Raw genomic sequence first — 141,138 nt, forward strand, 5'->3', positions numbered from 1 at the left:
CTTGGGGAAACTACAGGCCTGGCAGAGAAAGGGTTTGCCGATGAGATGCCAGCCTGATGTGATCCAAGACGGGGTCTATCGCAATGCCTGGGTCAGGTGCCAAGGCCCCCCCCGCTCCACAGCTTATCGGAGAGAACACAGCCTCCAGTTTTCTGGCGCTCGTGAAGAATGGGAGAGCTGACAGACCAGAAGAGACCTGGGCTCTAAATGAGGAAACTCGAGTGTGGGCCTCGTATCACCAGAGGCAATGGCAAGGGCCAGGGTGTGGGTGGCAGATGTCACTCTGATGCCCACGGTCCAGATCAAGCCAGTCATGCCTTCACCATCAGGCAGGATAAGGCTGTCTTAGCAGAAGCTGTTGGGGCCCAGGAGATATCGGAGCAATCTCACTGCACCCAGAACGCATCCCGGGAAGGGATGATCCTTCCAAGCTGTTAGGAGTCTGAGCTTTAACTTGACTGCTTTACCCACAGGTCTGAAAATGAGACAGGTTAAGTTACCATTAGTCATCAGGTTACAGCATGTTGCCAGTGTCACCTCGTCCCTGCTCTCAATACAAGTTGGCATCCAGAACAGAATGCAATTGTAAAACAGAAATTTTACTTTTATATTTCTGAGTAATACAGATGTTTTGAAACTATGGTCACCACACACACACCGACACACACACACACACACACACACACAGACAGGAGGCCCTTTCTGCGCTTTTGTTTCTTTACTGATTTAAAATATAACCTTTAAACTTAGGACAGAACTTTAAATGTGTTTGGGGCACGTTGTGTCCATAGGCAACGTAGAAGGAGATCTCTTTTCTTTCTGCTTCTAGAGAGCCCCACATGTCCCCTTCTTCTTTCACATTCCATATGTCCTGATTTGCCTGGGACAGTCCCCATGTACACCGCTGTCCCAACACAATAACTTTCACTTTCAGAAGTGTCCTTGTGTGAGCAATAATTTACCTGGCCACCCTAGACATAGAGTCCTTCGGCCACAAGGTGGCAGCATCGGCCCATGGTTGAAAAAGTACGGTAGCTTGTGGGCAGTTCTCGTATCTGCGGCAGAGAAAGTGGCCCTTGCCTCAACCCAGGACAGGCTAGAGATACAACACCAGACCATGGAATTGGAGCCTCTTGTAATGCAAGGGTTTGTAAGGTGGTCATCTTGTCCATCCCTTGCCACGAGGCAGGCCGTGCAACTGTGCCTGGCAGCCATGGGAGAAGCTGTCCTCAGGGCTGGGATGCTTCCAGCAGGTGGAATTAGACCTTGGTTCAAGCATTTCCTGTGTGATACCCAGGGGAGGGTCCTCTCCCCCAGCAGTTTCTGAGATCCTCATCTAGAAAGCCGCTAGTCCTTGTGCTAAAGGTGTAGACCCTTTGATATATTCAATAGGCTCATGAAGATGTTTGTTTTCCAGATGATACACTGATTGTCAACCCTTTTCTTTTTGCTTCCTGTTATTGGGTTGAAAAAGATAGGTTGAAGCCCTAACTCCCAGTAATTCAGAATGGCCTTATTTGAAAATAGGGTACATTAAAGATGCAATTCGTTAAGATGAAGCCATATAAGTAGGATGGGTCCTCCGTCCAACAGGGCTGGCGAAAAAAGGAAGGGGTATAGATTGGAGACGGGCTGCCACGGGTCAAGGAATTCCTGGGAATACCAGAAGCTGAGAAAGGTAAGGGAGAATTCTCTCTTACAGGCTTTGGAGGGATCATAGCCCACCAACACCTTGATCTTGGACTTCTAGCCTCCAGAACTGTGAGAGAATATATTTCTGTTGTTTCTAGCCACCCAGTCTGTGGTACTTTATTAACAGGAGCCCTAGGAAACTGATGCTCTCCCCTCTCACGCTTTTGCTGATCCCAAAGTAGTATCTACGGCTGCATAGCAATACTGCCATACGCTCAGTAGCCCGAAATGACACAAATTTATTATCTCATGGTTTCTTTGAGCTCAGAGTCCCAGCGTGGCTTGGCTGAGTTCTCTGCAAGGCTGCAGTCAAGGTGTTGGTCTTACTGAGAGCTCAACTGGGGAGGCATCCACTTTCGACTTCACATGATTATTGGCAGAATTCAGGTCCTTGTGGGTTGCTGGACTGAGAGCCTCAGTTTCTTGCTGGCTGTAGGCCAAAGGCTGCCCTCTGTTCCCTGCCACATGGCCTTCTCCACAGAGCAGCTCCCAACATGGCCGCCGAGCTCAGCAGAGCCAGCAAGGGAGAGTCTCCTTGCAAGGTGGGTGGTACAATCTTATGCATCTTCACCACAGAAGTGACCTCTCATCACTTTGCTGTGTTCTATGGGTTAAAATAAGTCACATCTCACCCCGCACTCGAGGGAAAGGCGTGAATACCATAAGGCAGAAGTCCTGGGGGCCATATTCCTTAAGGAGAGTGGACAACACATTCCTGGGTGGGGAGGTTTCCAGACTGAATTTTCAGGGGCTCAAGTTTCTACGGCTCTTCTGGTTCACTGCCCACCCCGCCCCCCCATACATGCGAAACATAAAAAATTATTTTTTCCTCCCCATTCTTAAATGGGGGGCAACTTCTCCCTGGGCTGTGGAGTAACTGCCTTCCCAACTTTCCCCCTCTCTCCCTGCTGCCAGTGGAACCATGACGTAGAAGGAAGCCCCTAACTCCTGAGGCACAAGCAGAGCATGAAAGCTGAGAACAGGCTGGTCCAAGAGAAGGATCAGTCCCACGTCATGGCAGGGACAGTGCTCTGCCGATTGTCCACATCTCTACATTTTCCTCAATCTCCTTTGCAGTTAGGCGGAGGCCACACGAGTAGGTCAAGCCAAGTACATGTAGTGTGGCACTCTTGGGATGACAAAATTAAAGGCCAGTATGCTTTGTCCATCCCTCACTTCCCTGACTCAACAAACGTGGAAGACCAAGTGCTAAGAGGGCAGTGTTGCAAGATGGAGGGAATTCGGTTCCTGAGAGGGGGTTGTCCTGGGGGGAGAGCCCCCTGTCAACCCGCACGGGATGTCACTTGAGTGAGAAATAGCGTTTGGGCTGCTTTATCAGCCCTCAGGCAAATGTTGCAAAGAGCAGCTCAGCCAAGCACATTTGAAACATCCAGAACCTCCATTGGGATCGAGAGATCCGCTGGGGCCCCTTGGATGATAACATGGACTGTGGATTCTGTTCTATAAGCCATGTGACCTTAGTCGAGTTAGCCTCTGTGCTTCATTTCCAGACCTGTGAAATAGGGTCCTACTGGTATCTTCTCATATGGCTTTTGTGAAGAGTAAATGAGTAAAACACACAGAGCAGTGGAACAGTTCTGGCTCATTATCTGTGTTACTGGCTGGCACGCAGGTATGCACTCTGGACACCAAGGGGTGCTCCCTTTAACCTTTTCTCCAAGCTGTCAGCAGATCCCTGGGGGCTTCTCCTTGGCCCAGGTAAAGGACTGGGCCACCCACCTCCAAAACAAGTCCCCACTTAACATCCTCCCTTCTTTACCCAACTCTCTTCCTTGCAGGCATTCCCTTCCTTTCCTCAACACCAGAGGGCACTTCATGACGGGCACCACCCGGCACTCCAGCTTGGGTTCTCACTCAGTCCAGTTGGCAGGAGCAGGGACCAGCAGGTGACTGAACTTGAACCTGAAACCTATCACTCTGAACAAGGAGATGGGCTTCTCACCCAGCACAGCAGCCAACCAACCAGCTGGCACACTATCCAGACCTGTCCTGGACCACTTTCACAGAGCCCTGTTCTTTTCCTTCTGAATAGTTATCAACGTTTATAATCCTGTCCTTGTTTTGATGCTGATCAGGTTAATGTCCTTCTCCCCCACTGGACTGGAGGCTCCCTGAAGAGAGGCACATACCTGTTCGGTTCACCTTCCATTTCAACACCTAGCATTGTGTCTGATGTATTTATTATTGATAAATACTTGGGGACGCATTAAAGTAATCTCTCTGTCTCTTTTCGTGCCTCCCTCTGCCCACCTACCCCTGTACCCCTGGACATCAGCCTGACCGGGGCTACTCATCACCGCCATCACAACCTTATCATCTTTGGTAATTGTCACAATTTCCTAAAATGCTTTCATTTTTTTTCTTATGAGTTCGCTGCATAACAACAACTGCTTTACAAGATATTCTGACAAACCAATTCACCTAGAAGGGAGAGACTTAGGAGGGGAGGGTTTGCACTTCCTTGAGGCTCCAAGGTTCTTATTTATACAGTGGAAGTAGTAATACTGAGTTGAGGAGCCATTATAATGCTTAAAGGCGATCATGGCAGGCAAGGGGGCCGGCAGACACAGACATTCAATAAAGGGTCAATGTTCGCATCAGTAATATGGTACGATTTTGACCCAAAGGAATGGGGACTATCTAGATGAGCAAACAGAAGACTTTAGTGGGCTAATTCAAAGGCTAATGAGAAAAGGAGTTGATCAAATCCTATATTTTTCCTTCTAGAATATACAAGCAATACCAGTAGGTAGGTGTTACAAGTAATTAGATTTTTCTCAGCTAGAATTTCCTAACAATTTGAAGTGTTTGAAAATGGAATTGGCTTTGTGTGAGCAACCTGTCACCGGAGGAAATCAAACTGAGGTGGTATGCCTCCCTTTTAAAAATGTCTTTGAAGATGTTGTGCGTCAGGTAGAGATTTGAGTTAGGTCACTTTCCCTTACACTTCATAGTTCTATGGTAATTTATGATTCTATGAGATCCTTTCCTAATTCCCCCACTTTTTTGAGAGAATTATTTTTGGAATGTATGTTTGTATTGATATTTGAGCTTTCACGTTCCGTCCGTAATTAGATAGTACATTCCTTGAGGACAGTATCTTGTGTCTGTGCCTTACCACCTTCTGCCTAATGTACCCAGCATTGTGCCGGATAGTCACTGGGTGCTCAGTAAGCACTCTTTGGGTGCTCCAAAGAGGAAGGGGGGGGGGTCCAGATGGGCCTAGCTCTCAGAGAGAAAAGCTCCCATGCTAAAGTAGGTGGGCTACAGGATGCTATTTCCTTCTCTCCTTCAAGGTAAACCTCAGCTGCATAAGTTGAACAGTTAAGAAGGAGATAACCACAGGAATGTTGGGGATTCTATCGTCCCTTTTGAAATGCGAAATGAGGCTTCATCTCTTTAGGTATCTTTGTGGAGAAGTCATTTTTTTAAAAACCCCACATGAATGAAAGATTAAGGTTAGTGATCTCTGAAGATAATTTGCCTTCTCAAATTAAGTTATTTTTTTTCACTGTAGAGCTTAAAAGGTGATAGTGTGAACAAACAGGCTTTATTCAGAATTTAAATAGGAATGAGATCCCTCATCATTATGGAGCTTACCCCACTGTAATAAGCCTGGAGGCTAAATACATCTGCTTGTTTCAGTATAAGTCGCCCTTGAGAGCCCCTTTGTGATCAGGTCCTTAGGATTTCAGGCAGGTTGGGCAGGTCCCATAACAATCTCTCTGTAAAGGAAAGCTGAACTTGACCTTTCTATTTTATACACATTAAAGAGGCTTAAATCCAAGGAGAATGGAGACATTTTTGGAGGAGATGGGGCTCCCGGAACTTGGGATGGGACATCTGGGTGGATGATTCCCCCAAATGTATAGCTCCCAGATTCTTCTAAACCCCCAGAGTCTGAAGAGTTAGCCCTTCCCCCCACCTCCTTATTAAGAGCCAGCACTCTTGTCTCTACTCCCACTCCACCTTGGTTGAAGACATTTCAAAGACTCTCTCCACCATCCCCTCTCCCAGTCACTAGCCTTATGGCTAGGGTTAAGTCACAACATAACCCAGCCGGGATGTTCTGGACCTGGTAATGGAAGAAGGGCATTGAAAAACAAAATGCAACTGAGTAAATTGAAAGATCTAATTGGCTTTTTTGAATGATCCATGAACCAGGCAGCATACCATCCTAGCAGAGAGAAAGGCGCTCTGAGGAGCTATGCAAAATGGAAGACTTTACAAGCAAGAGGCAGGGCAATGAAGTTATTCTAGCAAAGAGTGCACTGTGTCAGGCAAGGCCACCTTTCCTTGGGGGAAGGCAGGGGTCTATCAGGCAGGTTACCTCATGAGTGCCGACCGGGTAATTCTAGATTGACTGATTAAAGGTTGAATTCCCGGGAGAACCTGAAACTATGATCGTTAGGTATTAAGTGTTGGATTGTTGAAGTGGGGCTGAGCACACTTCAACAGTGACTCCATGTTAGACCCTTAGACAGGGAATAGACCGCAAAGGAGCCGCAAGTCCTGGTCAGCAGGTACGAGCAAGAGTCAGAGGAGTTCATATGGTACCGGATTTTGAAAATGCTGTATCGCAAGGGCTGAAACACAAGATAGGATAGGGAAGATTATATTGATTTGGGAGCAAATCCAGAGATACAAGGTTTAACGCCTGGCAGGGCCTCTGGGAGGTATATGACTATGCTGTTCAAATGGCTGCTAGCAGTATGGAAAAAGTGATGCCCCATGCTAGATAAAGCTGAAATGTCAGAACTGCCCTAGCAGGTGGTGGAAGAAGAAATGAAGAGGCTCAGAAAAGCCAGTATGCTAGAGTGGATACACTGTAAGGCTGATTCTGTAGGCTGTCTACCGTGACAGATGATCCTGTTCCTTGGGAAGCCCTGGGCAATACATCATTCGCAAATCTAAAAGCGATGAGCTAGTGAGAAGAACACCAGCATCACCAAAAAGCCCAATCAAGAGCTTTCTAGAAGCCAGGGATGAAGACAGGAGAAGTAGGCAGGAAATTTGGCCTGGTGATACCAACGGTGATGATGGGTCCAGAACCAAAAAGGCCGGATGGATGCAGTTATTATGATGAATATAGGGTTGGAGTGGCAGCCACAGGGGCCTGACCCACAGAGAGTGATGGGGATGATTAAAAGAACACAGTGTTCTTTGAGGCAAAATAGACACTCAGCCAACAAAGCTGTTTCTCAGCTTGTACGATTAGAAGAAGTGAAGGATGGATGACAAGGAGACTAAAGGCGGTGGCCCAAAAAGCATGTCATGATCTCTCGCCCATTTTCTGGACCTGAGCCAGTTTTCAGACTCAGACTCAGCCAGATTCCCCGGAGACAAAACCCTGCAACATCATAGCAATCATGGTCAGGAATGATTCCATCAGTCCTTTCCAAAGAAACCTGCAGTCATTTATTTGGGGAATGTATACCAGGGAAAAGGGACTCTCAAAGGTGTGGAGGACTATATTGGTAATAAAGTAAGTAAGTAAGTTAGGTCCTGGCCAAGTGGTAATTTCTCCAGCCCCTGAATGGATAATTGGGGTTGGCATGCTTGTTACTTGGATCCCTGTGATGACGTTTTGGGGTGGTGGTGGGGTTCGGAGCTGACGACCAAGAAAAAATTCTTGAAGATGTGTTTGGGGGAGGTAAAGTCAAGAGGAAGTTGCTTAAAGGGATTATCAAATGCTAAAGGGGACTCACAGATTCCTGGAGGCCTAGCTATTGCCAAGCTAAGGTTGTTTTTCCCTCTACTAAAGCATGAACATTAAGACAGTAGGGAGTTCCTAGAGATTAGGCTATTGATAAGATTACCTTTTTCTTGTAATTTACTAAGATATTTCTATACTGATGGAGACTTACTTCCTGCAGGACTGTGACCTCCAATAGTTGACTGTCTGTTTTCGGTCCTTTCCTTTGTTCTTGGACAGGCAGTATCCCACCTGGAGGTGGTGTTAGCTTCGTCTTAAGTTCCCTCATCAACTGGATCTTCAGCTTATGCAGAAAGAACTGTCATACTGGGGAAGGTCAAGCAGAAGACTCTGAAATCGTCCCACTCCCTGCCAAGATGATAAATACAAGACGATAGCACATGGGGGCAGGTGTTGATATTAATACCACACTTAAAGATTTAAAGCTTCCGTGGGGCGCCTGGGTGGCTCAGTCGGTTAAGCGGCTGACTTCGGCTCAGGTCATGATCTCGCGGTCCGTGAGTTCGAGCCCCTCGTCGGGCTCTGTGCTGACAGCTCAGAGCCCGGGGCCTGTTTCGGATTCTGTGTCTCCCTCTCTCTGACCCTCCCCCGTTCATGCTCTGTCTCTCTCTGTCTCAAAAATAAATACACATTAAAAAAAGAAAGAAAGAAAGATTTAAAGCTTCCCATGGTGTCTTACTCAGTTCAATAGCTGGCCTCTGCAGAAACCTAGTGGACCCTGAAGGGTGACTATAATCTACTGCACACCCAATCAAATTTTGGCCCCAATTCCAGCCTCGGTGTCTATTTATCTCTCACAACAGAATTGACATGGCCTCAGGCCCATAGTATGGAGCCTTGAGGTGGTGAATGCGTCCTTTGCTGCTCACTTTGCAGAGCAAGAGAGACCATCTGCATTTACATGGGTAAATAGCATGCAAATTTACAATTTTGTCCCCAGGCTGTGTTAACTCCCCTGTCCTCTGTCATAACATAGTCCACAGGGATCTGGACCATCTGGGCATCCTGAAGCATGTCACATCGATCCATTATTTATTGATGATATTGTGCTAATCAGGCCATGTGAGCAGGAAGTGGCTAGCATGTTGGAGGCGTTGGTAAGACACAGATGCCTCAGAGAATGGGACATAAGCTTATGAAGATTTGGGGACTGTCACAGCAATAATATTGTGCAACGATCACGGTCCCCTCAGAAAATCTCATCCCAAGTAAAAGACAAGATATTACAGCTTGCACTTCCTGCCACAGTGAAGGAAGCACATACCTGATGGGCATCTTTGGTTCTGGAGATGGCACATAGCACACCCGGAAGTACCGCTCTAGCCCTCGCACTAAGTGGCATAAAATGTTTTGTCAACCTTAAAAACAAAATGGCAGGTTATTTTACCAGCCCAATGAGTTTATTTAGGAATAGGAGAGAAATTGCAATTCAGGACAAGCAAACTATGGTGAACCACAGGCAAATTGAAAGAGACAAAGGGAAGGTCAGCTTTTATTAGGTTTCAGGAGGAAACTGGGGAGGGTTATTTTAAACAAAAGTTCATTGGAGAAGAGCCAGTGTTGGAGGTTTTGGCGGGTTCTCATTGCTATACGGGGTGGTCAGCACATTGTTGCTGGGGGCAGGGAGGGATCTTCCTTCTTTTTCTTCAAAATAGGAGATAAATTCCTATGAGAAAAAATGCCCTCCCTTGTCCAAGTAATTTTCCCTTTCTTCTCTCTACTGGTGAAGCAGGCTGCAATATGGTACATGCGTGAAAGTGCCCCCTTCAAGAATTCCTGGCTCTATTTTACATGAGGATTTCACAGCTTCTCCCTTTGAGTGGGGCCCGGAGCAGAGAAGGGCTCCATAGCACGTCCAGGCTGATGTGGAAGCAACCCTGCTTTTTAATATCAGAGGTACAGGCGTTGGGGAAAGATGCTGTGTGGGGCTTATGGCCAGTCCCAGTGGAGGGATCACAACTTGGTCACATAGTCCCCTGGGCTTCTTTTGCAAAGCCGTGCAGTCTGCAAGGGAGATCAATGTGTCTTTGGAAAAACAACTCTTGGCATGATACTGGGCCCTGGTAAAGATGTAGTACATGAACCCAGGACCCCAGATGAGTGTGCATCTGGAGCTGCCCATCATGAGCTGAGAGCTATTACATCCATGAAGTCATGAGGTCAGTAGGCCAGCAGCAATTCATCATAACTGGGAGCGGTGACTCACTAAAGGCTTGAGGACACCAGCCAGCTGCATAAGTGCGCAGCCCGGCCTCACTTCAGCTGCCACTGTTGCACCAGTGTCCCCCACACCCCCACACCCCCACCAATTCATGAAGGGCCATGTAGGAGCAGACCTGATGAACTGCATGGCAGAGGAAGGCAAAAACCCAAGCTTCATTTATGGATGAGCTGGTTCAATACGTGGGTTCAAGGGGAAAGTGAACAGTACGTATGTTACAAGGAGTGGCTTTGAAAACCACTTGGCAAGAAAAAGTCCTTCCGATAGGCAGAACTTTGGGCAGTGTACCTGACGTTTTACTTTGTATGGAAGGAAAAATGGCCTGATGTTAGGCCATAGACAGAGGCCTGGATAGACAGATTGAAAGATTGGTTGGAGGCACGTGGATGGGTATGGGAGCGGCATGAAGTGCAAAGCTCTTTGCATCATATGCTAATGCCCACCAGAGAGTGCCCACCATGGAAGAGACCCTGAATTACCAAGCAGACAGAATGACTTGGCCATCTGACATCAGCCAACTCCAGGCACTGGCCACCATGGTGCTGGTACCAGGGACACAGGAGGGACGTAGCCACAGTTAGAGGGATGGGGCTATGCCCTGGCTCCCACAAACTGCAGAGGCTCCTATGAACCGAGGCTGAGTTTAGCTCTGTTGCCAATGACCATCCAACCCACCAGCAATAGAGCAGCACCCTCCCACCCCCCATATAACACCATTCCTTGAGGAGACCAACTGCCTCCTTGGTGGCAAGGTAATTATTTGAAGCCCCTTCCATCTTGCAAGGGCTCATGATTCATTATCCCAGGACAATGTCTATTCCAAGTAGCATCGTAATGAAATAATCCCAATCAGTAAGAAATATATTTGTTTCGATCCCCAAACGCATCACTCCAGAAAGATTGTGCTAAAGGCTGTTGCTCATGATTTTCTGCAGCGATCTATGCCAACAGCCTGATGTGAGCTCCTGTTAAGGTCTTCGGCTATACTCCTGTGAACTGTGAAATGATCTCCTGGGATTCTTTCCTCTGTGCTTTTCCTAGTGGTCTGTCCATGAACTTAAAGCATCTCAGCACCCCCCAGACTGCCTTTGGGATGTCTTCCGTATTCGGAGGGCTGTGAATGTGGCTGGATTGCCATCTTTGCTAGCTGCCAAATGATGGTGGAGGTCGTAAAAGCCTCCTAAATGTCGTTATAAAATGATTGCTGGTGTTACACAAATACTTTCTTCTCTTATCCTTTGGAGGAGTGGCGAGTCTCATAGTTCACCTTCCTTTACGAATTTCTAAGTAAGTGATCAAGGACTTCTGGTTGTGCTAATAATCCAAGTGTTTTTCCACACTCTTCCAAAACTCAATCAGGAGGAAATAGAAAGCTTGAACAGACCCATAACCAGCGAAGAAATTGAATCGGTTATCAAAAATCTCCCAACAAATAAGAGTCCAGGACCAGATGGCTTCCCAGGGGAGTTCTACCAGACGTTTAAAGCAGAGATAATACCTATCCTTCTCAAGCTATTCCAAGAAATAGAAAGGGAAGGAAAACTTCCAGACTCATTCTATGAAGCCAGTATTACTTTGATTCCTAAACCAGACAGAGACCCAGTAAAAAAAGAGAACTACAGGCCAATATCCCTGATGAATATGGATGCAAAAATTCTCAATAAGATACTAGCAAATCGAATTCAACAGCATATAAAAATAATTATTCACCATGATCAAGTGGGATTCATCCCTGGGATGCAGGGCTGGTTCAACATTCGCAAATCAATCAACGTGATACATCACATTAACAAAAAAAAAGAGAAGAACCATATGATCCTGTCAATCGATGCAGAAAAGGCCTTTGACAAAATCCAGCACCCTTTCTTAATAAAAACCCTTGAGAAAGTCGGGATAGAAGGAACATACTTAAAGATCATCAAAGCCATTTATGAAAAGCCCACAGCTAACATCATCCTCAACGGGGAAAAACTGAGAGCTTTTTCCCTGAGATCAGGAACACGACAGGGATGCCCACTCTCACCGCTGTTGTTTAACATAGTGCTGGAAGTTCTAGCATCAGCAATCAGACAACAAAAGGAAATCAAAGGCATCAAAATTGGCAAAGATGAAGTCAAGCTTTCGCTTTTTGCAGATGACATGATATTATACATGGAAAATCCGATAGACTCCACCAAAAGTCTGCTAGAACTGATACATGAATTCAGCAAAGTTGCAGGATACAAAATCAATGTCCAGAAATCAGTTGCATTCTTATACACTAACAATGAAGCAACAGAAAGACAAATAAAGAAAATGATCCCATTCACAATTGCACCAAGAAGCATAAAATACCTAGGAATAAATCTAACCAAAGATGTAAAGGATCTGTATGCTGAAAACTACAGAAAGCTTATGAAGGTAATTGAAGAAGACTTAAAGAAATGGAAAGACATTCCCTGCTCATGGATTGGAAAAATAAATATTGTCAAAATGTCAATACTACCCAAAGCTATCTACACATTCAATGCAATCCCAATCAAAATTGCACCAGCATTCTTCTCGAAATTAGAACAAGCAATCCTAAAATTCATATGGAACCACAAAAGGCCCCGAATAGCCAAAGGAATTTTGAAGAAGAAGACCAAAGCAGGAGGCATCACAATCCCAGACTTTAGCCTCTACTACAAAGCTGTCATCATCAAGACAACATGGTATTGGCACAAAAACAGACACACAGACCAATGGAATAGAATAGAAACCCCAGAACTAGACCCACAAACGTATGGCCAACTCATCTTTGACAAAGCAGGAAAGAACATCCAATGGAAAAAAGACAGCCTCTTTAACAAATGGTGCTGGGAGAACTGGACAGCAACATGCAGAAGGTTGAAACTAGACCACTTTCTCACACCATTTACAAAAATAAACTCAAAATGGATAAAGGACCTAAATGTGAGACAGGAAACCATCAAAACCTTAGAGGAGAAAGCAGGAAAAGATCTCTCTGACCTCAGCCGTAGCAATCTTTTACTCGACACATCCCCAAAGGCAAGGGAATTAAAAGCAAAAGTGAATTACTGGGACCTTATGAAGATAAAAAGCTTCTGCACAGCAAAGGAAACAACCAACAAAACTAAAAGGCAACCAACGGAATGGGAAAAGATATTTGCAAATGACATATCGGACAAAGGGCTAGTATCTAAAATCTATAAAGAGCTCACCAAACTCCACACCCGAAAAACAAATAACCCAGTGAAGAAATGGGCAGAAAACATGAATAGACACTTCTCTAAAGAAGACATCCAGATGGCCAACAGGCACATGAAAAGATGTTCAACGTCGCTCCTTATCAGGGAAATACAAATCAAAACCACACTCAGGTATCACCTCACGCCAGTCAGAGTGGCCAAAATGAACAAATCAGGAGACTATAGATGCTGGAGAGGATGTGGAGAAACGGGAACCCTCTTGCACTGTTGGTGGGAATGCAAATTGGTGCAGCCGCTCTGGAAAGCAGTGTGGAGGTTCCTCAGAAAATTAAAAATAGACCTACCCTATGACCCAGCAATAGCACTGCTAGGAATTTATCCAAGGGATACAGGAGTACTGATGCATAGGGGCACTTGTACCCCAATGTTCATAGCAGCACTCTCAACAATAGCCAAATTATGGAAAGAGCCTAAATGTCCATCCACTGATGAATGGATAAAGAAATTGTGGTTTATATACACAATGGAATACTATGTGGCAATGAGAAAAAATGAAATATGGCCCTTTGTAGCAACGTGGATGGAACTGGAGAGTGTAATGCTAAGTGAAATAAGCCATACAGAGAAAGACAGATACCATATGGTTTCACTCTTATGTGGATCCTGAGAAACTTAACAGGAACCCATGGGGGAGGGGAAGGAAAAAAAAAAAAAAGAGGTTAGAGTGGGAGAGAGCCAAAGCATAAGAGACTGTTAAAAACTGAGAACAAACTGAGGGTTGATGGGGGGTGGGAGGGAGGGGAGGGTGGGTGATGGGTATTGAGGAGGGCACCTTTTGGGATGAGCACTGGGTGTTGTATGGAAACCAATTTGTCAATAAATTTCATAAAAAAAAATAATAATCCAAGTGTTTTTAACAACATTTTCTTCAGCATCCAGTATTGTGACCAGAGCTTGAGTCGGGGAGGGGGAGAAGGGCTGTGTCTATTTCGCAAACAACTAGGACAGAAAAAGCTTGCATACGTAGGTAGAGCAAGCAGAAAGCTTTGCAGTCATGTATAAGGAGGAATAAGCTTTGTCTACCAGCTGTGTGCACGCCTACAGCGTCTCTATATATCACTCTTACTTTACTCATTAGACAACATGTTTTGGAGAGGGAAGAGAATACAGATTGTGGTACAGCCCAACTGGCTTTCCCTGCCTTGGTTAGCTTTCTGTTTTCTGATTTTTAATCCGGTGTGTCTGTTTAGCAAATAAAATCCTTTACGAAAACTGGGATTGGGGAATTGGAAGGCAGGGAATGGGTAAAACTCTTCCCAGATCTGACGTTTGGTCTCACTTAGTTTTTTTTTTCTGGAGTCTGGGACTGGGAATCAGAAGGTCACAGTGTCAGAAACCTATGTAAAGAGACTTCCTTTGGCTTTCTGTCAGGCAAAAGAATTCATTTACATTCTTAAGAGTAGCCAGTGCAAAGTTTTCTCTTCCATACTCCTTCAGACAGGGGGCCATCTTGGCTCTCGGTCAGTGCTCTGGAAAGTGGCCTAGTGCTTTACAACCAATTGAACTTGATTATGGCTTATGTCTTCAGTAATCAAAAAGTCTCCAAAGTGTTCAAAAGGAGACAAACTAGAAAAAGGTATCCTTAAGGATGTAAAATGACTGCATTGTTTATAAAACAATATGATTTGACTAACATTTATTGATTTTTTAAATAATTTTTTAAAGTTTATTTATTTATTGAGAGAGAGAGAGAGAGAGAGAGAGAGCACAAGCTGGGGAGAGGCAAAGAGGGAGGGAGACACAGAATCCGAAGCAGGCTCCAGGCCCCGAGCTGTCAGCACAGAGCCCAAGGCGGAGCTCAAACCCACAGGCCACGAGATCATGACCTGAGCTGAAGTCAGACACTCAACTGACTGAGCCACCCAGGTGCCCCGACATTTATTTAAAAATACAAAATCGATTCAAACATGTCCTGAGAAAAATTGACTTATTTTTAATCTTTCAAATGCCAAAATGATCAAATGGCCAAAAAGAGAAAAGAAAAAAAGAAAGAATAAAGAAAGAAAGTGGTAGGCCTCTGAATAGATGAAAACCTCCAAAAAGGACTTTTTTCAAGGGTTTGATTATCAAAAGACACCTGCTCTCTGTCGCTGTAAGCTAAGCTATTAATATTATCAGCTAACATTTACCGATATTTTACTACATGCCAGGAACGTTAAATTACATGGATTGTCACACTTAATCCACCAAATAATTTATGAGGGAGGTGCTATTAGCTCCTGTTCTCAGATTAGGAAAACAGGGGCTAAAACGGATAAGTAATCTCACCCATATCGCTTTCCTAGTAAAAAGTAGGGCTGGTATATTAACTTGGAAGGAGTCTGACTCCAAAGTCTATGTGATCAACCACGATGCTCCGGAAGGAGCTGGGAATGGAAAATCTGGCCAAGTATTAACCCTCTCTTTCCACCATTCAGTTCCGGGGATAAGCAGGGCCGCCATGCACAGTGTTTCGGGTTGTGCGCTACTTAAGCATGCCACAGCTAAGGGGATGCCCTTTCCCTTGTAGATGTATTCTAACTTATATGAGAGGCGATAGGTGTTGGTGAAGATGTGAAGCTTCTAACCAAGTCCCGGGGTAGCAGCACACATCTCCGTGCACACAGAATCTGGCACACACACGTGCACGAGACCACCTTGTCCCAGCCACACGCCAGACATCCCACGGTATTATTTTTTGTCCTCTCCTATTGCTCTCGGGGACACAGCTCCTACTCCCCAAACTGTCTTCCAAACCTGGAAGGGTGAATGCATGAGCCAAACAAGCTGCCACCTCTAATTATTGCGCAACAAGATGTCAACCGCCTTGATTTTTCTAAAGGAGACGTGTCCTTTCTACCTGGCACAAGGGTGCTCTCTGGGGGCCCTGGTGAGGACCTTCTTTTAGAACCAACAGAGGTAGGCATTACATCCCTTACGAGGAAAAGAGCCCACCCATGACATATTTCCCAAAGCAAAATGTTGGGGTTATGTTTAAGCCTGTCGGCCATCCTTCCTCCTTCGGGATGAGCCCCGTGTGTCAGTGCTCTCTTTCCGTGGAGGTCATCTCATTTCCTGGACGGTGCTTTGGCTGGAGCATGAATTAGCGACTGTCAGGCATGCAGTTGAGCAGGGAGTCCGTGACCCGAACTGGCTCTCCCTGGGAGCCTAAGGGGTCAGGACAGCAGAAGGCACCAGCTGCCCAGCCAGACCATAGGGGAATTCCTCTCCTGAATTTTCTCCCCTCCCCAGATTGTCTCATCATCACCCTACAGGGGTCAGCTAAACTGGGGCATCCTGAAAAATCTGGGGCTCTGGACTGGAGGGGAAATGAGAAGTGGAAGAACGGAGATCCGTGTGTTTTCTTTGATGCCACTGTCACCACCCCTGGAAGAGTTCTTCAGGAGTAAGTGACAGGAAGGACCACAAGGAGCCAGGGCTGGCTCCCCCCTAGAAGAACTAGAAGCCGAGGCCCGATGTGCCCTGACTCGCTGCAGGTGTGGAGGGGCGAGGGGCACAACTACGTCTCGCACTTGAGGCTTCCGGGGCTATAGCCCCAGCTGCTTTCCAGCGCTCCGGTGCTGCCTTCTCAGTCTCAAGGTTAGAGGGAAGACGCTAGAAGGTGTCCAAACACCAGCATCTCAAAGAGACAGAGAAAAAGAAAAGTCCGGGTGGATTTTACTTCTGGGCTGAGATGGATAGAGAAGCCTCAGCTAAGCCCGGAGAAGGACAGGTGAGATGCGGCTTCCCCCCTCCACCTACCCCCCCACCCCAGGCTGGGGTCCTGTCTCCCAGTGGGGGGTGGTGAATTTCTGCAGCAGTTCTCAAGCATGCATTCAGGGGCTCTCCCCACAGCAGGCCGGGCTCACTCCCAGGGGGCCAGGAAAGGTCTGTGGGGTCCAGGCTGCAACATCGCCCTCCCACCTCCCGGCTCTCCTGATCCCCTCAACTCTCCCTCCCACCAGAGTGCAAGATTCCTTTGAGGCCCTAAGTAATGTAGAACCAACAAATGTCAGAAAGAGAAGGAAACATGGAGATCCACAAAGTTCTTCTGCTATAGTGGAGACAAGGATGCATTGTTCTAGGTCATTCCATCAGCCACAGGCAAAGCAAAAGCTCCTGAGTCCTGGTTCTGTGCACTTCCCTCTGTACCACAGGGGCTCATTTCTTTCTTGTCAGCTGCCCCAGGGGTAGGGAATAGGAGAGGAGTGGGCCTGGTAGGGGGTGGGGGGGGATGGGGGAGTGGGTAGGGGGTGGCCAGTAGGGATCCGGGGAGTCGGGGAGTCGTAGAGCAGCCTGTGTTGGAGATAGATGTCCTTCCTGGCAGGACCAGGGGATGAGAGTGCCCCCCCACCATGTGGCCCTCACCCCCTAAGATGTTGTGCATTATAACAAAGGCCTGTAGCCCCAGGCTGCTGAGTTAGGGCCCTCTGTATCCTGGAGAAAGGCTTTCTGAAGGTCATTGGCAGGGTGGGGGACTTGGAGACATTTCCTCCAATATAGTCTTTTCAGCCTCGATCAAGGCTAATAGCACCCTGGAGGCCTTTTATCTCACACTCTGTGCTTCCTCATTGCCCCTCCGAGGCCAGGCGGCTTTTGCTCCTGCCTAGAGATTGCTGCCCCAGGGGACTCCAGAGGAAGCGGGTGGTGTGGTCTACAGACTTTGACCTCAACCTGTGCTGTGTCAGCACCTAGTGCGTTGGGAAAACCAGCCCTAGGAACCTGGGCTTGGTGGACATTAATCAAACAAACAGATTAGGCGCAGGCACACCTGGAGAGCCACTGGGGGAGGGCAGGCAGCCAGAAAGCTCTGGACGGCACAGAGGGCCTATGGCTGCCATGGCATTGCCCAAGATGGGGGCATCATGGAGGAGGCATGAGAAGCCCGAGGGCTTTTCCAACCCCAGCCAGTCTCGGGGCTCTACCTGGATAGAGAAGCCAAGGCTTTGGCGGGGGGGGGGGGGGGGGGGGGGGGCGGCGCTGGTTGGGCAGAGCCGAGCTGGGGTGGACAGTTTGCAGCTCCAGGGCCAACCCATGGAGCCTGCCACCCTCGTGTCCTCTACTCTCCCTTCCCTTCCCTTCTTTTCTTCTCTGCCTCCTACTTCTTGCCTCCCCCATTCCTTTTTCTCCTCTTTCAGTCTATGCCCCAGCCTGGCCAGCGGCCTTGCATGGCTTTGTCTAGTTGGGCCAGAGGGGGTGGGTGAGCGTCTCCTGCCCATGGCCCAGACCGCTGACTATCTGCTCCAATCCTCAACATTAGTGAGGCAGGGATTAGAGGAGGAAGGAGACAGTGATGGCTAACTTTAGTTTGCCTTTTTTTTTTTACAGGTCCCAAGAACTGTAGGCAGTAGACAGATTCAAAGCACAGATTTTTGATTAATCAAAAAGCATCCTTGAAAACCCTAGGAGGAATACAAATGAAGTATAATGTACAATCTCTGTCTTTATAATCAGCAGACAAGGGAAGACTGTTGAGTAGGGATCAGTATGGTGTCTGTGACGGGAGTGGTCAGTTCACAATAGCTGTGTGCTGTGCTCCTACACCATCCTGCATCCTGTTCCAGAGCCTGGGGGCAGAGATGACACGCAAAGTCCCACCCCAGGCCGGCAGGAGAGACCAGAGCAGAAGGAGATCAGTGTGGACGGGAGGACAGGGAGGGCTTTCTAGACGTTGTGGAGAAGAGACAGACGAGGGCAGTCACGCAGATAATTGCTTTTTTCGACAGCTCATTTTTAATTTTTTTTTTTTTAAGGTTCATTTATCTTTGAGACAGAGAGAGACAGAGCATGAAAGGGGGAGGGTCAGAAAGAGAGGAAGACACGGAATCCGAAGCAGGTTCCAGTCTCTGAGCTGTCAGCACAGAGCCCAACATGGGGCTCGAACCCACAGACCCTAAGATCATGACCTGAGCCCAAGTCGGAGGCTCAACCGACTGAGCCACCCAGGCGCCCCCCCCCTCCACCCCCGATAGCTCATTTTTAACTCCTTGTTACTGACCGGAGGTACACGCCCAGTGAAACAGAAGGCTTCCCTTGAAGGAATCAATTCTCCTTCCGCAAAATAGAAGGGGGGAAGGGGGAAGAGGGAGGTTGCTGCTCTGCATGGAGAACACTGCCAGCACTTCCGACACAATCGAGTTTCACTTGTGCAACAACCCCCTTTACGCATTTGCTCATTTCCCTGGAGAGGAGACTGACACCCCCCCCCCCCCCCCCCAGATTCCGGGCTAGGTGTAAGCTTCAAGTGTGTGGTCTTTCCACTCTCTGTGACTGCCCCAAATTCGGAGCTCCACGCTGGCAGGCGGGTGTGGGGGCTGGAATCCTACAGGGGGAGTCCACCTCTTCTGAACCCAGAAACCCCGAGGGTAGGGACGTTGTAGCCTTGGTGGTGGTGACCCAGGCCAAACACGCGTGCTTAGGAGTGGGAGATGGAGTCACGCTGGTCTCAGAGGGGGCAGTTCCCGCCCTGCTCTTGGTTGGATGTAGCCCATCCAGCCGCAGCACTGAGCAAACTGAGGTCCTGGAGAGAGAAGGGGCTCGGCCCAGGTCTCCCTGCTCCGCACCCTCTCAGGCTTCGTCCACTGCAGTGTTTTTTGCAGGTCACCAAGCAGAGGGCAGGATGGAAATTGCCCATCTTCCTCACGCTGTGCCTGTTGCAAGGTGAGTCCCAAACCCAGCCCAGACTCAGAGCTTGCGGGATGAGCCCCGTGCCTTCCAGGCTGCAGAGATTTCTGGCGGGCCCTCAGTGGCGTTCAGGGCTCCCACGGAAGTTTTGGGCATACCCCGGCTTTCTCTCCGGGGATCCAAGGCCCTGCAGTGGATCCAGGGAGTGGTCAGATCTAGGCCCAGGGGGAATGGGAGAGGCAAGAGAGAGGGCGTATGCCTGTTTTGATCTTTTCTAGAAGACTCACTGTCTTGCTATGCCCACTATCTCTGCTCTCTTCCATTCAAGTTGATGGCTGAAAGTCGGCTGCATTTGCAAGATAAGGGTTCCAGGGCTTGTGTATAAAAGACGGCAGGCACAGGGCTCATTCCCACTCATTCAAAAAACACTCAGTGCCAGGCCCAGTACTAAGGACTTAAAGGTGCAGATCTGTCCTACATGAAACAGTTTGGAGTTGACAAAGAAACGAGATGGGTCAATAAAATTTACATCTATGCATTTACTGATTTAGTCAACATACATTTATGGAGGGCTGACCGTATGCCCTGCGCTAAGGGCGGGTGGATGAAAGACAGAATCTTGCCAATAGGTGCTGGCAGGCTGGTGTGGTGAGCCTGGCCAGGTATAGATCCGGCTCAGATGACAAATGGCCCTATGTGCTGTGGTCGGCATTTTATTTTAATGTTTATTTTTGAGAGAGAGAGAGAGAGAGAGAGAGAGAGAGAGAGAGATCACAAGCGGGGAAGGGGCAGAGAGAGAGGAAGACAGAATCCGAAGCAGGCTCCAGGCTCTGAGCTGTCAGCACAGCCTTACGAAGGGCTCAAACTCACAAACCGCGAGATCGTGACCTGAGCCGAAGTCAGATGTTTAACGGACTGAGCCACCCAGGCGCCCCAAACAAATCAGAATTTTAATGAATTAAGGGTAGCTAATACAGGAGCAAGAACTCTGTACTATAACCAGACCATCTCTTTATTTTAATCTCCCCCCAGCCCCTTTAAAATTTTTCCATAGAAACCAAAGCCCCCAGATGAAAACTCAGGCAGGCCCATGAGTTTTCTGTTAACATATTAGTGTAGGTGAGAGTTCTGACTGAATTTCTTTCACTCTCGAATGCTAAATTTGAAGTTCTAAGTGTGCAGTTAAATATTTTGGTTGGCCCCTTAATCTTCCTTCAACGATATGCCCCATCATCTACCCAAGGCCTACGGTCAGGAAGACGCTGCAGGGGGGACGCGGTGGCCGTCTTCTCTGTTCCTCTCTTCTGCCTCCTCCCCATGTTGGCAGTTGGGGCTCGTCACCCCAGCAGGGTCCCAGGAGCAAAAGGGAGGAGGGGCAATAGACGGGGAGCTCTTGCTTGCTGGGGTGGCCTGGAGCTCTCTGGCCTGGCAGGAGTTTAGAGCTGGCTCTTTCTTTGGTGGGTGCATTTGTGAACTTAGATGGTCCCCTGATGGCCCATCTCCTCCCTTTGCCCCAGGTTCTGCTTTGACCCCTCCACAGAGAAGACCCCATCTCAGATGCCTGCGGACCGTCTCTCTGCCCTCTGCACCCCGCCTCTGGGCCAAGGAAACACTCACTCCTTTCTCACCCCTCTGCGGGAGAGGGAAGACATCCATCGCAGGTGCAATGACTCTCCCTCTGTCCTGCCTCAAACCTCTTGTGCTCTCTCAGACAGTGTCGGTCTCCGGTCCATGGCTGCCCCACATCTGCAGCCCCCCCCCCCCAACTTTCTCCTCTCTGGGAGAAGCCATAGCCACAGACGACTGCCGGGAAATGATGGGTGAATGAGTTCAGGGCATCTGTCTCCACTGAAGGGCAGAGAATCTGCATCAGGGGCCCCAGATGGGCACCACGTTGATCTAAAGTGCTGGCTCTTTCTTTAATTTCCATAGGTGACTAATAAAAATTCCAAATGACATGGGGGCATCTGGATGGCTCAGTCCATTAAGCATCCTACTTCGGCTCAGGTCACGATTTCACGGTTCATGGGTTTGAGTCCCGCATCAGGCTCTGTGCCGACAGCTCGGAGCCTGGAGCCTGCTTCGGATTCTGTCTCCCCCTCTCTCTGCCCCTCTCTCTGCTTGCGTTCTCTCTCGCTATCTCTCTCTCTCTCTCCCTCAAAAATAAAGAATAAAACATTAAAAAATAAAAAAAATCCAAATGACATATAATACATACCAAATACATTCCAAATTATACATAATATAACATACATACCTTAATTATGTATAACTAGGAGCTACTGATCAGTAATCTACTGAGTTCTTAAGGGCAAGTTAAATTTGGTATTAATAAAAGAAAAAAAATGTTGATTGCAAGAGCTGATTACAGACTCTTTCTTTTAAAGTTTATTTTTGAGAGAGAGAGAGAGAGAGAGAGAGAGAGAGTGAATCCAAAGCAGGCTCTGCGCTGACAGCAGCGAGCCCAATGTGGGGCTTGAACTCACAAACCATGAGATCATGACCTGAGCTGAGCCACCCAGGAGGCCCTGGTTAAGGATTCTCAATCAGCTCTTTTTTTTTTTTTTCAACGTTTATTTATTTTTGGGACAGAGAGAGACAGAGCATGAACGGGGGAGGGGCAGAGAGAGAGGGAGACACAGAATCGGAAACAGGCTCCAGGCTCTGAGCCATCAGCCCAGAGCCCGACGCGGGGCTTGAACTCACGGACCGCGAGATGGTGACCTGGCTGAAGTTGGACGCTTAACCGACTGCGCCACCCAGGCGCCCCTCAATCAGCTTTCTACAGCGAGGTCAGACTGCCCCGCCCTGCCGATTTGTGGAAGAGACATACCAAAGATTGTCTCGTGTGTGCCACAAGTGGATCACAAGAATTCCTGAAAGCTAGGGCACGAACACTTTATCAGGGCACTACCAATGTTGTCCTGAGATGGTCCTTGTTTGCAACTGAATATTCTTGACTCTCAATGATAAATTGCCACTTATCCTGATTAACAGCGGCACAGTTGGTGATGCGTCATGAAATTACACCTACCGTGAATATTGATATAGTCGTGGCTTTTATGGCCCTGAGTCTTCTAGAATTAGACCTCGGGACATACGCAACAGGCAGGGCCAGCTCGACGAGCTAAGAGGGCTGGGTTTAATGCTCTGCTATTACCCTGGTGAACAAGGGGTTAATAATTTTGCAACAAGGGGCTCTGCATTTTCATTTTGAGCTGGGCTTTGCAATTATGTAGCCACTACGGGCAACAGGATATTAAACTTGGGTATTAAACTGAACCTACTTGTCTTCCGAGGCTCTAAAGACACTGACCGAGTTGATGTGCGCCAGGTACCCACAGCCTAAAGCAAGATATTCTGCTGCCTGGGCAGGAACGCGCAGAGCGCTTATAAAGCCGGTTGTCCCTGCAATAGCCCGCCGTGTAGCCGTCTGAAGAATCGTGAGCCCCCAGCAGAGCTCACCGGGAGCGCCGCTTTGGAGAGAGATGTCCATGTGTTGCGCCCTCCTCCACTTGCCTGGGGAGACAGGAGGGATCGCTGCCCCCTCCCGTTCAGCCAAGTTCAGAGAAGGAATCTGTAGGAAGACACTCAGCGAGTTTTTCCCATGTCCCAGCTTTGTCCTGACAGCAGAACAAAGGCGTTTCCTGGAACCTGCCGAAAGGAGCTGGCCTGGGGACTCCTCCACGAAGGCCACCCAGAAAGGACTGTGACCCCAAAAGGAAGGGCAGGTGGCCAGCCGTCATAGGTTTGGGGGGGGGGGGGGGGGGGAGGCCCAAAAGGCCAGTCGGAGAGACAGTTCTTGCCGGGAGGGAACTGCAGCCAGAGGCCATGGAAAGTTCTGGGAGGCAAAAGTCCCAGGAAGAGCTCTGGCCGCCCGTGTGCCCAGAGAGCGTGGCGAATAGAGCACAACTCTCTGCCTCACCTTCCCCTCTGTTCCTCTGTACCCAGTCCCCGATGGGCCTAAGCACCAGTTTTGAGTAGAAGGAGTAGAGCAAAGAGACTGGAACGGCAGCCAGTCGTTGGACTGGACTGATCTTACCACCCTGGGCCAGGCTGGACTTTTTCCCCATCCAAGGGAGACCGTGAGAGTTACCACGAGTGAGGTTATGCCTGCGATTCATCAAGCAGCAGAGGCCGTGTGAAGAGACAGTGAGACACACGACAAGCCTTGTTTCTGCTCGCCCCAGAGCGAGTTAATGTCATTCAGTAAACAGGCCGTGGGCAGGTTCAACCACGATTTCCACCTGTTACCAAAGCGGGTGTGTTCGCAGGCCCATTCAGCTGTGCGTTGTTGGGGGCATGTGGTTGTTTACCCTCTGCCGGGAAATGCGGGGGGCGAACACATCCCCAGTCACCGGTCTGGGGATGTACCCACCAAGTGGACCGGGATACCGGTGTTTCAGGCACCCTCTCCGCTCGGGGGGAAAGCACACTAACCTGTTCTTACCATCGAACTATCTCTTGTGTATTCACTCCACCAACCAGACTGCAGCCCTCTTGTCAGATGTTGACCCAGGCCCCGGACGGACTCGTAGGAGAAAGTCTGGCACATGATAGGAGCCAGCTAACAGTTGGAAAGAGTATTCCTGCATTTCTGTCTCTCACATGGGGCCCTGGATACAGCTGCATTCCGTATCTTGGGGTGCTCCCGATCTAGGGGCTAAGCTCTGACATTTCTATGTTGATTCTTCCTCGCCTCACTTTCACGAAGGTGTTTTTCTGGCCTATTCCCTAATTCCGACAGAGTCTGGGGCTCGTACCTCCCCACCGTGACCTTTCGCGAATCTCCCTTCCCTCTGACCATTTTTTTCCCTCTCTCTGCCCGCAGACGCAAACGCACTGAAGGGCCCGAGGCTGGTGTCTGGGGAGCCGGGGGGAACTGTCACCATCCAGTGCCATTATGCCCCCTTGGCCATCAACGTATACGAGCGGAAGTACTGGTGCCGTCTCAGCCCCCTGACGTCGTTCTGCCACACCATTGTGTCCACCACCGGCTACGCTCATCTTGGCTACCGTGGCCGCGTGACATTTGCAGACTTCCCGCAGAGAGGCTTGTTTGTGGTGAGGCTGTCCCAACTGTCCCCGGATGATGTGGGCCGCTACCGCTGTGGCATTGGGAAGAGAAACGACATGTTCTTCTTCAGCATGAATCTGACCGTCTCTGCAGGTACGGGCTGGCGGCGGGTGCGTCAAGTCTGGTGAGGGGAATGCTGGGAAGGAGAAGGTGTGGGAGAAGACTGTCCAGTCCAAGAGGCCCTTAAACCTGAGGGGAGCGATGAGGAAAAGCTGGGGGTGGGGCAAGGACTTTAAGAAGTAGGCTTTCAGGGGCGCCTGGGTGGCTCAGTCGGTTGAGCATATAACTCTTAGTTTCGGCCCAGGTCGTGATCTCACAGTTGCGTGAGTTGAAGCCCCATGTCTGGCTCTGCACTGGCAGTGAAGAACCTACTTGGGACTCTCTCTCTTTCTCTCTCTCTCTCCTCCTCTGCCCCTCCCCTGCTTACTCTGTCTCTGTCTCTCTCAAAATAAATAAATAAACTAAAAAAAAAAAAAAAAGTAGGCTTTCATTTCAGAAAGAAATTACCTTTGGGAAGGTAGATATTAGGAAACACTTCCAAAATGAATGCATGCAGACTACCTCACCCAAATCCCCCCACATTTTGTGGCATGTGTTTTTGGAGAGGACTCCAAGAAGTTGAATTGAATAATACGGCTTCTTAGGTGCATGGTGTCTCTTTGTTCAGACAAGCAGAGCAGGTAAGAGATGCGGGACAAAAGAGGCTCTTCCTGAGACCGAGCCCCTTAGCAGACATCTGACAGCTTCGAGGCCCATGCTCTGTGGGGCAGGTTCCAGAGAAGTGACCCAGAATCGGGCACCCAGAGCCTGGGGAAGGGCGCCCAGGCAGTGGAAGACGAGGAGAGAGGCAGCGCCTGGGATTGCATTTGTCTTGTTCAATGTCACTCTAACCATCTGCTGAGATTGGCTGCTCTATTTGAGGACCCGTATGTGGTGGGCTGTGGGAAAGAGGCCAGTATGGGCATGCAGGACATCTCAGTAGAGACTGCGGGCATAAAAAAGAGAGAGAGAGAGAAAGGACCATAAAATGTCAACATTTGCAAAAAGATTAGAGATTCCACCCGGTTTTCCCCTATTTTTATTTTATCCAACATATTGACCCAAGACTGTGTTGCTTAATGAGGATGCATTCCTTGGGGCAAACACTTTAAGCCTGGGATCTTTTGCTAAATCCTGTAGGCAGCTGGGAGAGCCTTCCTATGCGGTCTCCTTCCGCCATTGACAGGTCTTTCCAGCGCCGTCCCCCCACCCACTCTGGCTGCGGGTGAGCTCGTCGTGGCATCCCTTGGAACAGCAACACCGGCGGCCAACAGATGGACCCCAGCAACCTCCCGGATGACAGAAAGACAAGGAACAGGATTCCACAGAGTTGCTCTGACTCCAGGAACCAGGAAAACAACAGCTTCCGCTGAGGGCAGGCAGACCCCAGGAACAACTGGGGCAGCAGCTCTAGGGACAGGTAGTCGGGTAGAGAGTTCTGTCTGGACAACAGTCCCCATTCCAGAGAGTTCAGCTTCAACCATCGGACATATGTCCAATACGACAGAAGGTGTTTGGGTGTGGGACACCAACGGCTCGGTAGGGGATTCGGGCAGGCCCAGCGAGGAAGGGAGGGAGATAACAACTACTGAGGCCGATAGGCCACAAGAAGAAGCAGAGAGGGTCAGAACAGCTCTGGGTGTAGTTGGGAAGGTCATAGGGACCATCAGGCCAACAACTCTGGTCTCAGAAAAACGGGTGCAGGAAATCTTGCAAGAAGCAACAGCCATTGCTAAGCCCCAAGCCCTGGGCTCCATTGAAAGAACTACCCCAGCTGCAGGCGTGTGGACCCTGGGGCCCTCCAGCATACAGGTGGCGTCTGAGGAGGGAGCTACCGAAGGGGACCTAGACACGCCTGCTGGATACAGCGATCCCCAAGCAACACCGAGCCAGGCCCCGGCAGCTGGGCCCAGGAGGCCCCTGGGCAAGGGGTATTCCATGAAGAGGTAAACTCCCAGCCCCTCCTCTCTGCCCTACTCCAGGCACGCCCCTCCCTGGGCTGACCTCTGCGCCCACCCCCCCCCCCCCACCTGCTCACTTCTCTCCCTTTGTCACCTCAGGACAGCAAAGGGCAAGGCCCATAAACATCACAGACCCTCCCTTGTTCAAGGCTCCTTGCTAAGAAACCCTGAGTGTTTTCATGTGGTTTTCAAGCAAAGATCAAAACAAAAGAGTAACAGAATATTTAGGTGGAACCTTTGGGACTTTTTTTTAAAAGATGAGGAACAAAAGCTCCAGACAGGGGAGGTACTTGCTGAAGCCACAGGGGAAGACCGTGAAACCATGGGGCAGAGCCCCATGCCCAGGGTGGATTCCCTGCCTCTCACTCAGTCCTCTTTCCCACGGTGACACAGAGTGGCCCCTACCTGCCTCACACTCAGTGCAGTAGGGACAAGATGGGGGCTCCCGTCCCAGCTCTGCTACGAACCCGCCGTGGGAATAAGGGGAGCCGACTTCCCTTACCTCAGCTCTCACCTGTAAAGCGAGGGGCGAGGGCCGAATGGCCTTCGGTCTCCTGTCCAGCTCCCGCCCGCCCTCCCCTGCACTCTTCTCATCCCCACCTGTTACTTCCACTCCAGGGCTTCTCCAGGAGAGAAAAACATCTCTCGGATCCTGACTCCTGTCTCTACGGTGCTCTTCCCCCTCACGCTTGTGGCTCTCGTCCTGTTGCAAAGGAGGCTCCGGATAAACAGGACCTGTGAGTTGAGCCGAGGAGGGAGTGCTCGTTCCCACCGGACACCCTCCGGACTGGGTGGGGTCCCGACTGGTAAAAGTGCTAAATTCTAGACAGAGCCATTTAACCGGTCCTGGCCTTGGTTTCTCAATGAAATGGGAAAATCAGTTATGCCTCAAAGGCACCCCCGGGCAGAAGGAGAAGCTCTTTCAGAGGATGGCAAGCCATAAGATGTTGGTGGGCATGGGAAATGCATGAGCCATGCCGGCAGCAGGCAACAGGAGCACAGGGACCAGGTGCGGGGAGCAGACCACATTTGCACCCTCTGCCTCATGGCCCAGCCAAAAGCGTCTTCCGGCTAGGTTTCCGTACTCCTCAAGGGAGTGTTCCGAGGTGTTTAGCTCTGATGAAGAGAGGGCGAGATGTTCCGGGAGCAAGTGGAAGAGGCTGAGGTGCTCACACCCAGGACCTCGAAGGCCTGGCCCAATCCTTTTCAATCCAAGGGCTCAGTTGCAATTCATCTGTGTCAGGAAGTTCCCGGAAGGTTGTAGGGGTTGGGGGGTGGGGTACTCAGGGAATCGCATTCAGTTCCCAGTTATCCTCACGGCATGCTCTGTGTCTGTGCAGCTCAGGAGACAGAAGGGACAGCAGGGGTCACCTTGATTCAGATGACGCATTTCCTGGAACTGAGCCTCCAGCCAGACCAGCTGCCCCACGTAGAGAGGAAGATATTCCGGGATGAGTCTCCTCCTCAGGCCCGTCTGACTGTCCCCGAGAGGCACCCTGGCCCCCAAGGAATGGAACAATAAGCTGTTCAGTCCTCGTGGAAAGAGAGCCAGGACGAAACAGCATGACTTCAGCCTTTTTTTCATCCTTCCTCCACCTATACAGAGGGAAGCAAATGGACTGGGGAAACAGAGGCTGGCCGTCCTTGGGCCTAGGAAAGTCAAGCATTTCCCACAGCCAAAGGTGGTATATGACTCAAAGGAGGCTGCAAGAAAGGACTCATTAAACATCGGCGGAGGTCACCTAGGAGAGCGTGGAACTTCCATTTCCGGGAGTTTGAAAATAGAGGAGGCTTCCAATTGCTACGAATTCTTAGCCATCATTCCTACTCCTTGCTAGGCATCCCCTTTTCTCAGGTCTGTTAGCATTCAGCCTGCTGCACACATTTATTTAATCATATTCACGTACACGAGGCTTGCCTTCTCAAGAAGATTCTAAGCTCCTTTAGGGCAGTAATTGTGTTTGACCCACATCACTATGTCCCCAGAGAACTTCCAATTCAGTAGGGCGCCCAGTAAGTATTTGTGCTGAACGGCTGACCAGAGGGCATGGGCTCAGTGGCCTCCGAGGTATTCTGAGTCCCCCTTCACTCCCCTCCAGTCCCCTGGAGGACTCCATAGGCAGGTGTTTTCTCCATAGAAACGAAAAGGCACAACCCCCATTCCTCAAATCATCCCCCCACATTTGGGCCCATAGTCATCATGCTACAGACCTTTTGACCTAGGCAAAATTTTCTGGGATTTTCCTAAATTCATGGGCGAGGAGGGTATTTTTCAGTAGATTCTCACCTTTTTCATAAAGCTCCTCTTGTTCAACGGCTTCTGAATCCTTGAGATCAAGGACTGTTGATGAAGTTGGGAAATGACCATTTGGGGGAGGGAGGGGGGTGGATGACAGAGAAGGTGGCCAGAAGGAATTTTATGTGGATTCTGCTTTTATAACCTTTTCATCCCATGCCTATTGGGGAACTTTCCCTCCATCCTTGGTCCCACTGTCTTTCAGGCATTACATCGGCTCTTTTGTTTTGCCGAATCTGTTAACCAACTGTCTGAACTTCATGTTTGGGCAAAGCAGCCTTTGAGCAATGGAAGAGAAAGAAAAGGAAGTCTCCAATGTCAAGTTGAGAATTGTCAAGTGGACATTTCCAGAAGGATCAGCCCTGCCTCCTAGGCTGTCAGCAACACCAGAAACACTTTGTTAACACATCCTCACAGCTGGTGCTGAACCCGGACACTCTCCCCAGAAAACCATGGAGATTTAGTCTTCAACTTTGGTGAGAGAGACCCCAATGTTTTGGATACGTAGGGAAGTTGAAAACATCTGACCAAATAGAATCACAGAATTTCAGAGCTAAAAGGTCTTTAGAAGTTAACCACTCCAGGGTGAGGTAACTGAAGCCTTGCGGGGGAGAAGGAAGTTGTTTAAACCCAGTTAGGAATAGAGGAAGGCTCAGACAAGAGAGCTCATAACCTTGATTTAGTGCTTTCTCCACTTCGTCACTGCTAAACAATGTATCAAAGCAAAACTAGTTAAAAATAAATCAATGACACCACTATGGCCTTGCTCCACACCATTTTCATGAATGCTGAAAAACCTGTAAGAGATAGAGAGATAAGGCAGCCACATTAACCCATTCAACCAATAAGGAAGCGGGCCCTGGAGGGTATGTAATACAGCTAAGGTCGTTTGGCTTATTAGAGGTGGGGACAGACTGAGACCCTCCCCCCTCCCCCCCCCCCCCCCCCCGTGCCCTGGATCACTCGGTGCAGGATCACCCCACCTAACTGGTGTTTACCAGGGGCGTCCACAGAATGCTAGCTTCTCAAGATTGTTAGGAGGTATTCTGAGGGGGGGAACAAAAAAAGCTTCGGTAGATCAAACAAGTTTGGGAAATGCTGGTTAAAGAATAAACAAGTTTCTTTTGCGTAGGACTTTTTGGAGCCTCTAATCCACTAAGATGCATTGCAAATAGCCGTGGGGTGTGGGGACATGATGAGTGTTTTCCCAGTGTTTTGGACTATTGTGTGCTGGTGAAGCAATCTCACTGGACCGGGATCCTCTGATCACTTACCGCTTGGGGAGGTTGGATGCACTAAGGCAGGGGTCAGCACCCCTTTTTCTGTAAAGGGCACGATAGGAAACACTTTAGAGTCTGTAGGACACACAGCGTCTGTTGCAACTCCACAGTTCTGCTGTTGTAGCACTGAAACAATGACTCTGACAGTGTGCCAACAACATTTTATTTACAGAAATAGGTGGCAAGCTGCATCTGGTTCCGGAGCCACGATTTGCCAAGCCCTGAACTAGCACACAAGACTCCGATGTGAGGGATCAGACCCTCATTCTTCCTCAAAAGCTGCCCTTGCCACGCTGCTCAGGGACCTCTCCTTTCTCCGAATCCCTGTAACACTTTCTGCTTGGGGTTCAGCAGTCGGGGCACCCGGCCTGACTGCCCCATCCTGGGGAAAGAGGGGACCAGCTCGGCAAGGGTGTTGGCCGTGTGGCTGGAGTCGGGAGCGGCTTCTAGAAGTTGGACCAGGTGCATTAGGGAAAGCTGAGGTCCACCGGCAGGGGACGAGCTAGTACAAGTTCAAAGGGGCAGAGCAGAGCCAAGATTAGTCTCAGGGCCTACTGTTCGGAGCCGGGCAGAGATAAGATCTGAGGGAAATTCTCGCCTGGAAGGAAATGGGGCAGCCCCATGTCTTTACAGCTCTTCTTTATGGGCTCCCTGATAAGCTGGTGTGACGCGGGAGTAAGACAGACAGAGCAGGCGGGCTCCACCACTCGGTATTGTCCGTGAGTTGTTTTTCCTCTTCCATCCCCCGTTAGCACGGTACATCACTGGGATGTGAGGCAGGGAAACATCCATCACTAGGCTGGAATCAAGGAAGTCTCTCTCTCTCTCTCTCTCTCTCTTATTTTTTTGTTTTTTTGTTTCTTCTTCATGGAAATTTCTAATCCAAGATACAGGTGATGAGGGAGCCTAAGGTAAGCTGACAGGCCGCAAGCACTGCCCCCCCCACCCCCGCCCCCCACCCAGGTGGGATATGTGTGATATTTCCCAGGCACTCCTGACTGCCTAAAAACAAAGGAAAGGGAGAAAACAAATGGTTAACTGATAGAGATCATAGTCCTGCTGGACCGAAGTCTCCATCACCCCTCCACAGTGATGTGGGAAACAAAGGCAGGAGGAGACCTGGATAGAACTTAATTTCCTTATAACCTGCAGCCCATTGGCAAATGCTTGAGGCCGGAAGAGTAAACTGTTTTTCTAGGAACTCCTAACTGTCTTAGTGCTAATGCTTTGCTAGAGGGACAAACAACCTTAGCCTGACGAGAACGAGGCCTCCAGTATCCTGTGAGCCTTCTTTAGCTTGTGGAAATCTCACTGGAAACTTCCCCTGGACTTTACCTCTCCCAACCGCATAGTATATAAGCCAGTGTCTCCTCATGGTCCCAGGGCAGCTCTTCCTGCCCACGGGTCCTGTCCCTGTGCTTCAATAAAGTCACCTTTTCGCACCAAAGATGTCTTCAAGAATTCTTTCTTGGTCGTCGGCTCCGGACCCCACGCACCCCGCTATCGCCCCAAAAAACCTCATCACAGGCAAGCACTGACTTTCCTACGATTGAGCAGATTCTCCCCGTGAGGGCACAAGTCTTAACGCAGCTGCTCCTTCCCTAGTATCTCTGCCCAGAAGGGGCTACCCTCAGCTTTCACCTCGCATCTGATACCACATTTCTGTAAGGCAGGTGTGATGATTCCCATTTTACAGATGTGAAAGCCGAAGCCAGAGGAAGGAAGTAGTTACGCTCTTCGGGAAAGGGCAGGCCGGGAACTGGACACAAAGCAGTCTAGCTCCAGGCTTAAATCCTTGATCGCTGCACCACACTGCCTTGCTCGACACTTAGATTTATGGCCTGGCATCTGATCAGGTCCTTTCCTGTTTAATATTCTAGAACCTTCCTTGTTTTCCTCTGGGAGGCCCAGTGTATAGAAGTTTTTATAACCATTTCCAGTAATCTGTTTTCTTTGGTCACCCAGCTGGCTTACTCCTGTCCTGGCTAAGTGAAGTATAAAAGTTCAGGGAGCTGGAAATGAGCGCTGAAAATTCAGTCGCTGCCCAGAGGTCCATGCTGGCATTGTACAAACAGAGCTCAGATCTTTAATTAGCTGCGGGGATGTCCGTCCATCTCAGGTAACCCAGGGCAAATGCTCGACCCCCGGCCAACTTGTTGCCGTTCTCCTCTAGGACTCTGGGGGTTTCTTCCTCTCCTCCAGCAGCCAGTGTGGTCTCGGACAGACAGAATCAGCTTACTGACAGCATCAGTCAGACACAAAGAGGAAGGTATTTCCACGGAAAAGCCTGTAAAGCACTTAAGGCAAGTAAACATGAGTTGTGTGGTTATTTTCCACGGGTACAGATATTCCAGGGCTAAGAGCCTGACAAGACGGGTGGAGATGGAGATTCTACTCAAAAGGAAACAGACCCTCTGGCGGGGTCCAGCCACCACCAAACTCTCCACTTCCCCCTAAAGGATGCAGCTTGGGTTGCCTGCACCAGCCCTCCCTGGCCCCCCCTTCACTGTCAGCAGGAGGACGAGCCATCACCCCAGTGCCCACTCTCCAAGGGGCCAACTGAAACCCAGAAGGGCAGCAGAGAGGCAGGAGAGATCACTGTGCCACACTTCCAGAGGCAGGTAGAAATCACGAACACCGAGGCTCCAGGCCAGTAGGCCACTCTTTGCCCCCTGGCCCCATTTTGTTGAGGATGTACATTCCCTGGTTAGCTTCTGGAGTCTTCTGTGTTCTGCCTTTTCCGATCTCTGGCTGAGTTCCCGAGTTTTGCTTGTTTGCTGCCTTGATCTAGGTCTCCCAGTTCAGCTCTGAGAGGAGAAGGTCAAACAAGGGCCACATCTTTCCCTAATTTCACTAATCCCTGGCTCCCTAACCTGAGTCTCTTAGCAGGGAGGAGGAGAGCCAGGACCGCCGTGGCCCAAGCATTTTCTGATTCCCCCCATGAGTGCAGATGTCGTACTTTTCCCCAGACAAGAGTTCAGGGAAAGGGCACCAGGGAGTCTGCTTTTTTAGGGCCTGGCATGGGAAGTGCAGACTGGTTTGTGAATGCACTTGGCCTCAACTCTCCATTTTGCCAGCACACCGCTGCACCCGCGCAGTGCAGCCCGCTAAAAATTAATTACGGTATACATCACCAGAAAGAAGTGGATTATACAGCCTCGCGCAGTTGGGAATGCAGAGGCTCAGATGGGCATGGGCTGCCGGGGATCACAGGGGATATTTTTCCGGTGGCAGTCTGACAGGCAAACCTTGGGCTGAAGGCCAGGCCAGACCAGGAACAAGGAAACAACAAGTGTTCAGGAGGTTCGGGAGGACCCCAGTGGCTTATGAGAGGGGCTGGGCCCTGTTACCTGACACTCTACCTGTTGACTTTGGATATCTACTCTAAAAATCTTCCTCCTTCCGCCTCTCCCTGACCAGGGTATGGAGGTGGGAGAAGGCGAGAGAGTGGTTTGGTACCTTCAGAAAAGGTTTGCTCCTTTGTTCCTGCCTCTCAGAACCAGAGAAGAAAAGTCTCTGGGGCCCTGGGATTGGCCGGCGGAAACTCAGAGAGCCTCTGGACCGAGGCCAACTTTCCAGCCTAGCTTCGCTATTCCTTGTTCCTCACGACAGAGGCTCCTCAGAGCAAGACGCAGCCGGTCTCGGGGGGCTCCCACCACAGCTCCTGCCCTCATTACTCCACCACCCAAATGACGAAGACGCCCCAGCCCAGAAGCCCCTGAGGAAATGTTGTTTTCACTCTCTGATTGGGGGTGAACAGAACTAGGAAAACAGGTGAGGGATCAGACACCTGGGCAATGACAAGGCGAGGCAGGTAATGAGGGAGAAGGAGGTGGCCCAGTGAGTTCAGGGAGAAAATAGAGGAGCTCTGAGGCTCTCATGGGTCCATGTGGCCAGTAAGCCTCCCTCTCCAACACTCTCCGGTGACCAGAGCTTCTTTCCCACCCTCCTTGCGTCCACTACCCGGCCTGCCTCCTCAAGTTTGTTCTTGGCATTGGCACGATGCTGCCAGTCACAGATGTCATGCTCCGCGCTTCTTAAGAAGGACCTGGGGAGCTCCTATGAAATCACCCCACAGCCAGGCAGATTTGGAGCGTTTCTAGCTTATTCCCCCCGCTACTTAACTCCCTAACAGGGAGGCTCACCTGTGAAAAGGCTCAGGCCTCCAAACAAATTAAGGACTCAGAAACTCCCCCAAGGAGTCCCCCAAGGACTCAGAAACTCACCCCAGGTGGGGGTGAGCTCCCCCCACCTAAGCTCAGCCAACTGGACTATTGCAGTCCCTACTTTCTGGGTGGGATTCCAGGCAGTGGCCACACTAGGGACCACCTTCCCAGCCAGCAGCACTCAGCTGGGCACCAAGGACAATAGTCCCCAACCCATGGCCTCTCTCCAGCCCAGGGCAGGGAGAGTACACGTTGTATCCCTGCCAAGGCAGGACAGCTAGGGTCAGGAAATACAGAGTGTTACCCCCCGATGGCGAGGGTAGGGCTGCTAGGACATAATGATCCCAAATAGTAACTATCCTTTCAAAAAATGGGAGAGAAGGGATTGATATTTAGTTTGGTAGATTTGCTGTCACAATTCTATTTTCTCCTGATCGACACTAAACTGACCATATTATTGGTTTACAGAGGAATGTTGGATTTCAGGGCTGGCTGACCTGGGAGTAAACATCGACTCCAGGCTGGGGTTAACCATTGACTCGGCCAAAGATCTGCACAGGGGAACAGAGAGCTGGCGGTAAACGGCAGCGATAGGCTGTTTCATCTGTCCGCTCTTATCTCACCGGTCTGGCAAAATCGGCATTCATAAGCACCATCCGCAGCGGCCAGGAGTGCAGAAGGGCAGGGGAAGTGTGGGGAAGGATGCAATGGCTTAGGCCTCCCCTTCTCTGTGGGTGGCTTCCCAGGGTCTCGGAGCATCCACCCAAGGATGCAGGGTTGAAGCTGTGTACTTGGTCCTCTCCAATCTTCCCTGAATCAGTTGAAGATGCAAATCGAAGTCCATTGCAGCCCATGGAAACACGATTCAAAAGATCCATCTGGGGAGTGAAGGCTTTGGGAAGTGGAGGAAACTTCCCAATGCTGGAAGACCTTGGTTCTTGACCCACCTATGCCATTAGGTGTGAAGTTGGGCAAGTCATTCCACTTCTCTGCCCTTGGGTGCTCGTTGATCAGTGGGGAATCTCTCTTTGTTCTGAAAGCCCATGCTGTCCCATTCATCTGAAGCTGAATCATAAGCACCTGTTAGAAGCCAGTCACTGCCCACATTATACTTGGTATTTGTCACAAACACACAGTGTAAGTATAATTAGCTCCATTTGATAAATGAGAAAACTGAGGTCCAGAGACCCTGAGTAACTTGTCAAGGGTCCCCTGGACCAACAGGTGGCAGGGCTTGGATGTGAACCCCAGGCATTCTGGGTTTGGAGCCTGTGAGCTTTCCCCAGAGCTTTACTGCCTCTCCATGCCGACTACCACCTGGCTGGTGTTGATCCTTGGCAGTGGTGTATGGGATGATAACTCCTCAATTAGACCATATGCCCTTGGGGAACAGAGACGCACTCTCCTGATGTTCTCAGTCTCCCTGGACCTCACCCAAACTGGTCAGGGGCATAGTAGATGCTTGCAGTAAGGCTGCAAAATGGCCCCCCAAAGACGTGTTCACCTGATCCCTGGAATCTGTAAATGTTACCTTATTGGGGAAAAGGGTCTTTGCAGATGTGATTCAGTCCAGACACTGGAGACGAAGAGATCACCCTGGATTACCCAAATGGACCCTACATGTGGATCACAAGTGTCCTTGTAAGAGAGAACAGAGAAATATTTGCGGGCACACACAGAAGGCAAAATGAGCACAAGGGCAAAAGGGGCATGATGCAGCTACAAACCAAAGAATGTCCAGGGACCCGGCAGCAACCAGAAGCCAGGAAAGGGGCGGGGGGGGGGACAGATTCTCCCCTAGAGCCTCCAGAGGGAGCGTGGCTCCATCCACTCCTGATTCAGACTTTTGGCCTCCAGAACTGAGAACACGTTGCGGTTGTTTTAAGCCACCACAGTTATGGCAGTGTTACAATAGCCACAGGAATCAAATGCAGTGCTCCCTCAAAACACAGAATCCGAGGACGAGAAGTTTTGGAAGCCACACGGCCCAGCCCTCGCATTTAACAGAAGGAACACCTGCAGCCCTAAAGGAGGAAGCGATTTGGCAAAGGTCACTCAGTAAGTTAGAAGCAGGGCCGGAAGCAGGACATGTACATGTGTTCTGAGACCAGACCAGTGTTCCTGCCGAGTCCCAGGGGCGTGAAAGTCAAATAAGAAGCTTTAGTTCTTCTTATTAGTATATTTTTCTCTTATTAGTCTCTTAAGAGGGAGGGGGAGCTTTATTATTTTTTTTTATTTTTTTAAATATATGAAACTGATGGTCAAATTGGTTTCCATACAACACCCAGTGCTCATCCCAAAAGATGCCCTCTTCAATACCCATCCCCCATCCCCCCCTCCCTCCCACCTCCCATCAGCCCTCAGTTTGTTCTCAGTTTTTAAGAGTCCCTTATGCTTGGCTCTCTCCCACTCTAACCTCTCTCTTTTTTTGGGGGGGGGGGGAGGGGGGAACTTTAAAGTAGATGCCGTGATGTAAATTTTGAAAGGTATGATTATTGCTGTCATCATCGTTATTATTGAGTGATGGGCCGTCCCTCCGCCTTCGGGACTGGGAGGCAGGAGCTATGCTTTAGGGCCACTGAGTTCCCGATGGGGAAGCCACAGTGAGAGAGGGGAAGTTAGGTAGCTCCGAACACACCGCTAGCATGTGGCTGAGCCCAAAATAGGACGCAGGGTTTTGACTTTCTGGCTCTTCCCTGGGTTCTGCTTTTCGTTTTCCCTTTCCCCCAAGCTGGATCAGTAGGCCAGGTGGGCTGTGTGTGTGTGTGTGTGTGTGTGTGTGTGTGCACCCGACACGATCTGCTAAGACGGTTTTGGGGACTTCTGGGAGCACACACCAGGACACAACCTAGGAAATTCTCCCCAGTATAGAGTAAGGAAACTGGGTGGGAGATCCGGGGCCCCGGAGGCAGCCTGAGAAGCAACCGTTTTAGGGGTGTTTTCCCCTCCCTCCCTGCGAGCCTACATTTATCAAGTTTCCGTCCTAGTATTCAGTGGGCTTCCCTTGACCCCCACTCCAGCTCAAACAACTAGACCCAAGATATGCCCTGCTTTGGGGGAAGTGAGTTAATGAGAAACAAGAAAACAAAAGCCTACAAATATCTGATGATTGAATCAGAAAGGAGAGAGGCATAAGACGGCAAAGCTTTGGAAGGAGCTGTAATCTGGCAGAAGCAGGCTTGTCCTATCCCTGTCCCCACACTATCTCCATCTTCCCTCACATCCTCCCACTGATAGCGACCCTGGACCCGGGGAGGAGAAAGATTGCATAGCTATTGGGGTACCTGTGTGCCCTCCCACCCGCTACCGGGGGCAGGGGGGTGCTTATTCACGGGTTGCAGCTGGGGAGAGGAGACGGACAGCGATGGAGATATCCAGAACAGGCTGGAGGTGCCGGAGCCCGGGGGAACTGCACCTTGCTTGTCCTGTATAGAACTTCGGTGGTCTGCGGTCTTGCCAGAATTCACTGCAACTCTGGCTACATGGGAGCAGTGGGGCGCAGAAGGCTACAAGGCGCTTAGGGGAGAATGAGGCTCTGCTTCACGGGATCTCCCAAAGGCCTCAGGAGGCTCATGATGAGCCCAACTCGCCCTGCGTCCACAGGAAAGGCAAGGAAGGGCCGAGAGGTCGCAGGGGTCCTACCCGAAGGAGCCCAGAGGTAGGGACAAGGGGAGCACAGAGTGGACCACAGATGTCTCAGGATGAGCGGGGATACAGGCCACGGATCCTCAGTACCAGGTACATTTCAGAAGACAGGGCTCTTTCCTTCCCAGCACGAGGCCAACGCACAACCACAACAAAGCAAGACCAAAATAATAGGGCCTTCCTTCTATTGCCTCGACAGTAACCTTGACATAAGCCACCCCCTTGTCCGTGCCCACTTAGCCCAGACTTCACACAAAACCAGAGGAGAGAAGGGAGACAAAAAGGAAAATAAATCCAGAATGAGATTGAGTTTTAAATCGAGAGTGAAGTGACAGAGAGATCACTGAATCGAACCCAGTTTGCCTGGAAACGACTAGGTGATTTTTTTTTCTTACATTAGTCAGATTGTAGGTTTGGGGTCAGAAATGAAGCTCCGTGCTAGAAAATACCGTTTCTTTTGTGGCCATTCAACTCCTTGGTTGCCAGTTCATGTTCATTCGTGAGTAAGTGGTTAGCTAACATAAGACCCGGGGCTCTAACTGCCGTGTGTTTTTACCGGGACTCTATTTCTCTTTTTCTCCTTCCCCTTCTGGGGTTTGCTCTGCAGGACGCTGTAGGGAGAGCCTGGGTCAGTCCTGCACAGGTAGGATGGGGCAGGATTCTATGGGGGGGGTATGCTGAGGGGTGTTGGGGGGACATATGTGTGCATGTTGGGGACTGGGTGTCACTTGTGTGACACAGCACTGCATTTGGGGCACCCCAGGAATCCTAACCGGGTCATGTCCGGAAGACCACCAAGGACTAACTGAGATAGGGAAGGAGATTTTCCTCCGCCATCAGCTCAGTAGATCAGCACCGACTTTGCTGTGGCTCAGAGCGTGGGTCCCAACAGCACTCCGTGGTCCGCCATTTTTAGGGGAGCCCAGAAACAGCCAGTGTTTAATCCCTGTGGGGAGTAGAATGGGAAGATCCGCAGCCCCCCCAGTTCCTGAGAGCACTGGGCTGGTAGAAGGAGGCTCTTTGGAAGATGTATGTAAAGAGTGGACTTAATCCAGGCTAAGTATCCTAGAAAGTGGGGGGGTTTCCAGAGTGAGCAGAGATGAGAGGCCATGGACTGAGAGCCGTTCCTGCCACTTGTGCCCCATCAAATGCACTTCAACTTCATTCCACACCTGGACCGGGGGTATCTGGTTATACCCTCAATCTGCAGGTTTGGGATTACTATCCCTAGTTTTGAGATGGGAAGAAACATGAAGGGGCCTTGCCTAGGATCTTGCAGCTAGAAAAAGGCGGAATAGGCTCTTCATGCCTGATACTCTGTCTCGCATCCTGCAGCTGCAATAATGGAGGGTTCCCTGCTAACAGTCTCCCCAAGGTCAAGGGGAAGCAAGTGGAACCAGTCAGAAAAGCCAAAAGGAAAGGAGAGCAAGGGATCATTGAGAGTCACGTGCCCCTGGCCGGCCGCCATGCCTATGGGAGAGTGTCCCTTTAAGAGCCCAGGTGTGGGTCAAGCACTGCACACAGTTTCGGTTTTGGCAGCCGCATCCAGTGTCCTGCTGGCAACTTCTGGAGAGCCCCAGGTTGTGGACTGGCCAGCAGGCTGTGCCCCTGAAACTGAGTTGCCAGGAGAGAAGACAGTGGCTTAAAGTAAGTGTGCCTGTTCTGGGATCTGCAGCACGATGCCCTCTGGGAAGGGACTGGGACGGCGGCTCAGAAAACCCCCTACATTCACAACGGCCAGCCCACAGAGATGCGGTGAGGGGGACACGGGGCGCAGCCTGCGCGGCTGAGCACGTGGCCGGGGAGCAGAGGTGCGCGGCCCCCAGAGATGAGCGAGGACGCACGTGTGTGGGGAACCCCCTCCCCATGTCTGTGAAACGGCAGCAGGTGGGCAGAAGGAATGTCTGTGGTCAGCATGTGTAGTTTTGCTCTAAAGCGTGCCTCCAGAACTCCCTACCAACTCCTCCACAGTCTAACACACGTAGTGTGTGACCTTGGGCAAGTCACGTGATTGCTCTCTGCGCCGCGGTTCCTAAATCTGTTAAGTGGGGATGCAAATAATCCCTATCCCTCGGGTGTGTGAGGTGCAAACGAGAAAATACGTGTGAAGTTGCTTTGTAACCTCCAGAGCAAAAATAACCAGAGCCTGGTGATTTTCAGTTTAGCTCCGTTACTCAGGGACTTAACGGAGCGCCAGGCGCTCCTGGGTGAGAGACCGCATGCAGAGTGCCCGGCACAGAGCCAGTACTCCTCTAGGCTCGGAGCTTTCCACATCCAGCTCTCTGGGGAGGGTACGCGCAGCTCCTTTTTCGGAGAGGCTCGGGGACCCTTTCTGGCTTCAACCTAGCTTTGTTCCAGGTGATTCCTGCCACACGGAGGCATGATGTGTGCCATCCTATCACCTTGCCCTCGCCATGGTGGGGCAAATGAGGTCCCCCCGGGGTAAGTGGGCAAGGTGGGCAGAGCCCCCTTCCAGGCACAGACGGCATTCTGCGTCCTGATGGTCTTGCTGGCCCTGCAGCCAGGAGCACCCCCCGCCCCCCCGTGCTCTCCCGCTGTCCATCCTGACGGCGTCCCCAGCCGGCCACGCAACCGTCGTGCGCAAGCTGCTGCACTGTGCGAGCTCCCTTCCCAGCACCCCCAGCTCCGCTTATGTAACTGCCCCCAGGACTGGGGCCGCCTGAGCTGCTGGTGCTGTTTTGCACCAGAGCCTCCGCCATCCCTCTGCCTCTTCACTGGGGGACTTCTAGCTTCTTCCACCTCTGAAGAGGGGATGTGCCCATTCATGGGTTAGGGTAGAAGGCAGCGATCTGCCCACCGGAGCCAGCTCCGGAACCCTTCATCCATCCGTCCTTCTCCTTGGCCTTGGATGTGGAGATGTAGCAGAGAGAGCAAGGAACCAGGAGTCAGGGGAGCCAGTAGTTCTCTAATCATTGCCTCTCTCTTAGCGCCTCTAGACCTCAGTGGCTGTATTTTATTGACAGCGCGAAGATAGCGGCTGGCACGTGGCAAATCCACTTTCCACGGGCTTTCGCAGCTTCCTCTCCTCCCCTCCTGAGACAAATCCAGGTGGTCGGGCCACGTAGGTATCACAATCCCCTTTATAGTCGAGGAAACGAAGAGTCCCCGAGTTAATGTGAGTGGGGTAAAATCACCCAGCGAGTGTGAATGATAACATTTTGGTACAGTCATTGTAACATGGTCATGGGGACATTTTGCCATCACCTAGAAAACAAAATACCCAACTTAAAAAAAAAAAAGAGAGTAATATTATGCATGCAGGTGCTCAGCAGAGACCCTCTTCAGATATGTCTTGCCCTCTCTCTGGGTTGGTTGGGGTTGGGATTCCAAAGTCACCTAGAAAAAAAATTTGGGGCAATGTGTCTGGTTATCGGAAACAAACATAACATGACTTATACATGGTAGATGCTAAATAAATAGCAGCCATTATTATTTTTCAGGAAGAAATTTCTCTGTTGGCACCCACCTCTGGGTTCAAGTGTCTCTTCCCAGGAACTGTCTTTCCCGTGAAAAGTGGAGAGGAGAGAACTGGACTAACTTCTTTAAGAGTGGATTTCCTGCTCCCTCCTCTCCTGACTGCTCCCCTCAATGTCAAGACCCTCCTCGTGCAGCATAGTGACTTAGAGCTTATACTTTTGGTCCAGAGAACCTGAATTTGAATCCCATGGCGGTTGCTTACCAACTTTGTAACCCTGGGCAAATCTCACACTTCTCTGTGCCTCAATTGTCTCATATGTGAAATGGGTTTGCCTGTTTTATTCTCCCTCCCTAGGGTGGCTGCAAAATGTTAAGTGAGGTTAACACATGTAAAGCGCTGGAGAATAACTCTATATGTGCTAGCTCTAATTATATCGCCTGCTTCTAACCTACTCTCTTCCTTCAGGCCATGCTGGTCCAATCTGGGTAGCTCACCCCCCGTCTTCAAAGGTTGCCCAGTGAAGAGGCTTCTATTCCCCTGTCACTCTAGGACGTGAAAAAGAGAAGACTGTGCTCATTTTATTTTTATTACTTTTTTTCTTTCAGAGAGGGAAAAAGAGAGAGCACACGTGCCAGTGCGGGTGGGGAATGGAGAGGGAGAGAGAGAGAGAGAGAGGGAGGGAGAGAGAATCTTAAGCAAGCTCCACACTGAGTGTGGTGCCCGAGTTTGATCCCATGACCCTAGGATAGTGACCTGAGCCGAAAGCAAGGGTCGGACACTGAACTGACTGAGTCATCCGGGCACACGGACTGTTTTGATTTTAGAGAGGAGTTGGGAAAGGAACTAACATATTTTGAGCCCGACACCATACTAAGGACTTTACATATCTGTGTTGTGGCCTTTAGTCCTTATAGCTATTCTCTATACTAGGTACAATTGTCTCCAGTTTACAAATGAGGACTTGAGGCTCAAAGAGTTTAAATCCCCTACCCCCAGACCACACAGACCCCGCGTGCGAGGGCTGATAACCAAGCTGCAGAGCCCATGATCTGTGCTGCTCTCCAAGCGCCCGGCAACCATGAAAGTCAGGTGCGCGGACCCGCACTCTCTTATCCTTAAACTGACTATTGCCTCCTACAGTTGAAGGGTGCTTTGTACTATAGAAAGCACTTCCATATGCATGTCCTGTTATCCCCTCCATCGTCCTCCACCCCACAGAAGCCTTTGTCTCTAGGAGAGTTGAGGGACGGTGATGTTCATTTGACAGATGAAGGAGTTGAGCCGACATATTTTGCCCAAGTGGTAGAGCTCTTCTGGTAGCCTGTGACAGAGCAGGACTCAGGACCTCTGGGTCCTCTTCCATCCTCCAGGCCCCTTTGCATGCAACTGTCCCTGGCGAGCCCAGAACCAAGAAGGCATTTGGCAAAGTGAAAGAAACCAACCCTGACTCTGCCCTTCCCACACAGGGGATGGGGATGTAACCATTTCTGATCCCATCGGGCTTTGCTGAGCAGCCAGGTCTTGCCAGACGCTGAGATGCAAACCCCTCTGTGTGGGGGAGGCCGATCTCAGCTGGCCCCTGGCTTGCAGAGCTAGCTATCTGAGAAAGCCTGTGAGACAAGCATCTATGCATCAAGGCAGAATGGGATGGAATCAATAATAGGGTTCTAAGTTTTTGCAAAAAGGGCATCTGGAAATCCATGAGGCTTATTCCCAGAGCTTCATGGAGCTGGTACTTCAAATGTTTAATTTCCGCTTAAATTTTGCTTTAACGACAGGGATGGGAATAGAAAGTCTTGGATCTTTCCAGCTCGTACATTCTTTGATTCCCTTGGCTGTTCTCTCCCCATCTTCTTGCCCTCTAATGGGCAAGAAGGGAATTCTTATTGCTTCCCTGAACGTTTCTTTTGCTTGGAGACTGTCCCACAGTCCGGGGCTTACATAAACTACATAAACTCTCATAAACTCCCACTTGTCATTTCAAATCCGAGGCCCTTCCAAAGCACACAGACCGCTCTCCCTCCCTCAGTGATAACGCGGTTTCCGGGATCACTCTAGTATGTGCTCGGCTCCACCACTCAAGGGAGATTAAAGGGGTGGTCCCGAATGGACTCAGGCAGTGCCTCTCCTGGAGGCAGGGGAAGGGGCCACTAGTCCAGGCCAAGGAAAGCCTCATCCCCAGCCAGGCCAGCTGGTCTACCACTTCTCTGAGCTCCAAGCTTCTTGCTTCTCCAAGTTCACACTCATGGGAAGTTGTCAGAACCTGCCAGCTTGGTTTTATGTCCCCGTAGTGCGTGCTGTCTGTCATCTCTGAAGCCCCGGGGGCTGTTATGTATTCAACAGATGAAGAGCCCTGGGGCCCTCTGTTATGTACTAAACAGATGAAGAGCTCAGAGTGACTGAAGCATGTGGTTCACCAGTAGCCACGCTAGGACCTGGTCTGGGAGATCCGTCTCCCTCTGAATAAAAAAGGAAACTATGAATTCGATGGGCAAAGGTTTGGACTCCAAGCCAGTAGAGCTGAAGTTCAGCCACTCTAACCAAAGGGGAGCCAGCTAGAGTAATTTTATAAGGAGACAAACTCTGTTCTCCAGCCCAGCTGAAAATCCTGCCCCAATCCACAACTGTGTGGGCAAGTTATAAATATGTCAGAGGTAGTAACTGGGTAACATGAGAATGATTTAGAATATCCTAGCCTAGCTAGTAAAACCAAACAAAACCACTCCTCTTTAAGTGGTTTTCTCATCTTTAAGGATGAGAAAAAATGCCTTCATCGTGATATCCTAGCCTATGTAGACCCCAAAGGACAGGTCCCTCTGTTCATCCAAGGAGTGATAATAGGGTAGTGATCCAATTCTGCTGTGGGTCTTGGGGCCAAGCATCTCTCTAACCTTTAGATCTCCCATTTACAACACGACGATCTACCTCTTGAGATGCTGTGATGATGAAGTCATATAAGAAAAGCAGTTAGCAAAGCATCTGGTGCATGGTAGGTGGCCAATAAATATTACGCTCTTTCCTTCCGCAACTGCTTTAAACCAACTCCAACCACCATGACTGGGGCATCCCTGAGACCTGATGCGCTTTGGGGGGAATGTCTGGTTTTGAGAGGAAGGGATCTCTAATGATTCTCAAAGCCCAGGACCCTCTCAGCTTCTAGCAGAGAAAGCGTGCTTCGAGTTTAGTTTTGGACAAAGACGGTTTCCTGCTTCTCCGAGCCCTTGCACGCCCATGATCTACCCTGCAGCCAGACTGTGTGTTCCTCACCAAGGTTACTCTTGGCCAGGTTTGCCCTTCCAGCTGTGCATGCCTGATGCTCTCATCCTTGGCCCGAGGCTGTGCAAAGCGTAAAGGGTCCACTTGCATATCCTCTCTCCGGGAGGCCATTCGCAACCATCCAAGCATGTGACAAATGAGAGGAAGCCTGGAACAGAAGTGGGGACCCCCACTTGGGAAAACCTGGCCTCTGCCTCTCTGTGACCCAGAGCAAATTGCTTTGATCAATCCAGAGGAGAAACTGCACCCCTCAACTCAGCCCATGGGAAGACCCCTTCCTGTCTCACAGACATATTAGGGAGATTGCTTATCTAGAGATGAGAAGAGGAACCAGAACCAAGGAAAATACTGCTGGCTTAGGCTCTTAAAGCATGTGGCATTTTGTCAGTGCACCCAAAGCCGGTGCAAATGGCAGGTGGTAATTTCCCTGGGACTCTGCAGCCAGCACATCCCAAGCCTTCCAGAGGAGACAGACTTCCCAGCCTTCTGCCACCTGGTGCCACCTGGGAGTCTCTCTCATGGTGACCTGTAGTGTCCACTCCGGGTTCCCCCAGTCAGCATCTCCTGAGCATTTGGCTAAGGACCTACCCCAGAAATTAACCATTGGCCTGGTGTGGAAGGTCTGGGGCAATTAACTGGAATCAAGAGAACCTCAAGCTGTCACCTGACACCCCTGTCTGTCCCCTCCTTCCCTAACCCACTCTCCTTACTCTTCCAAAGAACTGGAGAAACAGAATACCTTTGTCTCCACAAGGAAATAAAAAGGTTCCTGGCTGGGAAATTCCCCCACGGAAAAGAAATAACCAAGATAAACAACTCTATTGCCTTTGGCTCAGGCTGGTGAAGGGAGTCTCAGGGAGCGGGAACAAGGGTGAAGGTGGCAAGGGGAGCCTGAGAGATCACTCCCTGGGCTCCTAACTGCTTAGAGCTTCCTTATCTTTATGGGTGCTCATTATTGCCCTGTGCTTGTTGACATTGTTTTCTCCCTTAATGCTCTCATTGTCAAACCACTCCAAAGGTTAAACGTGTTGAAATCCTTGGGAAAGTGGGACTCCTCTGTCCACCTCTTTCCTCCTCTGGGCCTCAGTTTGGGTCCTAAGACTGAACCCTGGGACCCTCAAACCGCACTCCCTGCCCCAACCCAGGGCTACATCCACAGATGTGGCAAGGTTTGCATGCACTGAACCCTCCAAGTGGCCTTATCTTGGATTCTCCAGCTTCATCTGTCCTGAACCACAAGGCAGGATAACGGAAGCCACAAGGTAGGATAACAGAAGCCAAGTCCCTGGGAAATCTTGGGCCTATCACTCAGCATCTCAAGATCTTGATTCTCTTATCCATAAAATGGTGGTAATTATATCCATTCTGTTTTAGTTAAAGGGAAGTTATAAAGCCCCAGTAAAAAGATAAATGACAATGCTTTGATAAACAATGGGGGCTCTACAAGTAACAGGAATGAGCATGAGGATAAGCCTGCTGCCGTGTTGAGGCGCAACGCGGCACATTGGGAAAAGTGAAGGGCTTTGACTTTGGAGTCTGATGAGGTTGCGTTCAGATCTTGCCCATTCCCCACCCCTCACCCTGCCCACCCTCACACTTAACTCCTTAGGGAAAGCACTTAAATTGCAGCTTTCATTTCTTCCTGTGTAAAATGTGGAGAAGGACATCCATTTCAGAGGGAGATATTAAGTTTATTTTTATTTATTTATTTATTGCTTATTTTCATTCTTTAATTTTTTAAGAGCAGCTCAGCATATTTTCACAAACTTCAGGAAACTTTTAGAGATATACTAAGTGTTTCTAAATAAACAATTTTATCTGAGTTTGGAGGATGTGGCAGACTTCGGTGTTGTGAAGTCAAATTCTATGATTTTCTTCTACCACTTAACATTTCTTTTTTGTTGTTGTTGTTGATACAAGATAACATTTTATTTTATTTTATTTTATTTTTTGTTTTTGTTTTTTCAATATATGAAATTTATTGTCAAATTGGTTTCCATACAACACCCAGTGCTCATCCTAAAAGGTGCCCTCCTCTATACCCATCACCCACTCTCCCCTCCCTCCCACCCCCCATCAACCCTCAGTTTGTTCTCAGTTTTTAAGAGTCTCTTATGCTTTGGCTCTCTCCCACTCTAACCTCTTTTTTTTTTCCTTCCCCTCCCCCATGGGTTTCTGTTAGGTTTCTCAGGATCCACATAAGAGTGAAAACATATGGTATCCGTCTTTCTCTGTATGGCTTATTTCACTTAGCATCACACTCTCCAGTTCCATCCACGTTGCTACAAAGGGCCATATTTCATTCTTTCTCATTGCCACGTAGTACTCCACTGTGTATATAAACCACAATTTCTTTATCCATTCATCAGTTGATGGACATTTAGGCTCTTTCCATCATTTGGCTATTGTTGAGAGTGCTGCTATAAACATTGCGGTACAAGTGCCCCTATGCATCAGTACTCCTGTATCCCTTGGGTAAATTCTTAGCAGTGCTATTGCTGGGTCATAGGGTAGGTCTATTTTTAATTTTCTGAGGAACCTCCACACTGTTTTCCAGAGTGGCTGCACCAATTTGCATGCCCACCAACAGTGCAAGAGGCTTCCCGTTTCTCCACATCCTCGCCAGCATCTATAGTCTCCTGATTTGTTCATTTTGGCCACTCTGACTGGCGTGAGGTGATATCTGAGTGTGGTTTTGATTTGTATTTCCCTGATAAGGAGCGACGTTGAGCATCTTTTCATGTGCCTGTTGGCCATCCGGATGTCTTCTTTAGAGAAGTGTCTATTCATGTTTTCTGCCCATTTCTTCACTGGGTTATTTGTTTTTTGGGTATGGAGTTTGGTGAGCTCTTTATAGATTTTGGATACTAGCCCTTTGTCTGATATGTCATTTGCAAATGGGAGATATTAAGTTTAAATGAGATAATACACATACATTATTTAACACAGTGCCTGGAAAGAGATCATGGTAAGACACCACCATTGTTACATTTACAACTTTAATTTTACCAGGCCTCCTTTATGGGTCTCAGTTTACATATATGAACACACCATAAAAGATTCCAGGGATGTAGGGAGCGCAGCTGAAACAGAGAGATGGGGCCACTCGGTAGTAACCAATCATCCAGCAAGTTGTTCCTGAGACCTTATGGATCTTGCCCAGAACCATGCCTCCCAGACGGGGATATAGAAACAATGGCACCTGTGTCCCCATCCCCAAGGAGCAGGCAGCATAGTTGAGAAGACAAAAATCTACACACGACTATTAAGGAACAAAAAGTACTGGGGGATAATGGGACTTTGAGCCGTAATGGGGAAGGCGGAGCCATTCATTCCTTCAACAGAATTTATGTCAGTTACTGGAGCTACAAAACCAAACAGGTGTTACAGGAACTTTAAGGCCAACTTAGTCTTGGAAGACGCAAGAGCTTCATATTTTGTGCTATTGTCTTTCAGCTTCCCACGAAAGAAGTTGGCCTGGGTGGCACAGCCCCGTGAGAGCCACCAACGATGAAGCTCCTCTTCCTCACCTGCCTGCTGGCGGTTTTCCCAGGTGCGTCTGTCAGGCCCCAGCCCACCCCTCCAGGATCCATTTCCCTGGGAGCACTAAAATCAACTCTATCCGCAGGGATGCCACTCTCAAAATTTGCACTCCCTCGAGGAGGAAGTCTCACAGATGATAAGAAAGGTCATGTCTGAACACAGATGGATGAGCAAGTGTTGGGGGTGGACAGGGACAGGAATGGCAATTCCTCGCTTCAGGGCCAGGAAGTCTGGTGAAAGGTCTTCACCAGGAGGGGGAAAAAAAAAGATCTTGACCTTACACCAGGCATCTCTAAGAGTTGTTATGGGGTTTGGGGGAAATGACTTATCCTTCTTGGCTGTCAGTATCTTTGCTGGGGAAAAAAAAAAGGATCTGCCAAGTGTTTTTAGAAATATAAGAAAATAATAGATAATAAAGGCAATGGCATAGCATCCTACAAAGTGGCTTTTTATGAAAAAGGCTATCATTAAATAAGTTTGCCGTCCCATTGTCCTTACAGTGATTACTTTTAATGAGTTACAGTTAGAATTTAATACTGATTAATCCATCTTTTTACCCAATCACAACAGTTATCCAGCTGTAGTACATAGCAAATAACCCGCCAAAGGTACATGTGAAAGGAGGAAAATTCCATCTCCTCGGGGTGAGCCGTCAGGATCCTTTCAGCAGGCTTTACCTCCTCGGGCCTCAGAAAACGTGTGTCTTCTCTCCCCACAGTGGTCTCTATGAAGAGTCCCATATTTGGTCCCCAGGAGGTGAGCAGTGTGGAAGGTGGCTCAGCATCCATCACGTGCTACTATCCGGCCACCTCTGTCAATCGGCATACCCGGAAGTACTGGTGCCGGCAGGGAGCCAAGGGCCGCTGCACAACCCTCATCTCTTCGGAGGGCTACATCTCCAAGGATTATGAGGGCAGAGCCAAGCTCACCAACTTCCCCGAGAACAGCACATTTGTGGTCAACATTGGCCATCTCACCCGGAATGACTCTGGACGCTACAAGTGTGGTCTGGGCATTAGTAGCCGAGGCCTCAACTTTGATGTGAGCCTGGAGGTCGGCCAGGGTAAGAATCTAGGCTCCTTGGGCTCCTTTGGGAAAGTGAGAGGGGCTCATGTCGGGAGCAACTGGAGGGCTTCAGGAAGAATTTCCTCAGAGGGAAGCGCGTCTGGCCTGGGATGGGAAGGCTGTGTGTCCTCCTTCCAGAGGCAAGGGCTTTACATAATAGAACATGGAAATGAGACCTATAGGACCTACTTGGGGGTTGTGGGGGGACTTTTTAGGTCTTCAAGGCCTATCACATTTTAGGGCTTTACTAAGACTATAGCTTAGAAGAGCATCAGGAGGAAGAGATCTGTCACCGGGTTTGTGGCAGGTGGAGCAAAGGGGTTTTGAACTGAGGGAGACAGAAAAGGCAGGGAGAGATTTGTAGAGATTCTTAAATTCCTGCCATTGTTGCACCCTTCCGATCAAGACCTTACGACACCAGAAGGCTTCTTTCAAAATGCATTTCTTACCTGGGATCCATTAGTCCATCAACACCCTCAGCATAAATTAAATGATCAGTTCTTGCCCAGAGACCAGGGCTCTGAAGGAGTGGGCCACTGACCAAGCCTGTTCTAACTGAGAAAAGAGAAAAATAAGAAAGATCTTTCTGGCCAGGTTCAATGACCAAGGCGTATTAGATAATCAAGAAGAAATTAAGAGAGGAAGAGGTCTTAAGGGAGGAAAACTGGAGGGGTTCTCAAAGATATGTTTTGCTCCTTTGGGATGTGCCTATTATTATCTGTGGACTAAATGAAGAGTTCATTCAGCTGGTCATATAGAGTCATAAAATGGGAGAATTTTAAGAGCTGAGGAGAGCTTGGAGTTGACTCTATACAGGATGTCCAGAACACTGGAGACCATGAGTATACATTTCAAATGGCAAAAATTCATTCCTTTACAAAGCAGCCCATTCCATGTTTGGACTGTTGTAAATTTTAGAAACTTCTATCACAACACACTGAAATCCATCACCCTCTACTTATATTCATTCTGTTTATTTCAGCACACGTTAATTTTGGCACCTATGTATAGGCATTGTGCTAGGCACTGCAGGGAGTCAAACGTGTGTAAGGGATGTCTTTGCTCTCAAGGGACTTCCACGCTGTGGGGAACATAATTAACTATATGCAAGATCAGATGTAAAAGAGATACAGCTATAAATGTCAAGAGAGCACAAAGGAGGAAGAGAGTAGTGTCAGTTTAGGGAAGGCTTCCCGGAGGAGACAGCAATGAGGCTCAGTCTTGGAAGACATATTCTGACAGTGTCCCTCCGGGGAGGAGAGCTCTGAAGGTGAGAGGCACACCCAGGCCCTCACTGGGAATGCTGACCGGCCCTATGTTTCAAGAGAGTGAAATCACAAATTGCCACCTGTCCGTTGTCTTACAGGTCCTGGGGTCGGAGATGACACTGAAGTCTACATAGCTGACTTGGGCAGAACAGTGACCATTAACTGCCCTTTCAAGTCCGAAAATTCTGAGAAAAGGAAGTCTGTGTGCAAGAAGACAGGCCAGCTCTGTGTCCTAGTCATTGACTCCAATGGGTATGTGAACCCCAACTATAGCAACAGAGCAGGCATCGATATTGATGGTACTAGTCAAGTAACGTTCAGTTTCGTTATCGAACGAATCCGGCTCAGCGATGCTGGGATATACGTCTGCCAGGCTGGGGATGATTCCAGTAATGATAAGCACAATGTTGACCTTCAGGTGCTGAAGCCTGAGCCTGAACTGCTTTATGGAGACCTGAGGGGCTCAGTGACTTTTGACTGTGCCCTGGGCTCTGAGGTGGCAGGTGTGTCCAAATTTCTGTGCCGAATGAGCAATGGGGAAGACTGTGACGTGGTCATCAACACCCTGGGGAAGAAGTCTAAGGATTTTGAGGGCAGGATCCTGCTCACTCCCAGGGACCAAGGCTTCTTCAGTGTGCATATCACCGGCCTGAGGAAAGAGGATGCAGGGTACTACCTGTGTGGAGCCCACTCTGATGGCCAACCTCATGAAGGCTCACCCACTCAGATATGGCAACTCTTTGTCAATGAAGGTGAGACCTGAGACTGGGAGGGGAAGAGTCATCCCAGCAGGAGGGCACCTGACTCCCACCCTATGAGTCTATCCAGTATCGATTAGTCAGTTGACGATGTCTGCTCCCTGACAAACTCTGAACTGCATGTCCCCATGGACAGCTGGACAGGAGAGCTAGAAAACACGGCCTCTGCCTTGTGTTACCTACTACCTATTACTTGTGTAATGACTAATTAGGTTATTAAAGGCCTTTCAATGGCTGTCCCTGATTAACAGAAAGGAGAGTGAAGCACTTGACTGAGGCAAAACCTGTAGATCATTTGGGTCTCTGAGAGCCACAATAAGGACTTAGCATGGAACCCTGGGCTTGCAGGGGCCACCTGTCCCTTCTCTTTGTCTTTTGAGCAGAATGGCACCTCATCCTTCACACTCAAATGGGAGAAAGTTTGGCTTCTCTTGGTCTCAGAGCTCTCCCAGGAAGGCAATGCCCCAGCCTCTAAATTTCCTCCTCAACATCTCATAGGGTTATTTTTTATTCTGCACCATCTGGCCTACTCAGCTGTACTTTGGCAATCCAGGAGGGTGGTGAAATAATTAAATCCCTGCTCCCTTTCACCTGGGAGCATCCCGTATAAAGTTACCCTCATGAGAAACAGCAAACCAGTACTTGCAGATCAGTGTCCCTGCTCTTGTGACCTTTCCTTAAGGGGCTCACATTCTCTGCCCATCATTTTTATACCCAGCTCAGTCCTCATCACATTCTTCAGCATCTTCATAGCTCAGCATCCCCACTGAACCTCAGCTTTGGCTTATTGGAGAATGGCCATCCTTTTCTGAGATGGCCCTCAGGGTCCTAACCAATTAAACCTTCTGTGCTACATAGTTTATATTTTAAATCATACCATTCTAAATTTATTTTCTTAATTTGGAGAAAAACCATCTGACCATTTTTATGGTATGAGCTAATAAACTGACAAATAGTTACATAGGGAGAGATTTTGTAAGAAGCCCAAGGAGTTCAAGGACTGATGGCCTCTCCTTAAACTCCTTCTATTCTCTGCCCAGAATAAGGTGGGAAAAGAAAATGAGATGCCCAGGCTAGTGGTGAAGATCACTGGAGTCTGGTTGGATGGCTCCAGCTATAGGCTCTGTGACATTAGGACAGTCTTTCTCATTTTCTAAGGAGAGTGAGGTAAATAGTCTAAACCTCACTCCCCACTCTGGCTGAGACCATGGGGAAGAGACTGCCAAGACCATGTTGCTGATGTTCTGAAATTCCATCTCTGTCTGTACTTTCAGAGACCACGATGCCCCAGAGTCCCTCTGTGGTGAAAGGTGTGGTCGGAGGCTCCGTGGCAGTGCTTTGCCCCTACAACCCTAAGGAAACAGATAGCCTAAAGTACTGGTGTCGCTGGGAAGACACTCCAAATGGCCGCTGCCAGCAGCTGGTAGAGAGTGAGGGGCTGGTTAATGAACAGTATGAGGGCAGGCTCGCGCTATACAAAGAGCCAGGCAATGGCACCTATACAGTCCTACTCAACCAGCTCACCAATGAGGACGCTGGCTTCTACTGGTGTCTGACCAGTGGCGATACTCACTGGAGGTCCACAGTGGAGCTCAAGATTGTAGAAGGTAAGAGCTGAACTGGGGCAAAAGAGAGGGGAGGCATCCCCAGGATCATCCAGTCCACAGCGACATCACCCGGAAACACTCTTCTTTCTATCTCATCCCATGCTGATGGGACAGACCTCGGGAGAGAGCCCCCCTGCCGAGATGTCATGTTTTCATAATTGTAACAACCACCCTTTCCTGAGAAAACCCCACACTCACCAAACCACCACACATAGAACCTTTTATTATCAAGAACGTTGGCTTCTTTCACAGTATATATGGCATCAGCGGAAGTAGAGTGCAGCTCTTTGTATGGAGTCTAGAAGAGAAGAGAGGAACAAGGAAAGCAAACTGAAGTCAAGAGTTTGTGTTTTTTGATAGACTAGATTAATGTATGGGGGTCATCAACAATAATCATTACATAGGCACATGATTGCATTCTTTATGTATTCAGTATCATGTATTTACTTATAATGCTATCCAGAGAGGACACGGGCTGTGGACAAATGTCCTCACCACAGTCACTTCCCTGCAGCATTACCAATGCCAACTTGTGTGCCTATTTCTCCCTCCCTCCCTGCTCCAGGAGAACCGAGCCTCAAGGCACCCAAGAATGTCACTGCTTGGGTGGGAGAGACTTTCAAGCTCCCCTGCCACTTCCCGTGCAAATACTACTCCTATGAGAAATACTGGTGCAAGTGGAGTAACAAAGGGTGCAAGACCCTGCCCACCCAAGATGATGGTCCCAGCCAGGCCTTCGTGAACTGTGACCAGAAGAGCCAGATAATTTCCCTGACCCTGAACCCAGTTGCCAAGGAGGATGAAGGCTGGTACTGGTGCGGGGTGAAGGAAGGCCACCGATACGGGGAGACCATGGCTGTCTATGTGGCAGTCGAGGAGAGGGTAAGGGGTAAGTCTCTGAGGGCGAGGCCTACGCCCCCCCCCCCCCGGGGACATCAGAGAAAGGCTCCTGCCTACAGGCTTCTCCAACAGGGGTGGCCTTTAGGTTTGGTTATAAGAGACTAGAGGCAGGGGGAGATTTAGCCTCTATATAGTCTCATTTAACCCTCTAAAAAGAGCATCTGAAATAAACATACTAACTAAAAATAAATAAATAAATATTAATAGGTTTGCCATATGACCTCAGCTTCAAGACAAGTCCCGTAGTTGTCCCTTCAGGCCATTTTGAAGCCCTTTCTATGGGAGAGAGGTTCTATATGCAGAAATTTCAAAGTCACTACCACATGCAGTATGCTCTGCCAAAGCCTACTGTCAAAAGAGGACCAGATATCTTCATGTACAAGATCTGGTAAAGAAAATTAAGGCAATCCCTTCTAGAAAGTTCGCATCTTAAGTCTCTTTTTAAAATGTCACATAAAATGTTTTATTCCTAATGAGGGTGTGATTAGTCCCGCTAGAAATCCTACTGTGTCTGGGAGCAGCTGATCTGGTTCACTGAGGGACCCATTGCCAAGCTACCACCAGGGGGCAGCACTATTGCACCCAGTCCTGTGGTCCCTGGACCTTGGGCAGGGTTTCAAAGCTGAGAAAAACTTCTGTCTCCAAATGATAGGTTAGCCCTGAAACAGAGCCGGGTCTATGCCATGGATCCTTGTAGATGGACACGGATTTGGTGTGAACAGGACAGAGATCATCTGACAAGCTAGAGAGGACCATCACTCCTCTCTTTCTAGTGTCATCCTGGACTCCACTCTAACAGCCTTGAGATCTCACCCTGACCCTGTGATTGCTAATGAAGTCCCACTCCACGGATTCCCTAACTCCAGGGAGTGAAAACTGACAAAGAACAATCATTCAGTCCCACTCGTCTTTCTCTAGGGTCCCAAGATGTCAGCCAAGTGAGGGCTGCTCCTGGTGAAGAGGAAGTAGAGTCAAGTGTCAGGAAGACTGAGAACAAAGTGATTCAAGATCCCAGGCTTTCTGTGGAGGACAGACCAGTGAAGGATACTGAAGACCCCGCTGGTGAGAGCAGAGCATCCGCGGACACGGACAGGTGAGGACAAGGACCTCAGGTTGGGCCATGGGGACCGTAGAGGAGAGCCTGTCTACCTGTCAATAGTGAAGAAGGCTTCACTGTCTCGGCTTGTGCTCAGGAGGGTCCTCTGGCCTTCTCATGTGGCTGGAGTGGCATCCACCATTCAGTTTAATTTCCCAGGCCTGGGACGCAGAGAAGGCCCAGTCTTTGCTTTTGCCATATCTGAGAAGTATCCTTAGAAGAGTAGAGCTAGGGGGCCACGTCAAGAGAAGGGACTGAAAGAAGGAGCTAGTGAGACTCAACCTGTCAGCACATCCTGGGACCCCAGGTCTCCCTTCCAGTGACTAACTCAGTCTTTCTTCCAGCTCTGTGGGACAAGGCAGGAGCTCCAAAGTTCTTGTCTCTACCCTGGTGCCCCTGGGCCTGGTGCTGGCACTGGGGGCCGTGGTAGTGGGGGTGCTCAGAGCACGGCACCGGAAGAATGTTGGTGAGTGCCTGAGATCCCTTGCCCCCCATCTCCAACCCTGAGCCCTTGGACCTCTGTGGGGTTTTATCTGCCCTTCGTGTGTGTGGGGCGGGGGGGGGGGGTTGCTACAGTTCTTTCTCTTTCATAGGTTCCAAGAAAGGGTTCTGGGAAAGCAGGATGGGGAAAGATAAGCTCCTACCCAAAATGTACATTAAAGTGCTGCTATCTCTGGAACATCATCTCTGATGGCTCGGGGTTCAAGTTTAGAGGCAGGATTGGCAGGAGGAGGAGCTCAGGAAGAACTACACTTCTACCCTAGTTTGAGAAACTGACTGATTATATGACTTTGGGTGTCCCCATTTCATGCCTCAGTTTCCCTAGGGCTCAAGGCAGGGATAATAATAACCACCTCACTGGGCTGATGTGAGGACAGAATGAGACACTGTGCGTTGAAGGGTCAGGGGTTGTTGAGTCTTGATTATCTGTGAGAAGGGATGGAGAAGGAGACCTATCATTTCCGTACTTTTCTGGGTCAGAGTCAGAGGTGAGCAACCTACCACACTGCCCCTTCCAGCTATCCTTTGGGGCTCCCTCAGAGGCAGCGTGTCCTGCTCACATTTGTCCTCTGTCCCTACACCGACTCCTCTTTCTCCTGGACAGACCGGATTTCGGTTAGAAGCTACAGGACAGACATTAGCATGTCGGACTTCGAGAACTCCAGGGAATTTGGTGCCAATGACAACATGGGAGCCTCTCAAGTCACTCAGGAAACATCTCTTGGAGGAAAAGATGGTACGTCCCTCACTCAAGGGAATGCCCAACCCCTGGGAGGGCAAGAATTATACCTGACTCTGCCTCTGGGGTGGGAATAGGAGGTTAGTGAAGGCTAATCCCCCCACCTTGCTCTTCACATAGAGTTCAGCGCCACCACTGGGAATACCATGGAGACGGAAGAACCCAAGAAACCGAAAAGGGTAAGAGTGAGGAGGGAGATGGCGGCCCCACTTGTGTGACAAGGAAGTGCAGCATGAGGGTCTGTAGTCATATCTCAGAGTTGGGGCTGATGTCAGAATAGGGAAGATAGTGTCAACTTTTTGAGGGCAAGATGTATCCTACTGGTCGTGGTGTTAATGTGGCTGAGGTGCAGGAGATGAGCTGCATTTATAGGCTGTGAACATGCAGCGGGGAGGGAGACTGGGGGTTCAGAAGGAAGTGCGCAGAAACTTCAGCCACAGAATAAGAAAGGTCAAATGTCAAATGCCAGTGCCTAGGTGAATTGTCTTCCTGAGCTGTGGAACCTGTGGACTTCAGGCCACGCACCCTCCCTTGAGAGTTTGCTCTCAGGACCAGCCTTTTGCCTGAGTCTAAAAGACATTTGCTGGCAGCAGGCAATTTGATAGTCACTAGAAGCCCTTCCCCACTCCAACCACATGCCATATGACTTGAAATCCTACCAGAGGTGACTTCTGACTCTAGGTCACATATTACCCTCCTCCCACCCGCTGTGCCTCCTTAACCCCAGCGTGTAAATGCTTGCTACCGTATCTACTCTCCCTTGAAGCAGCAGAGACCCTGAATCTGGAACAATTAGGGGAATAAGCTAGTCCTGAAGACGGGCTTCCCCTCCAGCCCTGTGTCGTCGCAAAGCTCCATCTTTAAGATAGTGGTCCTGTGGCTGATATCAGCCTAGACCACCTTGCCCATGTACTGTGTGGGCAGAGCTTCCGGGGACAGGCCCAGGCAACAGGGGTGGTTCCACTCCATGTGTCGGAAGGCGGTAGTGAGACAGAGGGAGATATTTTTAGAAACTGCAACTTTCCGTTTCTCAAAATGCATCATTGGTGAGCATGGGGAGCTAGATTAAGAGCAGCAGGTCAACACAGTCTGGGGTTGCTTAAGCCAGGATTATGTACTCAATATATTTAGTGCCTACCCTCCCTCCGACCCCCACCCGCTGAGCCAACACCCCAAACACTGACTCCTGTCCTGTTGCCCCCTTAGTCCTCCAAGGAGGAAGCTGATATGGCCTACACTGCCTTCTTGCTCCAGACCAACAACATGGCTGCCGACGTCCAGGGGGCACCCAGTGAAGCCTAGGCACCAGCTGTGCCCTCCCACCATCCATGACAATCACCTTCAGAATCATGTTGATCCCTGGGGCCCTCAGCTCCAGGGTGCCTCACTGCGTGCCCCCTCACTGCATGGGATTCTCAAAGGGATTCTCCTCCTCACTCCACCCCTCCTTCTCTCCATCTCCCCCTCTCTTTCATCTTTTCTTCTTTCCTTCATTGAAAATACATAGTTGGTTATTCACCAGAACCAAGGCAGCCTTCTAGACACTGGGACAGAAAGGCCGTCACCCCGGCCAGCAGCATTCACGGAATCCTTGGAAACTGCAGCTCCTCTTGGTGCAGTTATACTCACCAAGACCTGAAATCCTCATCAGGTCTACTCACCTCTGCCCATAGTGGGAGAGAAATCATAAACTATCTGGAGTCCTGGGGCCTTAGGGATCATGTAACGTGGGTTTACATACAAGGAATCACACACACACATGCAAACCTTTCACACATGAGAGGTAAAGAGGTTTGCTCAAGGGCACCATGTAGCATAAACTAGTGTCAAAACCAGGTTTGGTACCTCTACCTGTCCTCTTGACCAGGAATCTCTCTACAAGGACCCTTGCACTCCTGATGGAGGCAGAGTTCTAGAATAAGGAGGAGGAGGAGGAAGAGAAAAATGTAATGGAGACTAGTCTTTCGCAAGCCCCACCTCGGGGAAGAGGACTCTGTCTTTTTCTGTCACTCAAATGGACCTAACGGGATAAAAGAGTAGTCAAATACGCATAAAGCCACTTATTCGAAGAGCTCTGAACCAAAGGAAGGAAAGAGGGTGTTTGATGATGCTGGGGAGGGGCTGATCTCCAAAGAACTAAGGTTTAAGGTCTTTTTCCCTCTGAGCTCTGTACTTCAACCAGCACCTACCAGCTGAAACTTGCTTCCAAATCAAAGATGTGATTTAATTAATAATTAAAGACCATGATTGCCACCAAGGAGGCTCAGACTGCATTTGTCCCCATACCTTCTATTTCCCAGGGTGTTTTGCTTTGGTAACCACTTTCAGGCCCTCCAGGCTGTGTGCCTAAACCAAAGTTCCCCCCACCTCCAACGCTAGACTGAAGGGGGCTAGGAGACTGCCTGTAAGTGGGACCAAGATGATCAATAAAAGAATTGTTTGGGGTCTACACCAATCGTCAAGAACCTGAAACTCTGTGTTACAGAACTTAATTAAGACTATTTATAATGGAATAAACTGAAAGCAAGTATAACTGTGCTTCTCTTAGGCATTAAGAAAAAATCTTGGTTAAGTATCCATGGAATTCTTGACCTTGGATCTTATATCTTCCTGGGGTATCCTTCCAGATAGAGAGGCTATTAATCAAAACTCAAGTAACCAAATGAGTAAACTCCTTCCACAGAAATTTCAGCTAGAAGCTAGTTAAATGATAACTTAGCTTTTAGAATGATTGACCCAAAGTCTCTTGGGGGACAGTGATTAGATAAAGGACCCCCTTGTCTGCCAAGGCCATTCCTAGGTTCTGGCACTGAACCTAATCATATCCTATCAACCCCTCACACCACACCAGACTCTTCCTCAGGGCCTCTGTGTATCAGAGTTCTCTCTGGGAGAAAGTTCTTCCCAGGCTTCTATCCTGCCTGATGTGGGGAAGAGAATTTGCTTCCACCTGGGCCTTGATCATACTGCTTCTGAAGCTTTGTGCTTCCAAGCCTGCCCTTGACCAGACTCAGATTTCAGTCCTCCTTAGTCTCCCCTCCTGCTCTACCAACCGTAATGTCCAGGCCTGATTCCTGGACCCTGACCTGGATCAGAGTCTTGGGCTGCACTCTGGCCCAGAGAGATGGTCATCAGGAATATTTATTTCTCTCTGTTCTCTGTAAGGGGGATGCATATTTAGCTTCTTCTGGAATGACAGCAAATCATTCCAGGAGAACCAAAACTACAAGGTGCATCAGAACCTATGTTTTCCCCCTGGAAGCTACTCTCCGACCAAAGCATCTTTCCTGGGGCAGTAAGATTTAGATGCAGCTTCTATATTAATGCCAATAACCTGCAAGCCAATCCGGAGCTCAGGCAGCCTATCCCATCCCCTAGAATCAAAGACCAAGATATGCCACTAAAGTCGTAGACGATCCTGTATTATTCTTAACTGATGTTATAAACTGGTGGTCAAGTATAATAATGTACGGCCCAAAGCCCACCTGAAATCCTTCCATGAATAAGGAAGCTGGTCTGTGGCTGAAATGGGATATCTAATAACTTAAAAGGTCAGCAATTTGGGGGAGGGCTTTAGTTTCCTAGCCTGCTATAACAAACCTGCATAAACTGGGTGACTTCAAATAACAATAACTTAGTCTTGCGCTGTTCTGGAGGTTTGAAGTCTGAAACCAAGATGTCCGCAGGGTTGGTTTGTTCAGGAGGCTGAGAGGGGGAAGCTGCTCGGGCCTCTCTCCTCACGTCTGGCAGCCGCCCGCAATCCTGGGTGTTCCCTGGCTCATAGCTGCATCACTCCCGTCTCTGCCCCATCCTCACGTGGCCTTTTCTTGATGTGTCTGTCTGGGTCTTCACACGGCCTTTGTACAAGGACACCTGCCATTGGATTTTGCTCCCCCCCCCCATCCTGTTTGGCCTCATCTTAATGGATTACACCCACAGAGTTCCCATTTCTAAAAGACGTCATATTTTAAGGTTCCAGGTAGACATAAATTTCAGAGGGACACTATTCAGCCCAGGCCTTGGGAGTAACAATCGACTGTGGGGTTAATGATAAACCAACTAGCAATGATCAGTGCCGAGCAATGACTCAGAGGAGTACTTAACTGTTTCTGATGATTAAAAAAAAAAAATCTTCCTCAAGTTCTTGAATTATTTTGATTTTTTTTCCTTTAAAAAATCCATTAGGTAATAACGATTACACATTACTAAGGCCCAATAGTGGCCGAGAATCTGCTTACAGTAGTTGATTTTGGTTTGTAAAGCTATATATATATATACATATATACATACACATACACACACATATATACATACATATACATATACATATACATATACATATACATATACATACATATCGTTTGTCTAAGACTTTCCCAAGAATCAGGACAGAACATTTGTCCTAAGAGCAGTAAATGAATCTGGTCCCCAAAGCAGAGAAACAAGTACAGTCCCCTCCTCACCGACCCCACAAGCTTCTCTGAAATAACGAACTCTACTAGAGGGTCTATATAAGAAACATAATAAGAGATCATCTTAGAAAGACCACATATCTAAGGAGCCACCAAAAGAAAAGATATAAAACAGACCAATGGCTCCCAACTAGCTAGGGTGCTGAAATAGGAAGGGAAAGAAGATGGTCAAGCTCTTAGATTCCAGGAGTTCTGAGGGCTTGGTAAGCCTCTCCTAAGGCTGATAAAGAAATCGGCAGCTGACCCACCCTCACTGGAGTCAAAAGTCTTTGATTAAATGTGTGGAGGTGAATATTCTAAACTCCAGATTTTTGCTGATAAATCGCATTAAAATTCATCCAAAATTCTACATATTTGGGTTCTAACCTTAGAATATCAATAGAAGTGTGGCCATATTTAGGTAAGAAGTCTTACCATTTCTTATAGCAGAAGGCCATGAGTAGGCTCACAGTAAAGGTTAACCTTCCCAAAGTCTTGTTCCTATGGAGTGGCTCAGTCTGGGTCAGGCAAGCCTCTCGCCCAAGTTCTTGGAAAATGGGAACCACAGGGTGCCTGAGCCGGGTACCCTGAGTGGGCTACCTGAGTGGGCTCCTTGGTGAATCTAGCAGGTGAGGGGATGCTCATGATCTGTCTTTGGGGAGAGTAGTGTTGGGTCCCGGGGAGGGCCACTTAGGATCTCAACCCTCAGTCTGGAAAGGCCCAGAAGATGGCTGTTTCGGAGGTCAAACAGCCTCCAGGAGGTCAAAGGAGGGTGATGTTACAACCAAGCACAATCCATAATGACAACTTTCACCTTAACGGAGACGGCTAATCTCCACTGAACTCACACTATATTCCAGGCATCGTGTCAAGCCCTTTGTGATGCTTACCTCAGGCAATCTTCACGACAACCTTATGAGAAATATTTTTCTTATCCCATCTGTAACATAGGGAGGATAATAAAAACCCAAGTCATTATGGGGACTAAATGAATTCACCTGAAGGACTTAGGACAGTTCCCAGTGTATCTGGCATTATTTATTATATCCACTTCCCTGTCATCAGACTCTGAATTTTTTCCCATTGCGTTCATCCCTTCTGGTCAAGCGTTAGCCCCAGAGGATATTAGGCCATTGAGTCCCCTGCCTGTCAGTGGGCTTCAGCTTTTCATACCTTTTCCCAAGTGGGAACACCAGGGCAACACAGCCGCCCTGTGAGTCAGAAAAGAGCAATAAAATTTGGTTGGTGAAAAAAGAGGGAGAAGAGAATGAAGATAGTAAACTCCTCCACTTAGCCAGGGTTCAGCCTTCCCTTGGGGACCCAGCCTACCCTGAGACCTTGGGGTAGAGACTGGAGGTAGAGACTGGATCACCCAGGTCTGGGAGTTTTGATTCCTCAGATTTCAAGCGTTCACTTCCTACCCAGGAGTTCTGAGACCCCCCGATTCCCGCTCGTAACAACCCCAGTGTGATGTTACTAAGGGTTTCATCTGGGCCACCCGCGATGTGAAAATATCTCATTCCACGCATTCCCAGCACTGCAGCCACAGCACATCCAGCCCACGTCTCCATAGACGCACGTGTGCACGCACACAACATGTTCACACTCACAAGCCACACACACACACCTACCCATCTTACTCCCACATTCTTACACCCACAGTCACACACCCACCCACCACAGTCATTTATTCTCTCTCTCGCCAAGGCAGTCCCAGGTCTTGAGCCCAGCAGATGGCAGAGCCCAGCTGTGGGACAGCCGTGAGGAATTGGGACGAGCCCTCCAAGTAGGAAGGGTGGAGGCTGACCAGAACCGAGGCCTCTGGCAGTGACTCACTCTAACCAGAGGCCTGAGGCTGCCCCCCGACACCTTGGCCCAGTTGGTCGTTGGAGGAAATCAGAACTGCAGCGGCCCTGAGCTGATGGAAACCCAGATAGGGGTGGGCAGGACAGGCTGCCTGCCCCCCACACACACTTCCTCTGCACCTGCCCTGAGCCTCGCATTTGACTTCTACTGCGGATGTTGTCGTTTTGTGTTTTGGAGAGCATGTGACCAGTCTGGTAAGAAAGGGGGTGGAAATGGCCTCAGTCCTCGGTGCCCCCGAGAGGCTGCAGCCCCTGGAAATGAGGATGCTGGCCAGGTGCCTACAATGTAACCATCGGGAATGAAGCCCTAGGGATCCTCTGATTAAGTAACCGCTCCATGCTGCACCTCCACATTTAAAAGCCCTTCAAGCCCTTTCATGGCCATGGTTTCTGCTGGGCCTCATGAAAGCCCTGTGATGTAGGCAGGGCAGGGACCACCCCTATTTATTAATGAGGAAACTGAGGCCCGAAGCTAGGAAGCACCAAACCAGGACCAGAAGCCATGTCTTCGGACGGGAACCCAGAGCTCTTTCTGTGATACCTTGTGACTGATGGCCTCAGCATATCTCCTGTCTCCATCAGTCACTGGCCCTCTCCCATAGACCCTCGGGGGGCTTGGAGCCTAGCTCTGCCAGGTTGCTGTGACTTCAAACACTGTCACGTGATTGTCTGGCATGCCTCTGTGGCCACTGGGAGGTTGCCTGGGCCCCTGCCCGAGGGCAGCACCTTCAGGGGCAGAGCTGGGAGAGATGAAGGGTGGTTGATCTGAGGTTCTGGGCAAACTGTGGTTAATTAAGACTCCAGGAACAGTAACCTACAGGAGGGAATGCCAGGCTCATTGAGTCCCACCTTCCTTTTCTAGATAAGGAGATCTAGGCTCAGAGAAAGGGAGTGAATTCCTCAAAACCAATGGTTAGTATTCCCACATGGTAGGTGCACAAAATTATTTGCCAAGTAAATTCAAGGGCTACAACCAGTATCTTCTGACTTCAGGACTAAGTTTCTACCCATACAGTCCTCCTCAGATGGAGAAAATTGGTGACAAGTCTCTTTTATCCTGAAGACAGGGATAAGGCAAGTGACTCTGTCTCAGAAGTCAATGAATATTCATAATGCATGGGAGGCCCTTCCAAGAAAACATGCCCAAGGCTAAGAAACATCATGCCTGAGAGCTTCTAATAGCTTTTTGGAGCTACCTACCTAGAGGCCCTTTGAACCCTGGTGACCCATTCGTGCTCAACATAACATATTTTCTCAATTCCTAACTTCCGCTGTGGTTTGCTGGTATTTTCTTTTTTAGTCTAAAACTAGTTAGCAAACAAAACAAGTTGTCATTTCCTCATTTTCAAGTCTTGCTCCTCGTGGGGGCCAGAAATCTCTTTCAAGCTCCAGATTGTAAAGGGTTCCTGGGTGAGCAGTGGGTCCCTGTCCCCATCTCCAGGGGCTTTTGGATGGGACGTTGCTCTGGAAGGAGCCATGGACCTCTGGCTTTGGTCACTTTGCTTCCTGACAGGTAAGTGCCCTGGGAAAACACCTTGGACGTTTTATGAGGTTGAATTGTCCACAGGTAGGGGAGTTGCTGGCCATCTCTAGCCCTGATGTTCCTGGATGGATTTATTTGCAGATAAGTACTCAGGGCAGGATAAGGATAGAGACCATGTGAAGTTCTGGACGTCCTCCCCACTCTCTGTGAGTGCCCTGCTCTCCACTCCAGACACATCTCCTGTGAGGCTCAGGTGTTGACCCACTAGTGTTGAAGGCATTACCTCTCCTAGGCATATTAGTTTGATAATATGGGATCATAAAGCAAGTGCCTCCAAATTTCTTTCTTCTTACCTCCACATTCTCTTTCTTTGGATCTCTTTCACTGCTGATTTTCAACTTTCAGCTTTAAACGAGGACTCCTTCATCAGTTCAGTAACCCTAATCCATTCCTCAAGTTTAATATCTTCAGCCCTGTCTTCTGAATCCCAATAGCTGCCTTCTGGGAACCCCCACTTTAGTCTCCCACCAAGAGCTGAAATGCAACATACCTAGCACCATAATTCAAGTTCCTTTTTGGCCCCCATCCAAACAAGCTATTCTATCCATCTTAACTATCTCTGATATCAGGTGCAAATGCCAGAATGATTTTTTTTACCACCTCTTACCACTTATCCCCACCCAGACTTTGACCCAATTAATGGCCAGTTCATGTAATTTCTGGATTCGCATGACCGGGATAAGCAGCCTCTACCTGTTAGAGAGGTAACAGAGGGAATGGAAAGGAACAGAACTCGAAGTCATCTCATAACTATCCCACTTCCTCCAAACTGACCCACTGGTGAATCCAGATTACTCTCTCTAATGCTTGACTCTAATCATAGGATCGCCCTTCCTAGAAACCTCAATGGCTCCCACTGCCTACAAACTCCTACCTTGTGCTCCCCTTTTACCCTCTGAGCTTACCATACTTCCCTGCACTTCCCTAACCTCCAGCCAAAGAGGACTCCTCCTTAAACATGTGCTGGACATTCCTGTCACCATGTTCTTACTCATGCCATTCCTTCTGCTGATAACATCCTTCCTCTCATCTCCACCTTTTATGAGCCCTTCAGAATTCACTTCAACCTCCACCTCCTTGTACGCTTTCCAGAGCCCTGTGTTCTGAATCCCAAGAGCTGACTTCATTCTGCCTTATATTGTGACTTGGCATGTATTCACTTTATTTTGTTGATTAATTGGTGAGCTCCTTGAAGGTCAAAATGATTTTTTATTCATATTTGCTTTATTTCTAATGGCTTGAATATGGAAGAAAGTCAAATATTTGTTGAGTCAAAGATTGAAACACCCTAAAAGTCCAAGGAAATGCAATTTTAATGAAATGTCAGACTCTGTGAGAGGACTTATGTCAACACAGTGGATGGTTAACTAAACTTAGGCTTGAGAAGAAAGAGTGGTTCAGTGGGGGTAGAAGATCTCTAGGAGTTAAGGGTACTTGAACTGCAGCACTGTAGTCTGTCCTGAGCAATACCACCGTTCTAGCTGGGCCAGAGGGGTCCCTGCTCTGGATCCAGTCCATCTCCCTTTGTGCCCATCCTCAGAGAGTGAGGAGTTCACAGGCCCAAGGGGATTGTCCTCCTCAAGCCCACACTCATATCCCCTCTTCTAGACCTCGAGCTCCTTGTCCAGATGACTCTGGGCCCACTTTCAATGACCGTATAAGCCTCCATACTGGGTCTTCTATCCTAGAATTCTATCTTATTCTATAAAAGGCTGTTTGGAATGAGATGGGTGGAGCTAATACATGAAACCTGGATTATCTGCTATACATATACTAGGACCCTTGTGGTGTTGGCAGGAGTTGGGATGAGAAAAGAAGGGGAGACAGGACAGATGCTAGGAGTAGGAAACTTGGAGACATTCTTCCCACATAGAAATGTTTTATTTATTTTTATTTTTATTAAAATTTTTTTAATGTTTATTTATTTTTGAGAGACAGAAAGACAGAGCATGAGGGGGAGCCGGGCAGAGAGAGAGGAAGACACAGAATCCAAAGCAGGCTCCAGGTTCTGAGCTGTCAGCAGAGAGCCTGACATGGGGATGAAACTCATGAACCATGAGATCATGACCTGGGCTAAAGTCAGACGCTTAACCTACTAAGCCACCCAGGTGCCCCCAACACAGAAATATTTCTGAGTGGACATCTAAGGTGTGTGAATTTGTCAAGATGGGTCATAGGACATACTTTACTCATCGGTTTATTATCTTGATTTATGATTTTAAAATATTTAGACATATGATATTGGGGTCTTTATTTGTATTTCTGCCCCAGGTTGTACAAATATTGGAATAGTCCTTGTTCCAAGAGCCCAGTGCATGGGGCACAAACCATAGACCACATGGCCCTAGGGGAAGTTCCACAATAAAGCAAAAATGTATTACATGATGTAGGCTTTTTCACCTTGACCCATAAAAGTAATAATACATATGTGTGATGTTGTGACCCAGTACATACACACACACACACACACACCCCTAAAATTTATTCTTGATTATTTAATATAATATGGGAATGAGTTTTGGGTTTCAGCAGTTCGGTGGATGCCGGTACTCTCTTCTGAAACAGGAAGAGCTTAGACAGAACAGGTTTTGGAAGAGAAATCAAGAATTCTTTTTTTGTTCGTCTATTTGTTTTGCCATGGTAAGTTTAAATACATCTTAGATATTCAAGTAGAGTCCAAGTGGCGATATCAGAAAGGTGATTCTAGAGTTTAGAGGTAAAAAAGACAAGACTAGAGATGAACGTTCTGGAAAAAACTACATACAGTTGGCATTACAAGCCATGGGAGTAAATGAACTAATGTGGGGAGAGGAAGGGAAGACTGAGAAGAGACCAGGCATAAGTACCAGGCCTTAGGGCAACCCAATACTGAGAGGTGGATAGAGAAGGAGAGGAAAGTAAGGAGATTGAAAAGGAGCAGTCATTGTGAGTGTGGTGTTAGGGAAGCCACGAAAAGTAAGCATTTCAAAGTGGGGGGGGGGGCTCAATTCCCTTACATGCTGCCAAGAGGGCAAGTAAATGAAGACAAAGACATCGAATGTGGAAGCTAGGAAATTTTTGCTGACCTTGACTAGCAGTTCTAGTGGAATGTTGGAGACACAATTCTGACAGGCATAGGTGGAAGAAAAAGTGGGAGGTATGAAAGTGGATTCTGTGACCTTGATGACTCATTTGAGAAAGAGAACAGAAGAGGGGTGGCATCTGAAGGGGAGGCAAAAGGTAGATGGAGGAGGTTTTCAATATGGCCAATATCAGAGCAAGTGTGTAAGCCATGGCAATGATAGCAGAGAAGAAACCAAACGGCACGGCGAGGAGAGAGGGATCAGGGTGGAAGAGAAGTTCTAAAGAAGGTGAGCAGGTTAGACTCAGGACACAGGAAGAAGAACTGGCTTTGGGGAGGAGGGGGGACACTCTATTCATTGCGACAGGACAAAAAGCAGACAGTCTGCCTGGACACACATGTTGGTGTATGTGGGAGTAGGAAGTTGAGTAGAACGTTTCTCATCTTTTAAAAAAGTTCACACTCCATCTGGTAAACATAAAAGTCTCAGGGGCGCCTGGATGGCTCAGTCAGTTAAACGTCTGTCCCTTGGTTTGGGCTCAGGTCATGATCTCACGGTTCACGAGTTCGAGCCCCGCATTGGCCTCTGTGCTGACAGTGTGTCCTGCTTGGTATTCTCTCTCTGCCCCTCCCTCATGCTCTCTCCCTCAAAAATAAATAAACACTAAAAAAAAGTTGCAGGCCAGCTTCCTTCTTCCAGAAAGAATTCGGCTGTGACTTGAGTTGCGAGGGTTCTCATCAGCCGGAAAACCACTGCTCAACAGAATCCGAAGTCCATCTTCAAGGCACCACCCCAGCCAAGGCCTTTGGAGCATTTACCATAATTTTCATCATGGAAATGATGTGTTTTTCTCCCATGTTCCAAACATATGTATTTATATCTAACTATATATCGAGAGTGACCTTTTAAATCACCTATACCCCTGTCCTCTACCATCGCCACTGAAAATCAAGTCACCAAGTTAGAGATTAATGTCACTTACTAAGTAGCCTCTTTAAAACACCAATATTAAAAGGGTTGGGTCCCTTAGACACCTACTTCCACCCCTCCTTTTATTCCCCAGAATCATATGGAAATATAGTTATGTAGTTCAGAGTTGCAAAAATTCAAGGACACCTGGGGAGCTTATTTTAAAATGCAGATTCATAGGCCCCACCCTAGACAGATGTAATCACCATGCCAAAGGGTAAGATCAGGTCACCAGCATCCTACTAAGTTCCTCCAACATGCCTCATATGCACACTGGGCATAAATTCGAAACCAGGAAATTACACCTATCTTTTCTCTCTTTGGGAAATCTGCTTTTCTAAACCCTGGTTGCGGGTTAGAAGCTACTGTGAACTCCAAGGAGAGCTGGGGTCTTGTCCTTTCATCTCACCAACTAGTGCTTCCTTGGGACCAGAGCTCAGTGTACCCAGCAGCTTTTCTTGTGCTTCGTCTGTCCAGGGTTTACACAATAAGGATGCCTTGCTTTGTCTCTTCTGGCTGCTTTAATAAAACATCATAGACAGTGTGGCTTAAACAATAGAGTTCATTTCTCATAGTTCTGGAAACTAGAAGCCCAAGATCAAGGTGCTGACAAATACTGTCCTTGGTAAGGGTCCTCTTCCTGGCTTACAGACAGCCACCATCTCCCTGGGTCCTTACATGGCTTCTTCTTGTGTACATGGAGAGAAGAGGGACACTAATCCCATTATGAGGGCTCTACTAACCTCATCTAACCCTAATTACTTCCCAAAGGACTCATCTCCTACTACCATCACATTGAAGGTTAGGGCTTCAACATGCGAATACTAGGGCAACACAAACATGCAGCCCACCGCAGGGGATCTGGGTAAGCCAAGGGTTTACCAGAATTTCATTCCTGAGCAGAGTGAGGTCACTAGAGGTGTCTGCATAGATGATGACCTCTCTTTGCCCTACCTTGCTCCTGCCCATATTGTAGCATCTTGCTCTTGGGAAAGCAGCATTCATGCCCCTTTCTGGCTGGGTTGGTCCAAAAATACATGCTCACTCTCTGATGCTGGGCTTTACACACAGGTGTGGGCTGTCTGGACACACAGGGTAATTCCCCCACCCCCTTGATTGGGTCTTTGTCTTTTGAATGGGTCACCCTTCCATTGCCACGTTCCAGTCATGAGGCTGCCTCACACACCTAGGTTTCCAGCAGATTTGAAACAGCATTGGATTATTTGTGTGAAAGTTTCCATGTTAGATGTTACATGTTCTGGCTGGACCCTCCTCTTATCCCTACCATGTTAACACCAGTTACACTCTTAGACTTGAACACGCTCCTGGAAATGTTCCCCTTTCCAGCCCCCATCCCCGATTCTCATACTCCCATGGTTGTTTCTACCTCTTCACTGGTGTCCGCACTCTCTGCTCCCCCCGGAATGTCCTCTTCAGCTCTCTCTGCTTGTCCAGAAACCTCAAGCCCTGCTTCTTTCTTTGACTTTCCTTATCTTACTAAACTCCTTGGAGCTATTCTTAATGTGCGGTCAGGGGATGAATTTCAAGAAGTCTGTCAACTTCTCTCCATGAACATGCCATGTTCTCTCTCATATCCTAGCCTCTTTGAGTGCTGTGCTCATTGCCTGGAAGAGTCTTTTCTTCCTCTACCCAAGTTCCCTGGCCCCACTCCAACACACATACTTCACCCTCTGCCCCTCTTTCCAGAAATATGCAGACACTTATTGGGACCCATTTAGTTGATAATTAATCATATTTGGACTTACCCTCTTTTTCCATCTGACTCAACTGTGTTAGATCTGCCTTCTCTCAGCCAAAGCATAAACTTTTATTGTATTGTATTGTATTGTATTCTGTTCTATTCTATTCCTCCCTGCTCCCACCCTCCCCAACACACATACAATGTGTATACACCTGTGCATATGTGCGCGCGCACACACACACACACACACACCCTTGCATTCCATCTGTGTTCCCTCATTCAGTGAAGACCATCATTCTCTCAGTTGCCCTCCACACTCAGTCTTTCAGGTCACAACTTAGACATCACTGCTTCCAGAAACCCTTCCTCAAACTACACCATCCCTTGGCAGCAGCCTGGATCCAGTTTCTCTGCTCACTGCTTCCAAGCCTCCCTGTATATCTCTGTTGTGGGGTGTATCGCATGACTCTGTAGTGAGTGTCCATTTGTACCACCCACTAAATGATTCATTCTGTGCAGGGAGGGATGCCAGCCATCTTCCTGCCACATAAAAGGCACTCAACAAATGCTTTAAAAAAATGATTTAACAAACAAAACCGAGGGTGAGCAGTCGTTTTGGCTGAATGGATCTGAGCAAAACAAGACAGGAAAGCTGTTGCAGCAAAATCGCAGTGTGCCTCCCAACACCGCCCTGAAATCAGTTGGGTACTAAGTGCTGATTGGGGTTGCTATGGCATATCATCTCTCCTCAGCGTGGGACAGAAGTTTTGAGTAGTTTTGACTTCTTAGAGGTTTGGTAACTGAGATCTTAGGGGTTTGGGTTCGAATGAGGGTGAGGGTTATGTTAAGGTTTGGGCTGAGAGAGGTCCAGCTGGGAGTCAGGCTTGGGCAAAGGGCTAGGGAAGAACATGGAGCCAGACTGAGGAGGTACATAGGGTTAGGGATAGGAGGAGGTTGAGGATGAGGCTAGGGCTAGAGATCAGGAGAAGGTCGAGGCTAAGGTGATCTGAGGCTTGGGCTGATGACGGGGATAAGGCTGAAGCTAGAGAGATGAGTGTGAGACTGGGTTGGAAATAGGGCTGGAGTTGGGGATGTGGTTGGAAATGGGGCTTCCTGTACATTAACTCCCTCTCCCTGCAGTGGCTGGGGCTCTGAGGAACCTCCCAGAAGTAAAGCTGGAGGGAATTCTGGGTAGCTCCATTACCATTGAGTGCCCGCTTCCTCAAAAGCATGTGAGGTTGTATCTGTGCCGGGAAGTGGCTGAATCTGGAGTATGTTCCACCGTCGTGTCCAGCAAGAATTTCGTCAAGGAAGAATACAAGCACCGAGTCACCCTGAAGCCATATCCAGATCAGAATGTGTTCCTAGTGGAGGTGACAGAGCTGACCAAGAGTGACAGCGGAGTCTATGCCTGTGGGACAGGCATGAACACAGACCGGGGCAAGACCCAGCAGGTCACCCTGAGTGTCCACAGTGGTAGGTGCCCCCCCATGGAGGCCCAGTGCACCTAGCAAATGTCACCACCCGGGAAGGCTGGGAGAACCACTGAACTACAGAAGTCCTACAGACTGTCATGCTATTACCATGCTAGCCAGCCCAAAGATAATTGGGATTTGCATAGTTGAAACCTCATACAGTGAATTAACTTCACAGTCCCCCAAATTTCCGACCCAAACCATTTGAAAGGAACAAATAAACGCTCTCCTTGCGTTGTATTCTATCCGCACTCCCCAAGGTCTGAGGGGAATGAGGGTTTAAGGTAGAGGAGAGGCTCTGAGATGGGAGGAAATTGGAAGCAAAAGGACATAGCTGCCTTACATAGCTGTCCCATGAGACATAGCAGGGATAACTATCAAGGAAAGACAGTCATTTTTCAAGTCACATTTGTAGGTCAAACTTGGTATTTTATGATCTGATCCTTTCCATATGTCTCCCAAATCCCACCTTTCTCCATTCCTCTACTGACTTCTTAACTCCTATGCAACCACTAATTCAACAGCCACTCTAAAATCCCAGTGGCCACTGAGCAAGGGTGGAAGAGCATTTCTTTCAGGGAAGTCTCCAGCCCATTCTTTTTCTGCTCTTCCTGGTGGACTCTGGCCTCGTCCTCCCACTGCCATCCACCCTGGCTGAGTCAGCTTCAACTCATACCAACATCCCTTCCTGGGGTCTCAGTCTCTTCCGAGAGCCCCCCCCCCCCCAGTGTATTTATTCCCTTTGCCTCAATAGAGTATGACCCATTCTGGGAAGACGAGCTGATGCCTGAGCCTCCAAGATGGTTTCATAAATTTTTACATAGACCGATGCCTCCTTGGTTCCAGATGCCTGCACATGCCGATTCTCTTGAATTCATACCTAAAGGTCAGTTCACCAAAGCTGAGGTAGGAGAGGTGGGGGCGATGATGTGGGGGCATTGTGACAGTGGAGGGGGGAATATGTGTTCAGTTCATGGAATGGTTGGCAAAGCACAGCTGAGTCTCAGATGTGTATTTCCTTGTCGTGGGAGACGGTACTTCCCGGAGATTAGCATCCTATGTCCTTCAAGCCCATCCCAAAGCCTGGTCACTTGGCACGAATTGCAGAACTTACACATCACCACCAGGTGGCACCACAAGTAATGCTCCATTCACAAAACCCACCTCTTTTATGAATGACTTGGGGAACCAAGACTGGGCAGATCTTTTCCAGCCAGAGATGGTCATGCCTCCTGTTCCCCACAGGGCTGTCTTCATTTTCTGGCATACAGTGATTTTAACAACTCTCTTTTGCAATAAAAAGTCGGATGATTATACTAATGGTACTTTTACATTTCCATACCTTTTCCTTGTTTTAAATGCATCTTTAACATGCAATTATCTACAACATATCTTCACATCTATCTTGTGAGGTAGATACATCAATTGAACATTGTGACACTACAGGATGTTTCTGCATGCCAAGAGGGATCGTTTAACTGAGCATATCTTATACCCAAGGTTGTGGGATGGAAGAGACCAGGCAAGCACACAACTACAGCATAAAGCAGAGTGGGGATGGAACTGCAAACAGGCCTTTTCCCAGGATCAGAGGAGAGCAAGCTCTTCTGCCTGGAAAGTCAGGGAAGGCTTCCTGGAGGAAATGACATTTGAAGCAAATATACATAGAAGGTACTAGGTGGAGAGGCCATGCTAAGAAGGCATTTCAGGCCATGAGGACTGCAATAGAGGGAGTCTAGGGGAAAGGAGAGTGTGTTCAAGAAAGAGGGTGACCCCATCCTACTGGTGACTAGAATGTATATATGGAAGGTCACTCTTTTCCGCCATCTCCTGCAGCTACCCCACCAGCTCAAAGGACTGAGGCTCCTCCAGCAACCCACCCCTCCCCCACCACCCGAATCTCTCACCACCTTCAAGTTTCCAGAGCATCTTCAGTAGCAGTTACCAAGCCCCCAACCTTCCTGCCATCTACCACCACAACCTCAAAGACCTCAACTCCGGGGGTGCTTCGTAGGCTCCAGACGGCCAGCTACAACTACCACAGCAGGCTTCACAGGCAGAGGTAAGAGGTCTCCACCATCCAGGATGGGCTAGAGGTCAGGCAAAGTAGTCTAGAGTTAGGAGATCCATTGAAATCTTCCTGCAGTGTCCACCAACAGAGACCCTTCTTGTGTCTAGGCTACCTATGAGTGTAGCGCATTAACTTATTAGTCCAATAACAAGAACGCACTTGTCAATGCCCCAGCAGGACACCCTGTAGAAATGAGACCCAAATCTTTTAGTCATTCAGCGTTCATTCAAATCTATTTTGATGGGGAACTAAATAAGAATAAAATTAACAATAAAACTGTTAACTACTAAATTTAGCTTCACTGTTTTACTTTTTCAGTGTGGCTTCTAGAGTATTTAAAATTACCTATGTGACCACATTGTATTTGTATAGGATAGCGCGGGTCTAAAGCCTGGGGAGCACCTAGGAAAGTGCGACAATGGACCACGAGGGGGCAGCATTAGAGCAGACGCCAAAGAAAACCTATAATAATTGGAATTATTTTGCCTAACCAAAGACAAACATGTTAGTGAGAAAAGGGACCTCGAGCATCATTTGGGCTTTACAGATGAGGCAACTGAAGTCATGAGAACGTTGTGGTTTCAAATAGAACCAGGACTCCTGATTCCTGGCTCAGTAAACTACACCAGCCTACCAGTGGAGAATTCAAGTCAATTCAACCAACATTCTCTTACTTTCTACCATGTGTTGGGCATTGAAAATGTAAGAAAGATGAAAACATGCAATATCCAGGTCTTATCTTACTAACTAATACAAGTCTGACTGTGAAAAGGGTTGTAACCAGTATAAACACAAGAATTGAGGACAGACAGAAAAAGTTGACTCTAGTTTGCCATGACTGGAGAAGAAAAGAGAACTTATGTGCTGACCCTTTAAGGAAAGTAAGGTTTCAATTTGTAGAGGAAACGGAGGAAAGACCTTATAAGCAAGAGGGAGCATTATGAGAGCAGTGTCTCTTCCACTTACAAGAAATTTAACTCGTTTAGTATTTGCAATAATCTTGTGAGGAAACAGAGGTGCAGAAGCTTAGAAGGGAACTGACATTTACTAACTGCTGCTTAGACCAGGTGTTCTAACTTCTTTATATCTACAATTTTGTTTCAGCCTTAAACACTTCTGTGAAATAGGCTTTACTGTACCCATTTCCCAGGAAATGGGAGGCTCAGAGAGGTTGGGAGACTGGTTCAAGATCACACAGCCAGTGGAAAGCTGAACCTGAATTTGAATCCAAATTTCTTGACTCCATAGACAAGACTCTTTGGGGCAGATGGCGGGACGGGGGGGGGGGTGTTAAAAAAAAGGGACAAACCTGTGAGACATCTCCCCAAAAGTTGGCTACTGAGGAGCGCTGCCTTAAACCCCTCTCCCTCCCAGACTCCCAGACCTCTACTGTCTCTCTCCCTCTCCTTCCTTCCTCAGAGCCTTCCACCAAGGCCCGGTGTCTGGGATGGAAGACCAAGGATTTCACATCCTGGTGCCCACCGCCCTAAGCCTCATCTTGCTGGCGCTTGTTGGACTGTTAGTGAAAAGGGCCATTCAGAGGAGAAAAGGTGAGCGGCTCGGGGCTCGGTTAGGGCGAGGTGAGCTTCCCGAAGGGCCCTGAGCTTCAGATTCCGCTGGAACCCCGCCCCCTACGCCCCCCCCCCCCCCCCCCCGGCCTGGAAACGCAGGAGCTTTAGTTGAGCAGCCAGGGGCGTGAGGAATGTGGGATGAGGGGTCAATGTCTGGAAATGAGAAAGAGGAGGGTGGCCTGGGCCCTTTGGTCTTCAGTGGGGGACAAGGCTGTGCCCAAGCACTCAGAACATCTCCGCGTCAGACACGGCCAAGCACCGCGGAGAGAGACCGCCTTTAGTTTCCTGAGACCCGAGGGCCGGGAGGGGTGGCCACGGACCTCTGACGCCTTTCTCCTCTTTCCCCGCGGCTCTGCCGGGCAGCCCTCTCCAGGCGGGTCCGCCGAGTGGCGGTGAGGATGCGCGCCCTGGAGGCGTCCCAGCGGCCCCCGCAGCAGCGGCGCCGCGCGTCGCAGCCGCCACGCTCCCAGAACATCTACAGCGCCTGCCCGCGGCGTGCTCGGGCGGCGGACGCTGCAGGTGAGCCGGAGGCTGGGCGAGCTGGGGACGGCGACCCCCGGGTGGGGCAGGTGCCGGGCAGAGCCGGACCCGCGGGCGCGGTGCAGCGGCGGAAACCGCCCAGATGTCGAGTTTGCGCCCCGAGCGCCGCGCCTCCGGGAACGCCCCAAGCCCGCGGTTTCCGGCGGGCCTGGGGGCGGGGCGGGGGCGGGGCGGGGGCGGGGCGGACCCGCGGCCACGCCCTCACCTCTGTCTCCCCGGGTCCTTAGGTGTGCCGGAGGCTCCTCTCGCAGGCCCTGGAGCGTCAGCACCCCAGGCCGCGCCGCAGGTAAGCTCCGCCCCCCACCCCTGATTGGCAGCCGCTGCCCTGAGGGCGGCCCCAGACCCGGGTCTGGCCGGGGAGGAGGGGGGCGGTTCCTCGAGCTGCCTGTTAGCTGAAGGGCGTGGCTTTCCCAGCAGCTCCTGGGCCCCCAGTCTGGGAAGACTTTCGTCCTTTGGTGGTGTGAGTAGACTGACTGCCCAACAACGGTCGTGGACTTCATTACCTGGCTTATCTAGCCAAGCATGACCGTGGGGGTATAAATGGATGCTTAGTAGAGGCGACAGATGGCAACTCCTGCAGAGGAGGGCTTTGGTGTGGATTTCCAGGAGGTCTTAAGGGAGTGGGATCTATCCAGTTTTACCTTAATATGAGGGAGAGCTTTCTAGTAAACTCTCTAGGGTGAGAGGAGGTAGTTTGCGCATCACTGGAGGCAGGAAGCCTGGCCTTGAGGATGACTTGGCAGATGTCAAGACGCACATAGGGTTCAACCCTTGGGTGAGGAGGATTCCTGTGGAAACCTAGGAAGGGACGTAGGGAACTGCTGTTTTCTATTGATGGCCATTGGCAGATGGGTAAAAGGTGTTTAAACTGTCTATTCATCTTTGTTTATCCAAATTAAGAAGAGAAAATATTTTCTTCTCTTAAAATACTACTGCCTCAGGAACCAGGAAAAAAATAAGTGTGGCAAATGTTCCTGTTTTAATTAGGGTGTAGACTAAGCCAATGCAACAGACCCTAACCCACAGGGCTCCCAAGATGGAAGGCTATTTTCCTCCCAAGTTAAGGCAGGGCCCAGGAAGAGGTGGCCAGAGCCACCGGGTCATCCAGGGACTCCAACATCTTCTGTCTTGTTGCTCTGCCATCCTCTGGAGTCTTGACTGGTCCGTAATCAATGCTCGATCACCAGCATTATGTCTACATTCCAGCCCATAGGAGGCAGAAAGAGAAAGGTGCTTCCCTGAGACCATGACCCTGAGGTTTCACACATCACTTCCAGTCATATCCCACTGGGCATTACTTAGTCATGTAGCCACACCTGTCTTCAAGGGGGACCGAGAAATAGAGTCCCTAATTGAGCAATTGTGTGCTTTGCTAAGAAGGGACAGTGATACCCAGCAACAAGCAACTGCTCTGCCACAGTTACCTCTAGCTTCTTGCCCTTGCCCTTGCCCTTACCCACTCCGAGAGAAGGTTCACAGTAGTTTAGGTATGATCCAGCAGCACCCATCTTCCCTTACATTAGCCCTTTTCCTTGAACTTCCCTGTGGCCACACACACCCTCACCTGGGCCTGTATTTTGCTCAAATCGTATCCTTCCTCCCTGCTTGGGACTCTCAGTCCCACTCTTAGGGACAAAATCTGGACCAAACGAGTCCACAATGAGGTGTGTAGGGTTAATGGCTCAATATTTCAGCTTTCAGAAGGAGTATCTTAATTTTTCAAGCAGAATAAATTAATCTCGAACGGTGAACTGTAACACGCCTTAGGAGACAAATTTTTGAAGCACACTGCAGCTCATTGCCTCTCTGGTAAAGTACGCAAAGTTATAGTTCCTTCCCATTAGAACTTCCTGGGCGCCTCCTATGTTCATGGGGCCGGACTCCTGGTTCTAGGACTTGTATTGCAATAGGTGACTCCCCCTACTGAAGCCTTCGTGGGTGGATGCTACAATAATGGCACAGTGCGGGGTCATGGCACAACCCTGTCCTCCCAAGAACTGACCCATCCTGAAGGCAGAGGATCCTGAAGTTTCTGTCCGGGGAAGAGGAGCAGCACTGTGCCCAGGTGGCACGCTTCCTTCTTCCTCTTCAGTACCCAGCCCTTTCCTGGAATGCACTGTTAGGCCACATCACGGCTCCTCCGAGTCCTTACGGAGCTGCAGGGGATGACTCACCCTACTCTTGAATAACTCCCTAAGAAGATGCATATTTATTCCACAAGTCACACCGTCTAATCCTAGAAGGGAAACTCCTCTGGCAGCTGAGTCTCCTTCAGCCCCGGGCTGAACCGTGTGATTTTAGCCGGAGCCCCATTTAAGGCATTTCTTGCCCATATCAGAGCTAAGTGTTTTCCAGTTACCTGAGGTGAGACGCCACCCTGAAACTCCCCAAGGTTAAGCCACTTGGTGAAGCTCAGCCACTTCTGTGTCTTTGTCTTTGAGAAATCAGCAACCATGTACATACTCCGCCCCCCCCCCCCATTGCCCACTGTGGAAATCTGTCTGGAGAGATACCAAAATCACCCTACCCAGATTCAGTGATGCTTCTTTGGTTGTTCCCAGGTAATGGAAACTCTCTGGCTCCATGCCCCGTCTCTGAAGACCAGCTGTGAATATGTGAGCCTCTACTACAAGCCTGTTGCCAAAGCAGAGGACACTGATTCAGATGACTATGTCAATATTCCCTGCCTGACTCACCTGTCCCACTGTCCCCCTGGGCCCAGACCTTGGTGCCAATGAGTCTTGTCTATCTGCTGGTTTCCAATACCTCCTCTGTTTTTGGAGCCCTTATTACCTCCCACACTAACCTTAAGTCTTGTTCCTGTCTCTCCTGAACATAGCTCTGTACCCCCTCCTGTTTCTTCTTGCACACCTCTACAGCCCTCTGTGGTTTTCAGGTGGGCTCTGGGCAGGCAGAGTATTTGTCCCCGTGCTACCTGCTTCCCTTCCAAGCCAATGGGATTTGCAGAGTGTCTTTGATCACAGGGTCTTTGCTGCCCTGGCTCCAGACACATGGCATCAGACTGGAGGATAGACATAAGTGTTGCTTCGGGGGACTTTCTCAGTCTTGGGCCTCATACCAGTCAGAGGCCCCCAGACCGCCTCATGAGGGCATGCCTCAGGCCTGTGAGCTAGGAAGGGGCCTGGTATGAAATGCCCCTGGCAACATCTTTGCCCTGATCGTAGGGCTGGCTCTTACTAGTGAGCTTCTATTCATCTTGAGTCCTATGATAAGGACATTTCATTTTGAGATGACAATAAAGGGTTATAAATTTTCAGAACCATGCTTGTTAGTGTTAGTGACCATCCATCTATCTATCCATCTATCCATCTATCTATCTATCTATCTATCCATCCATCCATCCACCCACCCATCCATCCATCCATCTACCTACCTACCTACCTACCTACCTACCTACCTATCTATCCTCTTTACTGTCTCCCTCCTTTGATGCCCATAAGTACCCTGATCAGTGTCTTTCCTCTTTTGAAAATAGGATAGTTTGTGTCGTCATCTCCTTATCTTTCTTCCATGGCCTAGCACTGATATTTGTGCACTTTCTTTAGTGCCGGGCTAGTTTGGCCATCCCAAACCATTACATCTCTCTGCTTTCAGAAAGGCACCTCATTTCTTTGCCAGGTAGCTTATAGCAAGGTGGGTCAGGAGAGTGGATTCTTAAGGGGCCAGGCGCTGTGTAATAGCACTTAATGTCGTGAAAGAAGACATATCTCCCCTCCTATATATACTTTCTCCTAAGTTTTTCTGGGAAGGGCGTAGGCAGACATTGTATCTTTGGATTAAAGTCCACTACAAAGTTCAGCTAGAGTTTGAGGCTAGAGAACACACAGTCTTGCTATTAAGAAGAGCTTTCCTGGATGCATAACACAGCCTCACTGGGCACTTGCCCACAGTTAGAAAGAAGAGGTTGCTAGAATTGAGTTCCCTGCTTTTTAATCAACAGGGAGTGTCATCAAAGATTGGGCAGTATATTCAGGTGTGATGACGCCATCAGCATCTAAGCAAGGTCAGCTTGATAATGGCACCCTCTCAAGTGGTGGATAAGAATGAGTAGGATATGGAAGGAGGGTCCCCAAAGAGAAGGGATGGGTGGGGGTGAAATTGGGAGAACTGAAATGTTTGGGGAGAGCCTACTTTGTGCGGGGCACTTAGCCTGCCTTATATCTTTCATCATTGACATTTCAAACTGGTGCTCCTCACCACTCCCCAGTGCTGTGTTCCTGCACATTTCATGACAATGTGATTTCCAGGGTGTCTGGGTGGCTCAGCGGTTAAACCTGCAATTTCAGCTCAGGTCATGATCTCAAGGTTTGTGTGCTTGAACCCTGCTGTATCAGCACAGAGCCCCTGCGAATCCTCTGTCTCCCTCTCTGCCCCTCTCTCTCCCCCATGTGCGCGCGCACACACACACACACACACACACACTCTCTCTCTCTCTCTCTCTCTCTCTGTCTCTCTTTCTCAAAAATAAACATTTAAAAAAATATATGATTTCCATGCCCTGAAGTTCAACTTCATATCCCAGCTCCCCTCATTGCTCCTCAACAATTCAAAGACAGACAAAATATCCAGTTTATTAAGCATTTACTGAGCACTCATCTACTGCTCCACAGTGTCAAGGATCGTGGGGGATAAAAAAGAAGCATGGGACACAGTCCCTGCTGCCTACACAGAACTTACAGTCTGACAAATAAATATGGCATCAGTTAAAACACTGACTGGAATTAAATAGAGTTGTAATAAATATAGGAGTCTACTTTGTAGATTACTCATAGCATCCAAGGGAACCTTCCATGGCTATCTTTGGGGCCACTTAAAGAATGAAGTATTTGAAGATAAGCCCGGCCAAGAATGCAACCCGTCATCAAGGGTATGATGTGCCCAGAGAATATTATCACATGAAGGGACATGGAACGTTTGAAATGACATGGAGAACAAGGCGCCTTCCTGGTCTCGGCATTCAGAGCTGGTAGAATTTTTCCATCCAGGTCAAGAGGATGTCCACTTCTCCAAAGGCTTTGGTCTGGGCCGCTTCTATGTCCAACTAAAGAGAAAGGACATTTGAGGATCTACCATATTAGCCACAAGAATAAATTTCTTTTCCACACACCACTCCTGGAGCTGGCCTGACCCTAAGTCATGGGCTGTATCACCTCTGGGATAGCCTCTGCTGAGCTCACTTCCTGCCCCATCATTTGTTCCTTGGCAGGGGTGGGGTGGGGGAGGCAGTGAGTACCCAGTGCGTAGCAATGGGTAAGGAACGAGGGAGAAACCCTGGAGTTCCTGATAATAAGAACTCTAGAACCCCAGTGCAGGGCAGATCTCGATACCCTCCTGAGTCTAACTGCAGATGAAGAAACTGAGGCCCTGGTGGCCCCTTTCCTCTGTATGTTATTCCTCTTCACCATTTATTTTTAGGCTGATATATCTGTTCCCCAAAAAAGTGATCAAAATCATATTTTGGAAGCAGGGGTCTGGGGATGAAATTTGGATTTTCTTTGTAGTCTTTATTTGGGAGACAGGAATAGATTTTCCCATGCTTTTTTTTTTTTTTTTTTTTTTTTTTTTCCTCACAAACTAGACCTTTTGAGCATTATGGAAAATACTGGAGATTGGAAGTCTGTGTTTGGGGGGGTAGGGGGCCTCCTTCCGACTCCAATTGCCTAGCTCAGGTATTCATAAAAGCACAGGGAGAGTCCTTGATAATGAAATCATCTTGTAGGGTGACAGAAAAGCATGTTAACGCGACAAGTGGCACAAACGTGGACCAGGTAGCTTGTGGAGCTTGGGCAAAGTACGTGATAACTAATGCAAATACGCCTGTGCTTGTGCTAAATTAGGTAGATTTCGGGCACGGCGGGTGGAGACACCTGCAGTGGATTCCGCATTAGGCCTCTGAGGCACCCTCGTGTGACGGTTCTGTCTGGTCTACTCGTGGATAGGCAGGCTCTCACATTCTGGCGTCGATTACCTGTCTAAATGCTCTCTGGAACAGCAGAAACCGCCTGCGTGCACTGTCGCTGACAGAAAACATCTCATTTTCCTGCTAGATAATAGAAAACAAATTGTGTCAAGTTCAAGTGTTGGATAGCAGCAGAGGCAAGCCCCTCCCACTCCTTCCCAGTGATGCCAGAGGGGTTCCCAAGGCAGGCCCTGCGTGCCACATTCTCAAGGTAGCCACTGCCGGACTCCCACCCGTGGTGGGGGCTGACTCCTCTCTTTTTCACAGCCATCTTGCCACGTAGGGGTGATCATCTACATTTTATAGGTAAGAAAAGTGAAACTCAGAGAGGTTGACTTCTTTGCAAAGAGTCATCCAGCTGGTTAGAAGCAGATCTGAACTGGAACCCAGACCTAGTAGTATCCAGAGCCTGCACCCTTTCCCACCACAGCACTCAATCCCTGTTATGGAATAGACAGGACTAGGTGCGGGGAGGGAGGGGCGCCTGGGTGGCTCAATCAGATAAGTGTCTGCCTTCGGCTCAGGCCGCGATCTCACGGTTCTGTGGGTTTGAGCCCCGCGTCAGGCTCTGTGCTGACAGCTCAGAGCCTGGATCCTGCTTCGGATTCTGTGTCTTCTTCTCTGTCTGCTTCTCCCCTGCGCTCTCTCTCTCCTCTCTCTCTCTCAAAAATAAATAAACATTTAAAAATTAAAAAAAAAAAAGATGAGGGGAGGGAGGGCATCTTTTCAAAATACACCATTTCCTCTGGGCACCGGGTCCCAGCTTTGTTCTACTCACACTGGGCTGTAGTTTTGACACGATGACAACGAAGTTGTTGGCCAGAGTGGAGAATGACTTCCGGACCCTGAAGTCAGCTACCTTATCCTGGTAGTTTTTGAAAACGGTATTCAAGTAGAACTTCAGCAGGGCACGGATAAGGTAACAGCTCTCAGCGTTCTGGGGAGGGTCTCAGTCACTAAGAGCCCTCTGCCCACACCCCGCCCCACCCCGGGCCCTGGATGCACAACCCACGTGCCACATGAGGCAAGATAAGCACAGAGAGAAAGAGATCTTCTAGGAGATGTTAGTAAACATTAGATCTGAAGGAGTCTTCGGGGGCACGCAGAGTGGTGCCTTTGATTTACAGCAGGAACCACAGACCCAGACCTAGGTCCCAGGACCGCTGACTCCCCATCTGGTTAATATTCTTTCCTGTACACCACATGGCCTCTCTAATGCTGTAGGGGGGAGTGATGGACCCTGAAAGACACGTGGTGGTTCAGTGTTGAGAGTCCAGGGAAAGGACTGGAAAGAGAAGTGAGAAAACAAAACTGACACCCTGGAACACGGGAATTGCACTCCAGCCCCCGTGAGCTCCAGAGTGGAGCTCAACACCTCGCAGGGATCAGGACTCAGTACATGTGCTCACTGACCCCCCAGTCGGGTGAGGGGAAGAAAGTGGGGGAGAAGGATGGGAACCAAAGAGACCTAAGCGGACGCCCAGGCAGAAGAGAAGTTTCTGTCAGCCTCCCCTAGACCACCCCTCACCACTACCTATAGAAGACAAGTCATGAGACAGAGGCATCGTCTTTCCCCAGCGTCTGATTACCGAGACGTCCTGCAGAACCTCCTTCCGTAGTAGCCGGACATTCGTGATGTTATCCTTAGCTTGCTTTGGGAATAGAAAGAAAAGATGTGTCCAGCTTCGGGGGCAGCACAGAAACCAACCTTGCGAATGCACACTGACCCCCCAAATCTATCCAGTCTGAAATCTCAGAGGCCAGAAGGACCACGGGAGGACCGAAGAAGGGCTGTGCTGAGTTGGCCTCTGGGGTGAGGGTACAAATTTCTAGCCACAAAAATCACTATGCTTAATCCCCAGGGGCGGATGGAATCCCAGGAGCTCTCACAGCCCAGGAACCTGTTGGATTCCTTTGGTCAGGAAGAAATAAGCCTCTTTGGTTTATGAATGACTTAGGGGCAGGGTTTTGCCTCCATATTCCATAGGGGTTGGCATGGGTGGGGGCTGCACCTTCGAGCTGCCTCTTGCCCTTGGAGCTTCCTCTGAAGCCCCGCCTCCCGCTCCAGATCTTGGATTATAGTCAAATCATCCTTGCGAGAAAGGAGTTTTAGAGCTCATCTTCCCGCCTCCTCAATGTGCAAACAAGGAACCTGATGGGGGAGGGGCACTGTGCCCAGTTTCAAGGTCAAGATCACACCAAGGTGTTCTGTCCCCAGTCCTCACTCTCCCCTCCCCCAGGCTGCCTCATCGAGCTCCCTCTTTCTACCTGGAATCCAAATCATTGTTTAAGGAGCACATTTGCCAGTGTGAGTACTGGGTCACTTTTGGGACTTGGTGAAATTCACAGTCACATTTCACAAGCCACCCCCTCCCGTCTCAGCATTTGCCATTCTTTCTACCTTTAGCCAAAGCCTTGGCAGGTGGGAACAGACTAGCAGGAGCCTGGCAGATAAAAACTTCAGTGGGTCTCAAAGAATTTCCCACGACTGCTGGTTGGTGAAGTCCCCTGTCCCCCTGGGCCGTAGATGACGCCCAGATGAATCCGGCTCCCTTCTCTATCCCCCTTGGGCTGTGTTTATTTTCCTAGACATTGACCACATCTTTCTGAGCCTCTGTTTCCTTATGTGCAAGAGCGAATGTGGGCTTGCGATGCATCTGACTTTGAGTTATCATATAGGAAAATAATAAGTGAGTTACAAAGGGCTCCATAGTCATAAGATATCGTCCGGCGCTCACGGCAACCCCTGTGGCTGGGTCCAGAACAACACTTCACTCACCACAATGTCCTTCATGGCCCAGAAGGCCTCCCAGAGTTCCTGGAGGACGACTCCCTCCACCCGGCAGGGTCCGAATTGGAACTCTTGGCCCTGGATGCCTGGCCCCTGGCTCCAAAGATGTAGAATCAGACTCAGGCAGAGGAGGGAAGTCCTCAGCACTGGAAAGCCCATCTGCAGTGAAGGAAGGACCAGGTGTGGATCCTGCTGGAAGAAAGGGAGGCATCCCACTGAGGAAGGACTTCTGCCCAGCAGCGGCATTCCCAGAGTAATGTCCCTTGGCTCTACCTTGGCCAGCTTCGGGGACACACAGATGTCACAGATGTGAAATCTGAGACCAGGGTAAGTTCCTAGTGTTAGAATATTCTAAACATGTGGCCTTGCTGTGCGCTGGGGTGGGGCGAGGGTCTTTCTGTCCCTCCATCTCGTACCCTCTGGTCTCACTCTCTCTGCCCTCCCCCACCATGCCCACCCATGTCACACACACACCCAGCACCTCCTTCCTCACCCCATGACAGCTCTCTCCAGCCAACAACCAGCCCGTCAGAATTTGACCAAGTGGTGGTGGCATTTAATGTGCCAAAGAACGTGTGAGCCTGAACTCTGAAGGAAAGGGACCTTAACTAGGCATTTGTTTGTCTGAGCTCTGCCCAAAGTCATGAGGCACACTTGGGCGGGTCTTTACTCCTCCCCCAGGAGAAGGTCATCCTTGCTCCCCATGATGGGGGGAGTCCAGGGATTGACCCTGGCCTGTAGGAAGGGGCACAGACAGCAGGTTAGGGGCACACGTTGACTCTGCCACCTCGAATGTGCGACTCAGCCCTGACTCTAAGAATTAACTTTTCAGGTAACTGAACGAGAGGGAGGAATCAGATCTCCAGGTGAATCACCGTTAAAACCTCCCCCTGAAGCTCCATTTGGGATGACTGTGTAGAGGCCTCAAGCTAGACGATGGTGACCCATTATCTGTTTATCATAAGCGAACGCACGGAGTTTCTTCTCCCTGCTTCCTTTGCCTTTTGCTTTTCTTCCTTCCTTCTTTCCTCCCCGCTTTTTCCCTCCCTCCCTCCCTTCCTTCCTGCTTTTCTTTTCTTTTCTTTTTTTTCTTTTCCTTTCTTTTCTTTTCTTTTCTTCCTTCTTCCTTCCTTTCTTCTTTCTTTCTTTCTTTCTTTCTTTCTTTCTTTCTTTCTTTCTCTTTCTCACTTCCGTCCACAAACATTTAAGAACCTATCTTACTCCGGGCACTGGTCTCAAACCTGAAGCCACTCAGTTCTAGCCCTAGACTGCGCAGGAAGGTGAGAGCCGACCTGTGTCTGGAATGACGACTAACACGTGCCCAGGACAAATGCCCGATATCCTCCGCCATGCAGGTCGGTGCCTCAGTGTCTCCCTCAAAGTCTGTTCCTTCAAACACCGCAGGTTTTGCAGCCTCTCTTGACAGTTCATCTCTGGACCTCACAATCCTCCCGGCCTTCCTTCCATCCAGCCCAGATCCTTCTTGGTGTTAAAGCAGGAGAACGCAGCTCCTCACCATCCCCCAGGACCCATTCCCAGTGAGGCAGCGGTCTAATGCTTCGAAGCGAAGTACTCAGGAACCCCCCCACCCCCCCATCACTCACCCCAGGTCCTGGAAGTTTGAGGGCTTGCTGTTTGGGGGTGGCTGGCTCCTGTTATGGAGGGGCAAGCTGGACAGGCACCCTCACCGTTCACCGACCGGGGTGTAACTGTGGGTGGAAGGTTCTTCTCCCAGCCCCGAAAGCCGTTTCAAAAGTAAAGATGTGCAGGCTAGCAAGGCTTGGTGGAGATGATATATATGGGGGCTGGGGGGAGGGGCAGAGGAAAAAGGGGAGGTGGAGAAAGGGAAATTGGTCATGCTCTCCTAGAGAATTACTTCACCGCCTACTCACCTTTCATTTGAAGACAATGGGGAGGTGGGGAAAAACAGCCCCTGAGGTGAGATGAGACCTCGGGCTGAGTTCTGGCTGTGCCCCCAGCTCTGTGACCAGGGGCAAGTCTCCCAACTACCCTGAACCTCAGTTTCTGCATCTATAAAATTAAAACACACAAACAAAAACCTGTCCCACCTCTCCTAGAGGGCAGGTGCAAGGAGGAAACGGGGAAAATGACAGGATGCTTTGTAAATTCCATACACATGTAAATACGTTATTGCTACGCAGAGTACCCCAGTCTCCTTACTCCAAACTCTTTCGGGAATTATGCCCTATTAATGATGGGATAGTAACCTAGAGACTCAGGATAGCTCAGGGCCAGGAATCTCAGAGTGTTTCCTGACATGTGGCCACCGATGGTCCCTTCTCCGGTGCAGGAAGAATAAAGAAGTGTGTGCACGGCCAGGTCTGGAAAGCTGAGGGGCCCTGGTGTCCTGGTGGGTTAGCGTCGGCCTGTGCTGCTTGGCCGGGGATCACCCAGGGCATGTGACAGTGTGGGATGTCCGGAACACCAGCACAGTCAAGAAATCCAACCTTATGTCCAGCTAGCAAGGCGTTCAGACATCAGTTAGTCCGTGTTTAAGTGATGGGTAGACTGGAGCAGTGTTCCCAAAGCATGTCGCACCGAATCTGGTCCTGAGGGACAAGAGACTTCATAGTGAGTAAGTTAGAGAAGGCAGGCACTTGCCAGCCCCTCTCAGAAACGTGGCTCGCTCCTCAGAGTAGGGGACACTGAGAGCTCCCGTGAGGGCTGGGAGGGGTGGGGGCAGGCAGGGACCCGCGCTGAACTTTGTTTTATGCAGCAGTTCCCATGGGTATTTGACCATGTCCTTGGGACACGTCGTAGGCAACACTGGACCCTGCATCAGGGAATGACAAACTGCAGACAAAGAATGAGCCTAGAACAGCTGACCTGTGACCTAAGAATGGTTTTTACATTTTTTAATGATTGAAAAAAATACTGAGCAATGAAAAGAATGTGAAATTCAAATTTCAGTGTCCATGAATAACGAAGTTTTGTTGGGACACGGCCACACCCAATTTGCTTACATATTTTCTATGGCTGCTTTCGTGCTCAGTGACAGAGACCAACAGTTGTGGCTGAGATCCTATGGCCCACAAAGCCCAACATATTTACGCTCTCGCCCTTTGCAGAGAGAGGCTGCTGAGCCCTGCTTTAAATTGCCTTCCCACACAAACCGCTTTATCTGTTTTTTTTTTTTCTTTTCAAATTTTTATTTAAATTAGTTCACATACAGTGCAAAATTGGTTTCAGGAGTAACTTGAGTTCAGAATTTAGTGATTCATCGCTTACATACAACACCCGGCTGCACAAACAGCTTTAAACCCGGGTTCAGGCAAGAGACATGGGCATAGGATGTGACGTGAGGGGCGGGAAAATTTTCCACAGCTCAGTGGAGAAGGAAGAAGAGGGGGCCCTGGGGGACTTGGCCCTTCCCCATCTCTCCAGTTGGCAGACCCTTCCCGATCTCTCCGGCACCGGCACCCCTTCCTTTCATCACACGTGCAACGGTGTTTATTTCCTTGAGCAGACAAAATCCTTTCTGCAATCCCTGGTCTGCTGCTGCTGCCTGTAGGAGGACCAAGCTTGAGTTCTTCGCTCCTGGAGGACCTACATCTTGCCCTCTGGTCCTGGGCAGGAGCCCACACCACGCCCTTTCCTCCCCTTCCAAGATCCAGAGCATTACTAAAAATTCCTCCCTACTACGGGAAGAAGATGCCCAGGGGCGTTCAAGAGACAGCAAAGAACACAAAGTTAAAGTGCAGCAACGGTAGACAAGGGGTGGGGGGGGGGAGACAGGAGAGGACTGGAGAGACAGACAGCTGAGCAGGAAGCGAAGAGAGAAAGTGAGCCCCGGGGCTCACTAGACAGCGCTAGCCGACTGTCTGCTGAGAGGCAGGGGGGCAGGAGGGATGAGCTGTTAGCAGGGCAGGCTAGAACAGAGGCATGAGGTCATGGAATATACCGCGCTAGGTTCCAGGATATCCACCTGGGGTCATGAGTAGCTAATTCTGTCTAAGGAAGGAATCGTATAATATGGACATTCCAGGCAAACACGTGCCAGAGCTTAACATAGCACGATTACCTGGGCAGAGAGGACAAAGAGAGAACTCAGGGACCTCGGCCCAATGTCAACTCAGGTTGCTGAGTTGCGTGAGCTTTGCACACGGACCCACTCGGGTTCAAAACATGATTGAGTCGCCTCCGAGCTGTGTTTCACTTTCCTTATCTATAAAGTCAAGTCCTATCTAGGGCCATAAAGACACAATGACGTACAGCCTGTTAAGTGTGGTCTGTGGACCAACAGCAACAGCGGTATCTGGAAGCTCATTAGAAATGAAAAATATTGGGTGCCTGGGTGGCTCAGTGGGTTAAGAATCTGACTCTTAATTTTGGCTCAGGTCATGATCTGAGTCATGGGATCAAGCCCCCTGGCAGGCTCCACACTGATAGGTTGGAGCCTGCTTGAGATTCTCTCTCTCCCTCTCTCTCTGCCCTTCCCCTGCTCATGCTCTCTCTCTCTCTCTCTCTCTCTCTCCCCACTAAAAAAAAAAAAGAAAAGAAAGAAATGCAGAATCTCAAACCCTTCCCCCCAGACTACTGAACCAAAATGTGCATTTTAAGAAACTCCGAGGTGATTCTTTAAATTTTTTTTAATGTTTATTTATTTTTGACAGAGAGAGACAGAGCATGAGATGGGGAGGGGCAGAGAGAGAGGGAGACACAGAATCGGAAGCAGGCTCCAGGCTCCGAGCTGTCAGGACAAAGCCCGACGCGGGGCTCGAACTCACAGACCGTGAGATCATGACCTGAGCCGAAGTCGGATGCTCAACCAACTGAGCCACCCAGGCGCCCCTCCGAGGCGATTCTTAAATATATTAAAATAGATTAAAATAAATATATACTTCCATGTAGTAAATGCATAACAAACAAGGTTTTCAAGTGAAAGCAGAAGGATTAGAGCAGTGATTCTCAATGGTACAATTTTGTCCCTAGGGGACATTTGACAGTGTCTGGAGACATTTTTAGGGTGTCCTAACTGGGAAGTATGGGATGTGGAGGTGCTACAGACATGGAGTAGAATGGGCCAGGGATGCTGCTGAACATCCTACGGCCCCTCACCACAAAGAATTATGTGGCCCCAAATGCCAACAATGCTGAGGCTAAGAAACCTGGATCAGAGGAAAGTAGTGGCTGTGTGGGAAACAGCTGAAATAACACCAAAGAAGGATAAGAAGGGAGCCCTTACTGGAGCAGGGGGAGTGGAGAGATAACATGGTCAGGGATGTGGAGAAAGCAAGATGGCGACTTGGATGGCAGAGCCCCAAGGCTCCTGGGAGGGAGCAGATGGGCAAGGGCTGGCCCACTGGCTCACCCCTGGGGAAGCTCCAAGTGTCAGACTTCAAAAGGTTGGAGAAAGTGGGACTGGTCCTTTGGTCTAGATCCATGTATTTTTACCCAAACTCCATCCTGGACCAGACTAGGACCAGAGGTTCTTCTAATCTCTCTAACCTCCATACTCTCTGGAACTTGGGGAATTTCTTTTACAAAAACATTGGGTGGGAGAAAAGGTCCTTTGAGAATAAACTCTGACTTACAAGGCCACTCCTCCGCCCCCAAAAAATTCTGTATTAGATTTAGAGGGTGTATTCTGTTTGTCTCGTATCACCTCTGTCATGTATATCTCTCCGCAGAGTTTCAATTTTATGTTTGAGAAATAAATTTACGCCTACCGCACATCTCCCATAAATTCCTCTACATCTATAGGGAGAGAAAGGGACTGAACTGGGATGGAGAAGGGTCCCATCAACACTCCCAGGTGAAGCAATAAAGAACTCACTCTTACACCTGAATACCCCCTCTTTCTGATCGGTGGAAATGCCCTGCAGGAGAGAAGTGATGAGCCCACGGACTAGGATTTCTTGATAACCAGGAGCTAAAAGAACGTTACATCACCATTTTTCTTCCAGTGAATTGAGTTTAATCTTTGCTCTTCAGATGATTCTTATCTCCCTATTTGGCTGGGAAACTTATGCAGTAATACATGTGGGATACCTGGGCACTTTGTCAGCTCTTTCTCTGTCTCAGCTGCTACCATTCCAGACACAGAGATGAAACGTGGATGTCCACGGGTTAATCCCCTTAGACTGGCACTCTGCCATTCTACCTTCTCCTCTTTAGTTGATGGAGTAAATGATTTATTATTATAGACATTTCAAGAGATTAAAGTAAAAGCAAACAAATTCTGTTTACATCCATACAGCATGCATAGATCTACAAAATACTGCCAAATGAATGTTCTCATCTGACATTCACCGTAACCTTTTGAGATAAGGAGGACAGGCATTATTTCTCTGTGGATTAGAAAACTAAGAGGCAGAGGGTACCTGGGTGGCTCAGTCGGTTACACATCTGGCTTTTGATTTCAGCTCAGGTCATGATCTCACGGGTCCATGAGATGGAGCCCCATATTGGGCTCTGCACTGACAGCACAGAGCCTTCTTGGGATTCTCTCTCTCCCTCTCTCTCTGCTCCTCTCATGCTCATGTGCTCTCTCTCTCTCAAAATAAATAAATAGACATAAGAAAAAAAAAGAAAACTAAGAGTCAGAAGAGTCAAATGATTTTCCCTAGGACATAGGATTTGGATTTGGCTTCTGGGTGGATAGGAGGAATGGATGTGACTGCTAACGAGTTCGAGGTTTCTTTTGGGCGGTAAAGAAAATATTCTAAAGTTTGATTATGGAGTTACGCTCTACAAGCTGCTAAATTGTACACTTTCAATAGGTGAACTCTAGGGTGTATAAATTATATCTCAATAAAGCTGCTAAAAAATAAATTCAGATGAAGTCCTCTGGGCTCTAATGCATCAGTAAAGTGGAGATACACTACCAAACAGAATAACTGTCACACTGTGTCTTGGGTGCCCTGAACAGAAGGATGGACCTCGTGGACACATCATGTCACATGAGGCAGAATCTCTCACAGTCTTGGAACGGTGCTGGAAGGGGTGGAGAGTCTTTCCAGTAGGGGTGATGTTTCATCCGAGGCTTGAAGCTTGAGCAGGAGTTTATCAGCAAAAACAAAGGGAGGGTACCTGCCTGAGACCATTGTGACCTTCACAAATCCCATGGCCATACAACTACGGTAGGGGACCAAGGAAAAGAAGGATCTGGAAGCTGCTAGAAGAGGTACCACCACAGATAGTTCTTTTGGTTAATGATTCATGGAAATCAGTGGGGAACAGCAATCTCAATACCACTTAAGAGCATGAAAAGGGGCCTGGGGTGCTGCTGATCCCTCAGAGCTTCAGGCAAGAATGGACAAGTGGGAGGAAGAGGGAGGTCCTCACTTTCTAAGCCAAGGTTTTTGGCCAACCACAGGAAACAGAACCACAGGACACATCCAATCCTGAGAACTGCCCCTGCGTCCCAGAAGCCAGACTCCTGTACCCTCCCACAGCAAAACATCAGCTTTGAGTCCCAAAGATGTGACTACTTTGAAGACATGACAGTACACAGGTTGGGAAAAATGATAGTTACGGTCTCTTGAATAGATCCAGGTGTAGGATTATCCTTTCTCCTGTGTCACTCTGTCTTTCACATATCCCCAGTGGCTTTTCCAAATGGAGGTGTTTTTTGGTTTTTTGTTTTTTTTTGTTTTAAGAAAGGAAGGAAAGGAGGGAAGCAGGAAGGAGGGAGGAAGGGAAGGGAAAAAGAAAGTGAGGAAAAAGGGAGTCTTACAGACTTTTCCTGTCTCATTCCTCTTTACAACAGAATGCTTGCTACTCTAGGAGCTCCTTCTAAATGCACAAGTTGATTGGATTCCTCCTCAAACCCCGAATCATCTTTGGTTTCTGGTAAGAACGCTCTCCCTTCCCCACTCTCACCCATCACTCTTCTTTTCCATTTCTGTATCCCATCAGGTGCCTAGCACTTCCACTTACTGAGCGTCCAGTAAATGTGATTGTTCTATAATCAATTATTAATTTCAAAATCAGGTAAATGGAATGCATTTAAGGGGGGGATAAATTAAATTAAATTGATTTTTTACTTTTGTGTGATTCTCAACTGATTATTTATGGGTAAAAGTCCATGTAATGGAATGCTTGTTCAGCCACTAATAATTTATATTTACCATCTTAAAAATTTTTATAACATTTTAGGTTTAAAAACAGAATGATATATGCAGTATGATCCCATTTTTTAACAAAAAAGTGGGCATATATGTTGAAAATGACCAAAAGCTATAAATACAAAGATGTTAACAGAATTATCTTTGAGTGGTGAGATAATGGGTGCTTTTCTTCTCTATAGCTTTTCTGTATTTTCCAAGTTTATACAAGCTGAATATAAGTGCAAGGTTCTTTAAGAGTTATTTTGGGGGTTCCTGGGTGGTTTAGTCGGTTGAGCATCTGACTTCATTCAGCTCAGGTCATGATCTTACGGTTCATGAGTTTGAGCCCCACGTTGGGCTCTGTGCTGACAGCTCAGAGCCTGGAGTCTGCTTCGGATTCTGTGTCTCCCTCTCTCTGCCCCTCCCCTGCTCGTGCTCTGTCTCTTTCAAAAATAAATATTAAAGAAACTTTAAAGTTATTTTTAATTTAAATAAATCATTAGTTTCACCATTGCTCCCTGAAAATTACTGAAATTCCCTGACCTGGAAATGTACAATCTCTGAGACCTGGTGCGTTCGTTTTCCCACACCTCTGCACCCTGTGATCCCAGCCCAACTGAGCTGCTCATCCCTACCTCTGGCTTCCGCCCCTCTGTTCACAATCTGGGATGTCCTTACCACTCGCCAAACCCTAACCACCACCTATCACCTTGACATAGAAAGATGATAGAAATATGGCCATGATATATTGTTGATTGTCAAAAGCAGATTGCACATGTATATGCATATATATACACGTATATAATACACACACACATCCTGTTAAGGACACTTATTTTGAAATAAGTTTCTCTCTCTCTCTCTCTCTCCTGAACTAAGGTCTTGGGAGGGCAAAGCGATAGATCTTGTATCCTTCTCTTTTCCTTACACTGCTCAGCAAAGAAGAATAGGTTACTGAATAAATAAATAGTGACTATGATACTCAATACGAAACTGTTCAGAATGATTTGAAATCGGCATTTGGTTGGGTTAACTCAGCACATGAATTAAGATTTTAAATCTCTGAATGCACTCTAAATTGGATATCCACCTTAATGTATGGCAGACAAGGGGCGCCTGGGTGGCTCAGCCGGTTAGGCATCTGACTTCAGCTCAGATCACGATCTCATGGTTCATAGGTTCAAGTTCCACGCCTGCTTCAGATTCTGTGTCTCCCTCTCTCTCTTCCCCTCCCCCCCACTCTCTCTCTTTCAAAAATAAATACATATTAAAAAATTTAAAAAGTAAAGTATGGCAGACATTCCAGTCGTTCCTCGTAGTTACAGCTTCCCTCTTCCTAGAACACGGGAAAATCACACTTCCCTGCTCCATTGAAGTTAGATGGGCCATGTGACTGTTTTGAAGCGGAAGAAACGTGTCATTTTGGACGTGTGCATAACTGCTCCATACTCTCTCATGTCCTGCTTGTGTTGAAACGGCAGCATTACAGGGTAGAAGCATTTTCTTTCTTGAGCCTGGCCCCCTGAGTATTCATGATGGGCAGAGCTTCGTGCTAACGTGTACTGAATGTGCAAAATAAGTGAGAAATCACTTCTGTTGTAATAAGACACTGAGAGAAATGAAGGCGTTGTTTATCACTGCAGCATAACTTAGCCTAACCTGGTTAGCCCCACCTGGTTAATGTAAGAGAACTGAAATGTTGTAAAGACCCTTCCAACCCACAGAAAATGAATTTAGACCCTGAGCTAGGAAAAACTGGTAGTCTATAAGCTATTTAGACAACTCATTATAAGTCAGAGGTTCTCAAAAATCCTTTGATGGAAAACACTGCTTTCTCCTAAAGCACGACGCAAGCGATGCATTCAGCAGGATGAGGTCAGGTTGTGGCATGACGCTGACTACTTTGGGCTCCAGGAACCGACTGCTCAGTCATTCGGGAGTCACATGATGGGACAACAGCTCCAGAATGCAAGATGGATAGAAGTGTGAAAGCCTCCCTGCAAGACAGCGCCTTGTGCTCCTGGCAGGGGCGGTGGAGAGGACCCTTCTACTTGTAGGTGCCAGCAAAAAGTTTTGGACGAGCCAACAACAGACAGACACACGGACAGACAGACACACACACGTATACACTTCTACCCACATACTCACTTACCGCTTGGATTTTAAACCTGGCAAAGAAAGGCAGGCTAAGGCCTGGCAGGTCTGAGCTTGCCCCGGAACATGAGAAACTAGAGACTGTGTCCCTGAAAGGGCTTGCATATGGTGCTTGAAAAGCAAAATGACTTGGGTTCTTAAACCAAAAAAAATGTTTGTGTGTGTGGCTCCTTATCTCCAGCCCTTCCCTACCGGATAAACGGTCAAATCCAAGGAATCATCAAAAGCCAAAGGACTGATGAAGAGTAGAAGCTGCTTCCAGCTACAGCGGGTGGGGCTCATTGTCCATTCTGCCATCAACTTCCGAAAAATATCCTCATGTATGACTCATGAAAATGAAGAGAGGGTATTTCCCTCAGGGGAGTATTTCCTGCCTTGAAAAGTCACCATTCCTTTTCCCAGGCCAGAGAGATAGCCCTACAAGAAAAGAGATGTAATGGATCTAACGGCTTAATCCTGGTTGAGTGAATGCCTCTTTCCCACAATAAATAGTAATAAAAATAACCTGGGGAATAGCAAAACCTGAATGTTCATGTTCAGTGACTGTGATTACAAATTAGAAATTAGGGGCGCCTGGGTGGCTCAGCTGGTTGAGCGTCCAACTTCAGCTCAGTTCACGATCTCGAAGTTCGTGGGTTCGAGCCCCACATTGGGCTCTGGGCCGACAGCTCAGAGCCTGGAGCCTGCCTCGGATGCTGTGTCTCCCTCTCTCTCTACCCCTCCCCCATCCATGCTCTGTTTTTGTCTCTAAAAAATGCATAAACATTAAAAAAAATTAAAAAATTAGAAATGAAATATCGCGACGTTCTGTGGTCCCAAATACTCCCGTAAACATTGGAGGTTCTTACACAGTCCCAGTCTCCAGAAAGTCTTGAGAATTCCCAACGGAGTATGTCTCCTAAGCACATCCACGCACCAGTGTGTACCATCTGGGCTGGCCAAGCCAGCTATTATAAGCTCTGGCTGCTGCCCCAGTGATGGTGACAATGGGATTTTCCTCCCCAGGTTCTCAGTGCCAATTTGCCCCAGCCAAAAAATGTCGAAAGCTCTCACTCACCACTAATGGGATTGTTGGCCCAAAGTGTTACAGAGTTCAGTGAAACAGCTTTCCCAATTTGTACTGAAAGCCATTCTTGGCCACACACCAGGGTGCCTGTGGACGATTTGTTTGGGGGCAACTTCTGGTAGCCTGGAACTGGAATTCATTATTTCTTTGGGGAGGCAGGGGTTGGGGTTAGGTCACAACTCTAGTCCAACAAGCCAGCCTGTTGCGTTGTAGTTTACAAAGTTCTTCCACAATTGGATATTCACGAAAACCCCGCAGGACAGAGCAGACATCATTCTCTCCATTTTATGGATTAGAAAGCCAAGGCAGGGGCGCCTGGGTGGCTCAGTTAGTGGAGTATCCGACTCTTGATTTGGGCTCAGGTCATGATCTCCCAGTTAGTGAGACAGAGCCCCGCGTCGGGCTCCACGTTGGCGGCATGGAGTCTGCTCAGGATTCTCTCTCTCTCTGCACTCCCCACCGCCTCAAAGTAAATTTTAAAACTTAAAAAACAAAAGAAGAAAGCCAAGGCAAAGAGAAGTTTAATGATTTGCCTAAGCTCATAGGGCTAGTAAACGGAGCTGCCTAGACTTGACCCTAGGACTCTGACTCCAAGCCTGAGTGTATGAAAGTCAGTGACACAGTGCACCTGAAGACATGCAGCCATGGACTCGCACGTTGTGTTTGCATTCCTGGCTCTGTAATTTACTAGCTGTGTGACCTTGGATAAGTCCCTTAATTCCCCTATGCTTCAGTTTCTTCATCTATGAAGTGAGAATAAAAAGGAGCTACCCACATCACAGGTTTTTGTGAAGGTTAAATGAGAACATACATGCAAAGCGCGTAGAAGACAGAGCTCGACATGTACGTATAAGAGAGAGTTAGGGGCGCCTGGGTGGCTCAGTCAGTTAAGCGTCCAACTTCAGCTCAGGTCATGATCTCGTGGCTCTTGGGTTCGAGTCCCACGTTGGGCTCTGTACTGACAGCTCAGAGCCTGGAGCCTGCTTCAGATTCTGTGTCTCCCTCTCTCTTTGCCCCTCCCCCCCCACATTCTGTCTCTCAAAAATGAATAAATGTTAAAAAGAGTTGAAAAAGTTAGCTGCTATTAAAATATTACTAATATTTTTATTATCATGACATATTTAATACATTTTATTAATAAAAAAGCTTGAGATTGATACAAATAAGTTCTTATTCTTTATCTATATGCTCTTCCACTTAGGAGGAATAAAAATAGTGTTTATAATAGTACCCCATATAGAAACAATAGAATGTACTGCGGTTAATCCCAGTTTCTATCGTCTGTTTACAATGCCTGCAAAATTGCTTTAAAAAATGATAAATAGTTCAGCCCCAAGAGAAATCATGTGAGAATATGATATGGAAACCTCAAGACCAGAATTCATTGAGTGGGCTGGTTTTTTTTAATTAACACTTATAATGAAAGTAAATGAGAACTAAATCATTTCCTAATAAGCCTGATCATTTTGTGCTGAAATCATTATACTTTAAGCAGCTATTCCTGCTTTCTGCTAACATTTGTTGACCTGAAATGTTTTTGTTTTTATTTTTGTCTTCATGTAATAGCTTTATTGAGATGTAACTCATGTCCCATAAAATTCACCCTTTAAAAGTGGTGTTGGGTATATTCCATGTAATATTTATTTTTTTTTGTCTTCATGTAATAGCTTTATTGAGATGTAACTCATGTCCTATAAAATTCACCCTTTAAAAGTGGTGTTGGGTATATTCCCAGAGTTGTGCAACCAGCACTGGTATCTAATTCCAAAACATCTTTATCACCCCCCAAAGAAACGTCCTACTCATTCTCAGTCATTCCCCATTCCCCCTGCCCTTCGTGCCTGGAAACCACTGATTTATTTTCCGTTCTTATGTGTTTGCCTATTCTGAACATTTCCAGTCATTGTATTTGAAAAACTATAAAGATAATTTCAAGCTTAGAATATCATTTTCCTCTGAGGTGTAAGGGATTGGTTACCTCAGATTACTTCAATTACTCGGAATGCTTTGGTAGATTGAGATGATTCAAAGCTGATTTCTCCCTGGGATCTCAGCAGGGAGTTAGGAAGACGCTTCTTCGGCAGGCTCTGAGCACCTATTTTGTGGCCCCCATCCTGTAAATTTGTATTGAATTCCACACACCTTCTCAGTCTCCCAACCTTTCATTAACGTTTCTCAATTTAGATGAACTCCCTGCGGGGAAAGTCATGTCTAGTGTGGAGCCCAGCACTGAGTGGATTGCCATTACCCAGACCCCGACTCTGTAATTATGTCTGTCCTATTAACTCTCCAACACCTTCCAATACCTTGTCGGACTTCCTGATTTTTCCAATTTTTCTTGGAGTCTTCTCAGTGAGAAGTTTCATTTAAAGGCCAACAGCTAGTTCCTTCTTCACGTAGAACGGATGAGGAGGAAGAAACTTCCACATATTCATCAGCTCCCAACAGCTTCGGAAAAATCTCTGTCCTCTGTCGTGGGGAGGAGGGACACACCCACCGTACAGGGTCTGTGAGGGTTCAATGAGATAACCTAGACCAAGTGCTTAGTGAGTCTGTAATAATCATTTCCCAATTTGTTCCAGCCTGTATAAAGCACGGAGCCAAATTTAGGGCCTTCTAGCAACTTATGATTCAGAAACTTATGATCCATCTTTTGTGGAAAAAGTCCTAGTTCAACTTCATTATGTTGTCCGTGTTCCAAGGATTCCATCTACTTTCTTTCAATCTTGTATTGGAAGTATCTTTATAAGCCACGCTAAATTGCTTCGATAGGAGGTGGGAGATAAATAAGTAAATAAAATAAGTTAAACAAGGGTATTTTAAACTGCCATATACTATACCAGCAAAAAGAAATGTGGATATTAGCACAAGATCCAACCACTTCCCTGGAGTAGCGGGACCTCAAGGTCCTTTGTCTTCTCATGCCACTTGCTGGCATCCTTGCTTATCCTTCAAGGTCTAATCCAAGGATCTCTCCTTTGGAAAGCCTCCTCTGGTCCCTCCACACAAGTGTCTCTCCTTAATCATATTGGGTTATGTATTGCTGGACAGTGTCTTGCCCTGCCTCCCTCATTCTCCCTATATGCCGGTAACCTCCACAGTGCCTAGAAAGAGAAACTGCCTTAAATTGAATTATTTTGTCACAGCTTCACTGATGTATTATTGTCATACAATAAACTGTGCATATGTACAATGTACAGTTTGATCAGCTTGGCTTATGTGTACAGCCGTAAAACCATCACCACCATCACGATAATAAACACATCCACACACTAGCCATTCATTTATTGGTGGACATTTAGGTTGTTTCAAGATTTTATTTTTTAAAAAAAGCTGCTATGAGCATTCACGTCCAAGTCTTTGTATGGACATATGCTTTCTTTGGGATAAATTCATAAAAGTAGATTGGCTGGGTCGTATGGCGGGTGTTTGCTTACCTTTTACAAACTGGTTTCAAGGTGGTTTTTATCATTTTACAATCCCCACAGCTGTATATGATAGTTTCAGTTCCTCCACATCCTCTCCAACACCTAGTATGGCCAATCTTTTGACGTTTAGCCATTCTAATTGGTAGGTGGTAGTATCTCATTGTGGTTTTAATTTGCATTTACCTAATGACAAATGACGGTGAGCATCTTTTCATGCGTTTCGTATGTTTGTTTGTGTATCTTCTTCGGTGTCTCATCATATATCTTGCTTAATTTTTTTATAGATTGTGTGTTTAGATCTATTGTCCATTTTGGGTTAATTAAAAAAATTTTTTTTTTTACATTTATTTCTTTTTGAGAGACAGAGGGAGACAAAGCACGAGTGGGGGAGGGGAAGAGAGAGAATGGGACACAGAATCTGAAGCAGGCTCCAGGTTCTGAGCTGTCAGCACAGAGCCCGACGCGGGACTCGAACTCACGAATGGTGAGATCATGACCTCAGCCGAAGTCAGACGCTCAACTGAGCCACCCAGGCACCCCTGGGTTAATTTTTTTATGTGGAGTAAGGTATAGGTCCAAGTTCATTTTTCTCCGTAAGATACCCAATTATTTTAGGACTCTATTTCTTAAAAAAGGCTGTTCTATCTCCACTGAATTGTCTCTATAATTTTGTTAAAAATCAATTGCCCATAAATGTGTGGGTCTTTTTCTAGTCTTTCTTTTCTGTTCCATTGATCTACTTTTATACTAATACCACACCACTAATGGCCATAGCTTTATATGTCTTGAGATTAGGTAATATTAATCAGTCAATTTTGTTCTTCTCTTTCAGAAGACTATTTTCAGTCTGTTGTATTTTAGTAGGAATTTTAAAGTGAATTTATCAATTTCTACCTTAAAAGAAAGGCTGCTGAAAATTTTATAGTGATTTCACTGAATTTGTAGATCAATGCAAATATTAATAATACTACTGAGACTTCCAATCCTTGAATATGATGTCTTTCCATTATTTCGATCATCTTTTTTTGTTCCCTGCAATGGTTTGTAGTTTTCAATACAGAAATCTTTCAGATCTTTTGTCTGATTTATCCCCAAGCGTTTCAGATTTTTTTCTGCTCTGGTCACTAGTGTGTATATATGTGTGTGTGTATATTATATACTATTTATATATATTATTATATTATTTTAATATACACACATATGTATTACTTATACATTATTGACTTCTATTATTATTTGTTATATATATATATATATATATATATATATATATATAATTTCAAGTTCTAATTGTGTGTTAATGGCATGGGAAATACAATTGATCTTTGTACATTGATCTTATATTCTCCTACCAAAGGAAACTTTATTAGTTCTAGGAGATTTTTGTAGATATATTTCTACCCAGGCAATGCACGTCATCTATGAATAAAGGCCATTTTACTTCATTTCCACTATCGATGACTTATTTCTTCTTGAATCGAATTGAGGTTTAATAATCTTGGAAGTACAGGGACCTGAGTTTTAATGCCAGCTCTGCCATAACTCATTGTGTAAACTTTGGCAAGTCACTTTCCTCTCTGAACCCCAGTCGCCCTGTAAAATGATCTATATCCTCTCCCACTTCTAACATTCAGTCAGACAAATAATGTTTTCTGAAAGGTCTTAGCATTTCTAGTTGTAATCCAGGGCTTCCTGCCCCCAGGCTTCTGAGTCCTACCTTCTTCCCGTTAAGCAATTGACTCATCGTGCTCAAGACTGTTGAGTTGAACTGGAGGGTGTCACCTCCTCTCCTCCCAATCTTCCAGTGAAGTAGGGGTGTGGCTGTATTCAGTTATCCTTTTACCATTTGTTCTGCTGCCTCCTATTGGCAAAGCCCAGTCTGTGGGGTGGGTTATGTGTGTTCTAGCAAAAGCTAAAGCATTTAACTCCTGAAAAAAAAAAAAAAAAAGGGTGGGAGCCAACATACATAGAAACAGCAATTTCATTTAGTACTTTTTAAAGTTTTGTCTTTATACATGTTCCAGCCTTTTGTTTTTGAATTCAATCCTCATCAAGGATGTAATGTTATGCTGAGATAAGGTAGGCTAAAAAGCTGAAAAGACAGAGTTCTATCCTTCAGGAACTTGAGTCCACCAGGGCGACGGTTCATTCTGTCTACTTCCTTTTGGGAGAGGGATGGGCAGACAAAGCTACACTAGACTATGTTGGAGAAGGCCTGGATCTTTGAAAATAAAGAATTTGGGCAACTCCAAGCTATGATGGGAATAAGAGATACAGTGGCCTTTTTTATTCTTTTGATTTACCCTGCACCTAGATCCCATTTCTAGGTTTGGGAGATATCACTCATTCTGAGAAGCAGCCCACCCCCCAACAGAGGAAAGATTTTCCCAGCCTTCCTGGGAAGGAAGATGCATCTGGGGCATCATTCCAGCCTGCCCAATCAGATGTGCTAACCCCAAATTCTGAAGCCAAACCTAGTGATACAGGAACCATGCAAACTCTTTCTGGCAATGAAGGGCAGCTGAAGCTACATCTGATCCCCTGAGTCAGTTGTAGTACATCTGATTTCTAGAATTCAGAATCATCTGTTTCAATTCTTTTCATTTTGCAAATGCAGTGTGGGAATAAATGAAGACCGACCAAATGAAAACAGGGAAAGGTTATTTATTCAGAGCTTGCTATAGCAAAGAAGTCATCTACCATTACTTGTGTTTTGGCACAGATTCACAGGCCTGCATGAGTGGGAAAGCTTTAAAGTAGAAAATAAGGAAGGCTTTGGATATGCTTTGATTGGAATGGGGAAGCTGTTGGTGGGCAGCTAGAAGCTGGGAATCCTATGTGATTACTTAGGAGTGCATATTTAGCTTTTCTGACTCATGCTACGTTGAAAGTGGGAACAAAAAGTAGGGACGCTGTCAGTTACCAATCATTCCTGACCATTTGGGGCCAATTGTTACAGGGGTTATGGTTTGGCTTCCATAGATAGACAGATAGTAGTCTGGCTTCATACAAATCCAGCTTATAGATAGAAGACTGGCTTCCTGGGCTGGGTACTATCAGAAATGGGTCGGTTTACTGGGCTGCAGATTGTGGATTGGAATTCTATTTTTACGTGTTGTCTAGCCACTCTCCATTTGTGTATTCAGTCTCTCATCGGAATCGGAGGCCCGGAGAGGTAGAGTAACTAGAACTGATAGGTCAACATGAGGTTCAGCACATTTGTCTTGTGACCTCCAAAGGAACTTACATTCTGCTTGTTGAAGAGACAAGGTTTAGATCATGGAAAAATGAAGTTCAACACAGATGTCATAAAGAGCAGGAAGTAGCACCAGGAAGTTAAAGTTAGCACTACAGCTTGGCAGGAAGGCTCATCACTTTCCTCTCAAGGCAGAACCACTGCTACAGCCAGAGATTCTGCTAAGTGTGCTCTATTTGCTGGACATTCCATCCAACCAGCAAGGTGAAGTGGTTAAATGCATGATTCTCCAGTCTGCCTACTGTATTCGTATTTTACCTCCATCATTGTTAGCTGTGTGAACTCAAGATACTTTACCTTTCTGGTCTTCAGCTTCATCATATGTAAAATGGGAATAATCGACAGCTATCTCATCATGCTCTTATACAAATTAAATGAGTGGGCACTTACAACACAGTTATAACAGCACCTAATATATAATCAGTGTTTGTTCAAGTTAGCTATGACAATCCCGTTTAGTGTTCACACCAACAGTGTGGTAAGTGTGTAACCCACACTTTGCAGAATAAGAAACCAAGGAGAGTTATGTCACCTGCCCAAGATAGTGATGGTCAGAGTCAAGATTTTTACTCATATCTCTATGAAGTCATAACACGGTTTTCCTTCCTACTGTGCCTCTGAACACAAGATGTCATTGTTGGGAAAGTAAACAGTAGAGTGAGAAGCATATACGGCTGTGGGATCAGAGTGCTCACATTCAACTCTTGGTTCTGCCCCCTTATACAAATTACTTACCATCTCTGAGCACTCTGTCCTTTGAAAACTGGTAATAATACTACCTAACTCATGGGGTTGTCTTAAGAATTAAGCAATGTAATATATGTGAAATTCCCAGTACAGTGCCTGACACATGAGGAGTACTTAATAAATAATAATAATCATCATCATTTTAATTGTTGGGGTTGGAAGTGACCATTATAAACCATTCTTTAGAGTCTGTCCCTCAATGGCCCCACCTTTATGAAATTTTCCCTTGAGGTTTTCACAACCTGACTTGACTGCTTCACCGCTGAATTTGCTGTTGTTGGTACTAGGACAGGTCAAGAAGAGAAGAGACCAGGGTCCTGTTGAGAAAAGGAACAAAGAGGTAACAAGTCAGTACGAACATGGTACTTTGCAGTCCCCAAAGACCCAGGCTTCCCATGGCCCAGACTGCCAGAAGAGTCAGAAATGTCTCCCAGAAAACAAACAGTAGAGACATTTCATCCTTAGCTGTGGGTCAACCTGTAACGCACCCATCTGGAAGACTCACAGCCTTGGCAGATAAAATGACCTCCTCACTGCTCTCCAATGTTTCTTGGAGGTGGTTATCGCAATTTTAGCACTGAGTTTGGTGCACTTGACTATTCCTGGAGAGTTGAAGCTAAATTGTTTGTCAGACTGGTCAGAGAAAACCAGGACACATGCAACTAGAAAATATGACAGAAGACAGGTGAGATGGAGCAAAAATCTGATAGCAAATAGGTGATAATTATGCGGAATATGAAGGCAGAAGATGTCTTGTTTTCAAAGGAACATAAAAAACCCACGTCTTCCATCCTTCTGAAAGGTAGACACTATCATCCTGTTTTCCAGAGGAAGAAACTAAATTCCAAGAAGGTTAAGTTTTACAGCCCAAATCTCTCAGGTAATGAGGGTTGAGTCATGATTTGGATCCAAGAAAAAAGATCTTGGAAAAATACACCTAAATGTTTGAGAGCGGATTCTAGGTGATTTAAACAATCTTCTTTATGTTTCTCTGTATTTGCCAAATTTTCTCTGTTGGGTAGTTGTTACTTGTATGAGAAAAGAAACTAATAAAGTTATTTAAACTTCATCAAGACCCAAGCTGAGGATTGGGAGTGGAAACCCGAGGCAGTGAGGGGAGCTGGCTTTGGGAACCAGGGAATCAGCATTAGTCTGCTCTTCATGAAAGTGGGAAAACTAAACTGCCACTGGGGGTGCAGTTCCAAGCAAGGTGGGGAGGAAGGAGGCAAGAAGCCCATGCCAGAAAAAGCCCAGGGAAGGGCAATATGAAAGGGACCTGAACAGAGAATGCTGACTTAGTAGTTGGTCATAAAGACAAAGACTCGACCCAGAAACGAGCTAGACCCTGGGCGCTGGCCAGAATACAAAGCGGAAGAGCCTCAAGAGAAGGTTCACGAACCTCTCTGGGCAAGGCTCAGTAATTAAACTTTGCACCTGTGTGTTCTTAACCCTTATAATAGAACCTCCTGCCCATGGTAATTTGTGTTGCAATCAAGTCTCCTGACACAAAACCCAAAGTGAGAAAGAAAAGCAGTTTCACAGAGGACAGTGCTCAAAGCTAACAAGGGGAGGGCAGGGATAACTGAAGCCCTTCACTCAGTCATCGTCCCTTCATGTGGAGGGCAGAGTCATGGCATCAGAGATGTGAGTGAATTAAGAATTGAATTGGGGATGCATTCAGTAGGAGGGAAAAGGTCCAGGTTCCCACTGGCATCTTTCTTCCCCAGAGGAGCAAGAAGTCCCTCGGTGATACGAGATATTCAAGCTCTCCGCGCCATTGTTTTTGCTCCTGAAGCATTTGCAAACTCCAAGAAGATATTTATCATGCAAAGAAAACTTTATTTGTAGAAGTGCATTTTTGCCATACAAGATTCCGTAGCAAGTATGGGGTTGGGGAGGTGAGTGGAGGTGGTCAGTAATTGTGAGACAAGTCTACAATTTCACATCAGAAATTCTTCTACAGCCCACACTTAGTAGCCATTAGTTCACTTTTAAATATCTCACAGAGTGAGATACACATGTCCTTGATTTAATAAAAATGAGTAACACCCTTAGCCACCCCTCTAGAATTTAGAGGGTTTGTTTACTGTGCGAAAACTCGTAGTCAGGTGATAAATATAACCCGTGAATTTTTTAAGTCTTGTCTTCACATACAAAAATAAATAAGTTAAATAGCAAAAATAAATAAATATATTAAGTAATAAATACACCCCACGGTGGAAAAGATCTCATCAAAATCTTATAAAACGATGGTCTCCATTCAGAGTGGGAACTCCTGGGGACAACCACAATAAGGAAGCAAATAATCAATAAATAAATAATCTCCACAGTGGCCAGCACTACGTTGTACAGCAGCGAGACGGTGGTTGGGGGTCACGCCTTCGCGGGTACCGAGGACTGGGACTCTTGGCCAGCACTATTGCCAGCGGGGTCGTCACCCTCCTCCTAGGCCAGCTCCTCCATCCACTGCAGGAGAATGTCCAGCTCTCCCAAAGCCTTCACCACCGCTGCCTGAGGCGTAAGCTGAAAGACACACACTTCTGTGCTGAGCATCTCATAAAGGGACAACATGTGCTCCCGGGTTAATGCTCTCCTTTCACTGGTAGGTCTGCTGGGCATTGCGAGCCCAGTATTCTCTTCAAGATGGAGAGCGTGAAAGGCGTGATGGAATCTCAAGATCTCACAAGAGGAAGGAAAATCCTGGAGTCCATGACATAGGGAAACTGAAGCCCAGAAGGTGGCAGAGTTTGGAGTATAACCCAAGCATCTTGAATCACAGAGATCAAAGTAATTAGACTGTTGGGTTTTTTCTTAAAGAAAGATGTGTGTGTGTGTGTGTGTGTGTGTGTGTGTGTATGTGTTAGGAGTTGCCTACTGTGCAACTTTAACCGAGCAAATATTTATTGTGTTAAGCACTGGGCTGGCTAAGGATTCAGAGATAAATGGCACAATGCCTACCCACAGGGAATTCAGTCAAGTGAAGGAGACAGAAGCAGACAACTAAAATGTAGTGTGGTGGATGGAGGATGGAGTCTCCACAGGATGACAGAAGAGGCACCTACCTCTGAGAGACATAGTCAGTACCTTCCTGGAGGTGATGCTTAGGGTGAGTCTTAAAGGATGAGTAGGAATTAGTCAGTGAGGAGTGGACTTCAAGCCTTCCTGGCAGATGTGCAAAGGCATCAAGGTGAGGAACAGCATGGCATGGGCGTGTGTGAAATTGTGACTGTTTTTGAGGGTACGTATAAGTGTGTAATGTTGGAAAACTACTGCTTCTTGTTTGTACAGCTGGAAGACACAGATGTCTCTGGAGTGACTTGATGGAATTAAGAGCGTCTTCCAGAGACAACACCCTTCTAGAGCCTGGATGGGTGTCCCCTGGGTTAAAGCAGAGGGATGGTCCACGTGACCTCAGAGGGCAATTGTTGAGGGCTACAGGATTTCTACCGGTATGAATATCTATCCCACCCAGTTGTGATCTCAGTTCTAAAAACACACCCATCCCTACCGAGGCCCAAATTGCATATACCTCTTCGAAGTGACTCAGAATCTGGCTGTATTTCTCCACTGCTTCCTCCCCACAAGGGCATGTCATGTGGGCATGCTGAAAAGAATGCCACAGAATGATGGATTTTATTAAAGATTCTGATTATCTGCCCTCACCACTGCCACGAAGTAAGGAGAATTCTACTCTTTCACCTGCGTTCCTGTACCTACTCCATTCTTATGGAAAGTCTTTTCAGACCTCATCATTTTGGATCAGTAAACTACTCATCAGCCAGAAGAGGAGGCCACCTTTGTAGGCTCACATAGGGAGCTCTTTGTTGGATACCTAGGTCCTATTCAGACCTTGTCTTGATATTCAGCCCCACGGCCTGCTGAGAGGCTGAGGATACACTAATGTACTGTAGGATCCTTCACCTACAGTGGAAAGCGGAATTCATGGCTAACAGATAATTATCATTAACATGAAATAGCATTTTGCAGTTATGTAGACTTTTTGCATAGGGCCTATACCCCAAAGACAGTAAAACTGAGTTCTTATGACCCGTCACATGGTACAATACCGATTATGAGAACGTTTGGTTTCAGTTTTGCTAGCCAGTAAATGGGGATAAGAAAGAGCTTGGTTGCTAAGTCATTGAACTATGTGCGGCGATGGGTCCTTTCACCCAAGACCTTTACTCACGCAGAGCCGGAGGTCCTTCTTGATGGTAAGAAAAGAGTTGGCAAGACTGCTGGTCTTCCGGAGGATATGGTGGTCAGGCGTCTGATAGTTTTTGAAAACCCTGTCCAGGTACAGTCTCAGTACATGGCGGAGGAGGCAGCACTGATCTGCAGGCTACAAAGGAGACTGGCATGTTGGTGGCATCCGGGGTGGTGGAGATGCCTCCAATTTATATTTCCTCCCACAGTTTTATGGACCAAGCACATACCTTGGTGTCTTGCAAAGACTCAGTCTTCCTCAAGATTCTGATGTCAATGATTTCATCTTTGGCTTGCTAAGTGGAAGAAGGCAAGGCAGGAAAGGACAGGTCAGGGACTGCTGCCGGGTGTTAGACATCAAGACCTCTCTCAACTTTTCCTTGCCACAGCCCAGTGGACGTCTCTTGCCAAAACACTTTTCAATTTTGAACTACAACTCTTTCTTGGGAATGCATCCTCCTGGTATGGGGTCCCCAGCCTGTCTCTTTTTGTGTCCCAGAGGACAGAGAAGGACAAGTAGAGAAGGAGAGAGGCAGCCACAGGGGCAGGGAGGGGTTGCCTCCTTCGCTTACCACACTGTCCCGTATCTCAGAAAACCCGTTTCGCATTGCCTGAAGGTTTGTGGTGATCACACAACTTCCCAAATGGAGTGTCTTCAGCCCAGCAGAAGGGGTCCAGAAGAGATAAAACACAGCAGAGAGAAGGCAGATGGGAAGACCAGACGCTTTCATCTTGTGCCAGAATCTGAAGACCACGGGAGCTAGGAATTCAAAGGAAAGAGCATGACTTACTGATTTTCCCAATGTCATGTCTGAAGAAGCCAATTCAGTCCAGGGACATGCTTTCCCCAGGTGTCCCCTTGTGAAACTCAATAGCTTTGTCTGGGTTTGGACGGTCTGGCCCATTCATCTAACTTACTAAGAAAAGCTGCTGAGCTGCTGTCCCGGAAGGAGAGACTTCGGCTGCTCGTTCAGGGTCTGTGAGTTGGTGCTACAGGTCCCGACTCCTTTATTCTGTCCCCATCCCAGCCCCACCGTCATTGCCCAGCAGGTAAGGCCTGGAGCAGCAGGTACTTGCAGTGAGTAGACAGAGGATTACATTTCGGGGAAAATGTTAAAACTTGTTTTGCCCAATTGACGTATACAGTCTTCCCTTCCAGAATGCCAGTGTAGCTCACTCTTCTGGTCCCCTTGAGCCCACAGGGGAACTGTGGGAAAACAGAACCTTACAGAAGCTGTTGCTGAGCCACCGAAAACACTCGGGGGAAAATTGTCTGGATTTTATGGCTACCCCCAGGGCAGAAGAGCTTAGCTGTTTGGTATTTGGGATCGGGTTGGTTATTTCGGGATAATAGATTTATTTCAGCCCCAAAGGCAAATAGAAAGTCAATGATTTCATAACAATCTTACTGCCAGGGAAAGGCAAGATCTGATGGGCAATCAGCCCAGTTACACCTAGCACTTCGCTCTCCCGAGGTGTCTGTGCTCCACAGCGCCCTCTACAGGAAGACTATAGTCAGGCACACGGGAGAGGGAGGCAAGAGCGGGCTCTTTTCTGGCTCTGCCCAGGTCCCAAAAGAAAGAGAAGAAAGGCAGGAGGGGAACTCATTTCTTCCTGGAATAGACGGCTCCATAGGAGGGCACTTTATAGTGTCTCCTGAGTTTGAAGATAAATTATAATGAGCTGGGATTAGTGTAAGGAGAATGGAGTACTCCTCTCAGGCACCGAATGTAAGTGGGCACTAAAAGTCTCAATCAACAAGACAAATAATATTTCATGCGACATCAAAATTAATGAAAAACATATCCATGATGCACCACATATTTTAAATAACGAGTGAATCTGCCAGTGCCATGCTGAGACGTATTGGCTACAAGTTCCCATCAAAATAGGTTGTCCCTATTTGCTCAGGACTGGGCGGCGGGGGAGGGGGGGGAGGTGGTGTCCCAGGACACAAGGATTTTAGTTTCAAAACTGGAAAAGTCACAGGTAAACCTGAATGAGGTAGTCACCCTACGTCTATGTGACTCTGGACAGGTAAACTCACCTTTTTGAGTTTTGTTTTCTTAGCCCCCCAAATGAAACAATCACACTTACCCCAGAAGCTTGTTTTGACATTTAAAGACAATGATACATGATTTACACACCTAAAATATAGCGAGTGATCAATTAATTTTAAATAGAGAATGCTGTTAGCTGCCTTGAGCATAGAGGGTATATAGTAAACATCCTTTAAATTCAACAACTTGATTAGCATTTCTTGAGCACCATCTTTTTAAATGATTATTTTAATTAAAAATTTTTTTTAATCTTTATTCATTTTTGAGAGATAGAGTGTGAGGAGGGGAGGGGCAGAGAGAGAGGGGGACACAGAATCCGAGGCAGGCTCCAGGCTCTGAGCTGTCAGCACAGAGCCTGACGTGGGGCTCAAACTCACGAACCATGAGATCATGATCCGAGCTGAAGTCGGGCTCCCAACTGACTGAATCACCCAGGCACCCCTATTGAGCACCATCTAAAACACTGTGCTAGGTACTGGTGTGTGAAGACAAACATGATAATTCTCTATCCTCAGGATATTTTGTACTGTTGGAAAGGGCTCCTTTAGATGTGGCCCTGAACACACTTGGGTAAATGATTGGAAGAACCAGGCTGACCTCCAGAACTGTGTGAGTAGTGTAGAGAAAGGGAATTCTCTTACCTGAGCTCAGGAAAGGCTGCTGCTTCTGGTCACCTAGGAGTCTGTCTCAAGCCAAGAGGCTTCCAGTTTTATATACAGGTCACAGAAAGGAAGTGAACTCCTGCAGGTGAGGGCTGGAACTCCCTTGGAATTTCTCTGGTGGCATCTCACTTCCTCCCATTCTAAGGCAGATTAATCTCAGGCTGCATCACCTCAACATTTTCTTCTAAAGATTCCTTCCTAGGAGACTGCTAATTATAGTTTTAGACAAAGTTATAGTTTATCTAGTTATAGTTATAGTTTTTAGATAAAGGATATGCCTGGGGGCGCCTGGGTGTCTCAGTCAATTAAGCAACCGACTCTTGATTTCAGCTCAGGTCATGATCTCCCCGTTCACGGGTTCGAGCCCACATCGGGCACTGTGCTCAAGTGCCGAGCCTGCTTCAGATCCTCTGTCTCCTTCTCTCTGCCCCTCCCCTACTTGTGCTCTCTCTCTCTCTCTCAAAATAAATAAATAAATAAATAAACAAATAAATATTTTTTTAAAAATTAAAAAAAAAAAAAAAAGGGATGTGCCTCTTTCTTCCCAGCTGCCTTCCAGAAGGAAGGTAAAATGGTAGTCAGGACAGGAAAGATCCTTGAATTACATAACTGGAAGAGAAGTCCAAAAGCTGCTTTTGCTCCTTCATTATTTTTTTTTTTACTTCATATTTTGTAAGATTTTATTTTTAAGTAATCTCCATGCCCAACGTGGTGTTCATGGTGCTCAAACTCACAACCCCAAGATCAAGAGTCTCATGTGTTACCAACTGAGCCAGCCAGGCACCCACCCCCACTTTAAATCCAGTTCTCCTTAACCATGTTTCTCCCCAGCACAGACACCATGGGCTCACTCCTGCCATTTCTCCTTTGTTTTTGTTATTTCCACCATTTCCCTTCAACAATGGCTGCCCTTCTTTCCCTCCATTCATCATCAAAGAGTGGATCCCAATTCTTTATTTTTGAATTATTCCGGGCCGCGCCAATCCTTTCCTTCTCAGACTTCCAATCACAGATATATCTTTGGCACATGAGAGAGTCTAATATTGCCGCCCTTTTTCTTCATGAATCTTAGCCTTTTCTCCCTAAGGATACTGGAAGATTTTCTTAGGGACTAATCCATCGGGTGGGACAACACCTCCTGGCAAGATTAAATCAAAGCACCTGGGATTAACTATACACAATCTTTGAAAAATATCAAGATAGTAGAGATTATACTATATTTCTTCTCAGCTCTTATCTTAATATCTAAGACTCTGAGATCCTGTACTTGAGTTCAGGGGGTCCATGGTTTACAGGGTAAATTTCCCATATTCTTTCATTTTTCTGGATTTCAGTTTATATATCTGTAAAATGAGAGTAATAGAATAGGCAACGTACAAGATCTTTTCCAATTCTGGCATTCAATGTCACTATGATTCTCTGCTTTTCTACCTTTTGGGTCAGAGCATTCTTTTTAATGTTTTGCAGAATTTCCTTTAAAATGAAGACTCTAACTTTTCGTTGTAATGCTTGATAAATGCTGAAAATATGTGCGAATATCTAATCTAAATATCTCTTGAACTCATGCCTGTTTTTTCATCATTGATGCTAAATAAACTATTTCTCATGATCATCCATAACCGTGATTAAAGTAATGAGAAACACGGTCTGACAAAAATACTTGAAGTCGAAACCTTCCGATAATATAAGCTGTTCCCATGCCAGTCAATTCCTTTCCTTTAAGCAAGAAGAACCCAATAGCTTTGTTTGAAGTCACCTGTAATGATTAATTAAACTTATTCATGTGCAATCCCGATTCTACTTTAATAAATGAATGTCTCCTTTTCCTACATTGAAATACTTTCTTCTCTTTAAATACATTGACTAGATCCCATTCCGCTCTCTGTACAAACACCAATTCAACTCTCCTCCTCTACAAAACTGTACCTGCCTCACCCTAACCTCTCTCTCCATTCCCATTTCCCAGGGCAAAATTGGTCCCTCACCTGTGGACCTCCACTTTACTTTGCATATACTTCTTTTGTACTTATCACAGTTAATTGCAGTTTTTTGGTTGCATATCTAGATCTCTCACTAGCCTGAGACTCCACGTTCATTTCTGTGGTTCCAAGATGCAACGTCTCCTGGTGGGTGCTCAGTTAATACTTGACTATTGAATGAACATAATGATTAAAATCATTTTTCCAATGGGCACCTGGGTGACTCAGTTGGTTAAGCGTTGGACTTCGGCTCAGATCATGATCTTGCAGTTTGTGAATTCAAGCCCCTCATCAGGGCTCTGTGCTGATGGCGAGGAGCCAGGAGTCTGCTTCAGATTCTGTGTTTCCTTGTCTCTCTCTCTGCCCCTCCCCCTGCCCACACTCTGTCTCTCTCTCTCTCTCAAGAGTAAATGAACATTAAAAAAATTTTATAAAATCATTTTTTGGGGGGTGCCTGGGTGGCTCAGTCAGTTAACTGGCCAAGACTCTTGATTTTGGCTCAGGTCATGATCTCACGGTTCATGAGATCGAGCCCTGCCTGGAGCTCTGCGCAGACAGCACAGAGCCTGCTTGGGAGTCTCTCTCCTTCTGCCTCTGTCCCTTCCCCCCACTCTCAAAAATAAATAAATAGACATTAAAAATTTTTTTTTAATATTTTTTTCTTTATGTTGTATCCCAAAGCCACAGGATCTTAGGCTTGGCTGAACCTAAAAATGGAGACATACAAAGCAATCAGTCATCACCAAATGGCCTAAAATCAGAGAGAGATAGGAGGATGGGGAGATGAGGGTAAAAGATAAGCCGGTTTGAAGTCAGAAGTAATATTGGTCATGTTAAGGAATTTGGATTGTACCCAATAGCAGAGAGTTATGCAGGCTTTCAGCAAGGAGCCATGTGATTGGATAGGCACACTAGAAAATCCACCTGAGGCCGAGAAGACAGGGAGGACGAATAGGGTCTGAGGAAGGGCTTTCGAGACAGCGAGAACTAGCACAGCAAAGCTCACCACGTCTTTGAACACCAGCAATAGATTTGCCGGCCGGAGCTGGATTCGTGTAGAGGGGCAGGTGGGAGATCAAGTTGGAAATAGCATCGGGGATCTCATGCCAAGGAAAATGAACGTGGACCCGGAGTCCAGAAAGCTGTGTTCTAGCTCTAGCTTTATCTTCAGCCCACCGTGTGGTCTTGGGGAAACTGCTTCCCTTCTTTGGACCTCAGTTTCCTCATCTGTAAATTCTGAGGAAATTAATTAAGTGACTTAAGGTCTTTTCAATTCTGCCTTTTGATACTCTAATTCTTTACCCACCCCTCCTGCCCCCCACTCCCCCCCCCCCGCAGTAAAGCAATAAGGAGCCCTTTTGAAATGTGAAATGTCTTATGGTGGGGAAAGCGACGCGGTCGTAACTGTACCAACCATGAGAGCTTCAAGGGCGGCAGAGTGCCTGGCACGTTGTTAGTGATGGAACAAAGTAGTTGGGGGATGATACGGCTGTGGTGGAGAAATGGGGGGTACATTTCCTGAGTGCATCAAGCCAACATTGGGAGATAGGGTTTCAAAATCGGGAATCAGCATATAATCAGAGCCAGTGTGATTGTAAAGGTAAGCTGGGCAGAGGAGAGAAAAAAGAATCCCTTCTTAGGAAATAAATTCAGCTTCCCAACCAAGCCATTTTGGGGCAGGAAACGACTTTCTAGAAACCAGGACTAAAACCCAGCCGCTCCTTTTTTCCCATGGCAAGTCCTGCGTTCACAGCTCAGGGTTTTTCCTGTCTGCAACAACGTCATAGTTGCTAGCACATGGGCTTCCTGCCAAGTTGCATCACCTTGCACGGAAACGCTGGGTGTTCAGGTTCTGCTGAAGGAAGAACCTTAGCTCCCTGAGTGGGCAAGTAGAGACTCTTCTCACTCCTGGGCCCGCAACGTGGGAGCTTTGCGGGCCTGCAGCCCCTGGTACCTCCCCTGCTACCCCCCCTCCGGATGGAGATGGGCGGGGCAGCTGACGGCTCTCTGAAGGGTACATTTTCAGTTCCCTGTCCTCAGAGCCTACAAAGTGGGTGACGTCATTTCCTTTTCCTGCGTTTTTCCAACATGCTCTGGTTAACCCACTTGACTCGCTGCCACCCTTGCTCTCGAGATTTCCTATGACATAGCTGGGTCCCCAGTATTGGCTAATTCCTCCCAGCCTCTGCCTGCAAAGCAGGAGTCCCTAGGAGAAGCCTCGCTTTGAGTGGAATCTGGGGGGAAAAAATCCAGACATGGCCTTGAATTAAGTTTCCTCATCTAGGAGACTAAAGACGAACTTCATTCATTGCCTTTCAATTCCCCAAGTTGGGGAATCCAGCACTGAGCTGGATGACCCCAAGGTACCCCAGTGAAAAGACATGGTCTCTTGGAACCTCTTGTGGGATTCCAGAGCATTGTAGGGGAACAGAGCCTCTAATGTGGGAGATCCTAACCTGGGAGAAGGTGGATGGGGAAAAAACACCTCTTTTCACAAACCTCTAATTAACATTTAACATTTTCTTTGATTATGAGCATGGGAAACAAATATAAATCACAATAGTATTAGAAGTACCGGTGACTTTGTCACTGGTAGAAATCACAAATATTTTTGTATCACATTAGAGTTGTTTCAGACACTTCAAAATAACATTTATACTCATCACTACTTAGGAATGTCCGTAGTTTGGGGGCGCCTCTGTGGCTCAGTCAGATGAGCACCCAATCCTTGATTTCAGCTCAGGTCATGATCTCACAATGGTGAAATTGAGCCCTGTGTTGGGGTCTGCTCTGATAGCATGGAGCCTGCTTGGAATTCTGTCTCCCCCCACCCCCTTTCCCCTCCTGTGCTCATGCTCTCTATCTCTAAATAAATAAATAAATAAATAAATAAACAAACAAATAAATAAGAGGGATGTTGGTAGTTTGTAAGCCTGCCTGCTGCTAGATCTTATTAATTAATGCATTAATAAAGAAGCACATTTATTATATATTGTTTATTGTCATTCTATATTTTGATAGCTGTATTTTAATATAATTGATTTCTTTTATAATTCCATGTACTTTATTTTATGCATTTAGAAACATTATCCTGAGTAGGGTCCACAAGCTTTGCTGTGTGCCAGAGGGGTCCAAAGCACACAGAAGGTTGAGATCCCCGGCTCTAATGGCAAGAACAAAGGCGCATGGGTATGTCAACCTCACCTTCCCGATTGTGACGTGAAGTGAGAGAAGAAGAAGGCTATTTCTGGAGATGATGGGAGAGACTGCTTGTTGTCAGGAGTTTCTTAGAAAGTTCAGTCTGTGCTCACGATGGGCATTGAGGGTTGTGGGGTAGAGATTACTTCTTGTCTGAGTTGTTTTCTTGGAGACAGTGTGATTTGAGCAAGACTTTTTTTTTTTTTTTTTTCAATGCTTTGAAGAACTGATTTTATGAGCTTTGGGGCTGGAGAAGCTGTGGCAGGAGAAGGACCCTTGCTCCTCACAATGGGAGAGCTAAGACAAAGCTCCTGAAGCAGTGGATGCTTCTGTACCTGAATGAGGGCACCCCTGTGGGTCTTGGGTGGGGTAAGGGGCAGGTATTGAAGAAGGTTGAAAAGAGTCAATGCCATGAACTGTGAACATCAGTCTGAGGAAGTGCAATCTGAAACCTTCCATTTCTAATAACCGATGTCTGGTTTCCTTTGGTGACATCTAGGTCAATGTTGCACACATCAGACTTGCTTACCTATGTATTCCCCTAACATTTGGATTCAAAATGCTTTTTCAGGCTCTGGTTCCCTACAGAGATGAAGCTCTCTGATATCGAATAACTGTTCCACTGGACATCATGTCTAGCTCCCTGGGTATAACCCATTTCCTCAACCCAGTCCCTCCAGAGGTCACTGCCAAGGGGCATTGTCTGCACTCTGCTTCAGGAGCATCTCGCCCAGAGTTGCACTACGCTCTCCTTGGGCTAGATGTGGGGGATTTGGAGGCACTCAGGAAGTGAAGAAGAGGTTGAGTCAGTACTTCTGGAGTTCTTTCTCCCTGCTCGCAGGACTGCTGGCCCAACAAAACTGAGAACTCCCTGCCCGAGAGGGAAGGTGCTACTTCTGGCCCTGTCAGAGCAGACAGCACCCCACAGCCTGCACAGTCAAGACCATGATGCTTGCAGATGAGCAGGGACCCGGGTTAGCAAGATACCCAAAGGGCTGGCCGGTCCAGGAAAGTGACGAGAGACACTGACCTTCTGGCTTCAGGATGTGGAGTTAAAGACCATAAGACAACAATCTGGGCAAAATCAAGACCAAAGCCAGGGAGGCCAGACAAAGGGGAAAACTGACTCCTCGCTCTAGGCTAGAAACAGGAACACCAAACAGATGTGTCCTTAGAGGTCAAGGAAACCCAAGAGTGTCCTAAAGCCAAAAAGCAAAGCCATAGGTTTCTTCCAAGAAGGAGCTGCCTAGACATCTGAGATCGGCTTTGCTCCGTATATATGTATTAATTTACTCAAGGAATGTTTATGTCCTTAGTGCGGCTGTTCACGGCGTAGTTGTCCCTGAAGAGAGCAGTCTGGAGAGAGGAGATGGGCCCTAAGGGATCTCTGACTTGTCAAGACCTGGAAAACCACCCTGGGTCCCAGGGAACACAAATGGAAGTAGGGTGTGGTGGAGAAGAAGGAATAAGAGGAAGACTGCTTTCTGCCCCAAGGGTGGAGCTATGGTTCTTGGGAAGTGAAGCCTAGGCCAGGGCAGAGATAGAACAGCAACAGAGCATGACCAATGGCTCTTTTGTTGTTTGTAGCCTTCACTGAATGCCAGGCACTGAATATTTCATAAAATGTTAACTCATTCTGTCCTCAGGCAACCCTTGAGGTAGATATGATTATTCTTTTCATTTTCCAAATAAGGAAACTGAGCCACGGAGTCTACTTAGTGCCTAGGAAAGTGACCAGACAGAGGTATCCAGACTAAGAGCATGCTGGGGCAAACGTACTTCCAGGTAAAAGCTAGATCCTGAACCTTCTCCGGGCACGGTGACTGGATCAAACCTTGTGCCTGCCTGGAGGAGGCTTCTTTTATGACACGCGAACCTACGGATGGTGGTTCCATGGCAGAGGTCTGAGGCTGGCTCTCAGAAACAGAACTGGACGTGTAGGCTCTCTCTAGAATGCTCTAGAGCTCATAACAGCTGTTTAAAAATTTATCCTCCCCCAGCTGCTTGGCCAAACGCAATATGCTGGCCCCTGAACCTACCTCCCGGAATGAGTTTGTCTCTGCCACTGATCACGCGTTCATTCCCGGTTGTCTGGGAGATAGCATGTGATTTGTATGTACCAGCGATTGAGCTGGGCATGAATGAGGTGAGGTCTGGGGTCCTCATTGGGGTCCCACATTGGGGTGAGTCTGTGACTGAAGAAAGAGGAGTAAGGGCGAGCCTGCAGGAGGGTATCTGAATAGCAGAGAGATTCAGGAAGACAGCTGGAGCCTGGCCGGCTGCACAGAAACTGCAAGTCATTTCTTGGGGACTCGGCTGACAGCCTCCTGGAGATGCAGACCCAGAGGAAAACACAGCCTCTCCTCTTGTCTCACTTGCCAGTTTAAAAAAAACATGTAAGAAGGAGGCTTTCCCGAAATGACAGTGTTTTCTTCACTTCCTCAGACTGATGTTCACAGTTCATGGCATTGACTCTTTTCAACCTTCTTCAATACCTGCCCCCTTACCCCACCCAAGACCCACAGGGGTGCCCTCACTCGGGTACAGAAGCATCCACTGCCCACAAAGTGCAAAGGCCCTAAAATGAGAACATGCCCAGTGTGTCTGAAGAACGCAGAGGAGGCCAGTGTGGCTGGGTGGGAGTGAACACCAACCAGCACTAGGGACACAGAGGAAACGGAGCTGGGGAGGCAGGGTATACAGACAGTAGGGCTCTCTAGACCATCCTATGGCTCTGGCTTTCGAATGATCACACGCAGTAGATTGTTAAAGGGATCTGTGTCCACCTTCCAGACAACTAAGGACCAAAGAAATTTAGTGACCTGCCCTGGGCAGTTCATGGCAGGAGAAGCCTCGACACCAGATCATGACTCCTGGTGGGCACTCTTTACACCATGCTGTGTGGCCCCCGCCCTGCTGGGGCTCCTGGGGACCCTTCACCATACTTGGTGCTCTCAGCAACACTTGGAGATTGCTGTCATGGTCCCCCTTTTACAGAAGAGGACACTGAGACTTAGAGACCTTAAGTAGCTTGTTCGGAGTCACACAGGATTGAAACCAGGTCCGTCCGACTGCAGAGATCCTGCTCTGTGCACTCTAGCATGTTCTGCGAGATCTCTTCCTCAGGAAGAAAGGATGCTTCAGCCGGCCAGTTCCACCATAGATGCTGACCCAGGGTAGTGCATATAAAGTGCTTCTTTCAGCACCTGGCATATGGCAGGTGCTCAGTGACGGTTGTTACTGCCATTAGCCATGTGAGGAATGTCCTTCTAGAAGATGGTGCCCGATACCCCCTGCTCTGGGCTGTACTTGCTGAAATACTTTTTCGCCGGGACAGTCATCCCTCTGTTGGAAACACCTTCTCTCTAGCACAACATATATACCCATGGAGGGTGAATTGAGGGTCAGAAAAGAGGTATCTAGGCTGGGAGCAGTAAGAAAGAAATGACAGAAAGAAATGGGAAGAGAGAGAGAGAGAGAGAGAGAGGAGAATGGAGCTCAGAAGAGGAGAGATACCAACCTGCTGGTGGTTGGAGCCCCACATCCATCTCCTTGATCATCGGTGGAGGAAGGACAGGTGCTGGATGGAGGCTTCAGAGACCCAGTGTGGAGCCCATCTCTTCACTGACTCACTTTGGGACTCAGTGATTCTTAGCCTTCTCTAGCCTCAGTTTCCCCACCTATGTGCATTCTTTAAGAGCCTTTTCACTTTTTTAAAAGTATTTATTTATTCATTTTGAGAGACAGGGAGAGAGAGAGAGAGAGAGAGAGAGCTAGCAAGGGAGGGGCAGAGAGAGAGGGAGACAGCGAATCTCAAGCAACACAGAGCCAGATGCGGGGCTCGAACTCGCGAACTGAGAGATCGTGACCTGAGCCATCACTGAACCCACCGAGCCACCCAGGCGCCCCATAAGGCTTCTTTCACTTCTAATCTTCACCACTACGATTCCTTGACTGGCCCTCGGCGAATGAGAAGACACTTCCACTAACTGAGAGAGGACGGAGTTTATTCAGGAAAAACCGGTCGGTACAATATGCACTACAAGGTATCGTTCTGTTCCCATCACAGTCATGGGAAAAACAACTGCACAATAAGTTAGGGGGAAGCCGACCCGTCCCCTCCATGGTGGCCCTCGGGACGTTTCGGCAGACCTATTCATCATAAATATGACAGCAGACTATTATTTGGTTACTTTCAGGTGGGATCAGCAGTCCGGGCCCATCCGGTGGGCCTTGCAAGTGCAAGCAGATCATTGAAACCTAGATTTTTCCCTGCAATACCCCAGCCCCAGGGGAGAGAATCCGAAAGCTCAAGGGAGGTCTTTTCAAAATCACCCTCATCTGCATAAAAACGGGGTCTTCCCCCTTCTCCCTCCCCTCAGAAAGCCTGGCGGGGGGGGGGGGGGGGGCGCTCCTCCCTGGGCCTTCAGGTTCCCAGGTGGGTCCTCAGGCAGCAGAATTTTCTTGATGATTCTTGTCAAGCCAGGCCAGAAAGACGTCCAGTTCTCCCAGAGACTTAATGGCCGCGGATCGGACCTCCAGCTGCAACCAGGCAAATCATCGTCAGAACTTGCCTTTCTAGGCTTTGTAGCCGGCAACGCTTTCCCCATGTTCCAGGCCCCGTGAGGCTTTCCTTTCACTCACCAATTATATTGGCAGAGCGTTCACACCCCAAATTATTTTTCTAGCAGCCAACCCAAATTGTTTCCCCCAAACAAGCGGTTACATCATGTCAGCAACTTATAAATAAAATGAAAAACTCTTCATTCTTTGCCTTCTGTTTTTCTTTTTCCTGTGTTGTTTTTTTTTTTCATAGAAACACACACACACACACACACACACACACAGGCCTTACTGGCCAGTTCTTTTGTTTGTTTTCCTTTTCCCATCAGCTTGCTTTACTTCTCCCTGAGGAAGTCTCAACCCCAGCGGTGTTCTCCCGTGGGTAGGGTAACACGTTGTCCCCATCTGACCTATGAAGGCACCAAAGCCCCTAAGGACAAGTGTCCTCCCCAACGTCACACAGACAGCAGAACGGGAACTAGAACTCGGGTCTCCTGACCTATTCCGCCCCTTTCCAGCAGACGGCAAGGAGATGGTAAGATGCAAAAGTATACCCTGTGGAGCCAGGGAGCACGGGATCGAGTCCTACCCACCACTTGGCTGCAGTGGTTACATTCGTCAAATTACTTCACCTGTTTGTGCCTCAGCTCCCTCATTTGTCAAATGTAGATAATGGCTCACAGCACGGTTATGAGCAGCCCATGGGTTAGTACCTGTACTGTATCGGAACAACAGCTGGCTCGTGGTAAGGACAATACAAAGTCTTAGCCATTGTTACAATATTATTCTATGGAGCCTCTCCACGAGGAGGCTGTGAACGGCCTCTCGCCTTCTCGCTCTGACTCAAAGCATTGGCATCATTTGGCAGGGTGGTCGAAATGCAGAATTTCAGGCCTCGTTCCAGACTTCCTAAGCCAGAACCTGTATTTGATTTTGACAAAGTCTCCGGAGGATGCCTGTAAGGAGCACAGTCTGTCCCCTCTATCTCTGTATGAAATGTGCATTCTACGTCTGCGCGTATGGGAGAAGCACTGCTCTTTGTCACCCCCAGAGTGCTGGTGGCAGTCACCTCCCACAGTGCCACCTGGCAGGTAACATGTTCCGTGCACCGCAGCTTACGGTTCGCTGGGGATCTTTGTTCCCTCTGTGGATCACACCCATCGGAGGTAGTGTGTGCTTTCCCTCAAAACTGAACGCAGGTTAGTTCTGATATGTGAGGTCAGAAGAAGATTGTGGAGGCGTGATGGAGAAGGGGGGCCCAGCAAATCAGCAAAGGGGGTAAGACCAACACACTGTGCTGACACACAGGATGGGGAAGACCGGCAATAAACTCTTGTTGAGTCCATGAGCGACGGGGGGGAGTGGGGGCCGAAGGGTTGGCCCCCTCCCTGTCAGGGTGTCACGTTCCACCTCCGCCTTCCGCGTCCTCCCCCTCCCATCCTTACCTGATCGTAGTTGTCGTGGATGATTCTGGTGGCGTTGGTGGCTTCCTCCCCGCAGTGACACTGCCTCTGCTTCTGCTGTGATCGAGAGAAGGAAGGACCCATCAGAGGACCTTGCCACCCAGCCCGCTCTTTCCACCTGCTGGGTGACGTTCCTCCTTCTCCCCAAGATGGGTCCGGTAGGTAAACTCAGCTTGGAGCAGCAAGGGGGAGTAGAGTCTGTTTATAGAGTCACCCTGTGTTTGCCAGGGCTTTTGCTCTTTTTCTGGGTTTACAGCTCACCCGACGGGAAGGGCCAGGGAAGTAGGCGCCAAATCTGTCTGGTCACCACTCTGTGAATGCAACACCCCACAGGGGAGGCCCTAAATATTTATCGGATTAGCTAAGGAAGTAATTGATGAAACGAATCTTAATGCAAGTACGGCAGGGGTCATGACTTCTTCTCACGATTTTAGAATCCGAGGCACAGAAAGGAGAGGTGATTTGCCACAAAGTCACCGCAGGTGATCGTTGGCAGGGACAGCCCTGGAACCCAGGATTTCTCCTGGTCTAAGTTTTCGTTGGTTCGTTTGGGTTTAGTTTTATTTCTGGTGTTTGTTTTTAACAGATCACAATGAATTTATAGGTAACCCTTGGGGATGGACTATAGGAGGGAACGACGTAGAGGTTAATTGGTATGAAAACCCCAAAGGGTCCCAAACAAAGAAACTACAGAGATAGGGAGATGCTTATGATAAGCCTGGACTCGAGGGCCTGCCTCTCTCACAAGCCAGCCCTGAGACTACTTGAGGAGTACTTTGATATAAGCGGTCACCCCAGGAAGATTATCTGTGAGGAAACCGGGTCTGATGGGGTATCAGCGGGGAGGAAGTCCTGAGGAAGAGATTCTGGACAGTTCTCCCCGTGGATGACAGGGCAGGGGATTTCCTTTGGCCCAAGAGCCATTTCAGAGAGCCGACTGGGCCCAGCATGTCCTGGGGCAGACGGGGGACAGATGTTCCGGGTCCTGATGTGGCAACTCACACATGGCTGCAAAGCCTTCTGCATGTAGAGGAAAAAGTTGGCAATGCTGCTGAGTTTTCTCAAGATTTGGGGGTTCAGCTCCTGATGGTCCTTGAATACCTTGTCCACGTAGAATGCCAGGAGGTTCTTGGTCACACAGCATACATCTAAGGGCTACAGACACAAATTAGAGAAAGCTCCAGAAGCCCTCTTCTCTTACTGTCTTAGGGCCACAGCAACCTTTTTGAGTAGGGGCGTCAAGGAATGAAACAGCTAAAAGTCAAGTTTCTCAAATTCCTATCGGTCTCAGAGCGTCCCACTGCTCTTACCACATCAAAGCTACTTGTGACGAGGGCGCTGAGGAGAGATTGCGGTTCACCTCCTCTTTCTGATGGCCAGGAAGTACGGTAACAAGTGATGGAACCCAGCCACAGAATTAGGCACCTGCCTTTTTAGAGGATCCATGCCTGAGCAGCTTTCTGGAAAAGTACTTCCTTATGTTCTGCTTCAGTTTGCTCCTCTGTTCCATCTCCCATCCATCAACATGTATATAAATACACACACACACACACACACACACACACACATACATAACTGTCAATAGCTATTGCACACTGGGTGTGCACTGGGCACGCATTCCTACCATTGTAATGACATTGCATTTATCCTGTTCTGCTTCCCCCACCACCCCAATCCGTCCTTTAAAAAATTTTTTTTTAATGTTTATTCATTTTTGAGAGAGGGAGAGACAGAGCATGAGCCGGGGAGGGGCAGAGAATGAAGGAGACACAGAATCCGAAGCAGGCTCCGGGCTCGGAGCTGTCAGCACAGAGCCGGACACGGGGCTTGAACTCACAAACCATGAGATCATGACCTACAAACCATGAGATCATGACCTGAGCCGAAGTCGGATGCTCAACCTACTGAGCCACCCTACCCCACCACAGGTCTGTTCTTTTTAAACTGCAGGGATCATTTGAATGGAGCTTAGATTTGCAAGGATGGAAACTGACAGCTGCAGAAATGCACATCTGGGCAGGTCCGCAGCTGGCAGAGTGCATATCTCTCTAAGGGGGGGAGGGGGTGACGGTGTTGAATTCCTAGGACACAGCTCACAGCAGCTGGCCAGGCTGAGTTTTCTTCTAGCAATTTATACCCTGCCCTGCGAGTCAGTGAGCTGCTCTGCAGGAGATTTGTAGCTCAGTCTGAGAAGGGAGGAGTGTGCAGCGGGAACAGTGCATCTATCTTCATTAGCATGAAAGCGACAAAGCTTCCTTGGCCCCGCAAGCAGCTTTTCCTAGACGACAAGCTCTACTTGCAACGCAAAACCCTTCTCCTCCTTCTCTCCTGCTGGTTCCCTCAACCAAAGGGGCAAAACGTTGCACACCTTTGTTTGACCAGGGAGAGAAGGAGAAAACATGATAAAGACCTGCCTCCCAATCGACCCCTTTCTTTTTGCCAACATCAGCTATTTCTAGACCTTGAGAAGAGAAAGAATCTGGAGACAGAGAGAGCTTGGGGGTTCAACCACTGGCTCAACCACCGACTGGTCATTTTTTTGCCCAAGTTATCTATCAATTTGCTCATTTGAAAATGTTCGTTTTGTGGGGCGCCTGGGTGGCACAGTCGGTTGAGCGTCCGACTTCAGCCAGGTCACGATCTCGCGGTCCGGGAGTTCGAGCCCCGCGTCAGGCTCTGGGCTGATGGTTCAGAGCCTGGAGCCTGTTTCCAATTCTGTGTCTCCCTCTCTCTCTGCCCCTCACCCGTTCATGCTCTGTCTCTCTCTGTCCCAAAAATAAATAAACGTTGAAAAAAAAAATTAAAAAAAAAAAAAAGAAAATGTTGGTTTTGGAATAGGTGGCCTTTTGGGTCCCTTCCAGCTGGGATATCCTGTGAATCTCTTATACGGTTGACTGGAATAGTATTTAGTAAGTGGCTACATCTGTTTACTACAAATAAGTCAGGCCTAATACTTCCTAGAAGAACCATTTCACTCAGAGAAGCCAAAAAAAAAAAAAAAAAAAAAAAAGAGTAACTCATTGCAGCTATCTCTCCTTCTCCGGGAGATAAATATCTGAAAAAAACTGGATCGTTCTAGAATGCTTACCAGGCCTGGAGGAGCTCTTTTTTTTTTTTAATGTTTATTTCTTTATTCTGATAGAGACAGCATGAGCAGGGGAGGGACAGAGAGAGAGGGAGAGAGAAAGAATCCCAAGCAGGTTCTGCACAATCAGCTCAGGACATGGGGCTCGATCCCACGAGACCGTGACCTGAGCCAAAATCAAGAGCTGGACACTTAACCAACTGAGCCACCCAGGCGTCCCTGGAGGAGTTCATTTTTAAAGGCACTTCCCAGTGGCTCCTTCTGTAAAGCGAATTCTCACCTCATAAGTCAACTGTTTTGTTAACACACCCTCAAGACCTCTCATCTGGACCGTTGGGCTGATCTCCTTACTGCCTTCCCTGCCTCACATTCTCCATTGTAAAGAACATCACCAGACTGTCTTTCTAAAAGGTCTTGGGGTCATACAGTCTTCAGCTCAAAAACCCACAGTGACTCCCTATTGCCTGCATTATTACAAGGTCGATGCTCAGCCTGACTTTTAAGGTTCTTGGTAAAATGACTCTAGTGTATCTCATCCTCTTCCATTCACCTCATTCACCTGCGTGTCCCTCACGCCACAAACCTGGCTGCCTCACTGTCCCTTGACACACATTCACTGATCTCACACATATTCTCCCTGATCTCCAGACTCCTTTCTCCCTTATCCACTGACCCGCAGCCAACTCATCTTTTAAGTCACTGCTCATTTTCTCACCTCCCCCACGAAACCTTCCAGAATCACCTGAGCCACAGGCAGCCTGTCCCATCTGAGCGTGTGGTACCCCCAATCTCTCTCTAGGTAAGTAATCCTTCTTTGATCCCTCCTAAGAGGCTTCCACGTCCCTGAGACGCAAGGGTGCCCTAACGCATCAGCTGGCAAGTGAGCAACCGGGAATATTTAGAGTATTAAATACTGGAGATTAGACAAGAGAAAACAGGGTGGGGATTTCTTTCTCAGCCTGGAGCTACAGCTCCATAAAAATAACAATACAGGGAAAAGCAGATTGGGGCCAATACCTTAATTCTGTGCAGGGTCTCTGATGTGGACAGGATGGTGACATTTTGGAAGGTGTCCTTAGCTTGCTATGGAGAGAAACAGAAGAACAGACACGAGCCATGAATATTCCATGCCCCCCCCCCGAGGCACAAAAAATAACGAAAAAGAACTCATTCTTCAAATGAAGATGTAAACTGAGACACACCCCCTTGCCCACACCTTCACCCTGAGCCCATACTCACGATGGCTTTTTTGATTTCTTGGAAACTCTCTACTACGTGGCGCATGTCCATGGAAACCAGACATCTTCTCAGACCTCGGGCATGCACTGAGCACAGGAAGAGCACAGCAGCCACGAGCAAGAGGGAAACACGCTGTGCCTTCATATCCTGCAGGAAAGGATGGAAGTCAACTGCCGAGCTGAGAGTGGAAAGCAGTAGAGGCCCTTGACTGAGCTGTCCTTTGGACCTTGCAAGGCAACCCAGACGGCAACCGAGAAAACAAGACTCACTACCTCAGCCTTGTGGTGTTCATGGTCATGTGTCTCCTCCTCTGGTTTTCTTGAATCAGTTGAATGAGCCCCCACCTTCACCCCAGAAAGCACCCGACAGTGCTCTCTCAAGTCCCAGAGAGTAGATTCGTGTGGATATCACTCCATTATGACTCAACGTGCTCATTTTGTCAACAGTGTTGAAAAGCATTGTTTTTAATAAATTAAATAGGAAAAACAGGGTTGGTAATACGCCCTAGGGATTAGGCAACAGATCTGAGAAACCCTAAAAGCACATTTGGTTTTTTTATGTTTGCTCCCGAAGTAGGCGACACCCTTTTAGTATAAACCCTCGATGTGTGTCCGCTTAAAATCAAACGTTTGAAGCCATCTCTGAAGGTGTCACCTTCTCCTGGAGAACAACCCATTGGCCACCATGAAGCGAGAGAGGAGGCCAAGTTGGGGGCTCCCGCCCTGTCACCCACCGAGCCAGGGGCTGTGAGGGACATGTCTGCAGCTAAGCTAGCCCTCGGCAGGGCCAGGCTCGGACATGCCGTCTTTCCTCATCCCATCACCCTCCCTGCCTTCCTCCTTCTCTCCGCCTCTGCCCTTAAACCCCTTTCACGGTGTCACCCAGACGCGCTGAGAAAAGTGCACACGATGTGATCGCCCAGCTTGTGGACTCTCTTTCCCTGACCTTCCTCGGCACCGGCCCAGGGCTTCGTCTTAAAGGGGAGCCTCAGGACGCGGCGTGTGACTAGACCCGCGCTGCGCTCCGTGGAGCTGCGTGTGGGCCGGCGTGAGCGTCGCGTGTGGCAGGGCGGGAGACAGGACGACAGGACGCCAGCCCGGGGGACTGCAGAGCCCTCGCACCCAACTCCTCGCCCTGGCTCCCACTGCCACAGCTATGAAGCACATGTGCGTGGGTGCGAGCCTCGGCGGCCCCCACGCCCCGCCGCCCCTCCCCAGTCTTCCTTGGGATGCCTGGGCTCCAGAAGGCCAAGAGACAGCAAGTCCTGTTTAGAAAACCATGTGGCCTCCTGTCTTCTCGACTCCACTTTCGGTCATTCCCCATGAGCGCACGGGTGTCGGATGAGGCCTCACCCAGGGGTAGCATCGGCCGAAGGCCTGGATTCCTCTTTTTCCAGCCTCTCTCTGGCAAAACAGGAAAAGAGACCCCCCCCCCCCCGCCCCGCCACTGGCCGGCAAGACTGTAGAGTCCCCCGCAGCTCTAGCTCCTCTCAAGGCAACTAGGATGCTTCTGGAAAGCCAAGTGGCTAGGAGGAGAGCCCAGTTTTTCTCCTGACAAGGCACCTCTCAGAAGCAGGGGAACGTTGTCCGATCACCCCATGCCTGAACCCCGTTGTGCAGAGGAGAAAGATGCCTCCCTTAGCTTGCCTAGGCCATCCGAGACATCTTGGCAGACTCACATCCCAGGAGTATCTGATGTTTCTCGTACGTGCCCCATGTGCTGGGCACTGTGCCAAGCATTTTCCATAATTATCTAATGCTCACAACCACCCTGTGAGGCGGGTTGTCTCCGCCTGCATTCTGTTCAAGAAGAAACTGAGACAGAGGACTGAAGAACGCTGCCCAAGGTGGGCATCCAGCGACCAGTGGTGGAGTCAGGACTGGAGGACAAGCCAGCTGTCCTCACCACCAGACCATCCCACTTACAGCACCATCCTGTTGGGGCCTCGGCCGGACATCCCGGCCGATCTGCTCACACCAGACAGACAGGAGCACCTTTCTGATGGGCTCCCACTGAACCTCTTTACATTTAAAGAGCTATTTAATACTGCAAAGTCTTAAAAAAAAAACAAAACCAAGTGCCCAGCACAGGCTCCTAGAACAAAAGGTAAATATTAGTTTCCTGCCCCTTCCCTTCCTTCCTGCCCTCCTTCTTCCCCATTCTCCATCTTTTCTTATTGAGAACAAGGTACCAGAAGGTTTATCCTCTGCACGGAGTAGCCCTCCCCATCCCCCAAAATACCAGGGCCTAGGACGTCACAGGCCAGACACAATGACAACGGGTCACCTCTCTGCAGCAGTGAGGGACGAGGGCTAAGGCGGTTTGGCTAAAAGTCTCCAGTGAGGGCCCAGGGGAACCTCACCTCTCAGTGGTGCTCTTGTGTCTTCTGTCTCGGTGCTCTTTGCCAGTTGGAAAGGGCCGGTCACTTTTATGCAGGTGGATACGAGGAAATGCTGTCAAGGTTTACTGGGTGGATCCCCCCCTTGGGAAATTGTTTTTTTTTTTCTCCCTTGTTTCCTTAGCATCTCATTTCCTTAATTGTTCTCTTTTCTTGCTTCCTTGAGATATAGCTGATTAATCATTATTAAGAAATGCCTCTTTCTTCTGGGTCTTGACAGGCGGCTTCTAGGAAGAATAAACTCCCGATTTCCATGCAAATGAGAATTTCTTGCAATTCTGTGTCCAGGCAGAAAAATCCAAGTTAGGTCACTTTCCTGACTGCTGTGGCATACCACCAACTGTACCCTGCAGGCAAACTCAGGAAAGTTCTCTCCTGATGGCCACACCCTCACAGCAGCTAGTCTCAGGAGACTCTACAGGTGCCCCTGGTCCTGGCTCACTCCATCTGCCAGATGCCTCGTACAGCTGTTGAGCACCTCCTTGTGCTAGACGCTAGCTAAGTGCTCTGCCTGCGTTATTTTGTTTAACTTTATGAGAAACATTTTCCTCCCCTCGGAAATGCAACCGTGTATTTGGACATTACCTCTTCCCTCTTTGTCATTTCCCTTGGAGAGCTGCTTCATTTTGATTCGTGCAGGGGGAGAAAATGAAGCTAGGACGTAGAGGGGCTGAGCAGCCAGGGGCAGGGTCAAGAACAGAGCCTAGAGTCCTTGCCCTTGGAAGAGAAGAGCCTCCATCTAAATCACTTTATTTGTACACACTCTACACCATGACTTCTCCAAGGACCAGGGTTTGAAGTGATGGTGAGGGAAAGAAGAGATGTAAAAAGTTCCCTCCCCAAACATGAAATCCCAAACCGAGCAGAACTTGTTTCTACCAAATGAGGCAATTCTAGGATGGGATGCAATGATAAGAGACCCACTGGGCTCCTTGGACAATGGGCTGGAGCGGACCTTGCATGTAGCAGACTGGGGAGTGATGGGCAGATCACTGGCAGAAAAGAAAGAGTCCCTGGCAGAGAAGAAAGAGGGACAGGGAAGCCTGGGGACTTTTTATGGGGTAAGAGCAAGGGAAAGGAGTTCTGGGGGCTAAAAATCCTGTTGTCCAACATCTTGGACTCAATGAAATAATATGTGCTGTAAGAAACAGTGGATTCTTGTGGCCACAGTGTGGCTGTAGATTTAAGTCCTGACTTTCCCTCTTCTCTGTTGGACACCAGACAAGCCAGTTGAGACTTTTCTGAAGCTCCATAAAATAGTTAACATAAACTATGAGGATCTAAATGAGCTAATGGACTCGATCCATGGTAAGTCCTCAATAAATATTATTTATTCTGATGCTGTGTGCCAGGTACCTGGAAAAGGACAAGACACCTTCATTGGGAGTTAATAGGTTTCTCTCTGTTCCTTCCGACAGGGAGAAAGAAGCTCTTCTGAGTCTAGAGCTCTGCCCCCCACACATCCCTGCTTCCCCACAGAAGGGGTGGACAGGAAGGTGCTGCTGTTTTCCCAGCACAGCCTGAGCTGCCTGGTTCATAGCTCACAGATGGTGACCCAGCTCCACCTTCTAGATGATTGCAAAACTGTCCATGCTGGCTCTCACCCTGTATTCATCCCCTTGTGCTCAGACTGAATGTCCTGACCCAGCTTACATTTCAGGGCAGAGATGTCATATCAGGAAACTTGCAAAGGAAGGAAAAATATGTGATATGTTTATAGCTCCCCTCCGGCACACAGCGTTATCATAGCAGCTAGGACCATTGCTCTGCAGGCAGCCCGGCTTAGGCTGAATGTCAGAATGAAGGCAAGCCAGCTCATCTCTGTGCCTCTGTGTATGCATCTGCAAAGTGGTGTTAATTGTGCCTGCTAAATACTCACCATGTGGGCAGGGTGTGGAGATTGAGTGATTAAATATATAAGCCCTTAGCACAGGGTCTGGTCCATAATAGGAGATTAAAAAATGATAACTTTGCCTTTTAATTTTACAGTCCCTTTTTGAGCCCCTAAACTGGGAGTGAAGAGGGACAATAAGAAATTATTTTCCTCCATCCTAAGCCTTGCTGCCTAACAGTTAATATAAAAAGTAAGAATATAGATTGAAATGGAATGGTATCCCTTCCAGGACAGCAGTCAAATTATAGATTTGACCCATAAATCTAGAGCTATGTCTAGCCTTAGAATTGGGTCTTCTAGAATCAGTTGACTCAACCATTGGAATACCAGAGCTCCATTTCCCATTTGGTACATGGGGAAGCAGAAAGCATGTGAAGGAAGGCTTTTGAGCCAGGATGGAGAATGTTCTGAGTTTGACATGTGCTGGGCACAGCTCTCTCATGCCTTCCAATCCCCTGTCCCTACCCACTATCCACTCCAACATCATGAACCATTCATGGTAGTGCAAGGGCGATTTCTTCTCCATAAAAGAGTGCAGTCAGCCCACTCCTCTGAGTGCTAAGTCCTGGAGCTCAGACAAAAAATGAGCCAAGCATTGCACAACTCCAGAGGGCACCATGCCCATTGCCTTTTACGGCAGTGAGGCTCCATGGTGTTGAGTAGTGTGGCCCTACTGAGTGATCTGGACAAAATGGATTAGGTCTGTATGAATAACTTTGTGCATATCGTTGTGAGGACTTCACAACACTAGAAAGAATGATAGAGAAATGATCTGCCAAAGAAAGAAATGTTGATGTTGATGAATAGATATTCCATCTGGGAAGTAAATAAGAACTTAAACACGGAAAGAATATAAATGCTTAAATGTGTTGATGAATACATTTGGATTGTAAGGATACATTTGGGATTTGTATATAGCTTTGAAGATAAAGCAAAAAAAGGATAAATCTCCCAGTTCTTAGGGACTTTAAACCTAAAAATTTTCTCCTTTGGGATAGAGAAAGAAGAGTGAGAAACGATAGCAGAGAGCACCCAGCTCAGCATTCCCATTATAGCCATGAACAAATGGAGGCATGAACCAGCCCTCCTGCCACATGCCAAGGAAGTGTCCCTCTGTTCTCAAACCTCCATCTCTTGGCTTCTAGCTCAGTGCCCTTTCTAACCCCACGCTGCCCTCTCATTTTAATAGCAGGTGGAGTGGAATAGAACACAAAGCTATGGGGAACCTCAAGCTTGTTTAGCAGGGGAGGTGATGTAACTCTCCCAAGGCAAGCTGTACAGACTTGCCTTCTCCTAGGAAGTCCATGACCTAAGGAAACTTGAACTGGCTGATCCTGCCTAGTGGGGGAAGGAAGGACAAATTGGGCACCTATGCCACAAACACCTGGCCACGCCTTCTTTTTCACCCGCAGGGCTCTCAGTCAAGTCCTGCTGATCCAGAGCCACCTTATGCCAATGGATTCTATGGGTCAAATGGCATGAAACAACCTCTGTAGAGACTGGAGAGGAGAAACCAAGGATGGGTAATGGAAAGAGTCCAAGCATTGCCTCCCCATTCCTTTCCTGGATCACTGATCTGGTCTCATTCCCAACAACCCATCGTCTCCCAGGCAGCCAGATTTTCTAAAATGCAAACCCAGTCTTGGTGCTGCTCAGTCTAAAACTTCCAGCATGCCTCCCAGGGGCCACCAGGATAAAGGGTAAGCCTCTCTCCATAGAACTTTAGAACTATCACAATCAGGACCTTGTCCACATTTCCAACCTCATCTCTCTTGAGAGCCCCAGACACCTCACTGACTCCTTTCACCTAGAAAGCACTCCCCTTGCTTTTCTGCTTTGCAAATGCTATCCAGCTTTCAAGACTTAACTCTGGGTGACTTCCTGCGTGAAGTCTCTCCCTTACTCCTTTCCCTCTGCCCCCTTCTCTCCTCCACGCTGCCTACCTCCACCGTGGTTGAGTTGATTCCTCTTTCTTTCATATTCCCACTGGATGGATACGAGATGCCGAGTTAACTTCAAATTTCAGATAAACACATTTTGGTGCTTTTCTGTCTGAAATTCACAGTTAACTGGGCTCCTGTATTTTTATTTGCTAAATCTGACAACCTTACACTGAACCCTCAATAGATAGATGGTCAACCCCGGCCAGGGCCAGACCCAGTTTGTATGAGGCCTATAGCTCATACGATCAGGGAGGGAGAGTACTTCTGAAGAAAAGAAATTTTAAAATAAAAGTAAAAAACTGAGGCAAAAGTGAATCTTTATTTAGAATGATAAAAGAGGGGCGCCTGGGTGACTCAGTTGAGCATCCAACTTCGGCTCAGGTCATGATCTTGCAGTTAACGAGTTCAAGTCCTGCATGAGGCTCTGCACTGACAGCTCAGAGCCTGGATCCTGCTGTGGATTCTGTGTCTCCTGCTTTCCCTGCCCCTCCCCTGCTTGTGCGCTTGCTCTCTCTCTCTCTCTCCCTCAAAAATAAATAAAAATTAAAAAATTTTAAAAAAAGAATGACAAAAGAAATAACAAATTACAAATTTTAAAAGCTGACAAGTACCACATACAATGAAATCCAGGAAGATAACTGAACACTTTTATAAATTAACTATGTAACATCTCTTTGTTTGCTTCTTCTCTGGCAATAATATTTTTTTGATGCTTTTATTTATTTTTGAGAGAGAGAAAGCAAGTGGGGAAGGGACAGAGTGAGAGGAGGACAGAGGATCCGAAGCGGGCTCTGCACTGATAGCAGTGAGCCCAATGCAGGGCTCGAACTCACGAACTGTGAGATCATGACCTGAGCCAAAGTCTAACCCTCAACCGACTGAACCATCCAGGCGCCCCAACAATGATTTTTTTTGAGTGTTATTTTCTATGAAGAGAATAAAAAGATAAGTCTGTATTTCCTCTGATATGGTTGTCCAGAATCGGGTTTTTGTTGACGATAGGTGGAATGCATGACGTATGTGACAGGTTTGTACCCTACAAACATGAAAATTCTGATAATTTCTGTTTTACAAGGTTCCCATCAGAAGATAAAAAAGTATGTGATTCATTTCTAATCATATTTATTATTGAATAAGTATTTCTATGTTGACTTGATTTTAATGCAAACCCAATCTTTGGCTTCCAGTCTGATGGCCAGAAGAATTTTTAATACGCTTCCTTCTGTCTCCATACATCTCAAACCTTGTTTCTCTTCTACTTTTTGCATACTTCCAGTAACAAGAGTCGACACTGTGGTTGGAAGGACTGTCCCGGGTGTTGTTCTCACACCAGGATGGCTAGCAAAATTTTAACCACACACAGATGTGACTAGAAGCCATGGAAATATATATCGCTAAAAGCCAAATGCATCCCCAAATCAACTGCTCCTTAGCCAGATCTCCCACATACTGTGGCTTCTCTAACATCACCTGCCAGGAGGGGAAGTCAGAATGAACAAGGACACTGATCTTAACTGATTACAGCTAACATACCTTCCTCTCTTGAATTTTCTGAGACCATATGACATGTGAATACATTGCTAAGACTCCTCCAGAGACTTGGAGGGAGCACATGCAAGGGAGAGATCCAAAGCTTAAACTTCCTTAGCTAAGCAGTAAATCCCCACTGACTACAGACTCTAAGATAATACATTTCATTTATTTGTATTTGGAATTTAATTTTAATTTTTAATCAAAGATTTCTGCGTATATAATTTTAGAAGGCATATATGTGATGAAAACTGCAAACAGTTGCCCCAGCTCTCTCTACCCTCTATTCCTATGCCCTGTAGGCAACACCTGTCAACATTTAGCTTCCTCTTCTGCTACACAGCTCCATAATTCTAAAGGACACGCATTTATCGCTATTTCATACTCTTCATTTTAGAAATGATCTATCAGCTAACTACAATAGAAGATAAAAATGTAGTTCTTGTACAGCACCCCATATAAATATGCTTGCTTCCCTGCCCCATCCCACCAGTATAAACATATCACAATTGCACTTCTTTTGAGGCAACTTGTCACAAAAGTCTACCCAAGGAGGCACGAGCCATTGGGAGAAGGCAAAGTCCTGCTCTCTGGCCCTTCTGTCTCAATTTGCTCCAGGAAGAACCAGAAGAATAGTATCAGATTCAAATGTTTGATGTGCTTTTCATTGTATTACCTTACATTTCTCATGGTCCAAACCGAGAATTCACAGACTGAAGGAGCTAGATTAACAAGAGTAGCTAACAACTATTAAGCACATTTATCACCCCGGGCACGGTATTAAGCACCTATATGCACTATCCCTTTTGAAGTTCTACCTGTTCCACGAGGTCCATGCTATGTTTGTGTGTCTGTTGTTTTAGCTGTGGAAGCTGATCCCTGACAAGTGCTTCGCCCAAGGGCAGCTGGGGAGTAGGTGGTGGAGTTGAATGCCATTGAGGCAGCACCCCCACTCTTTTTTTTTTTTTTCAACACCCCCACTCTTAACCACTGCATTCTACCAGCCATGAAGAAGCATCTGGTCCAGGCTTCTCATTTGCAGATGAGGAAACAGCTGAGGCTCAGAGAAGAAAGAAGTGTCTTGTCTGCTGAAAAGTGGTGGATTGGGGACCCATATCTCTGAACTCTCAGTCCAGTGCTCTTTTCCTTCACATGAACTTTATCACTTATCACTTCTGGCTTCTTCCTACAAATACAGAAACTTCCTACAAAGAAAGAAGAAAGAAAGAAAGAAGAGGAAAGAAAGAAAGAAAGAAAGAAAGAAAGAAAGAAAGAAAGAAAGAAAGGCACCTCTTTCCTCCAAGCAAAGAAAAGCGGAACAGCAAATGGTATACAATATGGCTTGAGAGCACCCTTCCCAACCAACAAATCCAGGCGTGTCAGCAGAAACTGATTCTGTAGAAATCGGATGTGGTTTTTCCCTCATTGGTAAAATGAACCATGTCATCTAAAGACAGCTGTTCCCACAGGCACTGGGAGCCAGGGAGTTCCTGCGGAGAGCTTCTTCTCAGGAGACCTGAGGGGAGGAGGAGGTTGGTCTGGTGGCTGTTGGCTTACTGCATAGTTATAGTTAACAGGCAACAAAGTTAATGAAGTTAACAAAGTTAACGGGCTGATGGATCTGAAATACTCTGAATATAGGTGGGAGAGCAGGCAGGCATGAAGACCCCAGCCAGTAGCACTCTGTTGTGGTATTATCCCAACTCTTAGGATCCAGTCTATCCAGAAAGCCAGAGGTTTTGCTTAAACTTACTAATCCTAGAGGATTATTCCAGTGGATGGGTTAAACCTCCACCATATTCCAGGTACGGATTCATTCCATTTGGCATGTTGAGTGGGAGCCAGCCATTGGTATCTCTTAGAAGTGAGCTAAGATTTTCATCTGAAGGCTCAAATTTAAAGCATGTTGCAATTCCTCCAGAAATCCTCTTGCCCCCCCCCCCCCACTTCATTCTTTTCTGCTTGGTCTCCTCTCAGCACTGTTTCCTTCATCAGAGGACTGCATTCTAGCTAGCAACTAGATGGTTCTCCTTTGGTAAATCAATCTTTCAGTTAGAGAACATAAGGTCAGTTTCTTGCTTGGGTATAAATTCCATAATGTCAGAGATCTTGTCTGTCTTGTTCATTATTTTGCATCCAAAACGTAACACGTAGTAGATACTGCATAAATGTCTATTGAATGAGTGAAGGAATGAATGGCAGATAATGGGAACTTCCAAAAGCATACACGATTGCAGAGTTTTTTCGTGTTTCCCCACAGGCACCTATAAGTTAGGGTGAGTTTAATGCAAAGAGCTTGCCCACTAAGTGGGTTGACCAGTAGGAAAGGGCTCCTGAATTTGTTCCATAGAAACACTTTTCTTTGGTGCCCCTTAGGTAAAGTCCTAACGTAGAAAAATCACAGAGGTCAGGCCCAAAGGGTTTACATGATTCTCCCCCAGTGTCCATGACAATCAGCCCCTGGGAAGAGGTAGAGACAAGCAACCTTCGCTATGGAAGAGTTGAATTGTATAGTCCTTTCTCTTTCGGTGTGTGCACCTTTCTTGGAGATTAAACCAAATGTGGTACCGGAAGAAAAAAATTGTGAACATGATATTTTACAGATACTAAAGAATTATCAAACAAGAAGAGAAAAAAATTTCATGTAACCAGTTGTATCCAAGTAAAATTAATCGCTTTGTCCAATGCACTTGAAGCACAATAACACTGAAGCACATTGTAAGTGTCAGAGTAACTTGCCATCCCTAAAGCTTGTAGCACCATCAATGGTTAAACACAGAAAAAGTTAATCATGCCCAGACTACAGATCCAAGATGTCTGCTATGTTCCTTTGAGAAATTCATGAAATATATGGAATGAACCCCCCCAATGTACAGAACATACAACCTTTCTGATGTCCACCTATGAACATTCAGAAGTCCATAAACTCTAAATTTTAAACCTTAAAAGACTTGGCTTGGGTCTAATTTTGACAGTTGTTGGCTCTGTAACTTTGGACAAGTGAACCTCTCTGTGCCTCACTTTCCTCATTGGGAGAAATGGGATTGACCATTCTTGCCCTGTGTTACAAATCATGTGCTGCATACATGTGTAAGGGTTGACAAGGTGCCCAGGGAGGGGCATTCATCTGGAAAGGAAGAATTGCCTTTTCTCTCTACCTATTTATCTAAGAGCAAGCTACAACATGCTCTGTGATGGAAGTCACAGAAACAGAGACACAAGTCCGATACTGGGAGGGAGCCGCCACTTGGCCTCTTGGTTGAGTTCCTTCATGTTAGTCCTACCTGTAGAGAGGTCTTCCCAAGGTGGGGAACTTGAACCATCCCTCCCTCAGGAAGAAGCAGGTGAATAATTTCTGGTTCCCATGGGTCTAAAGCCCCACCAGGAGTCAAACAATGCTGAATTATGGAATAAGCCCCGAACTTGGACTGACCAACCATCCCGCGTTGCCTGGGACTGAGACTTTTCCTGGGACACGGAATTTTCAGTCTGAAAGATGGAAAAGTCCTGGGCAAACCAACACAAACTGCTCACTCTGAGTCAGACTGAGAAAAACGGGCCAGATTTGAGACCTGGCTCTGTGGCTTGCCCGCTGTACAACTGTGGGCTAGTCCCATAAGGCTGGCTTCTGTTAGCCTCAGTGTTCTCATCTAGAACTTGGGGCAAATGAGGACGAGACTACATAATATATAGGGCCACTCCTAGCTGAAGGGGGGAACTCAATAGACATTTTCTAATTTGAAAATGCAAGCAACAGAAGTATAACTCCCTAAGGGGAGCCCATGCTTTGCGCTTCTCCACCAACACTCTTCCCCTTCACCAACAGGAGTCTGTCACCGTTTCACACTCTCCAAAGCATTTTCACATATGGTATTGCTTATATTCCAGATTCTCAGATGTAGGGAAGATGTTCCCATCATCGTTTTCCAGGTGGGAAACTGAGGCTCAGTGACTGGAGGGTCATGCAGCCACGTAGAGTCAGCCCTCCAACATGAGCACCCCAACTCTTAGCCCAGGTGCCTTCCCTCCAGACCACTGTCCTTCCTTCCCCCACAGGCAGCCCCTAGTGCTTCCCCCAGCCTGGGTGCCGGGTCTCTGGAGACTAATACTCTATGGCCACCAAGTGGCAGTGTCCTGGTGGGCACCAGGAGACATTTCACTCCTTGCCACACATGTTTATGCTCCTTGCTGAGCACCACAAGATTTAGGGCTGAAAATACTCTTTCCCTCTAAACACAGGGAGATTCTTTTATTTATTTTTTTAAGTTTCTTTACTTATTTTGAGAGAGAGAGAGCATGAGCAGGGGAAGGAGGGAGAGAGAGAGAGAGAGAGAGAGAGAGAGAGAATCCCAAGTAGGCTCCACGATGTCCGTACAAAGTCCAATGTGGGGCTTGAACTCACGAACCATGAGAACATGACCTGAGCCAAGATCAGGAGTTGGACTTTTAACCGACAGAGTCACCCAGGTGCCCCCACAAAGATCCTTTTACAGTCAGATCCTGCTTCAGTCAGATCCTTCTTTTTATTTTTATTTTTTTATTTATTTATTTTTTTTTTTTAAATTTTTTTTTCAACGTTTTTTATTTTTTTATTTTTGGGACAGAGAGAGACAGAGCATGAACGGGGGAGGGGCAGAGAGAGAGGGAGACACAGAATCGGAAACAGGCTCCAGGCTCTGAGCCATCAGCCCAGAGCCTGACGCGGGGCTCGAACTCACGACCGCGAGATCGTGACCTGGCTGAAGTCGGACGCTTAACCGACTGCGCCACCCAGGCGCCCCTCAGATCCTTCTTAAGAAAAGCAGGAGCCTCATCCCCATGGCTTTGTGCTTTGAGAATTCCCTTGTTAGGAAGCAGCTAGTGAGACCTCCAAGGGGCACTGGGGGGCTGAGAGGGTGATGGGCAGGAGTGCAGAAACAGGATCCATTCCCCGAATTACCTACCCACGTGTTTCCTTCAGTTGCTTCTCCGTCTTGTCCCTTCCAGATCTTGTTCAGTGTTAGGTTTGTTTAACAGCATTCTCTCTCTCTCTCTCTCTCTCTCTCTCTCTCTCTCTCACCCTCTTTTTCTTTTTTGTACCGCCTTCAGGATTTTATTAACATGACATTTTATTTTATTTTATTTTATTTTAATTTCTTTTAGGGGCGCCTGGGTGGCTCAGTTGGTTAAGTGTCCAACTTCGGCTCAGGTCATGATCTCACAGCTCATGAGTTTGAGCCCCGCGCTGGGCTATGTGCTGACAGCTCAGAGACTGGAGCCTGCTTGGGATTCTGTGTCTCCCTCTCCCTCCCTGCCCCTCCCCCTCTGGCTCTGTCTCTCTCAAAAAATAAATAAAAACATTTACAAAATAAATAAAATACAATATTTCTTTTAATGTTTATCCAGTTTTTGAGAGAGAGAGAGAGAGAGAGGTTGTGAGCAGGGGAGGGGCAGAGAGAGAGGGAGGCACCGAATCTGAAGCAGCCTCCAGGCTCTGAGCTCTCAGCACAGAGCCCCACATGGGGCTCGAACTCACAAATCTCGAGATTCTGACATGAGCTGAGCTGAAGTCAGACGCCTCACTGATTGAGCCACCCCAGTGTCCCTTAACATGAGTTTTTAAAAAAACAAGCGTCCTTACCAGTGTGGGCCGGTGAGGGTGGGGAAAGAGGGGATGGGAGAGGAGGGGGAAGACATTCTGCTCTACTGGAAACAAAGCTCTACGAGCATTTTCTCTTTTTTAACCATTAGAAAAGTAATCCTTGCTCTGCTAGGGAAAAATTGTGGAGACAACAGAGAAAAAGAAGGAAAGAAAAGTGGTTGCTCACAGGCCTTCTATCCAGGAATAACCTCGATGTCTGTTGTTTTTTTTTTTAACTTGGGGTCACCGAGAGAAAAATGGAGGGTGCACACAGTGACCTATAACCCTGTGCCCCAACCCCCACAAGGGCCCTAACCTGAGCTCACCTTAGTCACTTATGCAGTCATTCAAAAAATACCCACTGGGCCCCTGTCATGTGCCAGGCACTGTGCTAGGTTCTGAGGACACGGTAGCAGACAACACATGCAGCCCTGGCTCCCCACAGGCCTCTCAGTGGTAGAAGAAACAGATGGCTAACCAGTCACTGCCATCACGTTGCCCTTACCACTCAAGAGCTGACCTCTGAGCTAAACTCTTTCAATGTATTGTTTTATTTCCTCTTTATAGCCCTGTGAGGAGATACCATTCTCGGCCACGTTACACAGATTGAGGGAATTTAGGGGGAAAGAGCTTAAATATTTGGACAAGGGCCATAGAGCTAGTCATGGAAAAGCTGGGGTCTGCACTCACAGCGTCTGACTCTGGCGTGGGGTAAGGATTAGAACAGTGTTGCCCTGGGAGACCCTGTGTGATCAGAGAAGAGCTCCTGAGAAAGTGAGGTTGACCTGAAAACACAAGACAGAAGTACCAAATTCCATTCTTTCCTCCAGATCACCCACCAGACTCTAGCATCCCTCCTCAGGAGTCTCCCTCTATCTTTGCCCCTAGCATGGTTCTTTAAGACCCTACATCTGCCATTCTCACATGCCTTCCTTCTCAGCCCTTCTATCCTGGGGTGTTTCCCCATCAACCCTTCTCAGACCCCCTCTCTGCACTCAAGTTTCTTACCCAGGACCCTGCCCTCTTTCCTGTCAGGGCCATCTTGGAAATTCCCCTTTCCTCCCCTCATCCCCAAAATTTCAAGCTTAGCTCGGAATTCTGGCTTTCCCAACACCAAATATTAATCACATTTCAGGCTAAAACTGCCATGCTCAAGTTTCCCCAAATTCCTGGGAGGGTGGGGCAGGAATGGTATGAGGAGGAATCTGGGACTTTTCAGCACTCGGTCACCCCAGAAAGGCAGGGCAAGAGTCAGGCCTGAGGAAACTTGAAGAACCTGGCACTTCTTCCAAAGTGAGGTGCAGACCAAGCCTTCTCCCCAGGGGTAACTGGCTTTCATTCCAGAGGGTCCACTCCACCCCAATGACCCAAAGAGAAGGTGGGTGCTGATTCCAGGGTGGCAGATACCAGGGACATGTGTCACTGACTTGCACCTGCCTCTCCTCAGTGCTGCCAGGCCTGGGGAAGCTCAGAAACACCCGGCAGGTGGAAATGCCCGCATCCACCTGCTGCAATGGAAGCCAGTAGGAGAAAGAAGCCGACGGCACTGGCACAGGGACTAAGCTTTTGCCAAGACAAAGACACACCCAGACTGTAAGCCTTGAATACTTCCTCTTCCAGAGGATTCCTCTTTCGGGAATTCTAACCTCAGGGAACTCCCAGAGCCTGAGGAGGAAGAGTAACAGGTGGAAAGGTGCTGAAGTCACTCACTCAAGGTCTCATTCTAAGGAAACGCTTAATGGAGGAGCAGAAAGAATTTTTAACAAGGTCAGCTCTTCCTCTGAAGACCTGCTTACCGCACATGAGGCACTGCTCAAGAATGCTTTATACACTTGAACTCAACTCATCTTGGGTCCAGGAGAACCTGCTTCACTGTGGCCTTTTACAGGTGCTGGGCCCTGCTGCTAATCTGGTATTTTGACACCATTTTCATTTACAGAATCTCTTTTATAGTCACATCCTTCACTGATTCAGCATACTGAGCATTTACCATATCCCACACACTGAGAAGACAAGTTTCTTCTCTTAAAGAGCGGAGAGTCTAGTGGGAGAGACAGGGAAATAAAAGGAATAATCCATTACAGAGGGAGAAGTGCTTTAAAGAAGGGAAACACATGCTGTGGGAATATAATGGAGGGTTACTTAATGCAAACTGAAGTGTGTGGGGATAGGGGGTATCAGAGGAGGCTTCCTGGGGGAGGTGACACCTTGACTGAGTCTTCAAGGATGCATAGGAGTTAGTCAAGGAGAGAGAAGAAAAAACCATGTTAGACCTAGACCTGGAGATGCCTGAGAATGGTAAGTCTGGGAAATACCTGTTGATCAACATGGGTAGAGCTTGGAAGTGGGGTGGGGCGGAGGGTGGCAGGATGAAATGAGGCAAGATTACGAGACC

General features: G+C 47.9%; 6 protein-coding genes across 7 annotated transcripts; 3 read left to right on the forward strand and 3 right to left on the reverse strand.

The window, feature by feature from the left end:
• Positions 1-16,574: 16,574 nt before the first annotated feature.
• On the forward strand, positions 16,575-28,356 carry FCAMR (Fc fragment of IgA and IgM receptor). Its single transcript, XM_030302844.1, has 7 exons — positions 16,575-16,613; positions 19,468-19,540; positions 21,022-21,165; positions 24,336-24,674; positions 25,807-26,566; positions 27,200-27,318; positions 27,922-28,356. The coding sequence occupies exons 1-7, from the start codon at positions 16,575-16,577 to the stop codon at positions 28,101-28,103; spliced, it is 1,656 nt and encodes a 551-aa protein (XP_030158704.1). The 3' UTR covers positions 28,104-28,356.
• An 11,114-nt stretch (positions 28,357-39,470) lies between these two features.
• Positions 39,471-58,417, forward strand: PIGR (polymeric immunoglobulin receptor). The gene is made up of 11 exons (XM_030302843.1): positions 39,471-39,615; positions 48,140-48,236; positions 48,945-49,289; positions 50,658-51,311; positions 52,592-52,924; positions 53,490-53,813; positions 54,743-54,917; positions 55,265-55,386; positions 56,026-56,157; positions 56,281-56,339; positions 57,367-58,417. The coding sequence occupies exons 2-11, from the start codon at positions 48,194-48,196 to the stop codon at positions 57,460-57,462; spliced, it is 2,283 nt and encodes a 760-aa protein (XP_030158703.1). The 5' UTR covers positions 39,471-39,615; positions 48,140-48,193; the 3' UTR covers positions 57,463-58,417.
• A 5,406-nt stretch (positions 58,418-63,823) lies between these two features.
• On the forward strand, positions 63,824-79,004 carry FCMR (Fc fragment of IgM receptor). Its single transcript, XM_030302295.1, has 8 exons — positions 63,824-63,989; positions 70,893-71,228; positions 71,982-72,113; positions 73,064-73,289; positions 74,718-74,848; positions 75,233-75,388; positions 75,637-75,695; positions 77,971-79,004. The coding sequence occupies exons 1-8, from the start codon at positions 63,953-63,955 to the stop codon at positions 78,145-78,147; spliced, it is 1,254 nt and encodes a 417-aa protein (XP_030158155.1). The 5' UTR covers positions 63,824-63,952; the 3' UTR covers positions 78,148-79,004.
• A 1,376-nt stretch (positions 79,005-80,380) lies between these two features.
• On the reverse strand, positions 80,381-84,339 carry IL24 (interleukin 24). The gene is made up of 5 exons (XM_030302045.1): positions 84,169-84,339; positions 82,979-83,041; positions 82,168-82,326; positions 81,399-81,473; positions 80,381-80,471 (listed from the first exon to the last, which is right to left on the reverse strand). Exons 1-5 carry the CDS (start codon positions 84,337-84,339, stop codon positions 80,388-80,390), a joined length of 552 nt encoding a protein of 183 aa, XP_030157905.1. The 3' UTR covers positions 80,381-80,387.
• A 20,989-nt stretch (positions 84,340-105,328) lies between these two features.
• Positions 105,329-107,840, reverse strand: IL20 (interleukin 20). Of its 2 annotated transcripts, XM_030301758.1 has the most exons (5): positions 107,682-107,840; positions 107,340-107,405; positions 107,093-107,245; positions 106,433-106,507; positions 105,329-105,426 (listed from the first exon to the last, which is right to left on the reverse strand). In XM_030301758.1, the coding sequence occupies exons 1-5, from the start codon at positions 107,838-107,840 to the stop codon at positions 105,349-105,351; spliced, it is 531 nt and encodes a 176-aa protein (XP_030157618.1). In that variant the 3' UTR covers positions 105,329-105,348. The 2 variants fall into 2 exon arrangements, with proteins under 2 accessions (XP_030157618.1, XP_035920248.1); XM_036064355.1 differs by lacking the exon at positions 106,433-106,507.
• An 11,508-nt stretch (positions 107,841-119,348) lies between these two features.
• IL19 (interleukin 19) lies at positions 119,349-125,507 on the reverse strand. Its single transcript, XM_032591856.1, has 5 exons — positions 125,359-125,507; positions 125,137-125,202; positions 122,037-122,189; positions 121,017-121,091; positions 119,349-119,550 (listed from the first exon to the last, which is right to left on the reverse strand). Exons 1-5 carry the CDS (start codon positions 125,500-125,502, stop codon positions 119,455-119,457), a joined length of 534 nt encoding a protein of 177 aa, XP_032447747.1. The 5' UTR covers positions 125,503-125,507; the 3' UTR covers positions 119,349-119,454.
• Positions 125,508-141,138: the final 15,631 nt, after the last annotated feature.

This window comes from Lynx canadensis, chromosome F1, assembly GCF_007474595.2.
Source record: "Lynx canadensis isolate LIC74 chromosome F1, mLynCan4.pri.v2, whole genome shotgun sequence".
Classification (NCBI taxonomy): Eukaryota; Metazoa; Chordata; class Mammalia; order Carnivora; family Felidae; genus Lynx; species Lynx canadensis.

Coding starts and splice junctions, on each gene's coding strand:
- FCAMR (XM_030302844.1), top strand. CDS start 16,575: ATGGATAGAGAAGCCTCAGCTAAGCCCGGAGAAGGACAG. Junction 16,614..19,467: donor CTAAGCCCGGAGAAGGACAG/GTGAGATGCGGC, acceptor CGTCCACTGCAG/TGTTTTTTGCAGGTCACCAA. Junction 27,319..27,921: donor GCTCCGGATAAACAGGACCT/GTGAGTTGAGCC, acceptor GTGTCTGTGCAG/CTCAGGAGACAGAAGGGACA.
- PIGR (XM_030302843.1), top strand. CDS start 48,194: ATGAAGCTCCTCTTCCTCACCTGCCTGCTGGCGGTTTTCCCAG. Junction 51,312..52,591: donor GCAACTCTTTGTCAATGAAG/GTGAGACCTGAG, acceptor CTGTACTTTCAG/AGACCACGATGCCCCAGAGT. Junction 56,158..56,280: donor ATCTCTTGGAGGAAAAGATG/GTACGTCCCTCA, acceptor CTCTTCACATAG/AGTTCAGCGCCACCACTGGG.
- FCMR (XM_030302295.1), top strand. CDS start 63,953: ATGGACCTCTGGCTTTGGTCACTTTGCTTCCTGACAG. Junction 63,990..70,892: donor GTCACTTTGCTTCCTGACAG/GTAAGTGCCCTG, acceptor CTCTCCCTGCAG/TGGCTGGGGCTCTGAGGAAC. Junction 71,229..71,981: donor CACCCTGAGTGTCCACAGTG/GTAGGTGCCCCC, acceptor TTGCCTCAATAG/AGTATGACCCATTCTGGGAA.
- IL24 (XM_030302045.1), bottom strand. CDS start 84,339: ATGGGCTTTCCAGTGCTGAGGACTTCCCTCCTCTGCCTGAGTCTGATT. Junction 81,474..82,167: donor TGTCAAAACTACAGCCCAGT/GTGAGTAGAACA, acceptor TCTATTATCTAG/CAGGAAAATGAGATGTTTTC. Junction 80,472..81,398: donor TCCAGAGAGCATTTAGACAG/GTAATCGACGCC, acceptor CTTTCTCTTTAG/TTGGACATAGAAGCGGCCCA.
- IL20 (XM_030301758.1), bottom strand. CDS start 107,840: ATGAAAGCGTCTGGTCTTCCCATCTGCCTTCTCTCTGCTGTGTTTTAT. Junction 107,406..107,681: donor CTGAGATACGGGACAGTGTG/GTAAGCGAAGGA, acceptor TCTTCCACTTAG/CAAGCCAAAGATGAAATCAT. Junction 105,427..106,432: donor TTCTGAGTCACTTCGAAGAG/GTATATGCAATT, acceptor TGTGTCTTTCAG/CTTACGCCTCAGGCAGCGGT.
- IL19 (XM_032591856.1), bottom strand. CDS start 125,502: ATGAAGGCACAGCGTGTTTCCCTCTTGCTCGTGGCTGCTGTGCTCTTC. Junction 125,203..125,358: donor AAGAAATCAAAAAAGCCATC/GTGAGTATGGGC, acceptor TTCTCTCCATAG/CAAGCTAAGGACACCTTCCA. Junction 122,190..125,136: donor AGACCCTGCACAGAATTAAG/GTATTGGCCCCA, acceptor TTGTGTCTGTAG/CCCTTAGATGTATGCTGTGT.